This window comes from Leptomonas pyrrhocoris, assembly GCF_001293395.1.
Source record: "Leptomonas pyrrhocoris isolate H10 chromosome Unknown, whole genome shotgun sequence".
NCBI classification, from domain to species: domain Eukaryota; phylum Euglenozoa; class Kinetoplastea; order Trypanosomatida; family Trypanosomatidae; genus Leptomonas; species Leptomonas pyrrhocoris.
In genome coordinates, this window is record NW_015438368.1 from 1 (window position 1) to 110,002 (window position 110,002).

Here is a 110,002-nt window from a genome sequence, read left to right on the forward strand (position 1 = left end):
AGACGAACACGCTGAAGTTCCTGCAGGGCCTTGCGGCATCCAATCCGTCTCTCGCGACGTTGTGGACGGGCACGGACTTCTGCAGCTGGTCGTATGTGAGCTGCGGGTTTGAGTACGCTCTAAACTTGAATGACTACGGCAACACGGGTTCCGCACCACCGCTGTTGCTGCCGGAGATGGACGAAGGTGTGGACGGTTCTGCCGTGCTGTTCACGACAATCGACGTAAGAGGGTTGGGCCAGAGCTTCGGGGGCACACTGCCTGCGAGCTGGGGCCGCCTGACGCGACTGGAGACGCTGCGCCTTGATGGTAACGCCTTGACGGGCACACTACCTGCTGAGTGGAGCAGCTTGACGTCTCTTGCGACACTCTACCTGCAGGGCAATCGTCTTGACGGTTCTCTGCCCAGCACCTGGCAGCAGATGAGCAACGCCGAGTTCGTGGACCTTTCCAGCAACCAGCTCGACGGCAGCCTGCCGGCGGAGTGGGGCAACATGAAGAAGCTGTCGTCCTTGTATCTGCAGAGCAACGCGCTGACGGGACCGCTGCCTGCGGAGTGGGGAGGGATACCGAGCATTAACACGCTCTCGCTTTACAACAACCGTTTCGACGGTTCCCTGCCTGCTGACTGGGGCAAGATGACGCGGCTGCAGTACCTGTACCTTCAGAACAACGCGTTGAGTGGCACGCTGCCTGCTTTGTGGAGTCCTCTATCAAACCTCTCCGAGCTCAACTTAAGCAACAACTCGCTGGATGGTTCGCTGCCCGCGGAGTGGGTCAACATGGAAACCCTGAGCCAAGTGGATCTGTCGAAGAACCAGTTCACTGGCGCCATCCCTGAGGAGTGGGGCCAGCTGCAGCTGTCCTCCCTGGACCTGAGCGGCAGCACTCTCTGCGGCTGCCTTCCGAAGAGATGGGGCAGGATGACGTTCCCACCGACTGTGACGGTGAATTCTGCGGTGACTGCGTCGGACTGCGCGACTAAGAACGTGTGTGCTGACGCCAGCACGACGACCACTACCACCACTTCCCCAGCCCCCTCCCCGGTCCCGAGCAGCACCGCAGCCCCCAGCACGACCACGACGAGCACGGCGCCGCCGACGGACGAAGAGACGAACACGCTGAAGTTCCTTCGCGGCTTCGTGGCGTTGAACCCTTTTCTTTCGAGCAACTGGACGGGCACGGACTTCTGCAGCTGGTGGTACATGAACTGCGGCACTTTCATAACCTTACTGGATTTGAGGGACGCCGACTCACCGGAGTTCACCGGATCACTGGCCCTGCCTGAGCTGGGTGACGACGTGGACGGCTCCAGCGTTATCCTCACGCAGATCCTCCTACAAGAGATGGGTGAGCGTGTCACGGGCACGCTGCCTGCGAGCTGGGGCCGCCTGACACGACTTACCACGCTGCGCCTGAACGACAACGCGCTGTCCGGCACGCTCCCTGCGGAGTGGGGCGGCTTGACCAAGCTGGTGGTCTTGTTCCTGCAGAGCAACACGCTGTCGGGCAGCCTGCCTCCGACGTGGAGTAGCATGGCGAGAATGCGGACGCTACAGCTGGACGAGAATAAACTGGAGGGTGCCCTTCCCAGCGCGTGGAGCGCACTCACGAATCTCAGAACCTTCAACGCCTCGCACAACGCGCTGTCCGGCTCGCTGCCTGCGGAGTGGAGCCGCATGACGAAGCTGTCGGAACTGGGGCTGTCGAACAACCGGCTGCAAGGGTCCCTGCCCGACACGTGGAACTCGCTGACGGCGCTGACCGAAGTCGGCCTGGCAGACAACCAGCTGGAGGGTTCGCTCCCGAGCGCATGGAGCACGTTTGAGAAGCTCACCGATTTGTACCTCGCAGGCAACAGGTTCTCGGGCTCTCTGCCTGCGGAGTGGGGCAGCATGAAGGAGCTGGAGTTCCTGCACCTCCAGAACAACGCGTTGACGGGCACGCTGCCTGCCCCGTGGAGCTCGCTGGGGTCGCTGACCACGCTCCATCTGGAGAACAACCACCTGGACGGCCCGCTGCCTGCGGACTGGGGCAGCATGCAGGGTCTGTCGGAGCTGTACCTCTCGAACAACGCGGTTGCAGGGAGCTTGCCGCCTGCGTGGGGCGGAATGAGTGACATGCGGACCCTTCAGCTGGACAGCAACCGCATTGAGGGGGACCTGCCCGCTGAGTGGCAGGCCATGACGGTGATCTCAAATTTGTACCTGCAAGCCAACGCGCTGTCCGGCGCGCTGCCGTCCGCGTGGAGCGCGATGTCGTCGCTGAGAAACCTCAATCTGAGCCGTAACCAGCTTTCCGGGACGCTGCCTGCGGAGTGGACCTCGATCGAGTACTTGTTTCTGCTGGATCTCGCTGACAATCGTTTGACCGGCTCGATTCCCGCGCAGTGGGGCCAGATGGTGTTCCTGAACACGGTGGACCTGAGCGGCAACAGCTTGTGCGGTTGCCTGCCTGAAGGATGGGTGAGCAGGGCCTCGGATGGTGTTCATGTGGACCCTGCGGTGTCTGCGACGGCCTGCGCCACTGCGAACGTGTGCCCGGATGAGGAAAGTGGCACGACGATCACCACGAAATCTCCGCTGCCTTCGCCGGTCTCGAGCAGCAGCAATGCAGGGGACAGCAGCGCGGCAAGGAGGGGCAACTCCAGCAGCAACTCCAACGAGGTGGGGTGTAAAGTGTTGAATTGCGTCCAGTGTCACGCGGGCAACGGTACGAGCTGTGACCAGTGCGCGCGAAGCTACGAAGTGACCACCACCTTTCTGTGCGTGCGGGGGGACGGTGCTGTGCGCGTGTCGTTGACGGCGGGTGGTCACCTGTGGTCCTCGCTGCTCCTCGCCGCCGCGCTGTTGGTGTTTGCCGCATCGTGCTAGTTCCCTCTCTCTGTCCTGCGAAAAGGGGGCGGGATGGTGGTACTCCTGCACACTCGCACGCACTACGGAAGCCCACCGCATCCTTCACGCAACGGCAGCCAGTCTCGCATTCACTGCGGCGAAGAGGTAATGTTTATGTGTTCTCCACATTCGCACTATATAGTTATATATGAAGGCAAAGTGTGTTTGGAGAATCGACGGCGCTGGGGTGAGGTGGAGCGTCGTAGATTCTAGCCCCCCTCCGCTCCCAACCGTCAGCATCTTTTTTATTTCTTTCTCCTCCCTTTTCTTTCCTGTTTCGTTTCTCTTTTGTTTGCTGTTAAGCGAGAAAGTGTAGTCCACACGCAGTGCTGCCTCTTCGTTGTGGGAGTGCAGCACGCCGTGAGAGCGACACTTGACAGCAGCCAGCTCTTCAGGAGCCACCACTGCGGCCTTGTAGGTAAGGCCGAGTGCTGCCTTTGATGGAGCGTGACTGCCGCACTTCATGTCGAAATGCGTCTACACCTCGCCACTAACAACAACTGTCCTTCTACTTTTTCACGTTCACTGTTATTTTCTTCTTTTTCGCTTCTTCATCTACTCAAGTTCTATAGATATATAGATATATGTAGGTGCGTGTGTGCGAACGGTTTGACTTCCTTCCTCCTGTGCGCGGTTTCCCGTCGCCGAAGCGCTCACGGGATCGATGTGCGAGAGTGGCGTGTTGCGTGCACTGCTGCTGTGAGGCGGGGATGCGGATGCGCGCACGCCTTCATCCTTTGAAGAACCGAGATATGACTGCCACGGGGAAAGGCAAAAGCTTTTGTTTCACCACGAAACTCAGCAACGGCCGCGTTTGTGTCAACCGATAGAATCGAGCGCGCGAGAGGGGGGCACAGAACGCGAGCGGTTGTCTAAAGTAACTACGTCTGCAACAGTAATTGTATATAGTTATATATATGCAGCGTTCTCTACTAGTAAAGCTGATGAGCTCACAGGCCTGACTACTTGTTTTAAATCCAATTTCTTTCCCTATTTCGGTGGCTGCTGTCGTGTGTTCCTGCTCTGTGTTTTTTTTTTCTGTCTCCTCGCGCTCCACGTACCCATACCACAATATCTCCTGCAATCCGTGCAACGTCATTGCCGGCGAAGTATTGTCGGGGGTAGTTACGGTAGACTGCTGCGCACGCAGCTGCGTTGTGTTCTCTCCCTCGTCTCCTTTCTCGCACTCTGTTAGCTTTTTCCCCTGACGAGGTGCAAGCGTGTGTCTGCTCCGTCGGGCTGTCCTGCACCTCGTCAAGTAAATGGCGCATCTGCCGGTGTGCGCGTCGTTGCAACAGAGTATTTCAGCGCTTGTCACAGATTAGAACACACTGCGGCACACGCCGACTCGCCACTTCAAAACGTTTTCAGCTTCGTAGGGGCGCTTTATTACTATAATTAATCTACTTGGTGAACCAGAGATAATTCCTATAGTTCAACTTTGTAATTGGGGTGAGCACCTCTGGTGCTCAGATGACGACAGCAACAGCGTGGTTGCTTCAGCCCCTTCTCTTCTAATGTGACTGAGTCTGGTGTTAAAAGCTCTATTTTTCTAGCTCTCTTCCCGGGTTTTGACTCGTGACTCTAACGCAAAAGCTCTTTGAAACCGTGGTGCCAAAGACAGCCCGTGGCGAGCAGATTGCGTGCTGTTGTTGTTTAGAATGGCTTCGAGTGACACGGCCCATTTTCTTTTCTTTCTGCCGTTGCTGCGGCGCACACGCCTCAACAGCCGCACCGGTGCTTCGTCTTTGCCTCCGTTGTGTCTCACGACCGAGCATTATTTACCTTTCCTTTACTATTGTTGGTTTTTTTCCACGTATTGAACGTTCTACGCACGCGTGAAAGTCTCTTTGGAGTGTATTTCCTCCTGGGGCACAAGCCGTCATTACGGCGTGGTGTGCGCTGCACGTGCACCGTTGCCGGTCGCCGTGTCTGGTGCGTGAGCAAAGGGCGGACCGTGGAGTGCGGGTGCTCCGACTTCCGTCCTTTCATTGCCAAGCACCGCCCAAGCGCAGCTGCTATCCTTTTCCTGCCTGCGTGCCAACGCACGTCTTTCATCGTTAGCGGAAACGCTTTGCATCTCTTTGTCCGCTGACGGGCTTGCAGGAACGCTGCAATGTTGTGTTGCGCAACCACCACCCGTCGTCCTTGCGTTGTGCCCCTTCCCCCTCTTTTCCTCGTCGGTTCGCCGCTCTCTCGCTTGTTTCCTTCGTTCCCACCCCCACCCGCTCCCGCTTCTACTGCGCGCAAACGCTTCTATGTGGCACGAGCACAAAGTCTCCTGTCAGAATGAACGCTCTTTCTCTCCAAGCACCACCTCACGCACCCCGTAAAGCTTGGTGATTCGCCTCACAGCGAAGTGCTGTGCGGCCTGTTTGCCTGCCCCAGGTCGCCCGCTTCGGTCTTCTATTTCTGAACTTTTCCGTTCGCGGGCAGCTACTGCTTTCCTTGCATGTCTGTCTTCGCCGAGTGGCACTGCAAACGCGCCCGCTTTCTGCCCCTTTATGGACTCTTGCCCCCTCACGTTGCTGCTCGAAGGGCCCTTCTTTCTCCTCTCCGTATTTGCCTCCCCCCCCCCCTCCCGTTGGCGAGAGGTGTAGGGCAAGCTTTGTCCCGCCGTGCTCTCGTAATGGCACCGCCAGCAGCCAGCCCATGCGTCGTGTGCGCACTCGCCGGCTATCTTTTCCGTCCTGCCGCTGGCGTCACTGCTCTGTCCGGACCTCTCCGCACGTTCCGGCCTCCCGCGACCTACGCACGCTCGTCGCACTTCTCGAGCAGCCATGTGCACTCAGTTGTCGGCGCCGGCTTGCCACTGCTGTAACGGGTCCTGAGTCCCGCTGCGTCGGCGACAACTACTGCGCGTGGCCGGGAGTTAAACGGGGGTGAGCCTAGCCGAGTGCCGCCTTCGTACAGAGAGCGCGGCAGGCCTCCCGCGAGAGCCACGGACGACTCCGCCGGCTGACATCTCACATGTTGATCGGCGACGCTCTCACCGGATCCCTGCCCGAGGCGTGGGGCTCTGTGGGCGCGATGAAAGCGTTGCTGTCGATGGTGCTGTCGCTGTCGGCTTCCTCTGGCGCGCCTCCATCCTCGCGGGCTCCCCTGTGATCGCACGAGATGGTCATCTCCGTGAACACCACGTTGAAGGCGCCGCTTCCTCCCGCATAAAGAGAATCCGGCGGTGATGCATGCATCTGATGTCCCAGGTAAACGACTGTGCGGGTGTCTCCCACGCGAGCGGTGTTCGAAGCGAGCCCGTGCATCTCTTGCCGAGGCTGTTGTGTCCGCTTACAGCTGTAGCTCGGCAGCGTTTCTTTCCGTGTTCCCTGTGGCAGGTCGGGGGCACAGCGGGATCTCAGCTTAATGACAAACGTGTTTCTGTATCCGCACCTCTGCAGCTTTCTGCAAGCACGTCCTCGCCGCTAACGGGCTAGTCGCTGAATGGAGAAGTGCTCTTCTACGGTGGAAGAGCAAAGGACGGTGGCGACAGCAGCGGTGGTCATCTTGCCAGGAGCGCGGTCCCTTCTCTTTTTTGGATGCCCGCACTATCCTTTTTCATGTACATCTGCTAGTGTTTTCTCTTTTTTGTATGGATGCAACTGCTCTGCGAGGAGGACTGCTGTGAGAGCCGGACTTCCTACAGGGCCATCTGTTTGCTCTGCCCAGGTGTTTTTCCCTCCTTGAGACCTGCGTGGTGCTCAACTCGCTCTAAAGCACCAACGGAGCCGTGTGCGCACAACGGCAAGCACGAAGGATTGAAGTGGCGTTGATTCTGCTGGGTGTTGCGCTGAAGGCGAGCCTTTTTTTACTTACAGGATGTCTTTCCTTTGTCCCACTCGTACACGTGGATTGTGCGCTCACATGCTTGACGAGCGCGTGCCCATTACTCGTAAGCGTTGCCGCCCTGCGCTGCGCTCCTCTATGAATTGCCTTCACTCCGTTGTCAACGCCGTTCCTCCCTCACGCTGCGCTTCTTGTCGATGGCGCTGCAACACACCATTGGTTGCCACCGCTAACCCCAAACACCATGTGGCCACTGCGTAGAAACACAAGCTAACCCTTTTCTAACAGTAATCTTCTTTTGTTATCATTGTATTTTGAGTGCTGGAGTATCACAAGTGTTTTTTCTCGTTGTCCTGCTAGCACGCACGCCATTTGAGCCCTCCCTCCGATTTCTCGCTGAGACCCCATTTGCACAACCAGCGCTGGTCCACGGTGCGAAGCTCCCACGGTTTCTACCGAGTTCGTGAGTTAAAGGCCGTCGAAAGAGGTTTCTTCAGTTCCCTGTGCACTGCGTTTCTCCTCTCTTTCTGTTCTCCGCACCGCTTTAAGTGCTGCTTTCCCGTCGCCCCTGTCTACCCTCTCAACAGACCAACCGAACAGCAGCATGAGCCGTTTTTGCTCTACTCCGCAGCCGTGGAATGCGCTCGCCCTCGGCGCTCTTCTCCTCTGCTGTGTTATCAGCCCTCACCTAGCGATCGCCGCGGACGGCAGTACGGCGCCTGCACCCACGCCGGAGTCGGAAACGATGAAGTTCCTGCAGGCCCTCGCGACGACGGTGCCGGATATGCGGAACAGCCAGGACGAGGACTACTGCGGATGGAACTTCGTGCAGTGCAGTGCCGACAACACGGTGACGGTGAAGCTGACGGCGTCGCAGATGACGCAGGTGTCGAGTATGCCGGATCTGCCCGGCGATGTCGTCGGCTCTCTGGTGACGGTGACGTGGGCCGAGGGCCTCAGGCTCTACGACAAATTAACCGGGACGTTGCCACCGAGCTGGGGACGGCTGACGCAGATGCAGACGCTCGAGCTCGCGACCAACGCGCTAAACGGCACTCTGCCCGCGGAGTGGAGCACGATGACGCAGACTACGGAGATGAACCTGGCCGACAACCAACTGCTGGGCACTCTGCCCGCGGAATGGAGCGCGATGACGCAAGTTTCGCAGATGATGCTGCTGAACAACAGCTTCTGCGGCTGTGTGCCGACAGAGTGGACTGGTGTGTTGAGGCCCATCGTGGACGACAACGTGAGCGGAGATGCCTGTGCGACGACGAATGCCTGTCACAAAGCGTCGAGCAGCAGTTCTGGCGAGCCAACATGCTTTGTGGTAAATTGCGTGCGGTGCGCACCGGGCAACAGCATGAAATGCAGCGTGTGCGACAGCAGTTACATGCTGACGGATGACTCTCAATGCGCCCCTTACTGTGATGCGGCGTACTGGCTGAGCCTGGGCAGCCCAAATGGGTGGTTAATGCTGGCACTGCTCTGCGCATCTGTGCTGTGGAACCTGATCTAGCTGGCGTGCTCGCTCTCCATATTTCCACGAAGGACGATGTGAATAGACCGCCGAGATGTTCCTTTCTTTAGAATCCTTTTAATACCTTTATTATTTCTTTAACTATGTAATAGCTGCTTCTCCATTCGTCCTGCGGCCTTGCGGCACCTTTGCCTGCGCAACAGCGGACAGCCTTTTTCACGCCGACACCCGAGGAGTCACAACGGAGGGTGACGAGAAGGCGCAGTTTCCACGGAAACAAAAAGGTCCGCAGCTTTATTTCACTTGTACAAACGTAAACGTGCAGCACGTCGCTCGCGCGCTTGTGTGTGTGCGTGTGCGACTCTGTGTGGTCCTGTAGTTGTGCGATGAAGCCGTGACTCACGCCGCTGCGCAGGAGAAGCGTTGCTTTCGATAAGCTTGCAGCGCGAGGGGGATGACGTGCTCGGTGAATCCCTCTCCACAGGAGCACCACACACCCCAGCAGTGGGTCATGGGAGAGAAACGAGCGAGTTCAGCTGCACCTTTTCTTTTTCTTCTCGTTTAGCGAAAGCGAAGGGTCCTGGTCTTAGTCGTTGTGGTGACAGGTGAGGTGTGGCCGGATGGAGATGGCTGGAATGGCCCATCATCTTTCTGAGTGAGCCGCGTGCGTGGCAGCAGCAAGCGCGCAGCGGAGGAGAACGGTAACACAAAACGCTTTCTTTTTTTTGCACATATGTAAGTTTTCTTTATATACGGAACTTAAAGGCACCCCACACTCCCTCAGCTGTACTTGTTGTTTCATTTCGTTCGTTACTGTTTTGTTTGTGCGCTCGAATGCGCGCACTTCTCAATAAAGGAAACTCAGATATTATCATTTGTTTGTTTTCGCAACCCGCTTCGGCTTCAACGAAACGTAATGCGTGCCTCCACAAAAGCAGAAGTCCGTGTGGTATGATTAGCCCTCCTGCCATCTGTGTACCCTGCGGGTGGTGGAGGAGCGGCTGACGATCCCAAAATGCTTGCACTTTGCGGCTGTGGTGCTCGCAGCAACGCCAGAATCTTTTTCTCTTTTTTGTTACACGGACCTTACTCGTGTTCCCAGCTTTACCATGGGGATGCCCTCACCAAATGAACTGGGTGTGCAATCAACGGGCCCGCTCTGCACGTAACGGCGTTTGGGCGTGACTTCAATAATCAAGTGCGGCAGGCCACCAAGTACAGAAGGTTGGGGAGCTCAGCGTGGGCGCCAGGGGTTCCTGCCTACGCGAGAGTATCGGTGTGAGCCCAGAAGGGTGGCACGCTGCATTTCTCAAACGCTGTACTACGGAGCTGCTTGCCGGCTCACCTGAAAGATGTTTCTACTTGCGTTTCTAGGGCAACTTTTCGCACCGCCACGTACGGTCCTTTTTTTTTGCGTTGTTCTCATTTTCCCAATCTCTTTGCATGTAGTTAACGACGGTAGTGCGATGATGCGGTGCGTGGAACACACTTTTTTTTTGTTTTGTACTGCGCAGTGTGAGTGTCTGCACCGGGCCACGTCTGGTCGTGCTCTCGAGTGCTGTAGGGCTTCACAAACTACGCGGTCATTTCTTCCTTGCCTCCCTTCTCCGCGGTACTCTGCCCGACGTCGGAGAGCTACCGCGAATGGATTCCTCACTTCTCCTTTCATCTCCGAGCGGTTTCTTTTCTGCGTGGTGCGAGCGATGGAGCCGAGCGCGTTTTAAATGACGGAGTGGCGGTGGGGTGATCCGAAGTCGCTGTCCGTGAAGCTGCGCAGCAAGGGAACTGCTGCGTGTACACGCACGCACGGCCACCTCCACAATTGAATCAAACGCTATTTAACCTAGTACGAGCGTGTCAAGACGCGCGGGTGTATCGCGAGGTATTCATGCCTCTAACTGGGATAAGTACGCAAGCGGGGAAGCCGCACATGGGAGGGGCCGATGCTGCCAGGCGCTGCTTTCCGGCTCTGTCTAACGGCGTCGACGGCGAGCGCATCACCTGTGTGTTTGTTGTGTTTCTCCGGTCGCCCCTCTTTCTCTTCGCTCCCCTGAATCCTCCAGCACCGTTCTCCCAATTTTTCCTCTTCTGTGCTCACCGCTTATCTGTACACCGAAGGCCGCAAGAAGTCGAAAATAGAAAGAGCGGATGATGCGACGCGGTGGCATTTTGCCGCTGTTATTTGCTGATCAATTGCCTTCGTATACGGAGCAAGCGTTTGGGGAAATAATGTGTTAGGTTTAAAGTGGTGAGACTCTCCTGCATTGAAAGAAGTGGTCTTGTCACTATGCGTTTGACATCCATCACGGCAGGTGACCGTCAACCTCTATGTTCCCATCCGCATCTCTTACAGTGTTCGTAAGACGCCTCGCAGCATTAGCTTACACACGTGTGCTTGTATGTGTATGCATGTGTGTGTGTCTGTCGCTCACTTCTCCTCTCTTTTTCCTTCTCCCCACACTCTCCTCTCTCCGCTGCCGGGTCTCTGCCTCCTTGACAGCGTCATCTGAAGTCTTGAAGTAATGCGATGGTGCCCTGAACGACGGACAAAGAACTGAAGAGTGCCAGAATGCGCGCGTTTCGTGGTGTCTGGCAGGGCAACCTTTCAGCATCGCGGTACCGTCCTCGTGTCACGTCCCTTCTCTCCATAGGGTCTTCGGTGTCATAGCCGTCGAAGAGACTGGGGTGTCTGGCTGGCTGAGGGGAGATATGTGTGTGTTTGCGCCTGCGTGACGGCTGAAGCGGAGCTGTTTGAGGAGGTTCAGCTCTCTTTCTGTAGCTTTCTTTTTACCTCCATAGGAACTCTGCGAGACTGCTGCACGGTGTGGATTCCCTACGAGGCGCGTGTTGGTGCTTCAAACGCCGTGGCTTTTCGCACCTGTTTGTTCTCTCTAATTGTGCATGAATCGTGCTGAGTTTTCTCGCCGTTGCAAGAGTGTCTTTCTACACTCAGTAGTCGGTGGTCGCCGCTGCGGTTGTCGTGCTACCACGGTGGTTCGTGTGAGCACTTGCTGGGATGCGCAACCACGAAGATTTCGTGGCTACGATAAACAGAACACAAAAGAAATGAAACAGAACAGCAGAGGTGCGTGATTGTTGCTTCGAGGGGAACATGGGAGGTTTGCCCTCTCTCCACGTGACAAAGACCACCCTATTGTGTACACGCTGCGCCGATGTTTTTTCTTTGTTTTTTACTAGGTGTGCCGCGCAGTCGACTCGTAGACGGTTCGACTCTCCCCGCTAAAGAAAGCAAGTAGCAGGTCCTGCAGAATAGAACGCCCAGTCCCTCTTCATCTTGCCCCTCGCTACCACTCCCACCACTACTATCACTTCGATTCATTCTGTTTGGCAGTGCCATACCGCGCTCAACGTCTTGCACATTTCTTAACCTTACGCACTTCGGTGAGAAGTCTGTTATAAGCATCACCACCCGCTGCCTTCTTGATTAACTCACCGCTTTTGCAAAGTCTTTTCCCCTCTTTTTCTCTTTCTCTCAGGGCGAGATACATTGAACTGCACCTGAGCGGACGAGAAGGAAGGAAAGAAGACAGCAGCAGTGAAAGCACAACGCCAAGCTCGTACACATCCTTTCATTGCATTTCTCCGTCTCTCTTCGTTGCGCCTGTATTTTAAAAAGTAAAACGAAAAGGGTTGCACGAACAATGCCGCTCGTGATCAATGAGCTGTTCCGCTTCCGGATGCTGATGGCAGGTGTGTTCGCTGGCCTCGCCATGAGCTCCACATACGGCTTCAGCATCTTTACTAATCACATGAAGTCGCAATACGGCTTCAACCAAGCGGATATTACCACCATCAGCACCGTGGGTAACTGCTGTGGGTACCTCGTGTTCTTCGCCGGTATCCTGTTCGATTACACCGGTCCGAAGGTTCTCTTTGTCGTTTCGGGATTTTTGGGCTTCCTTGGCTACGTACTCTTTGGTTTGGCTTTTGATGGCAAGATCACGAGCAGCAGCAAGGAGGTGGCGCTGATCCAGTTCTGCATCTTCAACGCTATTCTCTACTTCGGCTGCCCTTCCATGGACGTGGCGACGCTTATGCCGCTCATGGCGAACTTCCCCTTGGAGCGCGGCTACATGATCATCATCGAGAAAACCTTCTCCGGCCTTGGCACCTCCGTATTGATGGCGTACTTCAACGGGTGGTTTGCGAACACGACGGACCCGCTCAAGAGTCACTTCTCCGGCTACGCGTACTTTGTTGGTGCGCAGATTCTCTTGTGCGCGCTGCTCGGCTGCTACTTCATCGATTTGCCTCCGTACATCCCTTGCCAGTACCGCAAGAACCGCCTCACGGAAGAACAGGCTGCGGAGCGGCAGAGCACGGTGACCGTTTATAATTCTCAGCACGCCCCGCTGCGCCGGCTGTACATCGGCTGCGCCATCGTCGGTGCGAACCTTGTTTTCCTCACCGTGAACTCCATCGTCACGGGCTACATCCCCACCACGAAGAACGGCTACATCGCCAGCTCGGTGGTAGCGGTGGCGCTGCTCGCCTGCTTTGCGATTATGGCGCTGCCCATCCAAGCGCTGGGTCATTACCCTGTGATTAAGCGTCCGCATCCGCACTTCCCCGGTCTGGGCTACACCGACGATCACGAGGACGATTTTGCAGATATCGACGCCATGGCCGCCGTGGAGGCGGCGGCGGCGGCAGAGGAGCTGGAGGAAGACAGCGCCAACGCCCAGTCACGGCAGCCAGAAGAGGGGGAGGAGGAGCAGAGAGCCGATGCCTCTGGCTCGAACTCCGTGGAGGCGCAGCGCGACAACAACGGCAAAAGTGGAGTCGTTGCCAATGTCGAGGACTGCGAACCCGCTGAGAAGGCGCCAAAACCGCCGGTGAGCAACGCCGTCGGCGATCCGCAGTACACGACCACCTTCTGGCACAACCTGCTGACAATTGATATCTGGCTTTTCTGGATCTGCTTCTTTGGCATGTGGGGCACCGGTACGGTGATGCAGATGAACGCGGCGCAGATGTACCGCAGTATCAACGGCGGCGTGTACGACCAGTCCCGACTGACGCTGTACGTCGCGCTTATCGGTGTGGGCAGCGCTATTGGTCGGGTGGTGTCCGGTGTTCTGGATATGTACATGACGATGCGCAAGCGCGACGGCAAGAAGGAGATCCTCACTACGACCTTCTTCCCGGTCAGCTCCATCCTGTTATTTGTCGCCTACCTCTTTTTCGCGGTGATGCCGGCCAACGGTCTCATCCTCCCTTTCCTGCTGGGCGCCATCGGCACCGGCATGGGCTGGGGCCTCGGCGCCCTCTGCGTCCGCATCGTCTACGCCAATGACATCGGCAAGCACTACAACTTCATGTTCTCCTCCGGCTTCGTCTGCACCATCGCCTTGAATCGCTTCATGTTCGGCACCATGTACGACAACGAGGCGAGGCGGCTCAACACGCTGCCCAATTGCAACCAGCGGTCGTGCGTGCGCAGCCAGATGTTTATTCTGATGGCAGTGAACGTCCTCTCCACAGCGGCTGCCATTCTCGTGCACCTCCGCTTCAGCCGGTTCGTGGTGCGTGAGCGGGCGAAGCAAGCGCAGGAGATGACGGCTGCGGAGGCCGCCCCTGTGGAGACGCTGCCGGACCGCATGCCCATCGAGGAGAGCTCAGAGTCTCGTCAGTAGATGCGCTGAGAGTGTCCATCGGCTGCTTTTTGTTTTCTCTGTTTCACCTCCGCGGTTCTCTCCCTCTCCCCTTTCTTTTCCCCTCCTTTGAGCTAAAAATGGTCTCCGTTGAAAAGGAGGGGTATTGGTTGCACAGTGCTTTAAAAAAAGCCGTCTTTTTTGAATATCTTCTTATCCTAAGCTGATTGTGTAACGACAGGTTTTATTGTTGTTACTATTCATTTCAATTAATACGGGGATGACGTTCAGAGGACAGAAAACGACAAAATGACATCTACCGCTTTGGTCACTTCCAACCAGAACAACTCGATAATTAAGGCGAGAGAAAGAGACAAGGAGGAGGAGGGAAGGAGGGAACCACACGCAACCTTTATAGGTGTGGTCCTGATTTTGAAAGGCTTTTGCTTTCTGTCTCTGCTTCTTATTTTCTCCCTCTCGTCTGTCGGTGGAAAGTGCCAAAAAGCTGATCATTTTTTTTTCCATTCATTTTCGCGTGTACGCCATATTTGGATCTATTGTTCTGTTTCTTTTTGTTTTCTGGTTTGTTTCTTGCTCAAGACACATGGTGTGTCTCCACACCTTGTTTTTCTGTTTTTCTTTTTTCGCCATTAAGCGTGCTGTCCTGTACCGCGGCGGACAGCGTAAACGCCTGTTTTTCATTATTATGGTGATTATCATTAATATCTTCCTGTTGGTTTCCCGTAGCAACGATAAGCTCGTAAATCTATCTTCGTTTAGCTTTTCTAAGTGTTTGTGTGTTCCTCTTCCACCTGTCTTCTCGGCTGACCTGAAGCGTTTCTTTTTCCTCTCTCTCTCAATAGCTACAGCATATGCATATGAGAAAGAAAAAATGATGGGCGTCTGTTTGTGGTGTTCAAGGGCCAGAGAAAGGAAGAACCTAACCGTAATAACGTTTGTTTTCGTTTGATCGCTAGCACGATGAGCCACAAAAACAAAAAAGGAAAAAACATGTATTTTTTCTTTCTTCTTGTTTTGCCATTTTCGTCTCTCCCGTTTTTTTCTCTCTTTGGGTTTTCCTTACCGAAGTATGCTAATCTGCACAAGCGGGCCATCTGCAGTGGTACGCGTCGTTGCTTCCTTTCCACTGTTCCTCTACGTGATGCGTCTTCTGTCAGCGTGTTTCTCCATTCCAAAGGGTGATCCCTTTTTCTTCTTTGCACGAGGAAGGGCGACTCAATACGCGCTGAATGAACGCCACATCTCGGGAAATGATTTTCGCTTGCGAGGCAACTGAAGACACGACGGCGCTGAAATGCTTTTACTTTTTCTTTTCCGTTCCGCCTTGTAAGTGCAGGAGGTGTTCCATGAGAATCATCATCTCCTCCTCTGCGGAATGATAAGAAGAAAGGACTACTGGTTTTTTCTTTCAATGTATTTAAGTTCACCTGCACGGGCGTACGCTAACAACACCCTCTCCCAGTTTATTTCATTTCTACTTCGTCTTTTGTTTATTCGGAGAAGCGGCTTTTTTCCCTGTCCTCGAGACCCTCCGTGCAGCAGTGCTTTCACTCGTCCGCACGCATTCACCTTACCTTTTCTCTTTTGTCGCTCTCTCGCACGTGTTGTCTCGAGTTCTGAAGTGGATCACGGCTTGTCTTGCTCTGCTAGCGGACAGACCTGACGAGAACGCAGCGCTGCTCCGCCTGCCCTTGCCAAACAGCTCGCAGCGATCCACCCAAGTTTCGAAACTGGCGGCGAAGGAGAAGGTGGGCGTGTGGCGGTGAACCGCACCTTTTGTGAGGGAATCAGATTAGTGAGTTCCTTCCTTTCCCCTGTCGAGTCTCCCCCAAGCTCTCGTGGGCGGCGGCGCCCTCTGTTTCCCCCACTCCATCCGCACTACTGGATCATGGACGTGAGCACTGATGCAGAACGGATCCGCAAACGTCACCGTAGTGTATTTTGTTTTCTTTATATCAAAAAAGGCAAATGGGGAGCCTGCTATTTCCGCACACTACACAGCGTGGAAGCAGTCGACGCCTTCTTCTCTCCTTTCCTCCTCTCCTTCTCGCCGTTGGACTGGAAGCAGCTGTGAGGCTGAAAATAGCAAAGAATGAGAACGGAAGAAGGTGGGGTTACAGGGCGGGTGAAGAACGATTGAATATCTATATATACTATTAAAGGCATTCCTCTTGGCGCTGATCTTCGAAAGAAAACAATTGAAACAATAGTATCCACCTCTCCACGCGCGCTGTTGTGTGTGTGTGTGTGTGTGTGCGTGTGCCTTTGTTTGTCTTGCTTTTGGATGGGTGCCTCATGGCAAGGTGAAGTGTTCATTCTCTTAGTAGGAGTGTGTCAAGACGCGCGGGTGTATCGCGAGGTATTCATGCCTCTAACTGGGATAAGTACGCAAGCGGGGAAGCCGCACATGGGAGGGGCCGCTGCTGCCGGCCGCCCTTTTCTGCCCATGTCCCACAACATCGACGGCGAGCGGACCGCGTTGTGTTTGTTCTGCCTTTCCGGCCGCCCCTCTTGCTTTGCTCTCCCCCGCATCCTCCAGCACCGTTCTCCCTCTTCGCCTCCTCTGTTCACATCCTCCTGTTTTCCGTCTGGCGATGGAAGGCGTACAGTCCTCTCTTGTTTCCTAAAGCCATCGCCCGCTTTCATCATTGCTCACGGTGTTCTCACCGGGCTTCCACCGGCACTGCTCTCCCGACGTTGGGAGTTTCTGCTTTCAGAGGGGGCGAGCCCCTCGTCTCATGAGACAGGACGTCAGCTCCTTCTGTACATTGAGGTGAAGAACGCCACGAAGAAGCTCGGCGACGGAAAGCCGACAGTGAAGCGTCCGTGGAACGGCTGGTGGAGGCCGCGACGGGGGCGGGTGCGACGGCAACGGACGCTGCCACCTCCCTGACCGTGCAATCCGAACTGCGGCACAACTCTCTTGAATGCGAAGCATCAGGGACGCGGCGCTGTGGTGGCACGACGTGGGAGGCCTGACAGACGCGCAGCTGACGGGGAGGTTCATCGGCTGGGCGGGGGCTGAAGCGGCTTCCACCGACGGTGCTCCTTTCTTGCCTCTGCACAACGGTGCACGCCTGACAGGGAGTGTGGCCGAGGCTGCCGCATGAAACTTCTCCTCATCGGCCCACAGGAGGGGACGATGCGGTGCCACAACCATCAGGCTTGCCAGGAGTGCGGGCTCGTCGAGGCGGCGCCTGCTCGACGGAAGCATCGAGAAGCTCCCGATGCCGCTCTTCCCGCCGTACGCGGCAATCCCTCCCCTCAAGCAAGGCGTGCGGAGCATCGTACGCAGGAGCCAGCCTGCAGGGGGGGCGAGTTGCGCGAGGACGGGTCGCCGCTTAGGAGCCCCCACGCCAGCACCACCACCGATCTTCTGGAGGGGGGCCGCTACCCCGCGCCGATCTACGTCGCTGAGGGGAACAACTTGCGGCCGTCGACGGGACGCAGACCGACAGCCTCCGTTGCCGAGTAACCGGCGGGCTCCGGCATCTCACCGCCACGCCACACCCACACGCAGCGTCCGGTGAAGGTGGGGGAAGCGGACGCGGTCAGCGGTACGGTCGTGGGGACAGCGGACAGCGGGCGAGCGGAGGTTGCACTGCCGTAACGGAAGGGTGGCTGAGGAGCCGAAGCCGTCTAGCGCTCCAGAGTGCGAGCAGCCTTCGCGCCACACCCGTCAACTGCCTTCGGACGGGAGGTGCGGTGCTAGAGGGCGGAAGTGTTGCCGCGTGTGCAGCAAGTAGTGCTGTGCCCCGTCGGACTCCGCGGCACTACACGCACGCGAGGGCCCTGCTGCGGCGCGACACGCTGCCTTCGTTATAGAGTTCACCGGTAAGCCGTGTCGAGAAATCCTTGCAGCAGACAAGGAGACCTTATTTCCCGCCTGTTCTCCGGCTTCATTGGATCGCGCGTCTCCTGGAGGTGGCCGACAACGGCTCAACCCGCCTGGAGATATCCGATTCCCACCTTCGGAATCGGTGCACAAGGATCTGAGGAGAGCCTTAGGAAGGCCTTGGGGGAGCCGTGGCCATCGCTCACCCTGCCCGCGGTCGTTGCGCTGCTCCTCTTGTCAGGAGTGTGACCTATCACGCATCTTTACCGCGCTGTCTGCCTGAGTACTTCTCCATATCCGCTGTAGATCCTCGCCGCACAAATACTGGTGGAAACGGATACAAGAATTAATGGAAGCCTTGTCGGTATTGCAGGAGTCTAGACCCTTACTAGGAGGTGCCATCCAGCGGTGTAGCGCCGAAGACCGGCTGAGACGAGCTGGAGAAGCCGATTCGGAAAGCGCAAGGCACGGCATACGATACGTGCTTGCAGCCACCGCCGTTTTAGCGCCGGTGGCCGATGGGGTGGACCGGTCACTCTCGGCACAGGCGCGAAGCCGGCTGGATTCGACACGCCCTCACGCGGATGAGGCATCGACTTGCACTCTCCACACAGCACGTCCTTGCTTCCTCGTGGTAACAGAGGACCGACCGGAAAAGCCGCGATCGGTTGGCCGCTGCCTCTTGGCTTTCGGAGAGAGGGACGAAGGAAGAGCACGCGCTGCTGGGGCACCGCCTCCCAGGCTCCACATGCCATCCCAGCACGCGGAACCGACGGCGACTCCCCGGCTGCCGGAGGTGATGGACCGGTGAAGCGTAAACGCGCCGCTTTGCGGATAAAGACGTTGCAGGGAAGAACGGACATCGCTGACGGCAACGGTGGGCGGTCGTGCTGCCGTGGGGCAGTGCTGGCGGTTATCCGCCAATCCTCCAGATAAAAGCTTGAGTGCTGTGAAGTCCTCAGCCGTGCCGTCAGACGGTGACGCCACGCATGCAGCTGGCGAGCCCCGTTCTTCGACGGTACGATCTTCATTTGAAACCCGCCGTTCTTTTCCAACCCTTCACTGCTCGAAATACCAACGGCAAACCTGCGACAACGACGCGAGTGCGTTGCATTGCATTGCTGTGCTGTACGGTGCGGTGCGGATGCGCCCGCCTGGCTTTGAGTGCGGGGTTGCGTGTGTGTGTGTGTGGAGAGTGCTGCTTGTTGCCTGCTCTGCCGCCGCCGTGATCTGCTCATTCTACCCCCCCCCCCTCTCGGGCCACGACTGTGACGAGAGAGCGTTCACCGCCCTCTCGTGGCCCGATGTGCCTGGTGTGTACGTGTTTGTGTGTGTGTGTCGGCGTGCACGCAGTGGCGATGGGTGCTTCTGGTGAAAACCCGCAACGCTGCCTACTGCGCACACCGGCCCGCACACCTTCTCCCCAACTGCCTCGATCACTGCTCCTCGGTTCTCTTTCCCCCTCCACTTCCGCCGTTTATCGTGCCACAGTAACGACAACCCCCGCCACTACAACTCTCTCTCTTTTTAAGCTATTTATTTGAAGCGCCTCTTTTTATTATTATTATTTAAGCGTTTTTACTATTATTACTGTCGGCTTCGGTCACTGCGGCACACTCCACTGACTCACGCCTTACGTGTCAGCGCTGACTTCCTCGACCCCGCTCACCTCTCTCCCGCTACCCCGCTGCAGCTCGCTCTCCGCCCTCCCCGTTCCCCCCTCCTCGCCTCTCGCACTGCGACACATGGCGTGGCTCAACTACCCGCTGCGCCGCATGATGGTGGCTGCAGCGCTGCTGGCGCTGTGCGTGGTGGACGCCTCCTTCGTGACCGCAGCTTCCACCGCGGACTACAGCGCTGAGGAGCAGACAAACACGCTGAAGTTCCTGCAGGGCCTTGCGGCATCCAATCCGTCTCTCGCGACGTTGTGGACGGGCACGGACTTCTGCTCCTGGTTGTATGTGAGCTGCGGGTTTGAGTACGCTCTAAACTTGAAAAACTACGGCAACACGGGTTCCGCACCACCGCTGTTGCTGCCGGAGATGGACAAAGGTGTGGACGGTTCTGCCGTGCTGTTCACCACAATCGACGTAAGAGGGTTGGGCCAGAGCTTCGGGGGCACACTGCCTGCGAGCTGGGGCCGCCTGACGCGACTGGAGACGCTGCGCCTTGATGGTAACGCCTTGACGGGCACACTACCTGCTGAGTGGAGCAGCTTGACGTCTCTTGCGACACTCTACCTGCAGGGCAATCGTCTTGACGGTTCTCTGCCCAGCACCTGGCAGCAGATGAGCAACGCCAAGTACGTGTACCTTTCCAGCAACCAGCTCGACGGCAGCCTGCCGGCGGAGTGGGGCAACATGAAGAAGCTGTCGTCCTTGTATCTGCAGAGCAACGCGCTGACGGGACCGCTGCCTGCGGAGTGGGGAGGGATACCGAGCATTAACACGCTCTCGCTTTACAACAACCGTTTCGACGGTTCCCTGCCTGCTGACTGGGGCAAGATGACGCGGCTGCAGTACCTGTACCTTCAGAACAACGCGTTGAGTGGCACGCTGCCTGCTTTGTGGAGTCCTCTATCAAACCTCTCCGAGCTCAACTTAAGCAACAACTCGCTGCAAGGTTCGCTGCCCGCGGAGTGGGTCAACATGGAAACCCTGAGCAAAGTGGATCTGTCGAAGAACCAGTTCACTGGCGCCATCCCTGAGGAGTGGGGCCAGCTGCGGCTGTACTCCCTGGACCTGAGCGGCAGCACTCTCTGCGGCTGCCTTCCGGAGAGATGGGGCACGATGACGTTCCCACCGACTGTGACGGTGAATTCTGCGGTGACTGCGTCGGACTGCGCGACTAAGAACGTGTGTGCTGACGCCAGCACGACGACCACTACCACCACTTCCCCAGCCCCCTCCCCGGTCCCGAGCAGCACCGCAGCCCCCAGCACGACCACGACGAGCACGGCGCCGCCGACGGACGAAGAGACGAACACGCTGAAGTTCCTTCGCGGCTTCGTGGCGTTGAACCCTTTTCTGGCGAGCAACTGGACGGGCACGGACTTCTGCAGCTGGTGGTACATGAACTGCGGCACTTTCATAACCTTACTGGATTTGAGGGACGCCGACTCACCGGAGTTCACCGGATCACTGGCCCTGCCTGAGCTGGGTGACGACGTGGACGGCTCCAGCGTTATCCTCACGCAGATCCTCCTACAAGAGATGGGTGAGCGTGTCACGGGCACGCTGCCTGCGAGCTGGGGCCGCCTGACACGACTTACCACGCTGCGCCTGAACGACAACGCGCTGTCCGGCACGCTCCCTGCGGAGTGGGGCGGCTTGACCAAGCTGGTGGTCTTGTTCCTGCAGAGCAACACGCTGTCGGGCAGCCTGCCTCCGACGTGGAGTAGCATGGCGAGAATGCGGACGCTACAGCTGGACGAGAATAAACTGGAGGGTGCCCTTCCCAGCGCGTGGAGCGCACTCACGAATCTCAGAACCTTCAACGCCTCGCACAACGCGCTGTCCGGCTCGCTGCCTGCGGAGTGGAGCCGCATGACGAAGCTGTCGGAACTGGGGCTGTCGAACAACCGGCTGCAAGGGTCCCTGCCCGACACGTGGAACTCGCTGACGGCGCTGACCGAAGTCGGCCTGGCAGACAACCAGCTGGAGGGTTCGCTCCCGAGCGCATGGAGCACGTTTGAGAAGCTCACCGATTTGTACCTCGCAGGCAACAGGTTCTCGGGCTCTCTGCCTGCGGAGTGGGGCAGCATGAAGGAGCTGGAGTTCCTGCACCTCCAGAACAACGCGTTGACGGGCACGCTGCCTGCCCCGTGGAGCTCGCTGGGGTCGCTGACCACGCTCCATCTGGAGAACAACCACCTGGACGGCCCGCTGCCTGCGGACTGGGGCAGCATGCAGGGTCTGTCGGAGCTGTACCTCTCGAACAACGCGGTTGCAGGGAGCTTGCCGCCTGCGTGGGGCGGAATGAGTGACATGCGGACCCTTCAGCTGGACAGCAACCGCATTGAGGGGGACCTGCCCGCTGAGTGGCAGGCCATGACGGTGATCTCAAATTTGTACCTGCAAGCCAACGCGCTGTCCGGCGCGCTGCCGTCCGCGTGGAGCGCGATGTCGTCGCTGAGAAACCTCAATCTGAGCCGTAACCAGCTTTCCGGGACGCTGCCTGCGGAGTGGACCTCGATCGAGTACTTGTTTCTGCTGGATCTCGCTGACAATCGTTTGACCGGCTCGATTCCCGCGCAGTGGGGCCAGATGGTGTTCCTGAACACGGTGGACCTGAGCGGCAACAGCTTGTGCGGTTGCCTGCCTGAAGGATGGGTGAGCAGGGCCTCGGATGGTGTTCATGTGGACCCTGCGGTGTCTGCGACGGCCTGCGCCACTGCGAACGTGTGCCCGGATGAGGAAAGTGGCACGACGATCACCACGAAATCTCCGCTGCCTTCGCCGGTCTCGAGCAGCAGCAATGCAGGGGACAGCAGCGCGGCAAGGAGGGGCAACTCCAGCAGCAACTCCAACGAGGTGGGGTGTAAAGTGTTGAATTGCGTCCAGTGTCACGCGGGCAACGGTACGAGCTGTGACCAGTGCGCGCGAAGCTACGAAGTGACCACCACCTTTCTGTGCGTGCGGGGGGACGGTGCTGTGCGCGTGTCGTTGACGGCGGGTGGTCACCTGTGGTCCTCGCTGCTCCTCGCCGCCGCGCTGTTGGTGTTTGCCGCATCGTGCTAGTTCCCTCTCTCTGTCCTGCGAAAAGGGGGCGGGATGGTGGTACTCCTGCACACTCGCACGCACTACGGAAGCCCACCGCATCCTTCACGCAACGGCAGCCAGTCTCGCATTCACTGCGGCGAAGAGGTAATGTTTATGTGTTCTCCACATTCGCACTATATAGTTATATATGAAGGCAAAGTGTGTTTGGAGAATCGACGGCGCTGGGGTGAGGTGGAGCGTCGTAGATTCTAGCCCCCCTCCGCTCCCAACCGTCAGCATCTTTTTTATTTCTTTCTCCTCCCTTTTCTTTCCTGTTTCGTTTCTCTTTTGTTTGCTGTTAAGCGAGAAAGTGTAGTCCACACGCAGTGCTGCCTCTTCGTTGTGGGAGTGCAGCACGCCGTGAGAGCGACACTTGACAGCAGCCAGCTCTTCAGGAGCCACCACTGCGGCCTTGTAGGTAAGGCCGAGTGCTGCCTTTGATGGAGCGTGACTGCCGCACTTCATGTCGAAATGCGTCTACACCTCGCCACTAACAACAACTGTCCTTCTACTTTTTCACGTTCACTGTTATTTTCTTCTTTTTCGCTTCTTCATCTACTCAAGTTCTATAGATATATAGATATATGTAGGTGCGTGTGTGCGAACGGTTTGACTTCCTTCCTCCTGTGCGCGGTTTCCCGTCGCCGAAGCGCTCACGGGATCGATGTGCGAGAGTGGCGTGTTGCGTGCACTGCTGCTGTGAGGCGGGGATGCGGATGCGCGCACGCCTTCATCCTTTGAAGAACCGAGATATGACTGCCACGGGGAAAGGCAAAAGCTTTTGTTTCACCACGAAACTCAGCAACGGCCGCGTTTGTGTCAACCGATAGAATCGAGCGCGCGAGAGGGGGGCACAGAACGCGAGCGGTTGTCTAAAGTAACTACGTCTGCAACAGTAATTGTATATAGTTATATATATGCAGCGTTCTCTACTAGTAAAGCTGATGAGCTCACAGGCCTGACTACTTGTTTTAAATCCAATTTCTTTCCCTATTTCGGTGGCTGCTGTCGTGTGTTCCTGCTCTGTGTTTTTTTTTTCTGTCTCCTCGCGCTCCACGTACCCATACCACAATATCTCCTGCAATCCGTGCAACGTCATTGCCGGCGAAGTATTGTCGGGGGTAGTTACGGTAGACTGCTGCGCACGCAGCTGCGTTGTGTTCTCTCCCTCGTCTCCTTTCTCGCACTCTGTTAGCTTTTTCCCCTGACGAGGTGCAAGCGTGTGTCTGCTCCGTCGGGCTGTCCTGCACCTCGTCAAGTAAATGGCGCATCTGCCGGTGTGCGCGTCGTTGCAACAGAGTATTTCAGCGCTTGTCACAGATTAGAACACACTGCGGCACACGCCGACTCGCCACTTCAAAACGTTTTCAGCTTCGTAGGGGCGCTTTATTACTATAATTAATCTACTTGGTGAACCAGAGATAATTCCTATAGTTCAACTTTGTAATTGGGGTGAGCACCTCTGGTGCTCAGATGACGACAGCAACAGCGTGGTTGCTTCAGCCCCTTCTCTTCTAATGTGACTGAGTCTGGTGTTAAAAGCTCTATTTTTCTAGCTCTCTTCCCGGGTTTTGACTCGTGACTCTAACGCAAAAGCTCTTTGAAACCGTGGTGCCAAAGACAGCCCGTGGCGAGCAGATTGCGTGCTGTTGTTGTTTAGAATGGCTTCGAGTGACACGGCCCATTTTCTTTTCTTTCTGCCGTTGCTGCGGCGCACACGCCTCAACAGCCGCACCGGTGCTTCGTCTTTGCCTCCGTTGTGTCTCACGACCGAGCATTATTTACCTTTCCTTTACTATTGTTGGTTTTTTTCCACGTATTGAACGTTCTACGCACGCGTGAAAGTCTCTTTGGAGTGTATTTCCTCCTGGGGCACAAGCCGTCATTACGGCGTGGTGTGCGCTGCACGTGCACCGTTGCCGGTCGCCGTGTCTGGTGCGTGAGCAAAGGGCGGACCGTGGAGTGCGGGTGCTCCGACTTCCGTCCTTTCATTGCCAAGCACCGCCCAAGCGCAGCTGCTATCCTTTTCCTGCCTGCGTGCCAACGCACGTCTTTCATCGTTAGCGGAAACGCTTTGCATCTCTTTGTCCGCTGACGGGCTTGCAGGAACGCTGCAATGTTGTGTTGCGCAACCACCACCCGTCGTCCTTGCGTTGTGCCCCTTCCCCCTCTTTTCCTCGTCGGTTCGCCGCTCTCTCGCTTGTTTCCTTCGTTCCCACCCCCACCCGCTCCCGCTTCTACTGCGCGCAAACGCTTCTATGTGGCACGAGCACAAAGTCTCCTGTCAGAATGAACGCTCTTTCTCTCCAAGCACCACCTCACGCACCCCGTAAAGCTTGGTGATTCGCCTCACAGCGAAGTGCTGTGCGGCCTGTTTGCCTGCCCCAGGTCGCCCGCTTCGGTCTTCTATTTCTGAACTTTTCCGTTCGCGGGCAGCTACTGCTTTCCTTGCATGTCTGTCTTCGCCGAGTGGCACTGCAAACGCGCCCGCTTTCTGCCCCTTTATGGACTCTTGCCCCCTCACGTTGCTGCTCGAAGGGCCCTTCTTTCTCCTCTCCGTATTTGCCTCCCCCCCCCCCTCCCGTTGGCGAGAGGTGTAGGGCAAGCTTTGTCCCGCCGTGCTCTCGTAATGGCACCGCCAGCAGCCAGCCCATGCGTCGTGTGCGCACTCGCCGGCTATCTTTTCCGTCCTGCCGCTGGCGTCACTGCTCTGTCCGGACCTCTCCGCACGTTCCGGCCTCCCGCGACCTACGCACGCTCGTCGCACTTCTCGAGCAGCCATGTGCACTCAGTTGTCGGCGCCGGCTTGCCACTGCTGTAACGGGTCCTGAGTCCCGCTGCGTCGGCGACAACTACTGCGCGTGGCCGGGAGTTAAACGGGGGTGAGCCTAGCCGAGTGCCGCCTTCGTACAGAGAGCGCGGCAGGCCTCCCGCGAGAGCCACGGACGACTCCGCCGGCTGACATCTCACATGTTGATCGGCGACGCTCTCACCGGATCCCTGCCCGAGGCGTGGGGCTCTGTGGGCGCGATGAAAGCGTTGCTGTCGATGGTGCTGTCGCTGTCGGCTTCCTCTGGCGCGCCTCCATCCTCGCGGGCTCCCCTGTGATCGCACGAGATGGTCATCTCCGTGAACACCACGTTGAAGGCGCCGCTTCCTCCCGCATAAAGAGAATCCGGCGGTGATGCATGCATCTGATGTCCCAGGTAAACGACTGTGCGGGTGTCTCCCACGCGAGCGGTGTTCGAAGCGAGCCCGTGCATCTCTTGCCGAGGCTGTTGTGTCCGCTTACAGCTGTAGCTCGGCAGCGTTTCTTTCCGTGTTCCCTGTGGCAGGTCGGGGGCACAGCGGGATCTCAGCTTAATGACAAACGTGTTTCTGTATCCGCACCTCTGCAGCTTTCTGCAAGCACGTCCTCGCCGCTAACGGGCTAGTCGCTGAATGGAGAAGTGCTCTTCTACGGTGGAAGAGCAAAGGACGGTGGCGACAGCAGCGGTGGTCATCTTGCCAGGAGCGCGGTCCCTTCTCTTTTTTGGATGCCCGCACTATCCTTTTTCATGTACATCTGCTAGTGTTTTCTCTTTTTTGTATGGATGCAACTGCTCTGCGAGGAGGACTGCTGTGAGAGCCGGACTTCCTACAGGGCCATCTGTTTGCTCTGCCCAGGTGTTTTTCCCTCCTTGAGACCTGCGTGGTGCTCAACTCGCTCTAAAGCACCAACGGAGCCGTGTGCGCACAACGGCAAGCACGAAGGATTGAAGTGGCGTTGATTCTGCTGGGTGTTGCGCTGAAGGCGAGCCTTTTTTTACTTACAGGATGTCTTTCCTTTGTCCCACTCGTACACGTGGATTGTGCGCTCACATGCTTGACGAGCGCGTGCCCATTACTCGTAAGCGTTGCCGCCCTGCGCTGCGCTCCTCTATGAATTGCCTTCACTCCGTTGTCAACGCCGTTCCTCCCTCACGCTGCGCTTCTTGTCGATGGCGCTGCAACACACCATTGGTTGCCACCGCTAACCCCAAACACCATGTGGCCACTGCGTAGAAACACAAGCTAACCCTTTTCTAACAGTAATCTTCTTTTGTTATCATTGTATTTTGAGTGCTGGAGTATCACAAGTGTTTTTTCTCGTTGTCCTGCTAGCACGCACGCCATTTGAGCCCTCCCTCCGATTTCTCGCTGAGACCCCATTTGCACAACCAGCGCTGGTCCACGGTGCGAAGCTCCCACGGTTTCTACCGAGTTCGTGAGTTAAAGGCCGTCGAAAGAGGTTTCTTCAGTTCCCTGTGCACTGCGTTTCTCCTCTCTTTCTGTTCTCCGCACCGCTTTAAGTGCTGCTTTCCCGTCGCCCCTGTCTACCCTCTCAACAGACCAACCGAACAGCAGCATGAGCCGTTTTTGCTCTACTCCGCAGCCGTGGAATGCGCTCGCCCTCGGCGCTCTTCTCCTCTGCTGTGTTATCAGCCCTCACCTAGCGATCGCCGCGGACGGCAGTACGGCGCCTGCACCCACGCCGGAGTCGGAAACGATGAAGTTCCTGCAGGCCCTCGCGACGACGGTGCCGGATATGCGGAACAGCCAGGACGAGGACTACTGCGGATGGAACTTCGTGCAGTGCAGTGCCGACAACACGGTGACGGTGAAGCTGACGGCGTCGCAGATGACGCAGGTGTCGAGTATGCCGGATCTGCCCGGCGATGTCGTCGGCTCTCTGGTGACGGTGACGTGGGCCGAGGGCCTCAGGCTCTACGACAAATTAACCGGGACGTTGCCACCGAGCTGGGGACGGCTGACGCAGATGCAGACGCTCGAGCTCGCGACCAACGCGCTAAACGGCACTCTGCCCGCGGAGTGGAGCACGATGACGCAGACTACGGAGATGAACCTGGCCGACAACCAACTGCTGGGCACTCTGCCCGCGGAATGGAGCGCGATGACGCAAGTTTCGCAGATGATGCTGCTGAACAACAGCTTCTGCGGCTGTGTGCCGACAGAGTGGACTGGTGTGTTGAGGCCCATCGTGGACGACAACGTGAGCGGAGATGCCTGTGCGACGACGAATGCCTGTCACAAAGCGTCGAGCAGCAGTTCTGGCGAGCCAACATGCTTTGTGGTAAATTGCGTGCGGTGCGCACCGGGCAACAGCATGAAATGCAGCGTGTGCGACAGCAGTTACATGCTGACGGATGACTCTCAATGCGCCCCTTACTGTGATGCGGCGTACTGGCTGAGCCTGGGCAGCCCAAATGGGTGGTTAATGCTGGCACTGCTCTGCGCATCTGTGCTGTGGAACCTGATCTAGCTGGCGTGCTCGCTCTCCATATTTCCACGAAGGACGATGTGAATAGACCGCCGAGATGTTCCTTTCTTTAGAATCCTTTTAATACCTTTATTATTTCTTTAACTATGTAATAGCTGCTTCTCCATTCGTCCTGCGGCCTTGCGGCACCTTTGCCTGCGCAACAGCGGACAGCCTTTTTCACGCCGACACCCGAGGAGTCACAACGGAGGGTGACGAGAAGGCGCAGTTTCCACGGAAACAAAAAGGTCCGCAGCTTTATTTCACTTGTACAAACGTAAACGTGCAGCACGTCGCTCGCGCGCTTGTGTGTGTGCGTGTGCGACTCTGTGTGGTCCTGTAGTTGTGCGATGAAGCCGTGACTCACGCCGCTGCGCAGGAGAAGCGTTGCTTTCGATAAGCTTGCAGCGCGAGGGGGATGACGTGCTCGGTGAATCCCTCTCCACAGGAGCACCACACACCCCAGCAGTGGGTCATGGGAGAGAAACGAGCGAGTTCAGCTGCACCTTTTCTTTTTCTTCTCGTTTAGCGAAAGCGAAGGGTCCTGGTCTTAGTCGTTGTGGTGACAGGTGAGGTGTGGCCGGATGGAGATGGCTGGAATGGCCCATCATCTTTCTGAGTGAGCCGCGTGCGTGGCAGCAGCAAGCGCGCAGCGGAGGAGAACGGTAACACAAAACGCTTTCTTTTTTTTGCACATATGTAAGTTTTCTTTATATACGGAACTTAAAGGCACCCCACACTCCCTCAGCTGTACTTGTTGTTTCATTTCGTTCGTTACTGTTTTGTTTGTGCGCTCGAATGCGCGCACTTCTCAATAAAGGAAACTCAGATATTATCATTTGTTTGTTTTCGCAACCCGCTTCGGCTTCAACGAAACGTAATGCGTGCCTCCACAAAAGCAGAAGTCCGTGTGGTATGATTAGCCCTCCTGCCATCTGTGTACCCTGCGGGTGGTGGAGGAGCGGCTGACGATCCCAAAATGCTTGCACTTTGCGGCTGTGGTGCTCGCAGCAACGCCAGAATCTTTTTCTCTTTTTTGTTACACGGACCTTACTCGTGTTCCCAGCTTTACCATGGGGATGCCCTCACCAAATGAACTGGGTGTGCAATCAACGGGCCCGCTCTGCACGTAACGGCGTTTGGGCGTGACTTCAATAATCAAGTGCGGCAGGCCACCAAGTACAGAAGGTTGGGGAGCTCAGCGTGGGCGCCAGGGGTTCCTGCCTACGCGAGAGTATCGGTGTGAGCCCAGAAGGGTGGCACGCTGCATTTCTCAAACGCTGTACTACGGAGCTGCTTGCCGGCTCACCTGAAAGATGTTTCTACTTGCGTTTCTAGGGCAACTTTTCGCACCGCCACGTACGGTCCTTTTTTTTTGCGTTGTTCTCATTTTCCCAATCTCTTTGCATGTAGTTAACGACGGTAGTGCGATGATGCGGTGCGTGGAACACACTTTTTTTTTGTTTTGTACTGCGCAGTGTGAGTGTCTGCACCGGGCCACGTCTGGTCGTGCTCTCGAGTGCTGTAGGGCTTCACAAACTACGCGGTCATTTCTTCCTTGCCTCCCTTCTCCGCGGTACTCTGCCCGACGTCGGAGAGCTACCGCGAATGGATTCCTCACTTCTCCTTTCATCTCCGAGCGGTTTCTTTTCTGCGTGGTGCGAGCGATGGAGCCGAGCGCGTTTTAAATGACGGAGTGGCGGTGGGGTGATCCGAAGTCGCTGTCCGTGAAGCTGCGCAGCAAGGGAACTGCTGCGTGTACACGCACGCACGGCCACCTCCACAATTGAATCAAACGCTATTTAACCTAGTACGAGCGTGTCAAGACGCGCGGGTGTATCGCGAGGTATTCATGCCTCTAACTGGGATAAGTACGCAAGCGGGGAAGCCGCACATGGGAGGGGCCGATGCTGCCAGGCGCTGCTTTCCGGCTCTGTCTAACGGCGTCGACGGCGAGCGCATCACCTGTGTGTTTGTTGTGTTTCTCCGGTCGCCCCTCTTTCTCTTCGCTCCCCTGAATCCTCCAGCACCGTTCTCCCAATTTTCCTCTTCTGTGCTCACCGCTTATCTGTACACCGAAGGCCGCAAGAAGTCGAAAATAGAAAGAGCGGATGATGCGACGCGGTGGCATTTTGCCGCTGTTATTTGCTGATCAATTGCCTTCGTATACGGAGCAAGCGTTTGGGGAAATAATGTGTTAGGTTTAAAGTGGTGAGACTCTCCTGCATTGAAAGAAGTGGTCTTGTCACTATGCGTTTGACATCCATCACGGCAGGTGACCGTCAACCTCTATGTTCCCATCCGCATCTCTTACAGTGTTCGTAAGACGCCTCGCAGCATTAGCTTACACACGTGTGCTTGTATGTGTATGCATGTGTGTGTGACTGTCGCTCACTTCTCCTCCCTTTTTCCTTCTCTCAACACTCTCCTCTCTCCGCTGCCGGGTCTCTGCCTCCTTGACAGCGTCATCTGAAGTCTTGAAGTAATGCGATGGTGCCCTAAACGACGGACAAAGAACTGAAAAGTGCCAGAATGCGCGCGTTTCATGGTGTCTGGCAGGGCAACCTTTCAGCATCGCGGTACCGTCCTCGTGTCACGTCCCTTCTCTCCATAGGGTCTTCGGTGTCATAGCCGTCGAAGAGACCGGGGTGTCTGGCTGGCTGAGGGGAGATATGTGTGTGCTTGCGCCTGCGTGACGGCTGAAGCGGAGCTGTTTGAGGAGGTTCAGCTCCCTTTCTGTAGCTTTCTTTTTACCTCCATAGGAACTCTGCGCGACTGCTGCACGGTGTGGATTCCCTACGAGGCGCGTGTTGGTGCTTCAAACGCCGTGGCTTTTCGCACACGTCTGCTTTCTCTAGTAGTGAACGAATCGTACTGAGTTCTCTCGTTGTTCTATGTGAGTCTTTCTGCATTCGATTGCTGCAGCTGCTGAGAGTGTTGTACTGCGACGTAAACAAAGCAGGCGCGTCGCTGTTGCTTCGAGGGGAACATGGGAGGTTTGCCCTCTCTCCACATGACAAAGTCCACCCCAGCGTGTACACGGTGCGTTGATGTGTTTTTCTTCTTTTTTGCTTGGTGTGCCGTGCAGTCAACTCGTAGACGGTTCGAGTCCTCCGGCGCACGAAAGCAACTATCTGGTCCTGCCGAACAGCACGCTCAGCCCCTCTTCATGTTTCTCCTCGTTACCACTACTCCCACCACTCTTACCGCTTCTCTTATTTCTGTTTGGTAGTGCCATTAAACGCTCAACGTCTCGCACATTTCTTAACTTTACGCGCTTTGGTGAGAAGTCTATTATAAGCATCACCACCTGCTGCCTTCTTGATTAGCTCACCGCTTGTATCAAGTCTGTTCCCCTCATCTTTCTCGACTCTCTCAGTGCGAGATATATATTCGATTGCACCCGAGAAAACGAGAAGGAAGGAAGGAAGAAAACAGCAGTGAAAGCACAACGCCAAGCTCGTACCTTAACTTTTCCTAAATTCCTCTGTTTCTCTTCGTTGCACCTCTTTTTCATAAAGTAAAACGAAAAGGGTTGTACGAACAATGCCGCTCGTGATCAATGAGCTGTTCCGCTTCCGGATGCTGATGGCAGGTGTGTTCGCTGGCCTCGCCATGAGCTCCACATACGGCTTCAGCATCTTTACTAATCACATGAAGTCGCAATACGGCTTCAACCAAGCGGATATCACCACCATCAGCACCGTGGGTAACTGCTGTGGGTACCTCGTGTTCTTCGCCGGTATTCTGTTCGATTACACCGGTCCGAAGGTGCTTTTTGTCGTTTCGGGAGTATTGGGCTTCCTTGGCTACGTACTCTTTGGTTTGGCTTTTGATGGCAAGATCACGAGCAACAGCAAGGAGGTGGCGCTGATCCAGTTCTGCATCTTCAACGCCATTCTCTACTTCGGCTGCCCTTCCATGGACGTGGCTACGCTGATGCCGCTCATGGCGAACTTCCCCTTGGAGCGCGGCTACATGGTCATCATCGAGAAAACCTTCTCCGGCCTTGGCACCTCGGTATTGATGGTGTACTTCAACGGGTGGTTTGCGAACACGACGGACCCGCTCAAGAGTCACTTCTCCGGCTACGCGTACTTTGTTGGTGCGCAGATTCTCTTGTGCGCGCTGCTCGGCTGCTACTTCATCGATTTGCCTCCGTACATCCCTTGCCAGTACCGCAAGAACCGCCTCACGGAAGAACAGGCTGCGGAGCGGCAGAGGACGCTGACCGTTTATAATTCTCAGCACGCCCCGCTGCGCCGGCTGTACATCGGCTGCGCCATCGTCGGTGCGAACCTTGTTTTCCTCACCGTGAACTCCATCGTCACGGGCTACATCCCCACCACGAAGAACGGCTACATCGCCAGCTCGGTGGTAGCGGTGGCGCTGCTCGCCTGCTTTGCGATTATGGCGCTGCCCATCCAAGCGCTGGGTCATTACCCTGTGATTAAGCGTGCGCATCCGCACTTCCCCGGTCTGGGCTACACCGACGATCACGAGGACGATTTTGCAGATATCGACGCCATGGTGGCCATGGAGGCGGTGGCGGCGGCAGAGAAACTGGAGGAGGACAGCGCCAACGCCATGCCACAGCAGCCGGTAGAGGGAATGGAGGTGCAGGTGGGCAATGCTGCTGGCATGAACTCCGCTGCTGCTGCTGCGCGGTCGCCTGCGGAGAACACCCTCGCCGAGGCTCAGCACGGCAACAATGGTGCTGCGGTCGGTGATTGCGAACCTGTAAAGAAGGCGCCGAAGCCGCCGGTGAACAGCGCCGTCGGCAATCCGCAGTACACCTCCACTTTCTGGCACAACCTTCTCACAATTGATATCTGGCTTTTCTGGATCAGCTTCTTTGGCGTGTGGGGCACCGGTACGGTGATGCAGATGAACGCGGCGCAGCTGTACCGCAGTATCAACTACGGTGTCTACGAGCAGTCGAGTGTGACGCTGTACGTCGCACTTATCGGCGTGGGTAGCGCTATTGGTCGGGTGGTGTCCGGTGTTCTGGATATGTACATGACGATGCGCAAGCGCGACGGCAAGAAGGAGATCCTCATCACGGCCTTCTTCCCGGTCGGCTGCATCCTGTTATCCATCGCTTACCTCTTCTTTGCGGTGATGCCGGCCAACGGTCTCATCCTCCCTTTCCTGGTGGGCGCCATCGGCACCGGCATGGGCTGGGGCCTCGGCGCCCTCTGCGTCCGCACCGTCTACGCCAATGACATCGGCAAGCACTACAACTTCATGTTTTCCTCCGGCTTCGTCTGCACCATCGCCTTGAATCGCTTCATGTTCGGCACCATGTACGACAATGAGGCGAGGCGGCTCAACACGCTGCCCAACTGCAACCAGCCGTCATGCGTGCGCAACCAGATGTTTATTGTGATGGCAGTGAACGCCCTCTCCGCGGTGACCGCCTTTCTCGTGCACCTCCGTTTCAGCCGCTTCGTGGTGCGTGAGCGGGCGAAGCAAGCTCAGGAGATGACGGCTGCGGAGGCCGCCCCTGTGGAGACGCTGCCGGACCGCATGCCCATCGAGGAGAGCTCAGAGACTCATCAGTAGATGCATGGGGAGTGTCCATCGGCTGCTTTTTGTTTTCTCTTCTACCTCCGCGGTTCTCTCCCTTTCCCCTTTCTTTTCCCCTCCTTTGAGCTAAAAATTATCTCCGTTAAAGATGAGGGGGTGCTGGTTGCACAGTGTTTAAAAATATATAACTGCCTTTCTTCTCAAATGCCTTCCCATCCTAAGCTCATCGCGTATCTTAATGAAACGGCAAGTTCTTTTTCCTAATCATTTAAACCAAAACGATTTTAATGTGCAGAGGATAGAAAACCGCAAAAATTCCATCAGCCGCTTTGGCCACCTCCACCCAGAACAACTCGATGACTGATGAGAGAGAGAGAAGGAGACAAGAAGGAAGCGGGGAGGAGAGAACGACACGCCGCCTTTAATTGGTGTGTTTCTGATTTCGAAAAGGCCCTTGCTCTCCTTGTCTTTTCTTCTTGTTTTCTCCCTCACGGCTGTTCGTGAACGGTGCCAAACCGCTGACTCTTCTTTTTGATGATTTGTATTAACTGTCGCGTATACTCCATAGTTTGATTCCTTTTGTTTGTTTCCCACTGAAGACGTGTGGTGTTTTCACCACCTTATTTTTCCTGTTCTCTTTTTTAAGCCTACCCCCTGTTTTCTTTTTCTCTTTGCTATTGAGCGTGCTGTCCCGTACCGCCGCGGACAGCGTAAACGCCTTTTTTAAATGTTATTATCTTCTTCTTGTTCGTTTCCCGTAGCAATGATACGCGTCGTAGATGTATCTTGGTTTCGCTTTGTTCACGGTTTGCTTTCCTCTTCTACCTGTCTTATCGGCCGGCCTGAAACGTTTTTCTCTCTCTCCATAGCCACAGTATATACCTATGGAGAGGGGAGGGGAGGAGAAAAGCGCGTTTTTGTGCTCAAGGGCGATAGAGAAGGAGAACTTAAGCGCACTCGGGTTTCTTTTTGTGTTTTCATTCCTCTCACGAGGAGCCTCAAAAAACTGCGAGCAGTATGTCTATATATTTCTTTCTTTTTATATATCCTTCTTTTTCTTCTCATTTTTCGCTCTCTTCCCTTTTTTTGTTAGTTTGTTTCTTTACTGAAGTGTGTTTATCTGCGTGAGTAGCCCACGGAAGTGGGGCGCGTCGCTTCGTTCTTTCCACTCTTCCGCTCCGTGATGTGTTTTTCGGTCAGCGTATTTTTCTCTTCCAAACGAAAATCTTTTTTCTTTTCGTGGTCTGCACGGGGAAGGGCGGCTCCATACGCGCTGAATTAACGACACATCTCTGAGTTATATGTATATATATGTATATTACGGCATGGAAACTGAAGCCACGACAGCGCAGAAATGATTTTGCTTTCTTTTGTCCCTCCCGCCTTTTAACGTACTGGCGATGCCTCATGAGAACTATCGTTTTCTCGTCGGCAGAGAAGGAAAAATATATAAAAATATTTCTGGGTTGTTGTTTTTTAGCATCCTTTTGTTTTGGTGTTGTGGTTTTTTAACCTCACCTGCGTGGGCGTACGCTGACAACGCTCTCTCCCGGCGTGGTTCATTTCCGTTTTGTCTCTTTGGTATCTGGAGAAGCGTTGTTCTTTTCTCTTTCCGCGTGACTCTCTGTGCAGCAGTGCTTTCGCTCGTCCGTACCCATTCAACTTACCTTTTTCCGCAGCGATCCACCCAATTTCTGAAACTGAAAATGAAGGAGAAGGTGCGCGTGTTGCGGAGAACCGCACCTTTTGTGAGCGAAACAGATTGGTGAATTTCTTTCTTTCTGTTCTCAAGTCCCCACGACGCCCCGGTGGGCGGCGGTGCCCTCTGTTTCTCCCACGCCATCTGCACTACTGGATCATGGACGTGAGCACTGATGCACAGCCGATCCGAAAATCTTATTTAGCATCGTATTTTTTGTTTTAACTCCATCTATCTATTTATATATATCCCCCAAAAGAAGAAGCAAGTAACGTGCGTGCTGTTTCCGCGCACTGCACGGTGTGGTAGCAGGCAACGTTTTCTTCTCTCTCGCCCTCCCTCCCTCTTTCTCGCCGTTTGACGCGAAGCAGCTGTGAGGTTGATCATCACAAAGAATGAGAACGAGTGAAGGGGGGGGCTACGGGGCGGGTGAAGAACGATTGAATATCTATATCCACTCGAGAAGATACTTCTCCTGGCTCTGATCTTCGACGGAAAACGATTGAAACGCTTCTATCCCCCTCCCACGAGCGCCGTTGTGTGTGCGCATGTATCTCTGTCGTATTATTTAGATGCGTTCGTCATCTGGAAGGTGGCGTGCTAGTTCCGCTAGTACCAGCGTGTCGATACGTGTGAGTGCCTCCGGAAGTATTCACGCCTCCAAGTGGGATGAACGCGAGAGCGAGGAAGCCGCACATGGGAGGGGCTGGTGCTGCCAGGCGCTGCTTTCCGTCTCCGTCCAACTGCGTCGACGGCGAGCGCACCACGTGTGTGTTTGTTGTGTCTCTCCGGCCGCCGCTCTTTCTCTTCTCTCCCCTGCATCCCCCGGCACCATCCTCCCTATTCGTCTCCTCTGAGCTCATCTTTCTGTTTTCTGCGTGGCGACGGAAGGCATACCTTCTTCTTTGATCTCCGACAGACATCGCCCGCTTTCATCGTTTTTCACACTTGTCTCACCGTGCCTCAACCGGCACTTCTCTTCTTGGGGTTGGGGTTTTTGCTATCTAGATGGGCAGAATGGCCTGTCTCGTAAAGCAAGACGTCTGCTCCTTCTGTACCCTGAGCTGAAGGACACCACGAGGAAGCTCCGGACGGAACATGGATAGTGAAGCGTCCGTATAATTGCTGGTGGGAGCCGCGACGGAGGCAGAGGCGGAGGCGCCGGCAACGGACGCTGCCACCTCCCTGACCGAGAAATCCGAACCGCCTCACAACTCTCTTGAGTGCGAAGCACCAGAGAGGCGGCGTTGTGGTGGCACGACGTGGGATGCCTGACAGACGCGCAGCTGACGGGGAGGTTCATCGGCTTGGCGGGGGCTGAAGCGGCTTCCACCGACGGTGGTCCCTGCTTGTTTCCGCACAACGGTGCACGCCTGACAAGGAGCGTGGTCGGGGCTGCCGGATGACAATTGTCCCTTTGAGCCCACAAGAAGGGACGATGCAGTGCCACAACGACCAGGTTCGCCAGGAGTGTGTGACCTCGTCAAGGCGACGCCTGCTCGACGGAAGCATCGAGAAGCTCCCGACGCCGCTCTCCCCGCCGTACGCGGCAATTCCTCCCCTCAATCAAGGCGTGCGGGGCATCGTACGCAGGAGCCGGTCTGCAGGGGGAGCGAGCTCCACGATGACGGGTCGCCGCTTAGGAGCCCCCACGCCGCCACCACCACCGATCTTCTGGAGGGGGACCGCTACGCCGCGCCGATCTGCGTCGCTGAGGGTGAACAACTCGCGGCTGGCGACGGGACGCAGACCGACAGCCTCCTTTGCCGGGTGGGCGGCGGGCTCCGGCATCGCACCGCCACACCCACACGCAGCGCCCGATGGAGGTGGGGGAAGCGGACTTGGCCAGCGGTACGGTCGTGGGGACAGCGGAGCGTGGACGAGCGGGGATGGCACTGCCGTAAAGGAAGGGTTGCTGAAGAGCCGCAGCCCCGTAGCGCTCCAGCGTGCGAGCTGCCTTCGCGCCACACCCGTCGACTGCCTTCGGACGGGAGGTGCGGTGCTAGAGGGCGGAAGTGTTGCCGCGTGTGGAGCAAGTAGTGCTGAGCCCCGTCGGATTCCGCGGCGCTACACGCACGCGACGGCCCTGCTGCGACGCGGCGCGCTGCCTTCATTATAGAGTTCACCGGTAAGCGGTATCGAAAAGTGATTTCAACAGACAAAGGGCTCTTTATGTCCTGCTTTTTTTCTCGGGGTTCACCGGATCGCGCGTCTCGTGGAGAAGGCGAACGAACACACTCTGGCTCGCCATCTTACTTGGTGGCACTCTCCCTGTCGGTGGACAAGGACCTGAGGAGAGCCTTAGGAAGGCCTTGGGGGAGCCGTGGCCATCGCTCACCCTGCCCGCGGTCGTTGCGCTGCTCCTCTTGTCAGGAGTGTGACCTATCACGCATCTTTACCGCGCTGTCTGCCTGAGTACTTCTCCATATCCGCTGTAGATCCTCGCCGCAAAAATACTGGTGGAAACGGATACAAGAATTAATGGAAGCCTTGTCGGTATTGCAGGAGTCTAGACCCTTACTAGGAGGTGCCATCCAGCGGTGTAGCGCCGAAGACCGGCTGAGACGAGCTGGAGAAGCCGATTCGGAAAGCGCAAGGCACGGCATACGATACGTGCTTGCAGCCACCGCCGTTTTAGCGCCGGTGGCCGATGGGGTGGACCGGTCACTCTCGGCACAGGCTCTCGCGAACAGATCCATCCGTTTGGAGTTGCACAGGCGCGAAGCCGGCTGGATTCGACCCGCCGTCACGCGAATGGAGTTTACCGTCGCTCGCTCCCCACAACGCTTCGTTGGCTGTTCATGACAACAGACCACCGCCCGGAAATGCCACGACCGGTTGGCAGCTACATCTTTGTTTAAGGAGTGAAGGGTGAAGAATGAGCACGCGCTGCCGGTGCACCGCCTCCCAGGCTCCACAGGCCAACCCAGCACGCGGAACCGACGGCGACTCCCCGGCTGCCGGAGGTGTTGGACCGGTGAGGCGTAAATGCGCCGCTTTGCCGATGAAGAGGTTGCAGGGACGAACGGACATCGCTGACAGCAGCGGTGGGGCGGTCGTGCGGCGGTGGAGCAGGGCAGGCGGTTATCCGCCAATCCTCCAGATAAAAGCTTGAGTGTTGTGAAGTCCCCAGCCGTGCCGTCAGACGGTGATGTCAGGTGTGCGGTTAACTGATGGTATCTTTCTTCGACATCAAGTTCATCACTTCAATTCTCTCTTCCCCTATTAATCCTTCTCTTCTACGGCTATCGGTGATGCCACACTATTCACAGACCGTGTTACGCCGTTTTTCTTTGCTATTCTCCTTCTCACCCCTCAGCAGTCATGCGTCGCGTCTTCTCCACCTCTCTTCTTCGCTGCGTCGGCGCCGCCGGCGTGAGTTCGGCTGTGCTCTACGGCCCGCAGTTCCGCTTCCAGTCGCAGGCGCCGCCAGGTGTGCCGCCGAGCACGCGGGCACCGCCACAGCAGCAGCGACGCGACGGTGGCAGGCCTGCAGGCGGCCCCGACGCGGACCACCAGCACAGCCACGATGCGGAGGCGGACTTCGAGCCGCCGCAGAAGCCCACGGAGGTGCCGAAGTTTGTCAAGATCCACACCAACGAGAAGGGTGTCACCAACGTGCAGCTGGCGCGCGGCCCGGTGAACTCGCTGAGCCTCGAGTACCTGCAGGAGCTGAACCAGTGGCTGCTGTGGCTCGGCAGCAATGACGAGACGAAGGCCGTGATTGTGTCGTCTGCGATACCGACGGTGTTCTCGGCGGGCCTCGATCTGACGGAGGTGCACAACCCGAAGCCGGAGCGCCTGGCTGAGTTCTGGCACAACGAGCAGGAGCTGTGGCTCATCCTGAACTCCTTCCCGAAGCCGATCATCGCGGCCATCACCGGCAACTCGCCGGCTGGCGGGTGCATCATCGCGATGGGCTGCGACTACCGCGTGATGGCGCGTGGACCGAAGGACAGCGCGAGCAACAACCGCCTCTACCGTATCGGCCTGAATGAGGCGAAGCTAGGCCTCGTGGCCCCGCCGTGGGCGATGCCGGCGTATTCCTACCTGCTCGGGTCGCGTAAGGCGGAGCTGATGCTGCAGCTGGGCGAGACACCGACGGCTGATGAGGCGCAGAAGCTGGGGCTGGTGGACGAGGTAGTTGTTGATGAAGAGAAGGCCGTCGAGGCTGCCTATCAGCAGGCGGAGCGCTTCCTCGCCGTGCCGCAGCAGGCGCGCTGGATGGCGCGTGACATGATGCGGCGAGAGTACCTGCAGATGCTGGCCACGGACGAGGAGCGCAGCTACGACAGGGACTTCATTGTGCAGTTTTTCCAGAACCCAGAGGTGCAGAAGAACCTTGGCGACTATATGGAGCGTCTCCGGAGCCGCAGCCGCAAGTGAGGCGACGAGAGGAGGTGCATCCCGCAGTTGACTTCTCAGGACCTGATTGTCAAGAGCGGAAGCTCGCATATTTAATGGCCACTCTGCCGCGTTTGTAACTCCCTTCTCTACTAATTTACTGTTCTCACCATTTCAACTTAGGTATATACTCCCTGGGTGGTGCTAATCCCTTTTTTTGTTTCCTTACTCGTTGACGACCCCGTGTTAGTAGAGCACTCTGTACACATCTATTTAACGGCTGAGCACAACTGTTAAACCGGTGTTGCAGAATTGTTCTCGCTCGTTGTTCGGGTTCATCAGCAGTTTTACATACCGACTGCTGACGGTTTTTCTTTTGTTTCACGAAAGTGGTTTGGCGCTGCTGTATTTCTTCTCTCGAGAATGGCAAGCTGAGGCGGAAGCCAACACTGCGTGCTTCGAGACCATACCCTTGGATGTGGTGAGTTTCTTTACGTAGTGCTCTGACAATGATACGCAGCCTATATGGGAGATACCGCGTCCTCTTACCGCGAGATTTTTTATCCCTGTAAGGAGTCTCGACAAGTATTCAACTTGTCGTACGGATAGGGGATCCGTTGTTTTCCATGATAGCTCTCCTCCACTCCTCGTTGAAGTTACAGCGTTCTCTCTTTAAATTGACAGTCCGTAACGCAGAACTTGGTCTACGGCGTTTGACACCATAGTGTATTTCGTTAGTGCGTTGTTCGATCATCACGTGTGTTGTTTTGCTCGCGGGCAAACCGCTTTAACTGTTCTTATCTTTCCTCCCGCATCCCCTTCTCTTTTACGGTGTTTGTCTCCCTCTCGCTCTCTCCCTCTCTCAAGGGTTGCCGAGCATTGGTTTGCATAGACTCTGCGTGCACACGCACATACCTCCCCCGCCCCTTTCCTTCTCCCCATTCGCCATGACCTCCCATCTCACGACGTCCGTCGACTTCTACCTCCTGCTCGTCCCCGTCTTCTTCGGCTTCGTCCTCGCCTTCGTCGGGGGCCTGGGCATTTATCAGTGCACCACGCTGTCTCGTGTGACCCGCACGTACCGGAAGCGCAATCGCGTGCTAGAGAGTCGCCTCAGCCACAGCCTCGCCTACGGTGGTGCGCGCGACGTCAACGCGGTGTACGACACCTTACGGGATTGGGGCTATGAGGACTTGTGCAGCGCCGCCGCGGAGATTGTGCGAGACGGCAAGGACGACCGCAAGCGTAAGGGCTTCCGTGATGTTCGCAACACTGCCAATGGTGGCAACGAGGACCGTCACGGCGGCAGCTCGCGTCGTGCGTCTCACCGTCAGCCTACGACGGAGCAGCAGCAACAGCAACAGCAGCAGCTCAATAGCGGCTCGCAGTCGCCGTCCTTCATACTGGATGAAGTGAGCATGCTGGATAGCGATGAGGAGGAGTCCAACGAATCCGAAACCTTTTTTTAATTCGGGCGATTATGCCTTACAATGTGTAGTATTTTCTTTTCTCTTTGGATTATCATGCACTTTTCTTTTCTTCTTGTAGAGCTGCATTGGTGCATAGTGAAGTGTAATTGGATCCACTCTTCTTATATATTTTTTCTCTTTGCCATATGTTCTTTACGAAATTGATGTTAAGGAGTGAATGGGACTTTGTTGTCCTACTCTTGTGTTCGCTTTTGCTACTGTTGTTGTTGTTGTTGTTGTTTTCTGTCATACGATACGCACTGCAGCTTATTATACCCCTTCAAGTTCTACAATTGTTCTGAAAGCGTGGGTTCTGATTTTAAGCGTTAAAGAAACGAGACGGTAACTATTCTCTGCTTTGTGCGGACCAAAAAGGGCAACCGGCGAATGCGATGCGAATCCCCTCCGGTTCTGTCGGACTATGTTACCACCACGACGAAAGCGTTGTATTGAACGCTCTGTGTGCTGCTCAAGTGTTACGCCCCTACGTACCGGCCGTGCCACCGCACAGCCGTTTTCTTCTCTCATAGCTCTTCATCTCTTCCCCTCCCCCCCCCCTTCTTCTTATCTTTTCCCCCTTCTTATTTGTGTTGGTACCTTCATTCGTTTACCATTGTGTATCCCACAGAGTGTGCATGGTCATCATCTCCCCGCGCTCATAGGTTTTTCTTTTGTAATATAGTCTTTTCCTGATTTGGTCTTTTTCTCCTTCAGAGCTGTCGTCTTCTTATTCCTCGGCGTTGTAGTATATATATATATTGTAGCACCGCGTCAAAGACGGCCACTGGTGTGAGTGCGGAAGTTGGGAAGGCGCCATCGCTGTCGACAGCTTTCTGCTCCTCTCTCTCTCTCTCTCAACCCATTACACATTAATCCTTCTTTGTTCGCAGGGGTGAAGCGCCGCAAAGAGAGCCGGTCCCCTCTCTCTCTTCCTTGCCGTGCAACGAAGGCGTGCGCTGTTCTCGTTCACTCCTCTAATTCGTGTTCATTTGTGGCATTTTCTCCTTCTTTTGCTTTTTCGTTGTTGTTGGTGTTCTTTTTGTTCGCCCCGGACGGAGCACACGAGCGGATCACCGTAGCTCCAAGTAGCTGTTCTCATTGCACACCAGGCGGTCGAATCCGCTCCTTTTTGTGCTGCCACTGCGCTTCCCTTTTTTCCCCCTCTCTCCTTCTTTTCGTTCTTCCTTGTGGATAGGTCTGCAAACGCCTCCTCATCGTCTTGTACGTTGGTGTTGCCCTTCGTTCCTTCGTGTTGTATGCATTGTCAGGCCGCCACGCATTCATTTCGAGACTTCTGAGGTGCTGACTTTTGTCTCTTTTTGTGCCTTCTCTTCTTCCTGTCTTCGTCGCTGCGAGACCGACGCCATCAAAAAAAAAAAAATAGCCAATTGTAACTCAGAAATCGTTTGCCTTTCTCTTTTCTTTTTTCACTTGAGCCGTTTTCGCTGCTGTTCTAACGTTTGCCGCACTCCTCTTCTTATCGAGCAGCGTCTTAAATACTACCGGCACATCGCTAGACACGTTTTCTTTTCTCTTTTTACCCCCGTTGTTTTCCTCTCTCTCTCCCTGTGCCAGCGTCTAGCAGCACAAGCGTGCATTGTTCTTTGAGCTCTCCTCCAGTTTCATTTCGATTCTCTTCGAGGTGCCGCGGTAGTTTTGTTTGTTTTGTTTTCAAGATAAGCAATCGACAATCTTACCACATTTTTTTTCCTTTTAATACGTGGTTTTACGCTTCTTCTCCTTTTGTAGGCCGTCTTCTTGATTTCTCTCCCCTTTCGTTGTTTTCTAGTTTTTGTTCCTTTTATAGATCACCACTCAGACGGCGCCGTCCACTGCGCGGGGTAGGAGCATCGTCTTCGTTATTACTCGTTCTCTCTTTCCCTCCTCCCGCAGGCGTGTAGAATAGAGTGCTCACCTCGACTTTGTATCAATTATTATTATTGGTATTTATTGACGCGGTCTATCGCATAAAAGAAACATACTATGGGCTGTGCACCCTCCGCGCAGCGTTTGGCGGGCGAGTCGGAGCGGAAGTGGAATGGCAGTGACAGGCTGCCAGCGTTGCAGAAGAAGCCGACGGTGCCGAAGATGGTCCGTGCGGATTTGGAAAAGGCACGGGAGTACAAGACGGACGGCGTTATGGCCCCCACGAAACTCCCAGCACTCGACGTCAATCTCGCCGCGAGAAAGACGCGATTCGATGTAACCTCGCCAGACTTGGACAACGCCCCTACCAAAGCCAGCGCCCAGAGCCTACCGTCCGTGGGGCCCTTTACAAACAAGATGTGGACGACGCAGGCGTCGCTCTCCACCTCCACGCAGCGGCAGTGCGGTCTGTCCGACAACGTCAGCAACCGCAGCTCGTCTCCATCCGACGACGAGTGGAACCCGCGCGAGTTCGGGCCGCTGCTGGAGAGCTTCTGCGCCGACGCGACACACCGAGGCGCAGACCCGTACGCGAGCTTTCGCACCGGGCTGGACAAAGACGAGGGCGATGGTTTTTACCTCCACTTTCTGCAGGTGAACGGTGGGGCAGCCGTCGCGGCACAGCGGGCCATCTCGGCTATGGAGCTCATCCGCCACGCCTCCTGCGACGACCCACGCACTCGTTTCTTGATGGGGGGACTGAACACCCCTGCCGGTGCCCTCGCAGACGCGTTGAGCCGCTCCCCGACCACTTCACCCGGCCTGGGAGACGAACGGCAAGCGCAGCAGCAGCGGAAGAGTTGTTACGTGGCCGCGCGGGAACTGGGCCCGGTAGACGCGGACAAATACATGGACGCCCTCTACCAGCACTCCCGAGAGCGGGAACGCACGCACTTCTTTATTGACCCCGACGGAGAAATCCGCCGGCTCTACCACACCGAAGGCTGGCACACTCTCTGCTCCACAAAGCGGCGGCAGGAGCTGCTGCACCACCGATCGAGCTCCTCCGACAGCAGCGGGCACCACAAGGGACATCGCTCGCGTACAGCCAGTGCGGACACCAGTAGCAAGAGCAGCCACAGCCCGCTTCACCCCGCCACTGCCGCCGTTGGACAGCCCGCCGCGGCTGCGGCAAATAACTTCGCCGCTGTCGGTAACTACTCTCCGTCAGAGCAGCGAGGTGGGTCAGCCTCGCAGCAGCGCAGCTCCCGCTTCAGCAATTCCGACATACTGAAGGCGATCACTGACCTGTCGTACAAGGTGGTGCCGTCACCTGGCAAAGGCAGCGACGGTGCACAGGGCTATCAGCAAGGCAAGGGCAGCCCCGAGCCCCAAAAGCCGGCCGCGGCTCCTCCGTCGGGGTCACCGAGGGGGCCCAAACGCAGAGACTCCCAACTGCGCAGAGACTCGCCGCGGCGCAAGGCGACCTCTTTGGAGATGCCTCTGACGGAGAGCACGGCCTCCATGTCGCTCGGCTCCGGACGGGCATCGACGCTGCCGGGCTCGCGTACCGGCACGGACTTTTTCAGCCAAGCCTTTGGCGGCGCCGCTGGGGATCCGACAGCGCACCTTGAGGATCCTACGTTCGCTGGAACGACGCCACCTTCGCGCGTGCTGCCGCACTTCTCGCCCATTCTCGTGCGACCAGAGGGTGACTTCCCCGGCGGGGGCTCACGACGGTGCTCCTTTAACTCGTTGAGGCGTGAGGGCGATGGCGCGGGCGGCAACTCACCGGAGATGACGTCACCGCGTCGTCGCCAGTCGTCGCGGCGAGTCAGCTTCTCTGAAGGGACGCGCTACTTCAAGAAGGATCCGTTTTATATCGCCCCTCGCACAGAGAAGGAGTCCGAGTACAGGGAATTCACACCGCCCGAGCAGCACCTGCGCACCCCGCCGGCACCGCCTCCGTTAGAAACGGTAGCGGTGGTGGCGTCAACGAGTCCGACTGCCGCGGTGGCCTCGCCGCGCCCCGACACCTCCGCCAGCTATGCGCAGCTGACGCTGTTGAAGGAAAAGATGACGCAGAGCCGTGAGCGCAACGTGGCCTCCCCTGTGTAGCGGCTGTTTGTTCTGGGAGGTGTTTTCTTATTCCTCTTGTGTGTGTGTGTGAGAGAGAGAGAGGTTCGGACGTAGCATCTTGGTTCGGGGATTTGCCGCAATTGAAGCGTATTTTGCATCCTGTTCGTTCGTTCAGTTACTCACTTTTTACCGCTGCGTGGTGACTGTTGTTTCTCTGCCTCGTTTCCTCGTTAACGATATAAGACCGGATAATATTTCCTTACATGTCCTCGATAACCAGTGAATAGCCTCGGGGAAAAGAGCTAGTTCCTCGTCAGCGTTTCTCTTGTGTGTGCTTTTTTTTTCTTTGTGAAGTCTGTATAATTCTTTGTGTGCTTTCTCTGTGTTCGTTTGGAGTAAAACGGAAAAACCGAGTACTCTCACCCCAGTCTTTAGCGGTGACACAAAACCTGTGCTGTATAGTTTAAGCGGACGGCTGACCGGCGACCGGCTTATCATCTACGTGCACCTTGCCACCACGATATCGTTTGCATTACGGAAGGTAACGCTCCTCTTCACTTTGACCTTCTTTTTTTTTTACTAACAACGCTCCATCGTTTCTTTTTTTTTTCTTCTCTCTCTCTTCCGCAAGGGAAACGCTACGCTGCACAGCACGCGCCTTTTTTGATTGCCTTTTTTTTTCTAATTCGTCGGAAGCTGTTGAGTTCTTGGATGGAACGTCTGCCAAGGTACGTGCCGATTGAGTTGAAAGCTTCGGGTATTCCGCTGCTGCGTTTGTGTTTGTTTGTTCTTTTTTCTTCTTCTGGATCGCAGCGCATGTTGACTCTGGCAGTGAAACATTTGTTGTTGTTTGTGATGGAAATTCATTCACTGTCCCCTCGCCGTTCCATCACGAAAGGGTCACTCTTGACGCAGCACGGACTCTCTCTCTCTCTCGCCTCCTGTACTTTTCTTTTTCATGTTATCAAAAATGTAATATTGTCTTCTCATTCCTGTTTTCCTTTACAACGTGCGACGTAATGCGTTTTATTTTGTTGTGGTGGTGGAAGTTGGATGTTGGAAGTTGGATGGCCGCTTGGGGCTGGGGTGTACTTTTTTTTTATTTTCTAGAGTTTTCCTTCTTCGCTGCACATTGGTGGCTCGGAACTCTCTTTCATTTTTCGGTTATTATGTCCTTTGTCCCTTTTGTTGTTGTTCTTGTTGTCTATTCCTCTCTTCACGTCAGATCGTGGACAACGACACTGAACCGGCGCGTTGCCGGCTTATACGAACGCCGCACATGAAAATGCCGATTTGTAGTAAAAAACAAAAAACACTCCGCTGACGTTGAGTGGAAATTTTATTTACTTTCTGTTCTCGTTATTGTTGTTTTCGATCTTCTTTTCTTCGCCTTTACCGATGCACGAGCCCGCTGCAGATAATTGATTCTCGCGACCTCGCATTTCCTCGGTGCTTTTGAATTTAACCTTTATTTAGTTATTTTTTTTTTCTGAAACCGCGCGGGACGATTGCAGTGTAAATAACATCTGATGTTGATGTTTTTTGGCCGCCGGTTTCCTCCTGGCAGTGACAGCACTTATATATGTATAGGTGTGTATGGCATGTGCATGTGCCATCGTCCCGTAGCCGGAAGTGCGCCGTCTTCACCCGCTTGCATCACGTAAGACACCTATCACAGAAGGAAGGGAGAGAAGCGTTAGCTGTGATAAAGAGAGAGTAGCCCAAATAATAATGAAGAACATAACTCCTGTTTTCTTTCATCAACATAATCGTTTCACGAACTATTTTCTTTTTCCGCGTTTATTCCACTGTGTCTTTTGTCCTTCGGTTATTTCCGCACGTGCCCGCGCTACGCTACTTTCTTCGGATTCAAAACGCTATTTGTTTTTCGCTGTTATAGTATTGGTTTTTTTTTTCTCGTGTACTCCTATGTGCGACTCGTCGCTTTGGCAACCACTGTATATGCCACCTAGTTTTAGATGTCGGAGTGCCGTTGGTCTCTCCTGTGCGCTTGTGTGGTCTCTCGTCGTGGTGTCGTTGTGGCGTTCGTTTGTACAGGACGTCTTCGTTGCTGTCGTGTTCTCGTTTTCTTCTTGGGTGGTTCTCTGACTACCAATGCTCTGCGTGTGTTGCCTTGCAGACATTGGACTTGGGGTTTTTTTTTTATCAGTTTCTTATTTACTTCAGTGTTTTGCACGTTTCCTTCTGTTTTTCAGCACTATCTTGTATACATATATGTATATGGTTGTCCTTTCGGTATAAGTATACGTGTGTTGTTGCCTCTCTCAGTTTCTCACTTTCTCCTTGTAACTCGACGAGGGAAACCTCGGTGGATCGCATTCCAAAACCATGTGTCGCCACACGTAACGATACACTCTTTCTTTTGGTTCATATGCACTGCATGGGGTGTAATCTCTTTCGGTGGATTTACTCCTCTGGTTTTATTTATTTATTGTTTGTTTGTTTATTTCTTGGTTACCGACGCCGTGTGACATACGACGATGTATCTCGTCATTTTTAATGCTCCGTTGTGTGATGTTTTTATCTGTTATAATATCCATGAGAGACGCTTTGAATTAATTCTATATAAATACGGAAGCACACGGAGCAGCACGAGACGCTTTTAAAAAAGGCGCGTTTCGAATGAACGCATCATTCACTCTTCCCGCTTTAAATGTGTCACTGGAACGGCGGCATAAAGGGGGAGGTTTGTGATCCTCTTCGCCGGGGCCTGTGATTGCCGTCATAGCCCATGTGTGCTCCTTGGTAGCACTGGCTGGTTCACCTCCCCCCCCCCTCATTTATTGAAGGCACGGCAACTGATTTGATGCGCTCTCCCCTTTCATCATTCTTCCCCTATTCCACATATTTCTCACGCGTACTCCATTTCTGTCTCCTTCTTCTCTCTTCTCTTTCTCATGGCGGCAGCGTGCTCTCCTGCCAATCAGTTTTCGATGAATGCTAAATCAAGCTCGTCTTCCGTTATAGCACTTTCCTACTGCGGAGGCCGAGACAGTTGCGTTCTATCAGCTTCGACCGGCTCGCGTTCGGTTTTTTCTCTTCACCTCTCAACAGCCGTAAATCGCTTCATACGTCATTCACCCCGTTGTTTACTTTCTTTCTAGATCTTCCTGCCTTTTCTCCTCCCTTCTAACTTCTTCTCATTGCAACCTCTCTCGTGTCTTTTAGAATAATTCTTTGTAGAAGCGGCTTAACAGTGAGTCATTTCTCCTTTGTTGTTGCTGTTGTATGTTGGGGGAGGTGTTGGTGGATCGAAGCCTTCGTCTTGGGCGGTGTTCGTGCTTTTTTTCGTTTGACGTGGCGTTCAATTCAATGCAACGCAGACACGAAGCGAACGACTCCGAGGCCGGTCCGTCAGCGCCGTCCGAGTCTACGCAGTGCCGCGATGCCTCCACCGCCAGCCAGGGCCACCGCAGCGCTCCCTTCCGCCTGCAAGGAACGCTGCCTCGCCGAGTGGCACCGGTGGGGGAGCTGCTCGTCATGGACACCCCACCCTCCTACAGGGCCAACCCTAGCCTGCAGACCGCGTCCCCTCCGCTGCTGGGGAAAGGGAAAGTCTCCGCGCTGTCAAGCCCCACGGCACGCCTGCCTGTCTCCCAGACCTCCAGCACGGCTTCATGCTACGCCCTACCCCAGCCGCTGGCGCTCCGTGATTTCCGAGAGAGCTGCGGTGACAGCACCCACTATACCGGAGTGGCGAACAACGCGTACACCCCCCTCACCAACGCCTCCGCGCCGTCGCTGCCCTACACGTGGACCGACAGCTACCTCGAGGAGTCGCCAGAGACGATGCGGGCGCGCTGGATAGACCAGCAGACCTTCGGGCCCGTCCTGCAGTCCGAAGGCGGGGGTGACAGCACGATTGCGTCCACGTGTCACACGCCGAAGCATAACGCGGAGGCCGTCTGGGGCCGTGTGCAGGCGCGAAATGCGCTGGAGCGTGATGGGAAAGACGAGGAATGGACCGCAGCGAAGGCGGAGGGGCAGCAGCAGGTCCGACACGGCGCGGACGGTGGTGGGCGTCGTATACGTCGCGTTAACATTGAAGCCGCCGAGCGTGGCGGGGAGGGCCTGGGCGGTGCTACGCTGCAACGACAGCCGCACTGCCATGCGGAGGAGACGAAGACCGACGCGTCTCACGACACTCCTCGAGTAATTCCAGGTGCGCCGCCAGCTTCCAAAACTCGTTTCCCAGCTTCTACAAACTCAAAGCCGGGGGATGGAGGCGAGGGACGCACCAGCACACCGAAGCACCTGCTGAGTGACGTGTCTACTGTCATCGCCACCGTGCAGCAGTCGCGCCACGTTGTACCGACTACATCCATCGAAAAGAAAACGCAGCGCAGCGTGGATCCCTTTTCTGCCTCTCTTGCGCAGGGTGGTTCCACGTACTCCCACGGAAACAACGTGTACATGTCCACTTCGTCGATGATGCTAACGCCATCGCTGCCGCCAAACGCGCCGGAGCTGCGTGCGTCTCGCGAGGTTGTGCGAACGCCGTCACCTGCTGGCGCTGTGCGGGACACCACCGCCACTCGTCGGAGGAGTAGCACCGGGCCCAGTCCCTCTTTCTCTATCAGCGACTATTCACTGAGCGGCGCGGGCGATCGCGTCAAGACGGGCGGTGGGAGAGCATCACGGAATGGTCCGATGCGACTCCGGGTGTTGAAACCCATTTATGATGACTGAGAACGGGCAGGTGCGTTCACTATTACGGTGCGGATTTTGTCAAGCGACTCTCATGTTTGCTTTTGTTTCTCCAAGCGAATTAGCACTGGATAGGGTTTTGTTTTACCGCCACCTGCCCGCACATACACACACATACGCACACCCAACTCAGCTAATCCATGGAGGGGCTGACCACCAAGTGGGGTCACCTTTTTTTCTCTTCTTCTGAGTTTGGTAGTTCCTCTTCCTTTCTCTGAGGTGTTCCGTCACATTGTGTGTGTTTTTTTTCTTCGATTTCCGGGCAGCCTTCATCCTTTCCTTCTCTATTGAAGTTCCTGCGGTCGTGACGGAACGACTGCAGGCCAACTGATATGCGCCTGCGGCACTCTCATTCATTCATTTATCCTTTACTCCTATGTTGTTGTTTTTTTGTTGTTTGGAGGGTCTCCTCTTTCTTATTGCTGTGTGAAAGAGGCTGCGTATGGGCAGGTGTGAGGTGGCTTTGTTTCGCTACAAACATGTCATGCCTCGGGAGAGCGGAGGGGGGGGGGGAGGAGCATGGCACTGCTGCTTTCTAGACACTTTTCACAGCACCAACACCTCTAATGGACTACGACGTCTCTCTCCTTCTTCTGCGGTGTCTGTGGGGGACTTCATGGGATACGTACAGTACCTGCCGTCGTTTTGGGATAGTATGAAAAGGGTGCCATTGGCTACCTCTGTTGCAACAGTCCCTGGATGTGTTTTCCCGCTGCTCGCGCCGTCAACTCCTCTTCACGTACTGGCGTCTCCCGCACTCACCTTCTTCTTTCTCCTTTGCGTGCGGTAACGAAGCCGTCGTTGGCCTCAGGTTGAGTATCAGGAATAGATACGCTGATTCCTTCATTGGGAAGACATAGAGCACCTTTAGATATCTTTTATTACTATTACTTCATCGTTTACATTCACACGTATTATTCTACTATCACTTTTCGTGTAGTTTCCGCAATAAACATTACGTTAGCCCACGCTTGACCTACGCAGTCCTATCCCTCTCTCTCTCATTTGCTGTTGCTTTCATTCAGCGGCGCTCACGCTCAGCCGAGAACGTCCGGAGGTGAAAGGTGCTTCTCGTGGCACCCCAAAAATGCGAGTCGCCGCCACCGCAGCTGGTGCTGCTGCCGTTGGAAATGGAACTGCTCCAGGTGCCACGCCGTCTCCTCATCACAAAAACCTTCCCGAGGCGATTTCGCTCACCAACACGCCCGGCTACATCCTCAGCAGCGACGCCAGCGCCACGGAGGACATTGGCGTTGTCTGGGATGCCTCTCCCTTCTCCTCTATCAGCCCCTCTCAGGTGTCCGCCGAGGGCTACGGTGCGAGTCACGAGGTCCGCCATGAACGCCAACAAGGCAAACCACACGAGGAGGAGAGAAAGCCCGAGACATCGAAAGTAGGAATGCGGACACACACGGGCGACGATTCTGTGAGCACCACCACAGGCCTTCCCTCTCCCCACACGCGGACCGCAAAGCGAGAGAAGGAACAGAAGCGAGCGCCACCCACTGCACCTGAGGGTGTGTCGCCGTCGGCAACGTCGAGCATTGCCCGATCGCTCTCCGCGCCGATCCCACGCCCAGCTACAACACCCAGTGTCCCACTCACTGTGGCGACGGGTAGCAGCGACAAGGACGCAGCGTCCACTATGTCTCCGTTTAAGCCGCTACACAACGATTTCGCGCGTCCGCCATCGGATCTTTTATCGCTGCGCACCTCAAATGCAGCCACTACGCAGCCTTCCTCAACCAGTCCCACGCAGCTGTCTCCCGCGAAAAAAGGAAGAGAAGCGAAGAAGGACTCTCCTGAGCACAATCACAGTGACGTGAGCTCTCTGGCGCGGTCCAACCCCCACCTCACCGTGCTGGCGGACCTCCTGAACCACAAGGTGTTCACGGAGGAGGACGTACTGCTGGAGCTGGAGGCCATCCGCAAACGTGCCCTCCTCACCACCGCCCCTTTCAACAGGCACCTTCTTCCCATCCTGGCGTGGTACCTCCTGCGCGACAAGTTCGGCGAGGCCGCCGCCACCCGCTACGTCGCCTTCCTGACGTGTCCGCCCGGTACACCACGACCGGACGGTGCGGTGAACACGACGAACCACATCGCGTCCTTCTTGCCTCGTGTGAATGACGTGCGACGGGAGCGGAGGGCGACGAAGGAGCAGCTGCGGAAGAGCCCCACGCATCACTACACTATTACCCCGCCACGCTCGCCGACGGAGGCGGGCAGCCTGTCGAAGCGGGGGCGGCGCTGCACGCCCGTCTACGACGTACTGGCAGACGCCTCAGATATTCCGTCCGCCTGGGTGGCGAGTCCACGCACACCTACCTCCCCGCCGTTGTCTCCACGGGATCGCCTGCGCCTCTACACGCGCGAGCAAGCAGTTATGGACCGTCAGCAGGCGAAAGCGGAGGATCGCACCGTTGTGGACGTCGTGCTGGACGCGGCTGAGACAAACACGCAGGCGAAGAATGTGTACACGGTGGTGGCCGCTTCGGTGAGCTACAACGTGCTGCAGGAGCCCTCTGTCTTCCAGCCACCACAGCCACCACCACCAGTTCCTCCAACAGCGGCGGGCGCGAGAGGCGCGGCAGCAAACACAACGGACGAAGAGACGGCAGCGGGTCCGCAGCGCGGGGTACATGCCAATTCCACCCCGACACCCGACCGCCACCACGATGACGGAGATGGACTGCTGCACGGACTGCCGAGCACCCCTGCTGTCAGCGCTGTCGGCATGATCGCAGAAGAAGGCCTCAGCACCTTTTACCACGACGGTCCTGCCGAGTCGCCCGGGACGGCGCCTGCGTGTGTGCGCACGGGGAAGGCACCACAAAAACAGCACAACAAGGGCAAGGTGCCGCGCGGACCGCAGCTTCAGAAGAGCGGGACGGTGGTGGGCGGCACTCCAGACCTGTCCGACATCCCCTGCGTGCTGGACCACGGAATGAGCGCGCAGACGGACTCCCATCCAGACAGCAGCAGCACTGCATCGGCGGAGGGTCCCTCCTCGCGTCCCGAAGCCCCCGCCACCGACACTCAGAGCGGCAGGCGTGCACACGCTGACAACGTAAAGCAGCGCCTACCGGCCGGAGTGAACGCCGCCAAGGCTCGCGAGGCAGGCCTTCTGGTGTTTTCCGCTGCGGAAGGTTCTGTTACGGCTGTGTCTTCCCGGCATGCCAGCGACACACAGAACAGCTCCGCAAACCCGTACTACGAGAACTCGGACTTCTGTCTTCTTCGGCCAACATCCCGACAACAGACGCATGACCAGAAGGCGGGCAGCGACGCCGGGTTTGTGAAGGAGCCAAAGCAGTACTCGGTGCTGGACTCATCCGCCAGCCGCACGGCCACCACCGATGCCTACTACTCCATGCTCCCGGATACTTCCGTGGCGACCCAGAAGCCCATTTCCTCCCCTACCACGCCCTCGGGGGACAAGAAGGCATTCGACCGAGAGCGCAGCAAAGAGCTGCTGAGCTCCACAAAGACTTTTGGTGCTGCAACGGAGGAAGCTACACAGATGAACTCAAGCTACGGTAGTCTCCTTCCAGGTGGCAGCACGCTGATGAAGACAGGAACAGCCGAAGAGGCGGAGGCGAGGATGACAACCATGAACGCAGAGACAAGCATCAGTGCTTGTGACTCCACGGCAGCCTCGCAGCTCCGCCCACCTTCCCTCGTTGCGAGTCGAAACATCAGCTCTGAACAGAGGAAGAGCGGTGAGATGTCCACAGCACTCTTCAGCATGTTCGAGCAGGACGACAACAACAGCAACGTCGGAAGCATCGAGACACGTGCCGTTGCAACGCAGAACAGTGTGCCCTACAGCGCCTTTCTCAGGGAGTCGCAAAGCGGTGCGAGTACCACGCGGCGCAGTCCTTCACCTGCCTACAGTCAGTTTGCAAGCGAACCAAGCAGGAGTGCCTTGACAAACGACACCACAGCCACTTCGCAGAGCAACGTGGAGTCGGGTATTCGAAGTGGTATCGCGTTTGGTAGCCTAGTGGAACGAAGTGAGCTGCCGATGACAAAACGGGCCTCTTCTGCTCGTCCTTGCCCACCAGGCCGCCCAACAACAGCAAACGAACCCTCTGCTATTGCCTTCAGCGGAATGACGTCGGCAAGTGAGAGCGCGCACAGACGAAGCCGTCTTTCTCGGGCATCCGCGCCGTCCATCATGGGGAACCTCTCAGAGACCCACAGTCGCGGTGGAAGCAACTACGGCAGCTTGATGGACACCTCTCACACCCCTCTGTCATCGCCGCGCTGCCATTCCCGCCATCCGTCGCATTCCTCGCGCAAACCTTCCTCGACAGGGGCCTCCGTCAGCCGAAGCCTTTTGGGCCACTTCCGCGACAGCTTGCACCGCAACACCCCTTCTTCTCTGGAGGACGAAATATCGGAGAATTACGGCAGCATGATGGGGGCCAGCGCGCAGAACAGCGTCGCGGCGGACCGGTCGAGCGCGGGTGCTGCCTCGCACGGCGGCTACAGCGCGCTCGACGCCAGCGCAGGCGCGCAGCAGTCCTCCGTCGGCGGTCGCACCGGCGGCTACGGCAGCATGATGGGGGCCAGCGCGCAGAACAGCGTCGCGGCGGACCGGTCGAGCGCGGGTGCTGCCTCGCACGGCGGCTACAGCGTCCTGGAGCCTCAAAGCACGGAGATGAGGACCACCACGCAACGTAACGCCACCGCTTATCCGAGTGTTCGCTCCAGTGTTGCACCGCCTGAGGAAATGGCCGTCTCTGCCAACCCAAGAGACTACTCTCTTCACTACTCGACGTCGGAGAGTGGGGTGGACAGTTCAGTGGTGGACCCCGTGGCCTTGCAAGCGATGTTAAAGCGGCTGGAGCGGCCGGTTTCTGGATTGCGAGAGAACACCGCCTGCACCTTTGGGGAGGAGGGCTGCCGCTGCGCGTTGGGAGGTCGTCCCGTTCACACTGTGCTGTGCGTGCCGTCACCGAAGAAAATGATGGGCACCGACTCCTCCTCTGTAGAGAGTATCACTGACGCTGCCAATTCTGCCGCGGCTGCAAAGCCTGATGGGCCAACCCCGGCAGTGAAGGCGCCGCGTTCTCCCGTCCCTGTCGCTCCTTTGCGGCAGCGCGACATCAACGCGCTGTCACTCTCGCGCGACGCGGCAGAAAAGAAGCGGCATGCTCTACCGCTGTGCGGCGGTGCTCGTGTGGACAGCACACCGCTTCGCAAAGGCATCGGGTTTCAGAGGCACGGCTCACCGCGGCAGTCGGGCAGCAATCCGTCGCCCACCGGCAGCGGTAGGCCGTCCGACCCCGGTGACTCTTCGAAACTGCACAGTGCGGGGGGTACGCCACTCCCGAATCGCCGCTCGAACGCTAGTCCCAATGGAAACGCCTCTCTTCTCGACGCAGGCGGGCAGGCCGGCCACGTCACCATCCTCAGCGACCCACGCAGCAGCAGCAGCGTATCGATGCACAACGTGCCGGATCTTTCTGCGCAGCTGGAGAAGGAGGAACACAACGGCATGCGTCAACTACACACGCGGCAACAGCCACAGCCCAATCAGAGGCTACACCCAAGCACTTCGGGAGAGGTGGACTATCCTCGTGACTTCCCTTTCATGGCGCCGGTGTCCATCCTCAATACCTCCGCGGCCGCGGCCAGCCGGCTGTGCGACGCCCGTTTGTCACTCGCTGCTGCCGACGAGCCATCCACAACGGGGAAGAAGAAAGCGACGGGCGCGGCCGATGGGGTAAGTGTGGTGGGCGGTCTCAGTGTTTTTGTCGAGGCAGGTGTGCTTGAAACACAGGAGGTGTACGATCAAGCGGATGCCAGTGGAGACAAGGAAAAGAATGGGCCGCTGCGGGTGCCGGATGAGACGAAAAGTCCGTCGCTTCACGGACGTGCTCGTGGCGGAGGAGGAGTGACAAATGACTTCACAGTCGTGGCGCCCACGAGCCGTGTCATGACGCCCGTTGCTCAGCAGGTCGACAGCCGTGCGGAGAGGCTGCTGAGCCCCGAGGTGCACGCGAAGCACGCCAACTTGGCGACGATACTCGCCAGTTCGAGATTGGAGGGGAGTAACATCATCGACGGGCACACGACTAGTGAGGAGCGCCCATCGCATGTGGCGGGTGCCGCGACAGTGAAGCGCACGTCGGGTAGCGCCACCCTGCAGCAGCATCCCGCGTCTCACGGTCGTGGTAACGCACTGAATGCAAGCGCGTCTTCTGCGTTGTCGTCTTCTTCCTCTTCATCTTCATATAACTCATCTGCAGACGACACCACAGTGTCCACGGACTCATCATCCGTAGAAGACACACACCCAGAGCAGTCCACCAACCCGGCGACTTCGCAGGAGGTGAGCAGCGTCATGGCAGTGACGGCCCCGCGCCGACGGGTGTTGATGCAGCCGCAGCCAACCGCGCCGGAGCTGCCCCAACAGCGGGAACTGCGCCAGCGTCACCGCACCATTCTGGACGTCCCGGGCGTGCCGTACGTGGAGTCGCCGGACATCTCCACCCACATCGATAAAGCAGAAGCGCACAGGAAGGAGAAGAAGCATGAAGCGTTTGTTGTCGCCTGGGCGCGGCGGGGGTTGATGTGGCAGCGGCAGGAGAAGGCGGCACAGCTGCGCGCGGAGTCCCTGGCGATGGCGAAGGAGATGCCGGATGGGTCGATGCCTCAGCAGCCGCCCAATCGGAGAGCAGCGGGACACACCTCGCCGAATAGAGGAGCTTCGCCCTATCGGCAGCAGCAACAGCCACGGAACGGGCAGAGGTATAACAGACCTGGTCCGGCACCGATGCCCGGTCGTCCGCCCATGCACCCCCCGCGCCGCGGTTCGTAAGTCGTTTTGTTTCTCTTTGTGTGGTTCGTTTTAGATTTTGGCTGTGGCACGCATGATAGAATCTTGCTTTTCTAGTTTGTTGCTCCGCCCTCCTATTGTGAAGTCTTACTAGAGCAACTGCGCCAGCTGCAGGTGTTGAGTAGGACTTCGCAGAATGTAAGAGCTGAGGGCATTCGTCTCGCGACCCATCCTTTCCCTTTGTTTGTGTCGGCTTCGGTTCATCGACTTGATAGAGGATTAGATGATGCTGCTCACACCACCTTCATACAGGCGTAGAGAGAAAAACACGTTGCTGATTTTTTCTTTTTGATAGTTTGTAGATTTATCCTATTTCTTCTTTCCTCTTCGTCATTCACTCAAATGTGAAGATTCTGTTTTCTCCTCATTCAGTTCCAACGGTGCCCAAACCGTTAGATGGGTATCCTCGTTCTTTCCAGTGTGTTTTCTACCTTTATACGGAAACCAAGGCAACGTTTGAAAGAACGCTGATGGCGGCTTATTTCTCTGTTTTTCCCCATCCTCTCCACCACGCAAACGACCCTTGGAGGTCAGCGTAGGAGCCCTTTTTTTTTATGTTTCCTTATTCCGCCCATAGCACCTTCAGGTTAGACCAACGGAAAACCAATTTGCCACATCTGGTAGCAGCGCTTTTTTCTTCCCCCTCCCCCTCCCCCCTCCAACGCCGTCCGCCTTAACGGAAGAGGGGGGTGTGCCCGCCAGTGCGCTCACGATAACCTCCTTCATCACTCGCAAGTTACGTGACGACGTCTTGATTGTGTTGCGAGTATCACCGCAGAAACGTTTATGTAGCGCCGTTAATGCAGCGGAACACATTGTAATGCGCAATCGGCTTTCCTCCCTTTTCCGCCCTCCCTTTCTTCCTCAATGCCCCTCTCTTTTGTTTCTCCTCCTCATCTCTTTCCGCAGCCATCATGCTGAGAAAACTTCATGGTTTCTTCAAGAAGGCGGACGGCAACAGCAGCGCCGCGGATCGGTCAAGCAATGACCACAACCGCAGCAGCAGTCGTAGCACATCATTGCTGCTCCCTTCTCCAAAGAAGAAATCGCAGTCTTCGCTACACAAGACGCCGGTGGTCACCGATGCACGTCCAAATCCCCTGGCGTACAACCCGCCAGGGCAAGGCGCGCAGCGCACCTCCACCGGCGGCGCGATAAACCGTTCAGCGAACGCGTCGAAATCGGGCGCCTCTCCACAAGAGCAGAAGCAGCAGCAGCAACAGCAGACACAGCCGCAGCAGAAGAACAACACGACAGAGGAAATGAAACCGCTGCCGCGTCCCGCCGCACCCCGGCCACTGTTGGATGGCCAAAAGGAGAAGGAAATGCGCAAGACGGGACGGCAGCCGACAGCCTCTCTGACGTTGTGCCTCACCGCCCACGCGAGCGCCAATGCCACAGTTCAAGACGACAAATCTGCGAGCAACGCCCTCCCCTACAGTGCGCTGAAACGAATGGGCCACGAGTACGGGTTGGCGGTCGACGAAAGCAGCGGTGCCTATGACTGGCACGAGGGGGAAAGGATGAATTCTACCGCCGCAGTGCCACAACTGCCGGATTTTTCATCGCCGAGCTACCTACCGGTGCTCTCACACGCGAAGCGCGTCATCCCCGCACCACCTCGCGATTCTCACAGTCAGGTCGAACGCAAGAACTCGAAAGACGACACGGGTGCCTACGATTTCGGCGGACTGGTAAGCGGCGAGTACGATCTGATGGGATGCGAGTCACACGTTGGCAAGAATCGAGTCGCAGACAACCACGACAGTGTACCGGCCCGGCAGACGAGCCGCCCTGACCCGTGCGGCACAAAGCTAGCGGCGCACACGCACGACACGGCAAAGAAACGAAACGAATGCAGCCAAGAGGAGGAGTTGATGCCCTCCGTGATCAACAAGAGGCGCCAGCAGGAGAGTGGGCTGTACAGCATGTTCAAGACAAGAACCCACCCCAACAGAAACAGCAGTAGCGCCAACAAGGGTCCTTCAGCAACGGCAAACGACACGCATCATAACTTCTCGAGCGCCAACTACGACATGAGCTACTCCTACGTGAACCGACTCAGCAACTCGGTCTCGGAAAGAAATGCAGGTGAGGCGCACAGTCTCGTCGAGGACGGATCGAAGCCCTTCCAGTCGCGTGTAACGCACCACCCGGCGGCCGACACGTCCGCCGAGTACTTCGACATCGGTGAGGCGGTTGACGTGCGGCCCCAGCGGACCAATCCGTTGCCGCACACGGACAGTGCTGCCAGCCCGTTGGCATCTTCGACGCTGCGCCGCGCGTACGAGTTGCCCCTGTCGCAGTGGAAGTACGTCGCGCTGGTGTCGCAGAAGGTCGCGGAGAAGAAGACGCAGGTGCGGCTCTCACGCGTAAAGCCCGAGCGTCGGCCCAGTCTCCTGGCGCCACAGGACCACAGCACCGTGGCGGCGGCTCGGACAAACTCGGCGAACTCCGATGAGAGTGACGTCTACGCGCCGGAGGAAGAGGGAGAGGAGGAAGAGGAGAAATCGCACGGTGGCAGCACAGACGTCTCCGTCTACGACGACTGCGGTGTCCCGCTGCTCATTCCCAATCTAAGCGACCTCTACAACGACGCCCGGAGCAGCGCCAGCAGCGGCACGGACATCATCGTGGACGCGTCTGAGAACTCAGACGATGACGGAAAGGAAGAGGAAGTGCTGCATCCGCCCCCCAGCAGCCACTCCGCAGACATGGGCGATCGGCCTACGCCAGACTCGCCTCCCCCCACAACTACAACGGAGCCGGTCAGCCCACACGCACCGAACACCAACGACGACGTCAACCATGGAGGCGTGCCAGCTGACCTGTTCCATCGCAGCCAACAAAGCTACGTCCCTTCACCACCATCTGCCGGCGCAGCCGGGCTACGGCAGCGTTTTGCGTCCCAGCAAGACCACCAAACCCGACAGAAGATCATGAAGTACCAACGCGAGCAGCTTCTCCTACAGCAGCAACGACGGCAGCAGCAACAGGCATTCCAGCCTCGTCCTCAGCCTCACCCCTCACCGCCCCCACCGTCGAAGCGTGCCTTCGCGCCGGGCGAGATGGCTCCTCAAAGTGGTCCGCCAAACGTGAACAAGAGCAACAGCAAGAATAGCGACTCTCGTGCGAACAGCGTCGGCGTCGTCTTGCCGAAGGTGTCGGTGGGTACGACGGGCAGGCCTTGGCCGCAGCCGGACATCCGTTTTGGTCCTCGCTTGAAAGGCGGACGGTCCCCATCTACGAATTTCGCTGCTCTCACTGACTGCCGATTGGAAAACGCACCAGTGATTGACTTGCCGGTGTGGGCAGCACTGGCACCACCGACTCGCTGAGGTGCTCTCTGTTGTTTGTTCGTGTGTGGTTTATTGCCGGCAACGGGCGTCGAGGCAGATTTCTTTTCGGGTTTTCAACACGCAACGAGAAAGTATTTGCGGTGGGAAACACGTTGGCTCGACACAAGGCTTTTTTCTAAAGTTTATCTTTGTCATCACTACGTGTTTTTTTTCTTTTTAGCAAATAAACGCTCAAACGAGTCTCTTTTTTCATCTGTTCTCTTTCTATGTCTATGTGCATTCAGTCTAACTATTATTATTTATTACCGAGCATGCTCTGTGTACAGCAGACGATGGACAGCAAGCGCTGCCCACAAACTACGGCTCCGCCTGGCTGTCGTCGTCTTATTCTTCTGGCTGTTGTGGAGAGTAGCGAGTAATTTTCTTTCCTTGCGCAATGCTCCAAAATTCTCATTTGTGTTGCTTTACTGTTTCTTCTTAAGCTCGTCTTGTCGTGTGGTAGCGTGAGAGGGATTGCGAATGCATTTGTTTCCCTTTTAATATATATGTGATCAAACTCTCAAAGCACTTTTTACGTGTCAATGAGGCGTTTTCCGTGCGTCTAATTATTATTATTTGTTCTACAATCCGTACCGAAGTGCGTTTTCACTGCTTTAGCTTTCTCTTAAGGAGGCTCGTATTGGTGTTGCCAGCCCTGACCCACTTCGGCATATTCTCTTCTCTTGCTCTTGTTTGTGCGAACGCGTAGGAAATCCTCTAATCTTTGTCCAACCTGCTTTCTCCTTCACCTCGTGCGAGGGATACTAACGTTCTTTGTGTTCTCTTTTGTAACTGTCGTTGAATAAGATATTCCTATACGGCCCCTTTCACTCTCTTCCGCGCTGGTGAAGCAGCGCACTTACTTTCCACTATGTCAGCGAGAAAGCTGTTTATCACCTGTAGATACCGACGCTTCGTTGTGCTCACACTGTCGCAATGGACAGTCCTCAACATCCCTTTTTACGAGGCAGGACCACTTTTTCCTCTCCCTCTGGACCGCCTCTCTTTGGACTGGCTCTTTTGGTGTGTGTAGTTGGATGTGGTGAATAACTTTCCATTTCTTTTCTTGTCGCTCATATTGTTGTCCTTACGATGGCTTTTGAAATCCTCTTTTCTCTTTTTCTTTTTTTCGGAGCTTTGGGGTTGTGAAACCGATGATGGAGCACACTCATGACGCGCTTTACCCCGCGCAATCGTCGGTTGCAGGAAAAGTCGATACTGTTTTGTATATATATCTGTGTGTGTGTGTGTGTGTCCACTACCTCTAGTCGTACATCGTTACTTTAGAAATCTGTCTTTTATGCATCTATCTATCTATCTATATATATATATATATATATATATATATATTTTCAGCGATTGTTGAAAGAACAAAAGTTCAGCACTCGAAGGGGCAATGCTATTCACCTCAAGAAATGCGCTCTCGGTCCCCTGCACATTGCCACAGGCGGCAGTTTACGCACTTCCACTGCACCGCCGTTGTCTCGCCGTTTGAACACTCTCAGATACTTATTATTATTATTAGTATTGCTATTTGATTATTTCTTTCTGCTCTACCGTTACAACTCTCTCTCTCTCTCCTCACGCTTCTGTCTTTCTCTCCTTCACGCTGTACACACGAAGCGCATAATAGTTGTGTTCCCTTATCTTTCTTTTGTCTCTTCCCTCTCTGGTCACTTCAGCTGTATCGAAAAATCGTAAGTCATTTGGAAGGGATACGCAACCGTAAACATAAACTCACACATCAAGCTGTCCTTTCTTTGGTTGCTGCGGCATTCGTCTACTTTTCCTTCTTCTCTCTTTTTCATTGGTGTTGTGTGTATGTGTGACACACTATCTTTTCTCCCTTTACCGCAGAGGATATCATCGCTTGTACCTTACTATGTGTTATTACTGATACTATCTTGTTCTTTGTGCGGGCTTTTTCCTTTGGAAAGATAAGAGTAGTGTTACATCGTCACAATGGGTGCTACAGGCTCTGCCGCGAGAACGCAAAGGCCATCGCTAAACGCCGCATCACCGAAGGACGAAGCGGCGCGAACCGTCTTGGAAGTGCGCAAGCCGCAGCTCACCTCTCTCAACAAGAAAGCGAACAACAATAAACGCCAGCCAAACGCAATAATTTATGAGGCAGACAGCGAGCGATGCAAGAATTCTCATGTGCTGAACGCCCCTGCGCCGATTCTCTCGCTGCCGCAGGAGAGAAAGGCCTCTGCCTCAACAAACGGCTCCTCGCGTCGAATGAAAACATCGCTGCTGCCTAACGAGCGACGGCAGACCAGTGCCCCACTCCCGCCGGAGCCGCCGGCCACCACTGCCGCTGCTGCGGAGACTTACCTCATCCGCTACGACAATGCGTTCTGGGACTCTCTCTGCCCCAAGTCCCCGTGCGATCTCCAACGCGTGCCGGAGTTGGAGTCACGCAACTTCCGGCGAGTTGTCACAAAAGTTAATTTGAGGGCCGACGCGGACGTGAAACGGAAGCTGTCGAGGCGGAGAGCCAGCTCGAAGAGACGCCCATCGGACAGGCCGGCCGCGGCAGTCGATGGGCGGTGGTGGGAGGGCAGCATCCCGTACGTCCGGGGAGAGGAGAACCCCCGTACCAGAAGTAGCAGCGAAGGCGCCTTGCGCACTGGGTACTCCTACGTGGATCTGATGCAGCCCAACCGTTCTTCCGGCTCCGTCCGTGCTGCAGACGACAACGGCAACGACCGAGTTGACAGGGTTAACGGCACGGACTCGTCTTCTCCTGCGGAGTGGGCCCTCTTCGATGACGATTCCACCACGGAGACACTAGTGGCGCCACAGCGAGCCCCAGAAACAGATGAAGAAGAGCACCGTCAGCTCGTGCCCAAGTCACCGAACTGGATCCCGCCGAGCGATGATTGGAATGCTTCGCACGCGCCAAACACTGTTACGCGAAAGGGCACTTTCGGAGTGCTGATGCCGATAGGCAAAAGTGTGGTGATTAGCAAGGGCGGCTTGGCCAGCTTCCGCAACACTGGAAACGATGCAGCGTCGAACAATTCCATAGCAGGAGAAGAGCGCGCAGAGGACGATCTCCTCGACAATTTTCTAATGATGCGCTACGTAAGTGACATGGAAACGGCACCGACGAACGTCCGCAACACCGCATCAACGTTGTGGCACTACGAAAGCAATGATTTCTTTCCATACAGGAAGAGAGCAGCGGAGAATCCACCGACGTCATGCTACGCCACTCCGCCCGGCTCAGTGTATAATACATCATCTTCACGGACAGCGTCTCAGTCAGTTGCTTCACGGCGGTATCCGCTACCTCAGCCGCTCATGTACGGCCCTCGAAACACGCTGACACGCAGTCGGCGGTTTGATATTGAACGGGTTCTCGGATTTGAACGCGATAAGGTGCGGCGCGTCCCTTCGCCAGATTGGCGGAGGCTGGATGAGGTGCAGGTGCCACATGATCCACCGTGTCATGCGCGCCGTCATCACCCACATCACGCACACTAACCGCGGCAGCACCAGCAGCAGACTCTGCGCACGGGCTATTTACGACTCGTGCATAAAGCAGCAAATAGCTAACTGTTCTGTTTGTTGTTTTATTTTTTCCTTCTATTGCGGTGTACGAATATACTCTTTCATTGAATGATTACTAACGCGGTGTCTGACGCTGCTTTATCGGTGTGTTTTCTCTGTGCGCTAATGTAATTTTTATTGTCATTGATGTTCTCTGTCTTTTAGATGTATGTGTGCATATGTGTACCTAGTAGCTTTCTTTCAGTGTTTCTTGATTTTCTTTTCTATTCCCCTCTCTTCCGCTCTTCCCCCGGCGCGTCCTTCTGTCATTGAACTCAGCTACTTTGCGAAGTCCCTCCCCGTTGTAGCCAGTATTATTATTCTTTTTGTTTCTCTCTTTTCGGGAGGAGTTGCTTTGCCGGCATTCTCTCTCGTTTTTTCAGACCTCTTCGGTTGTTAAAGAACGAAGGGGAAATTGAACGTCCACCCCCCTCCCCTTCTCCCCTAAGGGTCGGCTAGGTGCGGTGACACACGGAAAGGTATAACTTCGCTCTATGTAGCAAGAGGCACAAGCACCCCGCGCCGCAAGTCACACACTGAGCCAACAAAACCAGCAATGGGATATGTGACTGGTATGAGAGAAGGTTAGCGGGGGGTCCCTTTTTTCCCCGTTTTCCTTGTTGTGGTCACTGATGCATTCACACCAACCTTTCTTTTCATATCTGCATGTGCCCTTCGCCATATTCGTTTTTTCCCTCTTTTTTCAGATCCCTCCCCGGCCCTCCAATTGGTCTGCCTTCATCGTCAATTTGTCATTCCTTTCAGTTTAGTAACGTTTTTTCTTCTTCATTCTTCGATCAGCTCATCGTGTTCCCTGTATCACGAGTGTTGTTTTTTTTGCTTGTTTTTCCGATCAACGACGTGTTTTTTCTATTCTCCCTCTCCTGTGCATATCAGCTCTTTGCTCTCTCCCACACATGTTTTTTTTTTCTCTTTCTCTCGTCTTGTAATAAATGTTTTCCGGCCCCTTACTTGCGCTTGATATAAGGAGGAAGAAAACAAGTGGACCACAGGGCAGATGTATGTATCTGTCAGAAGCCTCTGCCAGTGCAGATGAGGTCCAGGTTGAACGACGGAAGGTGTCCGCATCATCATTTCGGTTTCTTCTATATATATATATATATATGGATAGGGCTCATTTGAGAGGGACAGCAGATACATGAAATGACTCTCGACAAGTAGCGGTTGCAACGGCTGCATGGCCAAGTCAACATTTTTATACACACACACGTACATCCATGTCTTAAAGGCAAAGAGGACAGCGAAGGATTGTAAGAAACAAAAAGCCATGCGTAGGTAATGCACCGCACCCTCTATAGTGGTCAAATTCGAGCCGTAAGAGGGCAACAGCGAACCGCGTTTTCCACCGCTGCTCTTACCATCACTGTCACTTTCAATGGCAGAATTCGTCGTGTACGCGTGAAGTATTTCGCGGCTATTGAAGGAGCCTCTCAACTCCCCTTTATTACCACTATGTGCAGACACTGCTAACGATTTGAACGGCTGAGTCGAATTCTCGTGTTCTGCAACAACAGTTGCCCCAGCGACGTTCCACTCTCTCTCTCTCTCTTCCTCTGTTTCCCTCCTTTTACCTCCTTGCCACTCCGTGTGTTCATCACCGTCCTTCTTGTGGTGCGTTCAAGGACACGGAATTTTTTTTCTTTGCGTCAGAGCTGCTCCGCGCTCGAGTTTTCAGTTATAGAAGGGCAGACATTGCTTCTCTTTACCTCACAGTTGTGTGCGTCAACAGGAAGCGAAACGCCTTGCTTCGCTGTTGCTGCTGCAGCTGGAGAGGAGCTGGATGTGGTGGTGATACACAGAAGGGGACGTCGCTAAGAAAAAGCCGTTGGAGAGGGTGAAGGAGTGTTTCTCTTGTTTTCTTTTTCCTTTCATTGCTTTCCTTCTTGCCGATATCGTTGTCTACGCGTATTGACGTCACAGCCACAGCCACAGCATAAAACCTACGCCGCAAAGCCTCATATTCTTCTACCTTCCGCCCCTACATGGTTTGTATCGTCGTCAGCCTGTCAGTTTCTCCTGTTGTATAGCGGGCAATGGGCAACACGGTGACCAGAAGCACAATCGTCGTTCGCGGACGTGGAGACGACCGTCCGAGGCCGGCGAAGCAGCGTGCCAAGCAGCATCGTCATCCGTCACCGGCCACTACCAGCGGAAGCACTGCGTCGCCTCAGGCTCATCGACGCAAGAGAAGTGAAAAACACCGCAACAACTCAGCAGCTACACAGCCAACTGAAGCCGTTCCTGCGCAGCTGAAACCGCGAGACGGCTCCCTCCCCGCTGACGACACGTTCTCCTTCCCCGTAACGGACCTTGCGGCGAAGGAGGCGACACGTCCCAATGAACAGGCTTCACCTGCGTCGATTCTCGGCGAGAGCTGCGTGGCGGGCTACTCACCGTTTGACTCGCCCATCACGCAGCAGCACAACACGCGTGGCCCAGACGAAGCGAGCACGGAGCCGATAACGAAGAAGTTTCCAGCTGTCAACACGAACGTCGTTGTGCTAGAAACGCATACCTCTTCGCACACGAGAAAGGCCGGCGCGACCCATCCACACACCGACTCCCTTTTGCTCAGTGCAAATGACGGAGAGGGGGACCAATGGCCGTACCCCATCTACATGGGGCATGGGGACATCGAACCGCAGATGCAGATCACGAGACCTACCGCGCAAGGCCATGATGCCGTGAAGCTCATCGAACCGAAAACCGCTGCTGACGACCTAACGCATCAAACGCAGCAGCCAGAACAGCAGCAGTTACCTGAAAGTATGGATCGTACCACGATGGCAGGAGGAAGGAAAGGAACATCCGCTGCGATGCTTCCGTTCTCTGCGGTAGCGTGGCGGACACCACCCGCCCCACCGTTACCGTCCTCGCAGCCTCATGACCATCACACACAACAACAACCACCGGAGTCGTCGCCCGCACCCCTCTCCACCGTTGTTGCAGTCCCGGCATCAGCCATTGAGGTCGCTGCCCGCCCCCCGCCTTCTCCTGCTGCTGTTGATGCGAACAGCGCCATCCGAAAGGCTCGTCAAACAACGCCTGTTAGTCCACAGAGCAGCGCTGGTGGGGACGCGCATGGGCACCGCAAGCGCGTGCTGAGGCAGCCGCATGTGACGGAGGAGCAGCGTCCACCAAGCTCTCCCAGGAGTATCGGTGGCTCACTGGAGCTACGAGAGGACCGGGAGCCTCCGCCTCCGATCGTCTCCACGTCTCACCGTGCTGCAGCGCAATTCGAAGAAGAATTCGACCTCGTCGCCTCGCGCTCCTCTGCCCCACCTCCGGCCACGTCACCGCTACGGCCGACAAAGGAATCTGGTCCGGAGGATGCCGCGACCGCAGTGAAGGGGGAGTCCAACGCTCCTCGGACACCTCCTCGTAGTGTGGCTTCGGCGACCCACCGCACGACCGATCGCTCTCTTGTGGCCTCAGCGGCGAACTGGATATTTGAGTACAGCGCCACCCCGCGTGACAAGATACAGAGCTATGGCAGTTTCATGTCCGACTGCCGTGAAGATATGAACCCCCCTACTTCAACGGTGTCCGCTGTGTTTGATGCGCGAGCCACCTCGGTAGCTCCTACGGTGGAAGTGCAACCGGCAACGTCGCAGGCACCGTCAAGCGCAAAACCACGCACTCCTCCCGCGGACGTACCCTACTTCTCCATGGTGAGAGATGGGCGGCGAAAAGACGAGTCGGAGTCGCAGGGGACGGAGCGGAAGAAAGCCGTGGCAAAGGAGCGGCCGGCAGGCAGCATCCTTGATACCTCGCTGATAAAGTCCACCCCTCCCCCGCAAGAGGAGGAGGAGGAGGGGAAAGGCAGTGCGGTCCCACGGCGCTCGCCGATGCACTCGCCGACGGAGCTCTTTCTCCCCTCGACGCACAACCTGCGTCCGCGGCAGTGGCAGTACACCAGCATCCTTCACAAGAAGATCCAGCAAAAGGCGCAGGAGAAGAAGAAGTCGCAGCTGTCGTCGCAGCGCAAACCGACAGCCGCGCCACCGCCCCTCTCCGATGTAGCGTCTCCGCCTCTATCTCGCGCGCCGAACGGCGGGCAGCGGCAGAATGCTGCGGTGAAGTTCTCGGTGACGGAGGACGAGGAAGAAGAAAAAGACGTGTACACGAACAGCTACTTCCTCCACAGCTCCTCGATCGTCATTCCGCGCTCCACCAGAGCCGCTCTACGTCCTTCGACGAAGCCCAGGACAGACGCGCCAGAGGAGGTAACGCCAGCTGGGGTGCTACCAACATCTGATCCCGCTCTCGCAGGGGTGCGGGTCGCAGAAACCAAGAACACCGAGGCAAGGACGCAAGGCGAAGATGCAGCGCAATATCCCACAACCACACAAGCATCGCGAGTAGCGGTTGCGAAGGGAGATGTAGGCAACGATAGGAGCGGAAAACGAGAGGAACAGGCGTTGAATCGCATGAGCTTGCTGCTCTCCATGGACGACTCCGTCTTCACCGACAACGGCTACCCCCTCCTCGATGCACACCTCAGCGACTTCTACAAGGACAACGGGTCCTCCATGGGCATGAGCAGCGACATCTCTCTCAGCACCACGATAGATGGGTCACATGATCGCATCGAGCCCACCTCCACCGTGATCGATGGGCGACGCGTCTTTCAGGGGGTGGGCTACGCCAACAAACCAGTGAGCAGCGCCGCCGCCCTCGACCACCACCCTTCACCAACGAAGCGAGTGTCGCTCGCCTCAGCAGAGAACACAAAGGAGGAGAGCATGTCATCCATGATGACAATCGCGAAGCACCCGCTGGTGCGTCCACGCCGCTGGGCCGGGGCGATGCCGAACTCACCGGCGACGCGCCAGAAGCTCCTGCACGAGCAGCAGCGTCGGCTTCTGCGTGAGCAGCAAATGTACGTGCGACAACTGCGCACGAGCGAGTCGCCGCTGAAGCCTTTTCAGCCACCGCAGATGCCCCGATTCCTCACGAGTACGTCACCGCACCACCGCCTTCACAACGCGCCGGCCCCGTCGACGCCGAACATCGTCAACACACTGACACGTTGGCGGCAGCAGCAGCAGCAGCAGCAACGACAGATACCGCCGCCTCTGCCGACGCCTCAAAGTCGCACCGAGCTAGCCAGCGCCTTCTTCACTGGAGAAAAGTCGCAACTCCACGTTCCGCATTGCGGCACGACGAGTCAGGCGATGCCGCAGCCGGACATCAAATTCGGCGCATTTGTCGCCACGGATAAGTCTCGCAACATCGACTTCAAGGCAGCCCTTGGGTTTGGTCTGGAGGATGTCCCGGCGATCCGCTCGCCGAGTTGGGACGCGCTGCCGCTGCCCGCACCTGACGAGAACTCGGAAGAGTTGTGAAGATAGCCGTGCATACGTGTTTTTTCTTCACTTCTTGTCAGAGCTGTCCCACAACTTATTGTATGCTCTTTCTCGGGTTTTTTTCTCTTCTGTAGTATTTGCCTGCATCGAGCGGGCAACCGAAGAGAAGGGTGTGCAACCAACTCAATATATTTAATTTGGACTCACAGGTGTAATATATGTTGTTGTTTTACGAGAGCTTTTCAACTATTTCTCGTACCTACCCATGAATCCCCAAAAGAGAACTATAATCGGTGTCTTTGGCTCTATTATTCTCGTCGGGCATGGCTGTAGCTGATCTGATCGGCAGTAGATTCAGGAATCTCTCATGCGGCCGTCGAGAATTCCATAAACATCAGCGTGCCTTTTGTTCACGTGTCTATTTGGCGATGCTCTTCGCATTAGCTTCGCCTTGTGTTTTGTGTATGTGTGTGGTGTGGGTGTGGGTGTTACTTTCCCGTAATTGACGTGAGCGGCGGTTTCCTCTGTCAATTTATCGTCACTCCTGCATGTTGTTATAAACTGGGTTTATTATTAGCTTGTCACGGTCTCTCTCTCTCTCTCTTGAAGGACCTCTAATGTCTGTAGTTTTCTCACTCTTTCTCTTTTTTTCTTCATGAATGTCGGCAAAGTTTTTTCCCTTGTTGTGAGCTTCACTCTCGGGTGAGATTACCGCAAACGGTGCGCTTGCGTTCAGCGGTATACGTTTCATTGTATAGGAAGCCCACTCTTTTACCTTTATTATTCCTGTTATTCCTACTCCTCTCGTTAGTTTCACGTATTTTTGTTTCTTTTCTTGGTGTTCGGTGCTCATTGCGCTGAAGGGTCGTAACTTAAGGCGGTGCACTCAGCAGCTTTAAAAAAAAAAATGATTTCGATTTTCTCCCATCCTCTTCTTTCATGTCTTCTCGTTTTTCGTTTGTCGAAAGGTCTCGCTTTTTGCTTCTGTTGAACGACAACACAACGCCGTCTTCCCATGATATTGTGTACCGCCTTCCTTGCTATTGTTGATGTTCTTAAGTATTTCATTTCGAGCGGATGTGTGTCATTCGTGTGCACTCTCTTTGCCTGTTGGCTCGCCATAAAACTCATTTTTTATGTTTATCTACTCTGGGGTGTTTCTTTTCTTTTGTCAACGATATTCGCTACACGACGACATTCGCGTAACCATCGATTTTGGTAGCGGTATTTTTGTTTTGTCGCTGTTCTTTTGAAGGAGGGTGCTCCATCGAAACGAATGAGAACGCCGCGCCGCGTGTATGTCTCTTCTTTTTTTGTTTTGATTTGCTTTTCTGTTCTCTTCTCCCCACTGACCCTCCGAATGTCTTCAATTATTTCCCCCTCTGTTCTTCTTGTTGTTGCGGGCCTTTTCCCTCATGCACTTTTCTTTGGTTTCCCTCCAAGCGGACTTGTTTTCATATTCACTGTGTGTGTTTTGGAGGTTATTCCCTACGCTGACATGACGGCAGCGGTGAACCTCGCATTCGCCCTGGAGCTCCTTTTCTCTCTCTCTCTGCTTTCTATATATTGCTCAAATGCATCAAAGTCATTGTTTTTTGTTGCTTTTCCCAGATTCTTTCGTTCCCTAGATGCCCACGATTGTCGTGGAGCGCTTCAAATAGAGAAGAATGGAGTGTCATCTTTCTCCTCTCACTGCTTTCATATCGCAGATGTCCATGGTGCCGTGTATCAGCGTGTGGAAAGAAAAAAATGACTTAAAGAATCGCTGACTAGCCGGAGTGCAACGCAAAGAGTTTTGTTTTCTCTCACGCTCCCTTCTTCTCCCGATTTCGCCTGCACGTCGGTGTTGCTTTCCTCCCCCCCCCCCCTTTTCCCTTTCTGGTGGTATTCGTCTCTTCATTTATCCCCTTCGTTGTTTCGTGTGTTTTCCTCTCTCTCCCTTCTGCTTTCTTTGCTGGTTTGAGCGCAAAGTCGACCTCGAGACGCTGCGAAAGGAGCTTCCCCTCTTGTCCAAAGGGCTTTCCGCTGCTTCTCGTTGAACGTGAAGAGCTGTGAGGGGGATCGCAGCTGTCGTTGCTGTTGGTGCGGTTCTTTGTTGGTCGAGAGTGTCTTTTTGTCTTCTCTTCTTTACTGTGCTCCATCACGCACATCGTATAGTTAGAGGTGTCAGTGAGGAATATGTATGTATGTTCCCGTCTAGGCGGTCTCTCAGAATAGTTCTCCGTAACAGAGATGATGGAGCCAACCGTTTTATGCGTCAACCACCGACTGGTGGGGGTGACTATTGAGCGCAGGTTTGTTTCCCCTAAGACACTGCTCGATTCTTCTGTGATGTAACGGATGAAACGGAGGGGTGTTCTTGCAGGAGACGACGGATGAACTGAAGTATCGACAAAGTTCTTTTGTTCATTGATCTCCTCGTTAGATCCACTGCGGTGTCTCAGTACGTAGTAGTGGCGCTTGTTGACGGTGCTCCCGTTCCCTTCTCCAATGTGCTCTCCCTCTCTTTTCCGAGTATTGTATCTTCGAACAGAAGCGGCGGTCTTTTCCTCTCGGCAGGCCTCACGCTGTGCCATCGCAGCTCCGCTTTTCTCCATTATTACTCAGAGTCGGTCTTACAGCCCAAAGAGTGGCGGCTCTGTCTTGTCCGACTGCGTCACGCGTGAATCCGAGTGACGCGAAAGGCTGTTCACAAAATCAGTACAACAGATGATCGCTGTTTCCACATTTCGCTACAGTACCGCGGAGCACAAAGTCTTTTTCCTCTTAACTAATCTTCTCCACTTGTGGAAGCAGCAGAGACGGGGTGTGGAGTCTCTCGCACAGACACCATGGACACGTCCACCGTCCCTGGAAGCCGTATTTCATCCCACAACGACTTGCACGGGAATCGCACGGATAGCGAACTCTGCCGAGCACAACAGCGTACGTGCAAAGCTTGTACGCCACAGAGCCGTGCCACTTCCGGCACCGCAACAACAACGGCGGGAGTAGGTAGCAGAATAAAGGAAGCCTTTACACGGCGCCACCTCGGGCAGTCGCCATGGGAGCAAGACGAGCAACGGCCAATGAGTCCGTTACCTTGGGATGCACCGGGGAGGGAAGGGAAGTCTCTGCCTCCCGCAAAAGACAAAAAAGCGACACAAACCGCAACGTCACGTGTCGCTTCTCCGATCGACATGGAGTCCTTGCTGGGCCTCGACGGCAGAACGGCGTCGACCCCCTCTACGGAAGACGGCATCGTGTCCCAAGAAAGGGCGGTCGCTCTAGCGGAACGGCAAACGCTGAAGAAGGTCGACGTGTATTACATGACTGCTGCTCTCGCCACTCCTCCTTCCGATCCTGCTACGTGTAGCTGCAGTAGCAGGTCCAGCAGCTCACGCTCGATAGCGGGCGAGTATGGCTTTTTCACCCCGACACCCCAAGGGGAGACACACGAGTCCCGTCAGAGTTCTCATCGTCGGTCCCCTGATGTCGATCTCACTCAGGTGCTTCAAAAGACCACTAAGGGGCGGCTGCAGGACAAGACTTCGACGAACGCGCAGTCCTCCTACACGGCGAGGCCCGTGTCTCCAGATCGCTGTGCGTTGTGCGGCAGTCACCGGTACACGGGTGGGGGACGCGGCAGCGTTGAAGTGGAAGCCACATCGATGACCGCACGACCACTGCCGCTGTTGACGTTGTTAGGTAGCGCCCCGCATGAGCCGAACACCGCCACCAAAGCTGATAGGGGGAAACTGGCGGATCAAAGTGGGGAGTACGACCTGGCAATGTTCGCGGACAGCCGTGACAGCTTCCTCTCTCTGCTGTCTGCCGGCACCGGTCTCCCGGATCAGCACGTGACGACACCCTCCAAGAAAAGTACAGCGGGACAAATAAGCGACCTAGACAGTATTCGCACAGAGAGCGTACTCGACGGGGTACTCCTACTGAGCCCCCGGTCTTCGACAGAGGGACATGCTACCGCTGCCAGCAGTTCACCGATGGATGTGACGAGGACACGGTCCAGCCCAAGTCAGCCGCGACCAGTGCCGAGTTCCTTCTCTGACTTCAACACTACCGGACTGAGCAGCTTTCTGAATAACAGCGCGGAGTTTAGAAATACTTCTCGCCGTGAGGGCACCGCAGGTGCAACGACAAATCGGATGGGGACCGACACCACGAAACCGGACGAAGAAGTCGGCAACGCCACTGCTGCGGTCGCCATCGAGAGGGGGCTGACAGGCAACGACTCGGACACAGCACTGAGGGAAAGGATAGCAAACGCACCCCCTCCGCTAAAGCAGCGCACGGTGCAAGAGCGTAAGAACTACAAAGAGGGCAACGAAGGTGCCAAGGGCAAAGATCATCTCGTGGGAGCACCCAGCAATCACTCCGGCATCCTCGTCGGCAGCAAAGTGTCTCCTCTGGCAGCGGCGAAGAGTCGATGCCGCATAGTGACGATTATTGAACCACCACGGCCGTCCGCGCCGCTGCCGCGCAAATACCACATGATGAAGGCGCGGAACGGAGCGAGTCTTCGTCCTTCTTCTGCTCCTTCTTCTCCTTCTCCGCCGTTCGCCCATTCACCTTGCTCACCGAGCGGCACCAAGACGCAAGGTGTCCTGTCTCGCTTTGCCACCCTCATTGGAGTTCCACGGCATCCACCATCGCTGCCGCAGAGTTCGCATCACCTTCCGCCCGTGTACAACACCAGCGTGGACAATCCTCACCGACAAAATCTCTAGCAATCACTAGCGGCGGGAGAGGCGAACAGCGCAACGAACACCGCTCAAGGATCAGCACCGATGAAGCCCTCGCCGTCACCAACGCGAGGTGATGTGAGGCGGCAACGGAGGGTTCCGAGGGGCCCTTGAGGTTTTGCTGTCGCCGCGACCAACGACACGAACTGTACAACGTCACATTACCATGCATAGTGCATTCCTTTCCTTTTTTAACTTTAGATTTCTCAGAACACCTGAACTACTTCTTCTTTTTATTAAAGAGAAATTAACGTTTGTTTTTGCCGTACCGCTTGATGTTTCGTTTGTTTGTCATTATCCCCTGTGTGTCGTTTCTTCTATTTGGCCTTCTTGTATGGTGCTGTTATGCGCGCTTTTTTTTTTCCCTACGTCATCCTCTCCGATGCTCTCCAGAATTTTGTGCCTTTAGAACGGCGTTCATGTTGGTTCTTTCACACTTGACGACGCCCCGGCGCTTATCTGTGGTTGTTGTGGTATTGAGTGATTGGCGTCGAACTCTTCCCTCTTCTTTTTTTCTTTGTTTCGATCCTCTTTGGATCATAAGTCAGAATTCACAGCTTCTTTTTTTTTGTCTGTTTCTGTTCTCTTCTAAAAGATATTCATGGTGTCTGAACGCCTTCTTTTGTCAAATCATGTGAATCGATTCTTCTTCTTCTTTTCTAGGACCTCTCTCCACCGTCACGCCGCAGTTTTACGAGTGCACCACCGATTTGCGGCTGGAGCGGAACTTGCTTGCTTTCCAGCCACCTCTTTTATATATACTCAACCTCTTTTTTCTTTTTTTTAAGGCAGAGGCACTTTACGAACTGAGACGACGTTTGATGACTCCATCTTCTCTGAACAGTGCTTCTTGGTAGCCTTCCGTGTTCATACTAAAGGTTTTGTGTACTCTGCTATTCTTGTTTTCCTTCTCTCTTTCCTCTTTTGATTTGTTCCACTTCACTGTGTTGGCATTTTGCCAGCTTTCCTGCCCATTTTAGTCACGTAAAGCCAATTCAGTTGCGACAACTCTTTCTGCTGTTGTTGGTTTGCTTTTTCCCGTGTGTATGCGTACGTGCGTGCTTTTCTCCCGTGCTTCATTTCCGAGCATCTCTTCGTGTGTGTGTTTTTAATCTTCTTTGTGTTCTCTGAATGACACGGTCACGCAGTTTCTCTAGCACGTGGACTACGCTAACTTTCTCTTTTTCTTGTGAATCCTTTGCCCCTCCCTCCCCACCCGTTCCTCTGCAACGCTGCGTCTGTGGCTACCGGTTTCTTCCGCGACAATACAGATACCAAAGGTGACAGTTAATATATCTATTCTTTTGTTTTGGGTTTCAGTGGACCTTATGGCGCTTCGCCCCTCTTGTTGCTGATCATCTTCCTTCGTAGTGGTGGATTGAAACGTACTGCCGACGTCTGTTCACCGTGTACTTCGATCAACCATCAGCTGCTGCGAGTGCTAAATTTGCATATTTTCTGCTGTTTACGGCAATTGCTCTTTCCAGATCGTTTTCTCTCTTCCGATTTGTTTTCTTTTTTTTGCTGTCGTATTGGCTCATTTGTTTATGAGCACACCGCCCCTGCCACTACACCTCTTCAGTTTTCTGTCTTTGTTGTAGGCAAATCGAACAACTGTGTTGACGTCGTAGATGGAAGGCGTTCTCATGGCGCTTCCGCCGTCGTCGTGCTCCTCCTATCGTATTTTGTACTCTATCGTTCTCGCTCTTTGGGTTCCCTCCACCCCCACCCCAACCACCCTTTACCGTACGTTGTCTCTGCAAGCTGGACATTTTCCCTTTCCCCACATGCGCAGATGGCGAATGTGCAGAACGGCTTTTCTGCTTTGTACTCGGTGTGCGTTCTAATGCAAATTCATCGCAATTCAGCTGTGATTTGGTCCTCTTCTTCTTTTTGTAACCTTCTTTTATATGTTATACTGCGTTCTACTGAGGTTATCTCTCTTTTTCTTTTTGATTTCTTTTTCCCCTATTCACTGTGAAGGTCAGCCGCTTCCAGCAACGCTCCGTGTTCGTGTGTGTCAATCCCCTCTGTGTGGTGCCGCTGCTTCACACGAAGGACTTGAAGAAAGCAAACGTAAGCGTCTCGCTGCAGCAGTTTATCCCCTCCTTTTTCAGTAGGTCGTCTTTCTTTTTCCCCGTCGTTGGTACCTCCATTTACCCTCGTTTGAACTGTCACGGTTCCGAATAGAATAACAAAGGTGTCCGCGGTATTCAATTGATCACAGCGGACACGCCGTGTATATGCAGATTCCGTGGCATTCCTTTCGGATGACGTCGTCATCGTGTTGTGGCATCCAAATGCTCTCTCTCTACAGCGCAAAGCAAAACGTATTTACGCATCTCCTCCTTCAACGCACCTCTTTTCCGCATTTTCTCCCTCCCTCGCTCTCCCTCGCTTTTTTGCACCAACGTGGCATCTCCCTGCTCCGTGAACGAGGGCCGCTATCCACTGTTTTCTGTACTTGGTCACATACAAATACACCGACTTACCTCTCCTTCATCCTCCCTTTCCAGCCTCTCGCATCTTTGGATCTCTCGTGCTAACTGTCGAACAGGCCTTCAAAGGATCCGTAGACGAACACCGGGAAGCAACGCCTTGCCTCGGTCGTCTCTGAATGCTTGGAAGCTTATTTGCATTGCGTGGTGAGGTATAACATCATTTTTTTGAGGTATACCAAAAAAAAACTGTAAGTGCTGCTCAACGGCGACTCTGACGTGCCTCGATATTTCTACCGATATGCAACAACTGCAATTCACTACACATCTGCTTTCCTGCGCCCGTTGACACTATTAAAGACAGCATCTCTCGCTGTCGTGCTCCTCCCAGCTATCGACGCTGCTCCCCTTTTTCCTTTTTTTTCCATTGTTGCTTGCTCTAGGATGTGCTTATCTTTTTTGTTTTGTAGTTTTTATTGCAACTGCGTGATCGAAACATCAGCTCTTTCCTTCTCTTCCTTCTTTATTTATTTTTCCCTTCTTGTCAAGGCAGTTACGGCTCCGAGTGCAGCGCGGAAGTCAATCCCCATAACTCGTACCCCTCCCCCCTCTTCCCATTGTTTAAAGGACGGCACTCAACATCTCTCTTTGTTTTGTTCTTCTTCTCAATTAAATGTTCCTTTAAAGTATCATTAGCTTTATTTTTCTCGTTCGACTCCTTCCCTTCATTTACCCCCTCGTGTCTTTTGTTCTGTGTGTGTGTGTGTGCTTTTTCATTTTGCACATTACTTCTTTGATAAGAACCTGTGAGGTCGGCATCGAGGCAAAACGAAACGAAAGCGCTGGCTATTCACTGCTCCGGCGCGTCTGCAGCAGCTGACAATCATTCGTCTTATTACAGTTATTCCCGCACGGTTTTGCTGCTCTCCCTTCGTGCTTCTCTCTCGCTTGTTATCAGAACTGTTTTTTTTTTCCCAAACTTGTGCTGTTGTTGTTGGTGGTGGTGGTTGTAGCACTGCTCTTTGTTGCTTGATCGCTGCGTTTGGTTGTGTCTCCGCTATTGGAGGCATTTCTGCCTTGGTGATTCTTCGCTTCGACTTGACTGATACTACACCGGTCGTTTGCCTTCCGCTTTTCTCTTTCTTTTTGTTTTCCACGTCAACAGGGGCTTTTCTTATTGAGGGGAAAATGGGCGGCAGCGTAGCGTGCTGCACCGGCGCCAAGGCGCAGGAGAGCAGAAGCTGGGCGGAGCCAATAGCGTTGTCAAACGACGGCGCCTCCCACCTCCCCGTGCAGCACCCGCCTGCAGAACGGAAAGACGATTTCGCACCACACGGAGCCGCAAGCGGCAGCGCAGCCGGTCCGCCCCCGACCGGCATTCCATCACGAGAGCAGAAAACCCCTGTCGCTCGCAGAAGCATAAGGGCGGTGGGACGGAGCAACGACGGCAGTGGCGCACGGCCTCCGATACGCAGCAGAGTCCTTCTTCGTCGCATCCAGCACGGCGTTGATATCAGCGGCCTGGAAATTGAAGGTGTGTGGCCGGTGACATGCGAAGACAAGTCGAGGGGCGAAGCAGAGCCCGGCCGCTGTGAAACAAAAAGCTCTGCCCCAAAAAACCTTCACTTCCACACCGAAGACACAGCAGCGGTGGTCCGCACGGTATCTGACGAAAGCGCTGCAGAGTCTCCCGGTCCCCTGCCTCTGAAGAGCACCTTAGACCACGACGTGCACGACTCTGGTCGTCTGCGCAACGTCAGCACAGCGGATGCCGCAGTGAGTGGTGCGCACGCGAAGCGACACGCCGTTCACGCCCCCTGTCCACGGGGTGTCGTGTCTCCTGTGGACAACACACATGAGGACGTGTTGACCCCGTTGCACCTCGATTTCGAGGACATTGCGTGTTCGCCGGATGCCACGCCCGCTGAGGGTGCGGTAGACGCTGCAAAGCGCACATCACGGAGGGCGGTGTCTACCACACCTCATCTCTTTGCCCCGCTGCGCGGCGGTGGTGGTGACGGCGAGACAGCTTTCTCGCACAGGGAGGAGAGCTGTGACACGGCCAGTAGGAGTGCGCTTGAACGCAAGTTGGACTCAACGGAGAACGACACAGCCGGCAACACCAGAGAGGAGGGCGAGACCTCCACATAGGGGAGCGATGCAAACCTACTGGTTTCACAAAGTATCCGTGATCGCTGTGGCAAAGGGATCCGTCTTAGCCCTGCGCTGATGTCGCGCAGAGAACAAACGGTGCCGCCACCGGTAGGCACAGGGGATTCTCCAGTGCCTCCTACTCTTGCCAAGCGGCAGCGTGGGAGTGACATCGTGGCAGCACATGGGGGGCGTCGAATCGAGAACCGAGGAACTAACACGCGTTAAACCATTGTTGAAGACGACGGCGAAAAGGCCTTTCATGGGAGTGCCGACAGCCGACCAGCCCGACGCTACGCGTGGTGTATCGCCGATTCGCACCCTGTCACCTATGCTTTCACCGGCGGCTGCCATCGCCGTTGCCGCAGCGACCACGCCGACCACAGACGAGACGCCACCCTTACAACGTGCGCTCAGCTCCGATGCCATCTGCGCGGCATTGTGTTCGCCAGAAAATGATTTCTGCGAGTACCCTCGTCGCAACACTCTTACTACACCTGTGGTCGGCAGCGATTCGCCCCACGAGATGCGCCAAGCAGCGACGAAACGGATATCTTTTACGCAGCCGCCGCCACCGGTGATTTCCCCTGTGCGCCATTGGAGCCTGACAGAGGCCGCACGGAGCACATCTATGCATGATCGCAGGCGGCACCCACAGCAGCAGTAGCAGCAGCCTGATGCACTCTTGAAGCCCGAGCTGGCCACAGCAATCAAGACTTGATTCCGCAGCGAACCCCCTGTGAAGCTGGTCGGCGCCTTGTGCTCGGGCAGAGGATCAAGCACCGCTGGCGATGCAGAGTTCACAGTAGCTGAGTCCTTTCCAACCGCGGAGTTAGTGGGTGTTTCTTCTGTGTGTGTGTGGAGAAAAGAGGGTTGCTGCACCGCAACATCTCTCTACTCCAAAAGCAAGTGTTTGTCTGTTTTCCCTTTTGAATGCTCCACGGTCAGACAAGTCGCACCGTTGCTGCACAGCATTCTCTCTTTTCGATGTTGTTGTTGTTGAACGACTCATTTTCCTCTTTTACAAACTGCATTGCACGAGATCAGCAATTGAAAAACTCGAAAGTAACCGCAGGCCATCAACGTTGATATGCATGGCCTCTAAATCACTTGTGATACTCTATTCAAGTCGCTCGTTTTCGCCCACTTAATTTATATATATAGACATATGGTAAGGTGCGGTGAACTCTCTTTGCGGATCGGCTGAATCTCGTTTTCTTCTTGGCAACATTATTAACTTTTGCATGTATGGAAGTTCCGGAAAATGGTGGGGGTGGCTGCCTTCGGTAACTCCTCAATGAAGACCCCGCAGCGGTCACGCTCTCTTTCACGTATTCAACTCGAAGGCGGAGCCGCCGACGCGTGAGCACAAACACCCGCTCTGTCTGAACTTCTAAACATTTTTCATCCCAACGCCACAGCGCGGGGCATTTCGTTTGTTTGCTTTCTTTTTTTTTCGTGTCCCTTCGTTATGTGTTCTCTCTCATTTTCACTGACCGTGTTGGACATTCATTTGGTAACTATTCTACTCTCCCTTGACCGTAGCCGGTCGTACCTCATCACAGAGTGGTTTTACAAGTGCTACCATCAAAACTGCTTTTTGGAAGTTTCCGTTTTGTATTGGTCGTCCAAAGAAGTGCTGACGGCGCTTGGCGCGCTGCTCATGCGCATCGTGCGTGTTTCTTTTTCCCGTCTTTCTTTAACCCCGCTGCAAACTTGATATAGAAGCCACTTTGAAAGTGTTAAAACAAACATGAGATACGAAGTTGCTGTTGTCCAACCTCGCTGTTGTTGTTTTTTGGCGCGCATTGAAGGCTGTGCCTTACATTATCGAGTTCACCTTTTCGACCTCTCTTGGGTGGCGTCCATAGCGCTCACCCCCGATGCACGGGCTGGTGGGTGGGTGTGCGTGTGGGCGTGTTTTCTCTTCGCACGACAACCGGCTGCTACGGCTCACAGACGATGTTTTTACTATTATTATTACGATTACATGCCGATAGCTCTTCTTCTCCACCTCCCATACTGAACGGTGACGCACCTCTCCTTCTCGTCCCTTTGCCTTCTTCACGCTGCCGCTCGCACGTAATGCATTTGCTTACGCGTTCCTTTGTACCGCACACCCGTTTTCTTCTTCTTTATAGCGGAATACGTGCAACTGTCTCCACCGTTGTTTCTGCCACAAAGCGTTTTCTTTTCTACCTAGTTCCACGGAAGCGGCATTGCCTCTGCAAGAGCCAGTGCACCTTGGCCAGCAACCAGCGGACCCCTCTCTCTCCCCCCTCCCTACCGTGTGTGTGTCGGTCGGCATCGATTTTTGGTTTCTCAGCACTGTAGCACACCGGAGAAGACGGCGCCGCTGATATCCTCTGTTGTCAAAAGAACTTTTTGATTTCTGGCCACGAAAGCAAGAAGTCTCTGTGCATTTGTGTGTGTGTGTGTGTGTGTGACAGCCACCGTTTCACGGTGTGGGGGGTCCTGCAGTGCCAAACGCGGCCTTGCATGGGCTGTGCGGTTGCCACTCCTCGCTCACCGCGGTCAGTAAAGTGCAACTTTTTTTCCTCGCTAATTTCTCATTGATTCTCCTTATAGAGGCTTTTTCTTGTCTGTTCTGCACGGAGGAGAATAAAACGAAGTGCAGCTATTTTCCTTGTTCTTCTTTCCTTCTGTCATTCGCCGTGGCCATCGCCGCTTCCTATTGTCCTTCACGAAGATCGTGGACTGCCTCCTTCTTACACGCAGACTCGTGTGCGTTGGTAGCAAAGTCCTTCTTTTTTTCTTTCTCCTTCAGCACTCTTCTCCTCCCCTCTCCAGCATGGGCAATGCGGTGGCATGCGGCCTCGACGTGGAATCGCTCAAGGAAGCGTACAAGCGTCGCCAGCGTAGACGATCGCGATCGCTCTCCAGTAGAGACATCTCCGACACGTCCAGCGCATCATCGCGTAGTGGTACGAACGAGCGATTGAATTCTGGAGACAGCAGTGGTGATGACGACGCTGCAGGCCCGTTGCGAAAGCCGCAGTCGGCAGCGTACACGCGTCCCTCCTTCAATACAAATAGGCAGCCGTCCCCGCAGAGGGGTCCTAACGGTGCCCGCAGTGCACTTCGCTCGTTGAAGGCATCCGATCCCGACAGGCACCTCCCACCTGCTACTGCGCGTTGCAACCGCAAAACCACGACCAGTGCGCCGCCGCGGCCGAGCAGCGTGCTGGAGCACTCACTACGCTCGAATGAAATGTCGTTCAGCGTACCGGAGATCGACTTCCACAACTCCTCGCCCACCGAGTCGACCGATCGCGTGTCGACAAATGAGGAGAGTTACAGCTTTGGCTTGCAGGCCTCGATCGGCGGGTACCGCGTCAGCGAAGGCCGGGCATCGCCGCTGCGGGGTTCGTTTCCTGACGCTGTGCCAGGTGCGAAGAAAACATCGGTCGCAACGGATATCGTTAACGACTTCGCCGCGTGGGACATGGGACTCGGCACGATGAACGATGTCCAGCGTGCGTCGCCGGCAGGCAACACCGCCGTCGCCACGACGAAGCCGTCGTCGGGTGAAAGGCTGCCGATGCTAGGTCAACCGAGACGCACAAGCAAGGGTGTCAACACAACAACGACGGCGACGTTAGCGGGCCCGTCACAGATACGAGGAGGCACCACAGCGAGTCCAGCGACGCGGCGGTCCGCAGACGCGACGGCAGGAACGTCCGTCAAGAAGCCAAGTACGATGCTCGACAAACGAGGCACCGGCCAGAGTACGAGAATGCCTGTGATATCTTCCAGGTATGGTGTGGTGTCCACTTGGAATGCTGCCGCACCTCCGCAGAAGACGTTTGTCGCCACCCTACAACACACACAACAGATCCCATCGCACGTAGGCCCCCGCGCCGCACCCAACACGGCGAGGCTCGGCAAAGTGAATGCGCCGGCGTCGAAGTTGGACAACGAGGCCGTCAAACCGAAGAAGAACGGCGCCGAGTTCGCGGCGCAAAATGACGAGGTGGAGCCGTATGACCTGCGCTTCTTCAGCCGGGCGGCATCACCGCAGGAGGTTGAAACGAAGGATAGTGCGGTGGCTGCGATGGCCTCTGCGCCGCTGCCAAACAGTCGAGACCAAGGAAAGACCGGCGGAGACTCCTCTGTGCCTTCCACGACGAAGATCGCTGCAGCATCTCTCGCAACACACAACAAGGTGGAGAAGGAAGAGGTCAGGGGGGTTGAGAGACTCGTCGCCACGCATTCCGAGGAAAGGAGACTCGGCGGCAGCCACAGAAGGAGTAAAAGTCGTGGCAGTAGGGCTGTCAACGCCGCTGCCGCAGCGGCGGCCGTTGCGTCGAAGTCCCCAAAGGACGCGTTGACGCAAACGAACGCCCCAACACCCGGAGTTGCCTCAGCTACCGGCCGTCTCAATAACGAGTCCAAAGCGGGAAAGAGCTTAGTGGACGCCGCACCGGCGCTGGCTTCCTCCTCGTCATCTTCTGCCTCTTCTTCTTCTGCCCACACGGAGAAAGGCGTCAACGGGGCGCACGCCGGCTCCGCTTCACCAGCGTTTTCGACATCCGAGAAAGCATCCAGCAGACAGAAGGTGCGCAGCTTTACGCCGAACGACGATGATCGCTCTTCCCCGCTACAGCGATCCGAGAGCGGCGTCGCCTCCCGACCTCACCACCATCACCGTCGCGAGGACGAAAGGGACTCCACGAAGATGAACGCCAAGGATCGTGTATACCTCGATGATGACGAGGATGACGAGGATGATGATGATTCTGACGAGGAGGAAGAGACTCCAAGTGGGGACGACTTGGAGAATTCCGTGGCAGACCTGCGACCGATGAAGAGGGTGGACTCCATTCTAGTGAAGAACAGCAGCTTTCGCTCTCGCACCGGCTCGGTCGGTCCGCAGGACATCACGCCTGCCACGGGATCCGTCTCCTTCCTGCTGGGTGAGAAGGAGGCGGAACTGGCCTTGGCGAGTTCGCAGTTGATGTCGAGGGCCATCCCACGGCGACGGAGGGAACAAGTGCGGCAGATGAGCAAAGACTTTGGTGTGGGCGTATTGCGAGACGTTGAAGGGGACGCGCAAGGCGCCGCGCCTTTGGACAACAGAGCTGCCTCTTCATAATCGCCACACCGACGGCGGCGAACGTCTCTTCCTTTCTTTCCCCCTTTTGTTGTTCAAATGGACCGCTACTGGGCTGCACGGCGTATGTGTTCCGTAATTCACGTGCTCCCTTTTAGTTGTTTTTTTCAATCTTCTCGGGGAAGTGTTTTTTCTGCTGTTGTTGATTTTTCCGTTGATGTGTTTTCATCGTTTTCCCCTCGTAATGTGCTTCTCCCGCTTTGTTGCATTTCGAAAGTTTTTTAATTCCCTCCAGTGTTCAGCGTCGTTGTCGGCGTTGTAGCTGTCGCGTACTCGTTGGTTTGGTTCACCTTCTTCTTTCTCATTTTGTATGTGTGAGTGAGTGTAGGGTGGTGCAGTTGGCGTTAGTTATGGTCACGGATTCGTTTTCATGGGTTGTTGCTCGCTCACATATATTTATTTCTGCATTGCACGAAAACGGTCTCCGCGGAGTGCAGTGTTTCCTCTGCTCCCCTTCCTCTTCTGCTCCATTGTTGGGTACGAGGCCGTTTCCGGGCGTTTTTTGCTGTTTCTTTGTTGTTGATTGATGTATGCATACAAAGTGATTGCCTCTTTTTTTGTGTGTGTCACTCTCCTCTCTTTTTTCTCCCGCGTTTTCTTTTGTGTAGTGCTGGCGCCTTTGCTTCGCTCCACGCGGCCGCAGCAAATGGTAGATCGTCGTGCAAAGCGGTCCTCCAGGCATCTCAAGGCGTGAACAGGCTCCCCTTCCCCTCCCCCCATTTACAGCGTCACTTTGTTGTTGATGTAGCTGTTTTCATTGAGAGTTGGAACCCTTTTTTTTCTGTTTCTCTCTAGCGCACTTCTTGTACTTAGCACTGCCTAAATTTGTAGAGTTCTTCCTGACATCGTTCATTCTCCCTCTAAGATTTATTACTTCTCTCCGCTTGCTGGAATTACTATTGTTATTATTACTATTATTATTAATACTATGTTAGGCTTAACCGTTCGTTTCTTCGTCTCTCTCGCGCGCGATTTGAACTCTGTGGACGCGCCAACTGCAAGACGCTCGTACGCCTGACGTATTTATGTGTCTATCGAATAACGTAAATGCTCCCACGTTTTTATTTATTTTCCCTTTTTTAAAGAAATGTGAATATGCGCCTATTTCCCATTTATTGCTTTGTTACTATTAGTTCGTTTGCTGTTCTCTGTTGAGTGTGTATACCCTGTTTGTGCGCAGTGGCGTCAGATGCCTCTGAAGGTTGATGAAGCGGAGCCACCAGTCTTTCATATGGGATGCCCTCTTTTTTGTTGTTGTGGTGGTGGTTCTCTTTCCGCCTTTTTCGCGACATCAACGTGTTGGTGCTCGCACCAAGCATCAACTCCCTCTGTTTCCGTAGATTTATGAGACGTGTGTATGTGTGGGGGTGATCAGCATTTCTCCCCTCTTCTCGTGTTTTCATCGCCTTTTTGTCCGAATCGCAAAGAAGAAATACTTCACGTACGCGGGTGTGTGTTTCTTTTCCTCTCCCTTATGGTCCAACCCATTATTTTCATGTTTTGCTTTTTTTTTTGGAGGCCAGTGAACTTTTATGTTTCATTTTCCGACCGTATGAGTGTGGCTTCATTGCCTCCAACACGGGTTTTTATTGGTGTTGGTGTTGGTGTTGATGTCCGGTGAGAAGCACTTACACACCCTTTGGGTTTTCCTGTTTTTCCTTATGACTTCAGCCAGGCGTTTTTTGTCCTTCATTTATCTTCTTTTTTCAACTTGTTCATTTTCCGCCATGTCTGCCTCTCGACTTTCCTCTCGCCATTCACATTCGTTTTTGACATTTTACGCCTGCGTGGTCTTGTCGCTCAACATTGCGGTGTCTTCCACTCACCGATTGGTTGGTCTGCACGCCTTGCTCCTGTCGTTGTGAAAGCGGTGCGAAGGAGGAATCTCGGCGCCGTTGACTTCATCTGCTCGCTGCACCCTCTTTTTCTTTTGCTTTTTAATTTGTTGTCGTAGCGGTCCTTTGCTATTTTGGGGGAGGGGGGGAGGTGCGTGACGGTTGCGTGTTGGAATCCACCCTGCTTTCATGGAAGGGGAAAGTCGAGGGTGGTGCTTATTATGTGTCGTTTCGTACGATATACAAAGGTGTGGTGCTCTCTCTCTCTCTCCCGTGCCGTCTGATTGACCTTGTCCTTTTTGTTGGTGTTGCTCCCTTCTCCTCTGCATTCAGCCGTGCGATTCTTGCCTGATAAAATAGTTTCGTTAATACATCGCTGTACAGATCAATTTAGTTCGTCTTTCTTTCTTTCTCTCTGATTGGCTGTTATTGGTATACATATTTGCTCCCCTCTTTCTTTGTTGGTGTTTGATGCGTCTCGCGATTTCCCAGCTGGCCGTACCTGCCCCCCCCCCTCCTTTTTTATGAATGTTGAAGACGTTTTTGCCGTTCTCAAGGCAACCCCCAAAGAAAACGAAGGAAATGAAGAAAGAACTGTTATGCCAGTGGCGGCAAATACAGATGCTGACCGTACAGTGTGACGATAGATGATCCAATAAGCTGTTCTACTACGGAGCATCACTATCGAAAGCTTTAACCGGGTCTACAAGTCGGTTTTTATGCAAAGGCAGCCCCCAAAATGACGTGATCGCACGTATGTGGCGCTTCTGCGCGTCCTTCTCAGGGGAGCCATCAGGTTACGGTACCCCCACCTGTGAAGGCGCGTACAGCGCGCTCAATAGCTGCGCAGATGAGCCTTCCTCTCCAAGTGGTGCCTTACACGATGTTTGCCACAGCGACACTTTCTCTACTGCACCGCCTTTCCTCTCGTCAACCTATCCGTGTGTTTGGCGTCTCCGTTTCCCTGCATGTTTTTTTTTTTTGATTCTCGCTTCTCATCTCCGCAGAAGACTCCGAATCGGCGAACGCAGTGGCGACGCCGCTACGGACGCGCTTTAACTGGCGGGAAGGAAAGAGCCTCATCGATCTTCTGTCACCCCCGCTGTGTGTGGGTGGGTGGGTGTACGTGTGTGCGTGCCTGTCGCTGCCGCAATGGTGAACGCTAGTCTCACCGCGGGTGAGGCGCATCAAAGTGCTTCACCGCCAGCCAACGTCAAGAGCGGAAAAACGGAGCCGCACCTGTGGAACACGAAGGCAAGTGCAAGAGACAAGGGTGGTGGCAAAACGAAGCCGATGGCGCCAATGCCGAAGGAGGCGCGCCCTGTGGACATGCCCAAGAGGCAGCACGCCACGAGGGCCATAGCAAACGTGCTAGAGCAGTCCAGGAGGCTGCAGCAGGCGAAGGCGCAAGAGGACCTGCGTCGTGCAGAGGAAGAAGGAAAGAAAATGGAGGCGCCGGAAGCAGCAGCGCAGCAGCAGCAGCAACCACAGAAACAACAACCTAAGAACAAGGAGGACGAAGGGGGCGCAGTGCCACAGACAGTTCCCAGAGCAATAAGGGTCGCAGCAGGAGCGGTGGAGGAACTCCCAACAAAAGTGCCGGAGCCTTCGACAGCGCACGACGTCGACGAACAAGACGAGGGCGACGGCAAAGCAAAGCAGAAGCGGACATGCAGCACTGCCGTACCGAAGTGGGCGCAAAATCAGTCGCAGGGCTCGGACGAGCCACCACCGGTGTTCTCCGTCGGCCGGCACCGCGCACGACTCGGCAGCGGCTCCCTCTACGACGTCGACGGCGCCGTGTCACGCGTGCAGACCCCAGACCCGTTTGAGGCGAACGGAAAGGACGTTCATGCGCCGACGATTCTGGAGGAGTCCACCTTCCAGCGCGTCGCGCGGTTCCCGACACCGAACCCGTCGGAGACGCACTCGGACGACAAGCGAAGATCTCAGACGTCGCTGGAGCAGCAGAAGTCGAACGCCTGCCCCGCCCCTTCTCCAACCTGTGGAAGTACCGTGGTGGCTAACGACAGGAGGGCAGAGGGACTGCTCTCAAAGTGCTCCGGCGAGCGTGTAACAGGGCGAGAAAGTGCTTTTGCGCAGGAAGTCGTCACGGCGCCGTACCGACGAGCTGCCTTCTTTGCTGGCCGCTTCCACTCTCTGGGCAGGCGCTTGGCACCGCGGCCGCTGAGGGAGACGCAAGTCCGCCACCTTCGGGCCCATGAGGTGTCTCTCTCTTCCACCGCTACACGCAGAGAAGGATCTGCGTCACCGCAGTGCAGTACCTCCACGTCAACGGAACGTGGTCCTGCGCTGGTGCCATCCGCCACGGCGAGCGCGCAAGTCAGTCCGCCAAGAAATGGAGGAACCAGTGTGGCGGGAGAGTGTGCCTGGCCCCGCACACAGCAGCAGCAGCAGCAACGGCGAGAGATGGAGTTGCTGCTGGATGTGACGGACGTCATCACCACCTTTTTCCCTCCCCAGTGTCTGCGTTACCGCAGCGAATTCGAGCGCATGCCAGCATCTCGGCAGGCAACACTTCTGGAGCTCTACACGGCCCACCAGGATCTTTGCACACGTCTTGGGTGGGACGAGACCGCGGAGCCGCTCTTCAACAAGGAGCTTACCCTGATGCTGCAGGAATGCTCGCGACCTTCCAAGTCAGATCAACCGTCACCGTTGCTGTCGGTCATCAGCTCGTCTCCGCCCGCCACCCAGCCCACTCCACTCACCCACACGGAGACCGTAGTGGCGACCAACGGGACAGCGCAGCCGCTCGGGAAGGCGCGCCCGCCAGCGGCGGTGCAGAAGTGTTCGTCCCGCGGGGTCGTGCAGTCGCCGCCGGCCGCCGCGCCTGTGGGGCTTACTCGTACGGAGACGATGGCGGCAGGGGTCAATGCAGCGCCTCATACGAGTTCGCCTGCCGCGCCAACGAAGAAAGAGGCGAGCACGAAAAGTGCAGAGTTGCAGTCGCACACTACGAGCAGCAACTATGGCGGCTTCTCTTCTCTCCACTGTGCTGCGCCTGCAGCGACAGAAGACGTTTCGGAGGAGAAGAACGAGGGCACGTCGCGGTCGTCGCCGAGAAATGCGTCACGTCCAGTTTTGACAAAATTGGCATCCGATCCAGTTACCGCGAAGGTGTCCGATGCAGCGCCGGCAAAACCGAAAGAAACAATAGCTGGAGGACCACCACTACCGCAGCCAGCACTTCCTCAACACCTAACAAGCACTTCATCTGTGCACAACAACAGGAATATGACGCACATCTCTCAACGGCACATCATTGCAGGAAAACCTGAAGAATCCGTGAAGCGACCTCAAGAAGACGACCGGCAGCAGAGACTGAAGTCACCACAAAAGCTCACGCGCGAACGTGAAGAGGGGGTTGCTGGGACTATTAACGCGGCCCCGAGAAGGACTACTGCATCGTCCAGGGCACTCCCTCCGCTTCAACGAACCGCTGCGGCACCGCCGGATGCGTCCGCGGGTAAAGCCGACGCATCCGTGAGGGGCAGCTCTACGACGAAAACGGCAAACGAACTCCTGCGTCCCACCGATGCAGTTGTGTCGCGACAGCCGGATCCCTTACAAACACTCAATTCTCGACGCTGTGCGATGATACCTCCATTGCTGGTGCGCAAGGCGGCGCCGGAGATTACGCAGACGACTCCGCCGCACCCCTCGCGGACGAAGCCATCGTCATTTCACCGCAGACTTTCGCGTGGTATGTCGCTGCGGTATTTGTTTTTGGAGAAGGGCACCGAGTCGGCGCGCCTCCACTGCAGCGACGACGACGGGCAGGCTGCTCGAAAGCGACAGACCGTACGCCAGCATGATGCCGACAACGCTGCCGAGCGCAGCATGTGTGCGATGCCCTCCATGTACCTCCCTTTGCGATCACCGCCAATAACAACCCGTGTTTATGAGAATGGCAGTCGCCCCTCATCCCCGGCGAACGCGGAGGACTCGAACGAGGCTGCGGACTTCTCTGAGCCGATTTCGACGGAGTCGGAGGTGGAGAGCCTGCAGTCCACCGCTGCCTTTTCTTTCTGGTTCGAGGAGCTCAGTCACTACGAGGACAGCGACGAATTCGCGTCGTACGCCACAGCAAATACTCCGTTGCGCACCGCATCTTCGCAGCTGAACTGGTAAAGATGAAGGACAGGAAAAAAGGGGGACTTTTTCTTTCTTTCTTCTTGAGACCGTCCTTCACGGGGTGCAGCACTTTTACTTTACGAGTGTGTAGAGCGTTCTTGTTTCTCCTTCGCCTCTTTGTTGATGCATCGCAGATTGGTTCTCATGTCCTGTGAAATGCTTCTTTTTATTTTTTTGCTATTCCCCGTCATTTCATGATTTTTCTTTTCTTTCTTTAGTATCCGCCTTTCCCTTTTCTTTTCTTTTTAGGGGATTATTCTTTCGAATCTTTCCCATCTTCTCTGCCGGTCTTTCTGTGAGTTTTGGTTGATTGGCTTCGCAAGGGAGCCGTGCATCTACCACCAAGCTCTCTTCCTCTGGCGTGAATCGCGGCCAAACGATTCGGGGGTTTGTGACGCTGCATTGATGTTCTTTGCACGAGTATAATGATGACAACAATATTCTTTTCTATGCTGAATGCCTTGCTGCAGGGTTACCGAGAGCACATCTCTTTTCTCTGTGTGGTTAAGAGGAGATCACGTACTGCATCTTGTGTCCACGTCATTGCGAGTGACAGTGGCCTTCGATGATGAGAGAGACCCTTTCCCTTTTTGCACGTTTCACTTTTATTATTATTTTTTGAGCGACATACTCTATTCACGCATATTGCTCTATCGCTGCAGGTGTACGGCAAGTCAGCACAATCTCCTCTGTTTTTACTCATTTTTCTCTTGTGTGGGGTTTTGTCTTCCTCGTCTTTTCCAATCTTTCCCTCTTCCTTTTAGTTTTCTACTTTACGTGAACGCCGAAGAGATTATTCCCCGAGCACCTGCCTGCCCACTGCGAGTCAAAGGACAGCTTTTGCGTTTGCAGTCCCCAAATTGTTGTGCTCTTCCTTTATCGTGAGTTTTGGAGGGGGCTCCTTTCTTTTTTCTTTTCCCTTTCCAGAGTGTAAATCAAACCGTACGCAACTCCGCTTCTATCAAGCGTTTCTTCTTCTCTATCTTTCGTCTTTCCTCGGCCATACCGAGCTTACTTCCGTGTTGGTCTGCTTTTTTTATATGTTAGTGGTTTTTGTTTTTCACTCGAACTTTTTTCTTCCATTTCAGAAGGGTTGCGTTGTAATGGGCTGGGATTGTGATTGCAGCAGCCACTGCTTCATGATTCCCTCGTTTTCTCACTGGGAGGTGAAGGATGAGGGGAAAAATGGGGTCAGATATGCACCGTAATGGTGATGGTGCACATCAAAGCCATAAAAACGCTGCCGTGCGATGATTTCTTTCTCTCTCTCTCGTACGTATTTTACTTTTCATCCGTTACTGAGTTTGTTTTCGCTGTGCTGGTGGGCCTTCACTGCGAAATCACAGAACTCTTTTTACTTGCTCTCTTTTTTGTTTTGAACCGTGGAAGCTGCTGCTAGGGGACGCAGCGCAAGGGGCGAAAACGTCACCTGTTTTCTCCTTTTCGATACAGAAGCCACACAAAGAACAGTCGTGGGCTTTTCAACGCGACGTGTTCAGGTTTTTTTCTATCTTGTTTTCTTGTTTTTACTTACGTTTAGCTTTTTGACTCCTTTTATGTTATTCTTTTTGTTTCTGCTTCAATGGCAGTATATTTTAAGTACTCTTCTTGTTACTATTTAAGTCTTTACGAGAAGCTTCAGAAGTGTCGTCTCTCTTTGTAGTCGATGTCCCCCAGTGACATCGTTTTCAGATCTTCTTTTGTTGTTGTTGCTGTAGGTTGCTTTGCTGTGTGAGGTGGCGAGGCAGGCGGATTCTCTTTCTCTCTGTTTACGTGATGGAACACTCTGTTATTCTTTCTGTTGACATAATGATGTGTCGGATACAACGGAAGACACTTGCTGCCACATCATCTAGACTGGATGGATGCATGCAGCGCTAAGAATGCGTTGCCGAATGTAACGTGAGGTGCAATGACACTCTTCTTTCTGTGGAATCCTCCTTTTTGGTGATGAGAGATTCGGACGCATTGAAGGCGAGGATCCATCATGTCAGTGAGTGAAAGTGGAAATGAACATTGTCTATAGAAACTCTGTCCAGACATCACCACATGCTATCCCACAAAGCGGTCATCGCTGCTGTTCTCTCTGCTCCGCTTCGTTTCGATACACACACACACACACTCGATCTGCGCACCTCCCCCTCTCCCCCCTCCTCTTCATTTCTCATCACCTACTCCTTCTGAATAATGCCCATTCGATGAAAGAGAGTAGCACTCCTCTTTGGCTTCGTATTCCTGAACATTTTTGATCTCGGTGCTTTTGTGTACTTTATTTTCCTTTCTGTTGTGCAAATCGAAATACAGCACTGATCGTACCGTCACACAGACAAACACACTTTTGTATCGTTTTCTTCTACTTCAAACGCCCCCAATGCCGCAATTTGCGTCCACAGAGGCTCTTACCCGCTTTGTCGAAGGCCAGTCTCACCACGAGCGATGCAGGACGCTACTCGACGTCGGCCGCACCAGCGTGCTCGCCAAACCCCCCGACTCCACTACCGCACAGCACATCATCTGTGAACTCGCCCAGCCTTCGCAGGTGCACTACCACCGTCTACTGTCCGCCTACGCCCTGCGCGGTGCTTTTGCCGAGGCGAAGTTGAAGGCCACAGCGGTACAAGAAGATCTCTGGAAGGCGGCGCTCTCCTTGCTGGACGACCCGTCGTTGAAGGTAGCGCAGATCGTCATGACACCGCTGTTGACGGCCGCTGCTCGTCCCTCGTCTGAGACTTCTTCCGCCTCCTTCTCCCCCTCCTCCTTCTTGCTTTCCGCGCCGCTACCGCAGTTCAAGTCGTTTGTGTCGAAGCTGCGCCAGTGTGGTCAGCAGGCGCTGCTCGTGCAGCTCTACGCATCCAAGACCGTGGCGGACCCCGCAAAGCAGCAGTACCTTCTCGGCCACCTGTCACCGGCTGATTTTGAGAAGCTGTCCGAAGAAGATCAGGCCTCGCTCGACAGCGCCGCCCTCCGACTCCTCTGCCGCTTCCACGGTGCGTGGGTGGCGTCGTACTTAACGCGACGGGTCGAGGCGGTTGCCGCAGCGACGACGACGCCGACGGTGGATGCGCTGCTGCGGCGCCATGTGACACAAGCCTTTCACCATCTCGCGTCCAACGGCGGTGCGACGCACGCGCTGGCCCTCTTTATCGCCACCGCCCACCTTCTCGGACTTGCCCAGGGTGAATTACTACAGCTGCTGTCTCATCATTTCATGCGCCTTTACCCAGTGGAGGTGGGCACCTACTTACTGGACGGTGCGGGCCGCACGATGCTGGCGTCGTTTCAGCGCCGCATGGAGCTTCGTCTCACTCGTCACTCCGCCGGCCGCCTGAAGGGGCAAACAGACCTCATTTTACGCATGATGGAGCACGGCATCCTCTGTGCTATCCAGTCGGATCCCGAGTTCCTGCCCCGTGAGGTTCGGCAGCGCCTCTACGACACGCAACGCAGCTCCATGACAACGGACAACGGTGTACTCCGCGAGAACTACATGAGGCGCCTGCCGCGGGAAGAGGACCGCGTGGCGGAGGCGCGGGTCAACTACGCCCATCGCGCCTTACAGGACGACCCGTACGGGCGTCTGTCGTACCTTTCCTTTGTGCCGTTTCCAGAGGCGGTGCAGCTCGGTGCGGCGTACATCGCCAGCAACGACGCCGGTCTCCGCGCGGCGGCTGTGACGTCCCTGCTGCAGTCCCTGCGGTACTTCCCCGAGCACGTCGACGCGGCCCTGGACTTCTGCCTACGGCGGACGAAAGAGCAAGACCCGTGGAAGACGACGATGTACGATGCGTGGAGCGCTCTCCCGCGCGGGTTCTGGCGACACACACGTGCCTACCTCCCCGACGCAACACTGCTGGAGAAGCTTCAGCAGCTGTTGGATGCCACCTACAGCGCTAAGGACTTGTCACAAGGCACGCTGAACAGTGTGCAGGAGCTGCTGTGCGGCCTGGTTGGCCCGCATCCCGACTTTGCGCTTCCCCGGCTGCTTCAACTGATCAGCAAATGGAAGGAGTTCACTTCGGCGCTGAACGGCACGAAACCGTTTGGGTATGTGGCGCTGCTGTACCCACAGGTGATTCCGCGTGTGGTCACGGAGCTGCTCCGTGTTGCACAGAAAAGCTTGCATGACAACAAGTACTTCGCGTATGTGAACATCATGGAGGTGTTTCTGTCGAAAAGTCGAAAGCACGTTCCGCATGTGCTGCCGCTGCGCCTTCACCACCATCAAGAAAACGGCAGCGGGCAGCAAGCAACAATGCAGGCGAGTGTGAAGGCTGCCCTCCACGCTGGCATGAACTCCACCAGCGACTACGCTGCCGGCAGGGCCTTCGACCTGTACTACCGCAACTTCCCCGCGGAGGCAGTGGCTGGTCTTCCTTCGCTGCTGGAGACGAACCTCGACTGGGTAACGCGAGAGGCGGTGCAGACCATCGTGTGCAACCTCACGCAAGGCCCGTTGCTGGATCGCCTGGTGACTCCGCTGTGCAACATCCCGACAGGCCGCTTCTACGAAACGGAGGATGCGACACGGGCGTACATCTGCCACCTCCCGCTCTCCTACGCGTATCGCTGGACCGCCCACCAGCAGCGGACGTACGCGCAGGCAATTCTGAAGGTCATCTACGGCAAGAGCAACATCAATATCTTTTCCGGACGCGACTTCGTCACGGCGTTGGCGCGACTGCCGTCGGTGTCATCGTCCACCGCATGGACAAGTTCCGAAGGAGTGTCGTACAGCCTGCTAACGCTGGCCACCGAGCAGCACCCGGAGCACGGCGATTACCTGAAAGGGTTCGCCTTGCAAGCACTGGGGCTACTCGTCGGGGATGCCGCGGCGGTCACGGCGCTGCAGGCGGCGCTGGAGGTGCCGGATACCCGCATTGACGCGTTGCGCGCGCTGACACGGACGCTGCGATGCGCCTCCAGCGCGGAGGCGGTGCGCGTGTTGGAGCCGCTCCTCACCGGCAAGCAGGTCACGGCACAGAAGGAGGCCCTCTACCTCCTCGGCTCCAAGCGGGATGAGGTGGCCTACCGTCGTCTGGTGCGCTTTGCGGCGGAGCGTCAGCTACCGATGCCAGAGGAGGATGCGGAGGGCAACGCCATCCACAGGGCAGCTGGAGAGGAGGAAGAGGAGAAGGGAGTGAAATCCATCAACACAGCGAGCGACAGCACCGCCGCAGCACCAGTGGCGATGCACCGGGACGTGCGCACCGCCCTCGTCACGACGCTCTTCCACTATCTCAGCAAGCCACAAGTTTGGGCCTATTATGACCGGCTTCTCGCGCGGGACTGCAGCGGTGCAGAAGCGATGCAGAACGACAATGAGGGGGCCGCAGCGGTGAAGGAAGACAGCGCCTCTGAGGAGGAAGAGGCAGACGTGGCGAAAGAGGGAGAAGGAAAAGGAAAAGGAGAAGAAATGGACGAGAAGCCGTGTGCATCGGCGGCCGCCTGCGAAGCGATGACGACCTTGCCATGGATCAACCTCCGTCTTCCGTGGCAACTCGCTCGCTACCAAGCCCTCCTCACCGGGCTGCTGCGTCACCCAAAGCGCGACGTCAGCGTTGCCGCGCTGAACAAACTCGCCACGGTGCCCCCGTACACCAACATGGAGCTGTGCCGAGCGGCAGCGGCCTACCTGGACGACTGCACCAACCCACGCCTCGTGCGATCGGCGCTGCAGTGCATGATGCGCTGCACCGCGGAGGACTCCATTCCTTACGTCGTCTCGGTCATTCTCCGCACACCGGCCGACCCGTCCCTGCAGACCATCGCGGACGTCTTCGCCTCCCTCACGAGCCAGGCCGATCCCGCTATGAAGCCTCGCTTCTACCGCGTTATCGAAGGCGTCGCCACGAAACTCACCGCTGCCCACCGGCAGCCAACGCTCATTGTGCGGTTTATCGCCGCGTTACCGTCGGCGCAGTTTGTGGCGCAGCTGATGGCAGCTGAAAGCGCTGGGATCCTTCACACAGGGGCGGCCTACGCAGCGGTGGCGTCCGTGCGTAACAGTGAGAGTCTCTTGCGAGATCTAACGGAAGCGGAGGCGTTTGAGTTGTCGACGCTCCGTCGGCACCCGTCGGCGTTGCTGCGACGCATGGGATTGGAGGTGGTGCTCCAGGTACGCAGTCGAAAAGGTTGGACCGATTCCCGACGAGCGGCGGTGGTGGCGTATCAGCACGACAGCGACTTGTGGGTGTCTTCGGATGCGCTGGTGGTGCGCATGACGTAAAGTGCGTTGTTTGTTTTATTTTTTAGCTTTTCTTTTAAAAAAAAAACAGAAAAGAAGCCCCGTTGCGCACGTCCCAGCTAAAGGCGAAGCGCAGCAGCTGGTGGGAGTTAACATACATCGACTTTTTGTGTTTTCCTTTCTCTTGTCATTTCTTCTTTCCTATTTTCTTCTTATGTTTTTTGCTCTGCACTCTGTAGCAAACGTAGAACGTATTCCAGCTCGCACCGGCTGGCTCGAACGCAGCCGCAGTCATCAGCCGTTGACGATGCACCTTTCCTCTTTTTCCCTTTCCAGTCTGTCAGCACACGCGACAACTGCAGTATTGCGTTTCACCCGCGAATCTATCTTCTTCTCTTCATCCTTTTCTGGAAGCTGCCTCACGTCGACCCACAAAACGAAATTCGCTGCCTTGCTAAAACGGTCGCTCGTCGTGGATTGATGCTCTCTTTTCTCAGCCATTTCCAATGACGCCCATCAACGTCAGATGAATCAGATAAAACGAAAGACAAAGAAAGAGTTCTAATGTCTGCCGCTGCGTTAGAGCTGCCGTGGTATGCCTCACTTTGCCGCTTTCCTTATGCTTTCTAAATGACATATGTAGCACTGCAGCTCAAGTAAAATGTTTGCTTGTTGAGTGGCTGCCTTTCCTGTGCTGCGTTCTCTGGTCGAATTTTTTCTGCTCAAAACAGCCTTCACACTTCTCATCCCGGCACCTTATCTCTCTTTCTCCTTGTTCTCACCGCTCTCTTTGCCCTCCGGTCGGTGCGTTATCAGAACAGGGGTAGCATGGGAGTGGAAGCACCCACTGTAGCATTACCAAAGCATCGTTGAACAGAAAACGCGTAGGCGCCTTTCTCGTTTCTTTCTTTTTTTTTAATTATCACTTCACCTGAAGCTCACTCCCCATTCCGTATTCGTGCAATCCCTTTCCCCGGCGGTCAACACCGCTTAACATCTTCATTCACGTTCTCATTCTTTAGCGTTTCGCGACACGGCTCTTTTGATTCTCCGGTCACTTCAAACAGCCGCAGCCTTTTCTTCTTGTCTTTTTAATAACGACGTAAATGTTTTGTTTTTCTGTTTTCTTGTTGTTGTTGATGCTGTTTTGTTTCTACCATCGTCATTGTCATCGTCTTCGTTCATTAGTTCTTTTCAGGTCAGTCAATAGGCCCTCTCTCCCCCTCTCGCCGATCGTGTCGCCTCAGCCCACATGCGGTCTCCAACATGTCTCTCCCGCGACCACCTGCAGCTTTCCACCGTCACGACAGTCGCGCAGCCTACGTCGCCGCCGGCAACACACACCGAAGCGGATGACATGGCCGCACTGCACAGCACCGAGGTGGACGATACGACGGAGACCAAGCAGCATGCAATGCTGTCGAAGCACGACGGCGACTCCTCTTCCACCGGTCATCACCACAACCATCGGCGCCACAGAGTCACCACCACAACAGTAGTGGTGGCCGTCGACGCTGCCAACAACGGCGGTGGCAGACTCTATCGCGAGAAGCCCAGCAGATCCCCACGTAGGCACTCGCTGCAGCGCGTCAGTAGAGGGCGAGCGCCGTCGCTGGCGTCTCCCCGTAGAGCAGCAACAAAAGACAGCGTCACGGGTCAGCATTCGCATCCTGCACGCAACTCGTCTTCTCATGAAAAGAACGAGTGGGGTCACTGCAGCAAACGTGTCGATCGGCCTCACACCGACGTCCCGGACACGAATCGCCCCAACAACGATGCATCTACCCAACCAAACTTTCGAGGCAACAGTTCTTTCCACGGGCAGCAGAGACATCCTCTTCTACCCTTCACTACATCCACTAGCAACAGCAGCAGCGCCACGAACACGAACACGAACACGGCGAATGCTCCCTCACCTGCACGCAACCCTCATCACGTGAAAGCTGCTGGTATGAACTTGGCGGTGAGTCACGCCTCGTTGAGCCACGGCGGCTACCAGTTCTCTTTTCCGTCCTTCACCGTCAAGGGCGTGAAGTCTGGTGTTCCCCCTCCGCCGCTCTCGAAGCAGCCACAACGCCAACAAATAATGAACAGCGCGTACGACCTGGATCCACACGCGCCTTCGACACCGCTAATGTCCTCCTCCGTGCCGACCGACATTCGTGCACGAGCGCAGCAACCGCCCGAGACACTCCATGCTCCTTCCGCCTTTCCCTACCGGCGGCACGGGCAAGGGGTGGCCGGCGAGTCGCCTGGGCTGCAGCGCATCTCGCACACGAGGCGACCGTGGCAGAGTATGGGGGAGTGGAACTCGACCGGCCGTGTCCACGACGACGGCCACCCCCGACAGCCGGGTGCCTCTCGTGCGGCAGAAGAAGAAGTAAACCTCGCCACAACCAAGCGCCACGACGGTCAGCGTCGCCGCGGAAGCGCTGCTGTACTCTCAGATACGAGTTGTGACGCACAGAACATTGAAGGTACGGCTTTCCTGCTTACTGCAGAGCCGAGCGTGGCTGCGGTGAATGCCATCCTTCCAGACACGGCTCACATCCGCGACTACCGCTTTCCCTCCATCTTTGATCAGCTCAGCAAGGCGTCTTCACCCCCGCAGTCTTTTCTTCTCGCACCTGGTGTGCAGCCGAGTCTACTGGAACCCGAGCTGACCTCCGCCGCGCCTTCTGTGATGTGGCGGTCGGCCTTCGGGAGCTTCTCCACGGCCAGGCTCGATGAAGAGGGGGGAGGGGATCGGCGGACGGAGAAGGAAGCACGGGACTTCATCGCCGCACCGCGGAGTCTTTACGGCTCCGTTGTGGCGGGGGGCAGCCGCACAGAAATGGGCAGCTTCTTTTCTCCGATGAACATCCCACCCCCTGCGCTCTCCAGCAACAGTGGCGCGGAAGAGGAAGAAACGAAGAATCCACCACATCGGCGAGGTCCTCCAGCGAGAGGTGCGGTGGACGTGAAGTCGCTGCACGTGGAGGCGCCGCTGTCTGACGAAGACGATGAAGGCAGCCATGAAAGCAAAACACGTACTTTGGCGCTTGCAGCTCACCCTTCCGATGCGACACAACGCGGTCACCACAACGCAAGCGAGCCGCGAATTTCTCAAGGCGGCTCTCGCCACTGTCGGCCTCTGCCCAAGACTTTGGTGAAGACGAGCTCCCTCTTCATCGCCAGTGGGAGCTCCTTTCATCAGCCGGGGCGGACGACCAGCAAATGCGAAAGCGACTTCTGGGATGTGCCGCAGGAAGCCGACAGCGACGAGGAAGCAAGCGAATCCGGCAGCATCGGTGCGGTGGTGGACGCGAAGGAGCGCCGGTCACAGCGCAGCGAGCTCGCCCGCAAAGTGACGATGTACGGCCGGAACTGGTTGGAGGAAACCGGCAGAGGTGGGGTGAAGGGAAGTGCAGGTCAGACAGGCAACAGCATCATCTACAGCAACAACGAAGATGGTACGCCTGCTGCGCTTCATGCCAACTCGCACGAAACCCCTCTTTGTCATCACCGCCACCGTCACCACCACTCCGACGAGGGTGATAACATCTCCCCCTCCTCTGCATCCTTCTACCGCGGAAACAGCAGTGACAGCGACAACTCCAGTGATGACGGGCACACCAACACCGACGGCCGTCACACGTGTCAGCCTCCATGGCAGCAGGATGTGGCAGCGTTGCCACAGCAAGAAGAAAGGGAATCCGTCGTGGATGTTGCGGTGCTCCAGCGCATCCTCTCCGCGACGGTGGACTGCAACGGCGGCCTCGAGGAGGAGGAGGAGGAGGAGTACGTCCGCGCGTACCCGACGGCGCCGGTCCCACCACTTCACCCTCCCCGACCGGAGCGCCCTGCGTACGCGCCGCCTACCGTGGCAGCCGCCCCTCTCCGCACACCATACTTCGGTCGTGTGGGTAACGCTTCTCCCTTTCGATACGCGACCGCGGCGCAGCAGCAGCAGCGTCAGCATCACCGGAGGAGCACACCCACACGGTGTGTGGCAGGCAACGGCTTCACGCAGCCTGGCAGGAACGCGGGAGGGGGTATTACCGGGACACATGCGGCGGTGTACGTGCGTATGTTTGCCCGGGGGCAGGGCTGCCATACCTCCATTAATGGCCGTTGCACATCCTCTCCATCATCCGCTGGCTCGCCCAACGGACACGCTGTGCCGTTTCGACAGACCGCAACAGGCCGGCCACGGGTGCACCAGCTGCTGGGCCTAAATCCGAGAGCAGACATTCGATGGGTGAGGTCGCCAGACTGGCGTAGAATGCCACCCAAATAGCTGGTACTGCAGGCCCTTTTTTCTCCTTAGCCTCACGCATTTGCGCGCCTACTTTACAAAGTGTTGCTGACTTCTTTTTTATGCATGTGAGGGGGTGTGGGTGTTTCCTTGGATATTTGTTTTGCTCAAACTTATGCGCTTGATTGCCGCGTCGCGCAGATACCATTCGTTTCTTCTCCCCTTCTTTTCTCTTCGCTTACTCATCACTGCCTGTTCGATCGTGCCTTTTTGATTGGAGTGGTATAGTGTTTCGCTTGGCCCTTAACTATCGGGTGCGTGTGTATGTGAGCGTGGTGTGTGGCACGTGTGTGGTATGCGTGTGATGGCTTTCTTGCCTTCTCGAACCGCTTCTCGTTTTGCAGCGGGTTTTTTGTTGTTGATGTTTCTTTTTTTCCCTCGTTTTTCTCTTTCAAAATTGGCTCTTTGCGACCCTCTCTTATCCGCGTCCATAAGCGGTCCCCGTTGCTATAAATTACTAATTCTATCTTGCTGTTCATCCTCGTTGCTTAAACGGGAATCGGGAACCATCTCCTAACCGTCAGCATTCGTCTTCTCCTAACCATGTTAGAACTGATATTTGCTTGCCGTATATATGCATATATTCTGGTCTTACTGTTCTTTTATCTTCTGTTTTATCCTCGAAAGGTGCGACTCTGCAAACCTGCAAATAATATTATTTTCCCGTGTTCTCTTCATTATGATTATTTTTTCCTCGGTCTCGTCAAACAAAAACAAAGTATTCTGTTGTATGTGCATACGGTGTAGTACTGCCTACATTATCACGTTGACGGGTGGTGATGGGCACCTATCAGCGGGAGCTCTTTCCTTTCTCTTTTCATTAGTTTTTTTCTTGTCCGTCGCGCATCGAAGACGTAGCTGAGGCAGGGAACATGAAAATAGTTTCGTTCGGGTAGATATAAAAGTGCCTTTAAAAAATGGAACTCTGCATTATCGGGGTTTTTTTTGTTTGTTTCTGTGTGTTTCTGTGTGTGTGTGTGTGCTCTTCATTCGGCTTCATCTATAACGCTACGAACAGCACTCTTGAAAAGATAACAATCCGTGTCTTTGTCTTCTCCATCTCCGTGTCTTTATCTTCCCAGTGAGGTCACCGTCACCGTTGCTTGTCGTCGTGCGCCATATTTTTCTGTGTTTCCCTGCCAGTCAACTCCCAAAAAGGGTGCCGTTTGGGTGTTTCACTTTCTCTTTTCCTTTTTAAAGCTGTGAGAGGGGTGGGGGCGGAAGGGGAGGACACAGTTCGGCGTATTCTTTTCGTTGCCGACTCTGTCGAGATTCCCGCGTCCTTTGTGGACCATCGTAGGTGTAGCTGCGTAGGCGACTCCACATCGGGTCCCACTTGCATCCGGGCCGGCGCAGCTGCTACTCACATCTCTACTACACTTCACACTCCTTTCAGCGGGAAGGGCGGAACGAAACACATTTCCTTCTCCCACGGTATCCACCGTCAGAAATACTACACACAGCAAAAAAGCGGGAGCATCGTAAGTGCGAGGACGTACAGAGAGTACTTCATCATTTCTTAGTGCAACTGCACTTTAAGCTTGGTAGCAAGCATTCCCTTCTTCTCTTTCCTCTTTCAATCAAAGAGCTCTGCGCCACTGACACGTCTTTCTCCACGAGCAACAGCGCCATCTCTGACTACGAAACGGAGTATCCTTCCGTCGTGTGCACCCCCAGGACGAGTAGCAGCGTACACGTATCTTGTGTGTCACCGCCACACTTCTCCTTCATCGTTCTCCTCCCTTCGTATTATCGCTGCATTGCTACCCCCACGTCAAGTAACCACCGAGCAACCCAACCCTCATACACCGCCACACTCCATTCATCCCGCCGCCATTAAAATCAACACCCGCTCCGTAAAGCGATCTTTTCCTTTATCGTTTTCTTCCGTTCTCTTCTCTCCCATGCCTAACGTTACCAACACCTTTGTGACGCTGCCCAACGGCGTCAAGATGCCGCAGATCGGCCTCGGCGTGTGGCAGTCCGCCGCCGGTGAAGCCACAGAGAACGCCGTGAAGTGGGCCGTGCAGGCCGGCTACCGCCACATCGACACGGCTCGCATCTACGAGAACGAGGAGAGCGTCGGTGTGGGCATCCGCGACTGCGGCGTGCCGCGCGAGCAGATCTTCGTCACAACAAAGCTGTGGAACACAGATCAGGGCTACGAGAGCACCCTCGCCGCCTTCGAGGAGAGCCGAAAGAAGCTCGGCCTTGACTACATCGACCTCTACCTCATCCACTGGCCGCGCGGCAACGCTATCGTGGCCAAGGAGGGCAAGAAGTACCTGGACTCGTGGCGCGCCTTCGAGAAGCTGTACGAGGAGAAGAAGGTGCGTGCGATCGGCGTGTCGAACTTCAACATCCACCACCTCGAGGACGTGCTGGCGATGTGCAAGGTGGCGCCGATGGTGAACCAGGTCGAGCTGCACCCGCTGAACAACCAGGCGGAGCTGCGGAAGTACTGTGCCTCGAAGAACATCTACGTGGAGGCGTGGTCGCCGCTGGGCCAGGGCAACCTGCTCGCCGATCCGCAGCTCACGAGCATCGCCGCGAAGCACCACAAGAGCGCTGCGCAGGTGATCCTGCGCTGGGACATTCAGCACAACACCATTACGATCCCCAAGTCTGTGCACAAGGAGCGCATCGTCGAGAACGCCCAGGTCTTCGACTTTGAGCTGAGTGCGGAGGAGATGGCGACGATCGACGCGATGAACACGAACCACCGCTACGGCCCCAACCCCGACGACGCCGATTTTTAGTTTCTGGCTGTGGTTATTGAAGCCAATGCATTTTCTTCGTCTTCTCCGGGATGTGTCGAAGGAGTTTCCTTGTAAAGGCTGGAGGTGCGTGCATGACATCGGAGTGGTGATGCATCAAAACCGCAAATAATTTTCAAGTGACGCTTTCTTTCTGATTTGATTTTTCTCATTATTATTCTTCTCAACGTAGAGCCTGTTCGTGGGATAGCGTGCACCTTAGCCAGACACTGGAAGCGCGCTAGAGCGTTGCGCTATCAGGTTATCGCCAGCAAACCCACTCAACGAAGCACCTCTTGTTGTCTCTCTTTATTTTTGTTTCTCTTCTCTACCGTCACAATAGGACAATGCTTTCCATGAGTGGTACCCTTTCCCTGCGTCGTCTAGGTATGAGCGGCTCTGTTGCCGCCGCCTCCTCGCCGCAATCACGGGGGGTGGGCCACGCAGACCTACTCTTTCCATGTGGGGAATGAGATGGTTTTGCGTCTCCCCCGCGCTCGCACATGTACATCGAAAGGAGAGCCAAAGCACCGTTTCCTCAAACGCAAGCGGTACGCGCCTGCTTCATTGCAGGTGAATGAGGAAGCCGCTCCAGCTCAGACGGTATGGCTCGATACGCTTTCACTTAACGCGGTTCTGTTGTGTGTCTCCTGTCCTGTGTGCTGTGCACCTTGCGCTCTCCCCTCCCCAACTGCCACCCTGTCTGCCCTCTCCGCACCTCTTCACGATTCACCTAATAGCGATACACCATCTCTTCATTACAACCCCATCCTCCTAACCTCCCCACTTCCCGCCCAACATGTCCGGAGTTGGCAACACCGTCGTGACGCTGCCCAACGGCGTCAAGATGCCGCAGATCGGCCTCGGCGTGTGGCAGTCCGCCGCCGGTGAAGCCACAGAGAACGCCGTGAAGTGGGCCGTGCAGGCCGGCTACCGCCACATCGACACCGCACCCCTCTACGAGAACGAGGAGAGCGTCGGTGTGGGCATCCGCGACTGCGGCGTGCCGCGCGAGCAGATCTTCGTCACATCCAAGTTGTGGAACGCGGACCACGGCTACGAGAACACCCTCGCCGCCTTCGAGAAGAGCCGCAAGGAGCTCGGCCTTGACTACATCGACCTCTACCTCATCCACTGGCCGCGCGGCAACGCTATCGTGGCCAAGGAGGGCAAGAAGTACCTGGACTCGTGGCGCGCCTTCGAGAAGCTGTACGAGGAGAAGAAGGTGCGTGCGATCGGCGTGTCGAACTTCAACATCCACCACCTCGAGGACGTGCTGGCGATGTGCAAGGTGGCGCCGATGGTGAACCAGGTCGAGCTGCACCCGCTGAACAACCAGGCGGAGCTGCGGAAGTACTGTGCCTCGAAGAACATCTACGTGGAGGCGTGGTCGCCGCTGGGCCAGGGCAACCTGCTCGCCGATCCGCAGCTCACGAGCATCGCCGCGAAGCACCACAAGAGCGCTGCGCAGGTGATCCTGCGCTGGGACATTCAGCACAACATCATCACGATCCCCAAGTCTGTGCACAAGGAGCGCATCGTCGAGAACGCCCAGGTCTTCGACTTTGAGCTGAGTGCGGAGGAGATGGCGACGATCGACGCGATGAACACGAACCACCGCTACGGCCCCAGCCCCGACGACGCCGACTTCTAAGCGTTTGGCGCTGAGTGGACGGTTCCCCCCCGATTATTATTACTATGATGACCTGTTTTTATGTTTCTCTTTTAAGAATCTTTTTTTTTCGTCTCTCGATACGCGAAATTAACTGCGAAATGGCAAGGAACGATTGTTAGTATAAGAGACACGCGCACTATTTGCACCCTGCGAACGGTAGTCCTTCTTTACACAACTGTCTACTATGTAGCGACACCATTCTCGCTGTTGTGCCCCCTTCTTTTAGCATGGGTTTTTTATTTCTGTGCTCGATGCGAGGTTCTACGCTTTTTGCTACTGGAATCGTGCCGTGATGCGGCACATGACTTTTCACGCGCGCTAGCGTACACGCCTGTACATCAGCCTCGCATAGGCTGCACACCCCAACATCATCAAAACGCATTCAAACGCATCCACAAACAGTCGTACCCCCCACTCGGCTGCAGCGAGCCGTTTTGTTCTCCTGGGAGCCGCAGCACGTTCTGCCTCTTCACGGAAACGCGAGCGTCGTATGATGAGGCGCGTATGCCGTGGTCCTTTCTGCTGTTCCCCGCTTGCCCTTCTCTTTTGCTGGCATGGGCTGCGGGAAGAGCTACGAGACGCAGCGCCACGTGCTTTCTGGGCAATCTTGACTGGCGTGGACTTTCCCCTCATTTCTTCATTCACCCCCTTCTCTCTCTCTCTCTCTTCCCTTTCGGCTTGCGTATTGTTTGCCGTTTAGCACACAGCTCTAACCGCACGTAAGCACTGCTGACTTCTCGCTGCGACCTCCTGCTCTCCGGCTGGACTGTTGGACTCGGCCCACGCAGCCGTTGCCGCTACAACAGTAAAGTACGTCGTTCTCTTCACGTTGGCTGAACTCCTTGTTTTTGTCGAGCAGCGGTCACTTGGCGGATTGCCCTCCGCAGTCATCTCCCCTCTTGCTTGTTCTCTTTAGCTTTTCTTAGTTTTCCAGTTTCCCCTCTTGGATTATTTCTTTTGTTTTCTTGTTTCTGTGTACGTTTGTTACGGCTTTCAGATCCGTGCTTCTTGTTTTGCCTCTGTGAGAGACTTAGTGCTCTCACAGGATTCAAAAGCGATTCAGCTCACGAGAAGGCGGAGTCTCGTTGATCTCTGTTGTCGTCACCGTAGCACTGAGCGCGTTTCATCCGTAGGGTCCGGCATAGGCGTACCCGCAATCCCTTTCTTCTTTCTTTTTTGTTTGTTTTTGTTGGTTACTACGAATTCTCCTTGTCTTTTCTTGTTTTTCACTCTTCTTGGCTGTTGGCGGGTTAGTGGCACATGTGACGTTGTCGCGCTGGCGTTGCACCATCGTGGTCCCTGTGCGGCTTTGCATATATTTTCCTTCTCTCCTGTCTTGTTTTTTGTCTTGTCCTCCCTTCAGACTCCCTTCAAACGGCTTCACTGTCTTTTTTGTTTTGGTGAGTGTTGTTCTCAGAGCACAGAGAACCCGCTCTTGTCTATCCTTTCGGTGGGTGCTGTTGTGCCTCTCTCCCCGTGACCCGGACTCACCCATCGCTGTGGAGTTGTATTGTTGTTGTTACTGCTCACTTCCTCCATACCGTTCTCCCTGCCCCCACCCCACTCCCCGCTCCTCCCGCTCCCATCACCTAGTGACGGATAGTCCTCACGGGGTATTCTTCGTAGTATTATTATTGTTATTATTTGGAGAATTCACTCGCTTTACCTGCTGCCTGTACAGTGGTAAAACTGAATACGCTCCGCTTTTGCGTCTTTTCATTCCAAGCTTCAACACACAACAACAACCGGGGAAGCGAATCGCACGGCAATCGCAGCCACGGTGACCGGCTCTTTTTTTTAAGACTCGAGCCCACACAGGCGTAGACAATGGAGCGGCGTGGTAGCAACATCGAAACCAGTGCGGTACGGCACAGCCGGCGCCGCTCTGCCGTGACGATCATCGCGCCAGGCGAGGAAGCGAACCCGTTTCAGCAGGACGCCGTCAACGTCTCTTTCCAGAAGCAGTCCCTCCCCGCGTACTCGCGCTTTGACAACTTTAAAGCCAACCCACGCGAGGAGGAGGACGGTGTGAACGAGGTGCCCGCATCCGCCCCTCGTGGACCTCCACCATCATCATCAGCGGCGCCTTCGGCCTCTGTGATGCCAGGCCGTGTAAACGGCTTACCGAATGATAACACGGTGACTCGCAACGGCGCTTCCGCACGCAGAGCCCTCAGCGCGCCGTTAGAGCCGTCTCGATTCGACGGGCCGCCGGCAGCTGACTGGGGCGCCGTCCCGGTCTCCGCATCAAAGTGCATGAGTGGCCTCCACGTCTTTCCGCAGACGCCCCCCACCGTCGCCGTCGCGCCGGCGCAGCTCACACTGACGGTCCGAAATGGCAACGTCCTCGTCGCCGCTGCCGCACCGCCGGCCCTTCAATTCCCGTCTTTACCGAACGGGCGTAGCAACCGGGGTGGTTCTGGTTCGGACACCCCGGGGGCACACGCAGGGCGTGGAGCCAACAGCACGCCCGTCGCCGTCGCCGTCCTCGCAGGAGTCCCCCCTCGTCGAGGCGGGCCCGTGCCCCAAGCTGCGTCGAGCAGCACGGTGAATGGTATCAGCCCGGCGGGGAGGCTGTCCGTCACGAGTAGACGAGGTCAGACGCCTCCACTGGCATTCCAGCAAAGTGCGCTTTCACACGCCGCTTCTGCGGTCGGCCCATCTGTTGGATTGAACGCCAGCAGCATGGGTGCTGTCTCGAGAAATACGAGCAGCAGTGGTACAAGTAGGAGTATGGGAATAAGCTCTTATGCCTCGGCCCCGCCGCTGCAGCCACCACCATCCTCCGCCGCGGCAAAATGGACGTCGGCGGCCCGCCGTCAGCAACTGAACGCCAATGCGGGCTCGTACAATAGCGGTCGTCGTGCCACGGTGCCGCAAGGGGGTACACCGCAGCGGCGCGGGGAGCAGCAGCAGGTGCCGCATCCCCCGTCACGCGGCAGCGCCACTTCCTCCGCCTCCGTCTCCGCGTACGAGGAGGACGGCAGGAAGGCATCCGTGTTGGAGTTATCAAGTTTGCTGTCCAGTACGGCTGCCTCCGACACAAGCAGCACGGCGGCCAGCGATGACGGCAGAGACTCATTTGCTCGCTACTCCGACTCCGGCCGTGATCCGTCGATTGTGATTGAGGAGGGCGGTGCGGCGGTGGGGCCCTCAGCGGCGGCGGCAGGCACGCAGTCCCCAACGCCGGACTACTGCGATTTCTTGAAGCCCGCCCTGCGAAGGAAGCTGGCCGAAATGGCAGAGACCCCCGCGTCGCCTCCGAAAAGGCAGAAACAGCATCCGATGGACACGAGCACCCGTGACGGTAGCACCAACCCCAGCGCAGGTGAGGGGGAACGCGCAACAGCCGCAGCAGCGAAGAAGACGGATGCGTCGTCTACGCAGAACGGAAAGGGGAGTCGAAAGGGCGAGAGTAACCCGCTGGGTGGCCTCTCCCTGAGCCAGCGAGAGCCGCTGACGCTGTCAGACATTTCCAATTCCTTCCAGTCTCCTTTGTTTTTTACGCCTCTCGAAGAGCTCCGCGAAGCAGTGCAATTCGATGCAAAACCCACGCAGTCGAATGACCACTCACCAGTCACCTCGACACCCGCAGCGGACGTGTCAGCGACGGAGCGGAGTGGAAGCTCACTGGCTGATTACAGTCTCACAGACACGGCCACTGATGCAACTGGATCTGGTGTAAACCCGGACTCCTTGAGGGGTCCCGTGAATGCGCGGCAGCGAAGGAACCGCCCCGTCGTGCGGCTCCCGTCCCCGGTCGAATTGAACAGCGTGCAGCAGCGTGGGAAAGGCAACGGCCCGACTACATCCTCGCCACCGTTGCTCGCCACCAAGCACCGCGCCAACCTGGCACACCGGCATGGCACCAACAGTAGAGAGCAGAGCGTTCGGGCAGGCGCCACGACCGCGGCGGGCAAAAGCATCAGCGTGGATAGCTGGGATTTTGACTATCTGGTCAGGAATGGACTCGTTCGTGTCACAGAGAAGAACGAGATCCTTGATGAGTCTCCGTCGGCACCACACGTCAACGTTCCTGGAACGTCCGCCGCGGCCGCCCCTTCGCCCACGTCAACCGGCACTACAAACAACCACCGCAGCAGCAGCAGCAGCAGGGCGGAGCAGAAGTGGCTCGTCACGCAGTCCCTCAGCATTAACCCGGCAGAGTTCTCGTTCGATCACCTCTCTTTGAATCAGCAATGCAGCACGGTGGCGAAGCTGCGTAGGGTGTTTGAGTCGCAGCGGAAACCCATCGCGAGAGGCGACGGCGGCGCTGCGAACCCGTCCAGTACGGTCAGGACACCACCCGAACAAACAGAATCGCCGAGAGGGAAGGAAAGCGGCTCCCTCGCGCGGAAGCAAAGCAACTCGCTCGCCCTTTCGACAGGCAGCACCGTGGCAGCCCCGTGCAGTGAGGAATCCAGCAAAGCATCGTCGGTGGCGGACGGCGGCACGGATTCGGGTCGCAGTGCGGTGGTACGCACCTCCGTCTCCGCGCCCTCCACGGAGTTCAGCTTCAACCGTCTCACCCCTCCGCGTTCGGCGGATACGAAAGCAATGACTCTGCCGCCGATTTCAAGCACTTCTCACCCAAACCCGGCACCTATGAGAGCTACCAGTTTTCCCTCCAATGCATCTGGAGATGATTTTCACCTGAGCAGGGGCACAAGCAGCACGGACGGTGCATCGCCGATCTATTCAAACTTCACCCCTTCACGATCGAAGGGCACGAACGCCACGCTGCTCTCTTTGTCGATGCCTGCCGGCGACGCAGCCTTCTCGCTGTCCCGCTTTCACAACCTCAACTCCTCCTTCGACACCGTCAACATGTCCGACCACCGCGATGTTTGATGCCTCTTTTGGGGCGATGCTGAGGCCACACCGCGAAAGGGTCGAACAGCGCCAGTGGGTCATGGCCGTTGACGGGGGGCGGGGAGAGAGAGAGAGCCACTCCTCCGTTTGTTTGGTGCTGGATTGATAGGTTTGGTTGCCATTTTTGTTTCCTTGATATTTTGAGGGTGTTATACTTTCCTTCTTTCTTTTTTCCACGCGGCGCGTTTGTTGTTTTTCGAAACGACAGCGAAAAGGAAATGAATACAATGTGCATCGAGAAGCATGTTGGTCTGACGTGTGTAATCGCGTGATGCGTCCTTTTGATGTGTTGCCTTTTTTGTTATTTCTCCCTTTTCTCTCTTGGAAAGAGAAGGTAGAATTGCCGCGCTCTTTTTTTTCTTTAAATCTTCTCTCCTCTTAAGATATTTAGTTCCGGTTACTTTCTTCATCGCTGATGTGCGCACCTCACCCCTTCCCATATTGAAGTTCTCTCTTTACGAAATAGTCGGAAGAACGAGTCGAGTGGCTTGTTCGCTTCCTGCCTGTTCTTGTTGCTCTGCTCCAAAGCGTGGATTTCACCTTTCTTTTGTTTTTTTCCGTTCTCTTCTCAGTGCTCGTGTTTTTTCTTATTTTTGTTTTTTTGCTACATGGAGAACGCAGGCAAAAAGGTGTTTGTAATTGCGGCGCCCTTTTTCTTTTCTCTATTTATTCCTCCCCCTTTTTTTTCTCTCTTTGCTTCTTCGCTTACTCTGGTCCTTCGCTGTGGAAGACACCTTGGCCAGTCCATCGCGAGTGTCTCTAGTCATTGATAGCTATAACATCGTCACCATTTGTTTTTCTTGATAAATGTTTTTTTTCTTTTGAGAGCTTGCGCCAGGAAAAAATCGCCGGGAGATGAATCGAAAGCTTCATGTTGTACTACTATCCCTTTCTCTTCTCTCCTCTCCAGTCGACCTCTCTCCAGGAAAGGCTGTTTTCTTTCTTCCCACCGTCCCGCCCCTTTTCCAACCCCAAGATGTGGAAATGCAGACGATCTGAGTCTGCAAGAAACTCCCATTCGTAAAGTTCTAATTGATTCAAAAATAAATACAAAAAGAAAATAACGCCGTCTACCCTTTAAGGAAAATGAAAACGATACAGGGATGTAACGACACTGTGTTGCACTTTATTGATCTTTCTCCTTTCTCCTTTCTTCTTCCTTCCTTCCTGATCTGAGAGTAGTCGACTAGAGTTTTTCTTGCTCCCAACCTCGCGCGCCTTCATTCGTCTAATTTTATTGTATTTGTCTTTCAGAGGCTCTCTCGCAGCACCTTCTGTTCTTG

The 110,002-nt window shown here is 55.5% G+C and overlaps 32 protein-coding genes across 45 annotated transcripts; all 32 read left to right on the top strand.

Moving 5' to 3' along the window:
- Window positions 1–176: 176 nt before the first annotated feature.
- On the top strand, window positions 177–2,873 carry ABB37_05823 (putative GP46-like surface antigen; the record flags this gene model as incomplete). The annotated part of the gene is made up of 1 exon (XM_015803991.1): window positions 177–2,873. One exon carries the CDS (start codon window positions 177–179, stop codon window positions 2,871–2,873), a length of 2,697 nt encoding a protein of 898 aa, XP_015657125.1.
- Window positions 2,874–5,169: 2,296 nt separating this feature from the next.
- Window positions 5,170–5,715, top strand: ABB37_05824 (hypothetical protein; the record flags this gene model as incomplete). The annotated part of the gene is made up of 1 exon (XM_015803992.1): window positions 5,170–5,715. The coding sequence occupies exon 1, from the start codon at window positions 5,347–5,349 to the stop codon at window positions 5,713–5,715; it is 369 nt and encodes a 122-aa protein (XP_015657126.1). The 5' UTR covers window positions 5,170–5,346.
- A 1,221-nt stretch (window positions 5,716–6,936) lies between these two features.
- On the top strand, window positions 6,937–8,196 carry ABB37_05825 (hypothetical protein; the record flags this gene model as incomplete). The annotated part of the gene is made up of 1 exon (XM_015803993.1): window positions 6,937–8,196. The coding sequence occupies exon 1, from the start codon at window positions 7,282–7,284 to the stop codon at window positions 8,194–8,196; it is 915 nt and encodes a 304-aa protein (XP_015657127.1). The 5' UTR covers window positions 6,937–7,281.
- A 1,313-nt stretch (window positions 8,197–9,509) lies between these two features.
- Window positions 9,510–9,881, top strand: ABB37_05826 (hypothetical protein; the record flags this gene model as incomplete). The annotated part of the gene is made up of 1 exon (XM_015803994.1): window positions 9,510–9,881. One exon carries the CDS (start codon window positions 9,510–9,512, stop codon window positions 9,879–9,881), a length of 372 nt encoding a protein of 123 aa, XP_015657128.1.
- Window positions 9,882–10,485: 604 nt separating this feature from the next.
- Window positions 10,486–10,680, top strand: ABB37_05827 (hypothetical protein; the record flags this gene model as incomplete). Its single annotated transcript, XM_015803995.1, has 1 exon — window positions 10,486–10,680. The coding sequence occupies one exon, from the start codon at window positions 10,486–10,488 to the stop codon at window positions 10,678–10,680; it is 195 nt and encodes a 64-aa protein (XP_015657129.1).
- Window positions 10,681–11,507: 827 nt separating this feature from the next.
- On the top strand, window positions 11,508–13,814 carry ABB37_05828 (hypothetical protein; the record flags this gene model as incomplete). Its single annotated transcript, XM_015803996.1, has 1 exon — window positions 11,508–13,814. Exon 1 carries the CDS (start codon window positions 11,820–11,822, stop codon window positions 13,812–13,814), a length of 1,995 nt encoding a protein of 664 aa, XP_015657130.1. The 5' UTR covers window positions 11,508–11,819.
- Window positions 13,815–16,392: 2,578 nt separating this feature from the next.
- ABB37_05829 (hypothetical protein) lies at window positions 16,393–17,268 on the top strand (the record flags this gene model as incomplete). 2 transcript variants are annotated; one of them, XM_015803997.1, is made up of 1 exon in its annotated part: window positions 16,393–17,268. In XM_015803997.1, exon 1 carries the CDS (start codon window positions 16,900–16,902, stop codon window positions 17,266–17,268), a length of 369 nt encoding a protein of 122 aa, XP_015657131.1. In that variant the 5' UTR covers window positions 16,393–16,899. The 2 variants fall into 2 exon arrangements, with proteins under 2 accessions (XP_015657131.1, XP_015657132.1); XM_015803998.1 differs by having other exon boundaries at window positions 16,401–17,268.
- A 709-nt stretch (window positions 17,269–17,977) lies between these two features.
- ABB37_05830 (hypothetical protein) lies at window positions 17,978–18,439 on the top strand (the record flags this gene model as incomplete). Its single annotated transcript, XM_015803999.1, has 1 exon — window positions 17,978–18,439. The coding sequence occupies one exon, from the start codon at window positions 17,978–17,980 to the stop codon at window positions 18,437–18,439; it is 462 nt and encodes a 153-aa protein (XP_015657133.1).
- Window positions 18,440–19,117: 678 nt separating this feature from the next.
- Window positions 19,118–22,367, top strand: ABB37_05831 (putative GP46-like surface antigen; the record flags this gene model as incomplete). The annotated part of the gene is made up of 1 exon (XM_015804000.1): window positions 19,118–22,367. The coding sequence occupies exon 1, from the start codon at window positions 19,374–19,376 to the stop codon at window positions 22,365–22,367; it is 2,994 nt and encodes a 997-aa protein (XP_015657134.1). The 5' UTR covers window positions 19,118–19,373.
- A 2,296-nt stretch (window positions 22,368–24,663) lies between these two features.
- On the top strand, window positions 24,664–25,209 carry ABB37_05832 (hypothetical protein; the record flags this gene model as incomplete). Of its 2 annotated transcripts, none has more annotated exons than XM_015804001.1 (1): window positions 24,664–25,209. In XM_015804001.1, exon 1 carries the CDS (start codon window positions 24,841–24,843, stop codon window positions 25,207–25,209), a length of 369 nt encoding a protein of 122 aa, XP_015657135.1. In that variant the 5' UTR covers window positions 24,664–24,840. The 2 variants fall into 2 exon arrangements, with proteins under 2 accessions (XP_015657135.1, XP_015657136.1); XM_015804002.1 differs by having other exon boundaries at window positions 24,698–25,209.
- Window positions 25,210–26,430: 1,221 nt separating this feature from the next.
- Window positions 26,431–27,690, top strand: ABB37_05833 (hypothetical protein; the record flags this gene model as incomplete). Its single annotated transcript, XM_015804003.1, has 1 exon — window positions 26,431–27,690. Exon 1 carries the CDS (start codon window positions 26,776–26,778, stop codon window positions 27,688–27,690), a length of 915 nt encoding a protein of 304 aa, XP_015657137.1. The 5' UTR covers window positions 26,431–26,775.
- Window positions 27,691–29,003: 1,313 nt separating this feature from the next.
- Window positions 29,004–29,375, top strand: ABB37_05834 (hypothetical protein; the record flags this gene model as incomplete). The annotated part of the gene is made up of 1 exon (XM_015804004.1): window positions 29,004–29,375. The coding sequence occupies one exon, from the start codon at window positions 29,004–29,006 to the stop codon at window positions 29,373–29,375; it is 372 nt and encodes a 123-aa protein (XP_015657138.1).
- A 773-nt stretch (window positions 29,376–30,148) lies between these two features.
- Window positions 30,149–33,252, top strand: ABB37_05835 (hypothetical protein; the record flags this gene model as incomplete). Of its 2 annotated transcripts, none has more annotated exons than XM_015804005.1 (1): window positions 30,149–33,252. In XM_015804005.1, the coding sequence occupies exon 1, from the start codon at window positions 31,234–31,236 to the stop codon at window positions 33,250–33,252; it is 2,019 nt and encodes a 672-aa protein (XP_015657139.1). In that variant the 5' UTR covers window positions 30,149–31,233. The 2 variants fall into 2 exon arrangements, with proteins under 2 accessions (XP_015657139.1, XP_015657140.1); XM_015804006.1 differs by having other exon boundaries at window positions 30,918–33,252.
- Window positions 33,253–34,616: 1,364 nt separating this feature from the next.
- ABB37_05836 (hypothetical protein) lies at window positions 34,617–34,985 on the top strand (the record flags this gene model as incomplete). Its single annotated transcript, XM_015804007.1, has 1 exon — window positions 34,617–34,985. One exon carries the CDS (start codon window positions 34,617–34,619, stop codon window positions 34,983–34,985), a length of 369 nt encoding a protein of 122 aa, XP_015657141.1.
- Window positions 34,986–35,804: 819 nt separating this feature from the next.
- On the top strand, window positions 35,805–37,034 carry ABB37_05837 (hypothetical protein; the record flags this gene model as incomplete). 2 transcript variants are annotated; one of them, XM_015804008.1, is made up of 1 exon in its annotated part: window positions 35,805–37,034. In XM_015804008.1, the coding sequence occupies exon 1, from the start codon at window positions 36,318–36,320 to the stop codon at window positions 37,032–37,034; it is 717 nt and encodes a 238-aa protein (XP_015657142.1). In that variant the 5' UTR covers window positions 35,805–36,317. The 2 variants fall into 2 exon arrangements, with proteins under 2 accessions (XP_015657142.1, XP_015657143.1); XM_015804009.1 differs by having other exon boundaries at window positions 35,833–37,034.
- Window positions 37,035–38,185: 1,151 nt separating this feature from the next.
- On the top strand, window positions 38,186–39,301 carry ABB37_05838 (putative mitochondrial 3,2-trans-enoyl-CoA isomerase, mitochondrial precursor; the record flags this gene model as incomplete). Its single annotated transcript, XM_015804010.1, has 1 exon — window positions 38,186–39,301. Exon 1 carries the CDS (start codon window positions 38,240–38,242, stop codon window positions 39,299–39,301), a length of 1,062 nt encoding a protein of 353 aa, XP_015657144.1. The 5' UTR covers window positions 38,186–38,239.
- An 823-nt stretch (window positions 39,302–40,124) lies between these two features.
- On the top strand, window positions 40,125–40,728 carry ABB37_05839 (hypothetical protein; the record flags this gene model as incomplete). Of its 2 annotated transcripts, none has more annotated exons than XM_015804011.1 (1): window positions 40,125–40,728. In XM_015804011.1, exon 1 carries the CDS (start codon window positions 40,207–40,209, stop codon window positions 40,726–40,728), a length of 522 nt encoding a protein of 173 aa, XP_015657145.1. In that variant the 5' UTR covers window positions 40,125–40,206. The 2 variants fall into 2 exon arrangements, with proteins under 2 accessions (XP_015657145.1, XP_015657146.1); XM_015804012.1 differs by having other exon boundaries at window positions 40,150–40,728.
- Window positions 40,729–42,711: 1,983 nt separating this feature from the next.
- Window positions 42,712–44,712, top strand: ABB37_05840 (hypothetical protein; the record flags this gene model as incomplete). Its single annotated transcript, XM_015804013.1, has 1 exon — window positions 42,712–44,712. One exon carries the CDS (start codon window positions 42,712–42,714, stop codon window positions 44,710–44,712), a length of 2,001 nt encoding a protein of 666 aa, XP_015657147.1.
- Window positions 44,713–47,599: 2,887 nt separating this feature from the next.
- Window positions 47,600–49,383, top strand: ABB37_05841 (hypothetical protein; the record flags this gene model as incomplete). Of its 2 annotated transcripts, none has more annotated exons than XM_015804014.1 (1): window positions 47,600–49,383. In XM_015804014.1, exon 1 carries the CDS (start codon window positions 48,007–48,009, stop codon window positions 49,381–49,383), a length of 1,377 nt encoding a protein of 458 aa, XP_015657148.1. In that variant the 5' UTR covers window positions 47,600–48,006. The 2 variants fall into 2 exon arrangements, with proteins under 2 accessions (XP_015657148.1, XP_015657149.1); XM_015804015.1 differs by having other exon boundaries at window positions 47,861–49,383.
- Window positions 49,384–50,194: 811 nt separating this feature from the next.
- ABB37_05842 (hypothetical protein) lies at window positions 50,195–56,233 on the top strand (the record flags this gene model as incomplete). The annotated part of the gene is made up of 1 exon (XM_015804016.1): window positions 50,195–56,233. The coding sequence occupies exon 1, from the start codon at window positions 50,489–50,491 to the stop codon at window positions 56,231–56,233; it is 5,745 nt and encodes a 1,914-aa protein (XP_015657150.1). The 5' UTR covers window positions 50,195–50,488.
- A 932-nt stretch (window positions 56,234–57,165) lies between these two features.
- On the top strand, window positions 57,166–59,589 carry ABB37_05843 (hypothetical protein; the record flags this gene model as incomplete). The annotated part of the gene is made up of 1 exon (XM_015804017.1): window positions 57,166–59,589. The coding sequence occupies one exon, from the start codon at window positions 57,166–57,168 to the stop codon at window positions 59,587–59,589; it is 2,424 nt and encodes an 807-aa protein (XP_015657151.1).
- Window positions 59,590–61,210: 1,621 nt separating this feature from the next.
- On the top strand, window positions 61,211–63,081 carry ABB37_05844 (hypothetical protein; the record flags this gene model as incomplete). Its single annotated transcript, XM_015804018.1, has 1 exon — window positions 61,211–63,081. The coding sequence occupies exon 1, from the start codon at window positions 61,552–61,554 to the stop codon at window positions 63,079–63,081; it is 1,530 nt and encodes a 509-aa protein (XP_015657152.1). The 5' UTR covers window positions 61,211–61,551.
- Window positions 63,082–63,852: 771 nt separating this feature from the next.
- On the top strand, window positions 63,853–68,516 carry ABB37_05845 (hypothetical protein; the record flags this gene model as incomplete). 2 transcript variants are annotated; one of them, XM_015804019.1, is made up of 1 exon in its annotated part: window positions 63,853–68,516. In XM_015804019.1, exon 1 carries the CDS (start codon window positions 65,202–65,204, stop codon window positions 68,514–68,516), a length of 3,315 nt encoding a protein of 1,104 aa, XP_015657153.1. In that variant the 5' UTR covers window positions 63,853–65,201. The 2 variants fall into 2 exon arrangements, with proteins under 2 accessions (XP_015657153.1, XP_015657154.1); XM_015804020.1 differs by having other exon boundaries at window positions 64,789–68,516.
- A 2,492-nt stretch (window positions 68,517–71,008) lies between these two features.
- On the top strand, window positions 71,009–73,204 carry ABB37_05846 (hypothetical protein; the record flags this gene model as incomplete). Its single annotated transcript, XM_015804021.1, has 1 exon — window positions 71,009–73,204. Exon 1 carries the CDS (start codon window positions 71,309–71,311, stop codon window positions 73,202–73,204), a length of 1,896 nt encoding a protein of 631 aa, XP_015657155.1. The 5' UTR covers window positions 71,009–71,308.
- Window positions 73,205–75,733: 2,529 nt separating this feature from the next.
- Window positions 75,734–77,808, top strand: ABB37_05847 (hypothetical protein; the record flags this gene model as incomplete). Of its 2 annotated transcripts, none has more annotated exons than XM_015804022.1 (1): window positions 75,734–77,808. In XM_015804022.1, the coding sequence occupies exon 1, from the start codon at window positions 76,846–76,848 to the stop codon at window positions 77,806–77,808; it is 963 nt and encodes a 320-aa protein (XP_015657156.1). In that variant the 5' UTR covers window positions 75,734–76,845. The 2 variants fall into 2 exon arrangements, with proteins under 2 accessions (XP_015657156.1, XP_015657157.1); XM_015804023.1 differs by having other exon boundaries at window positions 76,821–77,808.
- A 2,139-nt stretch (window positions 77,809–79,947) lies between these two features.
- On the top strand, window positions 79,948–82,924 carry ABB37_05848 (hypothetical protein; the record flags this gene model as incomplete). The annotated part of the gene is made up of 1 exon (XM_015804024.1): window positions 79,948–82,924. Exon 1 carries the CDS (start codon window positions 80,621–80,623, stop codon window positions 82,922–82,924), a length of 2,304 nt encoding a protein of 767 aa, XP_015657158.1. The 5' UTR covers window positions 79,948–80,620.
- A 3,005-nt stretch (window positions 82,925–85,929) lies between these two features.
- On the top strand, window positions 85,930–88,932 carry ABB37_05849 (hypothetical protein; the record flags this gene model as incomplete). Its single annotated transcript, XM_015804025.1, has 1 exon — window positions 85,930–88,932. The coding sequence occupies one exon, from the start codon at window positions 85,930–85,932 to the stop codon at window positions 88,930–88,932; it is 3,003 nt and encodes a 1,000-aa protein (XP_015657159.1).
- A 2,206-nt stretch (window positions 88,933–91,138) lies between these two features.
- Window positions 91,139–95,161, top strand: ABB37_05850 (hypothetical protein; the record flags this gene model as incomplete). Of its 2 annotated transcripts, none has more annotated exons than XM_015804026.1 (1): window positions 91,139–95,161. In XM_015804026.1, the coding sequence occupies exon 1, from the start codon at window positions 91,307–91,309 to the stop codon at window positions 95,159–95,161; it is 3,855 nt and encodes a 1,284-aa protein (XP_015657160.1). In that variant the 5' UTR covers window positions 91,139–91,306. The 2 variants fall into 2 exon arrangements, with proteins under 2 accessions (XP_015657160.1, XP_015657161.1); XM_015804027.1 differs by having other exon boundaries at window positions 91,146–95,161.
- Window positions 95,162–95,933: 772 nt separating this feature from the next.
- On the top strand, window positions 95,934–99,398 carry ABB37_05851 (hypothetical protein; the record flags this gene model as incomplete). The annotated part of the gene is made up of 1 exon (XM_015804028.1): window positions 95,934–99,398. The coding sequence occupies exon 1, from the start codon at window positions 97,071–97,073 to the stop codon at window positions 99,396–99,398; it is 2,328 nt and encodes a 775-aa protein (XP_015657162.1). The 5' UTR covers window positions 95,934–97,070.
- Window positions 99,399–101,000: 1,602 nt separating this feature from the next.
- Window positions 101,001–102,521, top strand: ABB37_05852 (putative mitochondrial prostaglandin f2-alpha synthase/D-arabinose dehydrogenase (PGFS)). 5 transcript variants are annotated; one of them, XM_015804029.1, is made up of 1 exon: window positions 101,001–102,521. In XM_015804029.1, exon 1 carries the CDS (start codon window positions 101,321–101,323, stop codon window positions 102,173–102,175), a length of 855 nt encoding a protein of 284 aa, XP_015657163.1. In that variant the 5' UTR covers window positions 101,001–101,320; the 3' UTR covers window positions 102,176–102,521. The 5 variants fall into 5 exon arrangements, with proteins under 5 accessions (XP_015657163.1, XP_015657164.1, XP_015657165.1 ...); XM_015804030.1 differs by having other exon boundaries at window positions 101,041–102,521; XM_015804031.1 differs by having other exon boundaries at window positions 101,194–102,521.
- Window positions 102,522–102,910: 389 nt separating this feature from the next.
- Window positions 102,911–103,826, top strand: ABB37_05853 (putative mitochondrial Aldehyde reductase; the record flags this gene model as incomplete). The annotated part of the gene is made up of 1 exon (XM_015804034.1): window positions 102,911–103,826. The coding sequence occupies exon 1, from the start codon at window positions 102,972–102,974 to the stop codon at window positions 103,824–103,826; it is 855 nt and encodes a 284-aa protein (XP_015657168.1). The 5' UTR covers window positions 102,911–102,971.
- A 719-nt stretch (window positions 103,827–104,545) lies between these two features.
- ABB37_05854 (hypothetical protein) lies at window positions 104,546–108,698 on the top strand (the record flags this gene model as incomplete). Its single annotated transcript, XM_015804035.1, has 1 exon — window positions 104,546–108,698. Exon 1 carries the CDS (start codon window positions 105,675–105,677, stop codon window positions 108,696–108,698), a length of 3,024 nt encoding a protein of 1,007 aa, XP_015657169.1. The 5' UTR covers window positions 104,546–105,674.
- Window positions 108,699–110,002: the final 1,304 nt, after the last annotated feature.

Bases quoted from the DNA above. Each gene is read 5' to 3' on its own strand.
- ABB37_05852 (XM_015804029.1), top strand. From the start codon at position 101,321: ATGCCTAACGTTACCAACACCTTTGTGACGCTGCCCAACGGCGTCAAG.